General features: G+C 41.8%; 6 protein-coding genes across 15 annotated transcripts; 2 read left to right on the plus strand and 4 right to left on the minus strand.

Moving 5' to 3' along the window:
• Window positions 1-6,474: 6,474 nt before the first annotated feature.
• vps29 (VPS29 retromer complex component) lies at window positions 6,475-12,776 on the minus strand. Its single transcript, XM_033043279.1, has 4 exons — window positions 12,678-12,776; window positions 9,164-9,355; window positions 8,302-8,537; window positions 6,475-7,004 (listed from the first exon to the last, which is right to left on the minus strand). Exons 1-4 carry the CDS (start codon window positions 12,678-12,680, stop codon window positions 6,887-6,889), a joined length of 549 nt encoding a protein of 182 aa, XP_032899170.1. The 5' UTR covers window positions 12,681-12,776; the 3' UTR covers window positions 6,475-6,886.
• A 1,864-nt stretch (window positions 12,777-14,640) lies between these two features.
• Window positions 14,641-38,381, plus strand: rad9b (RAD9 checkpoint clamp component B). Of its 3 annotated transcripts, none has more exons than XM_033043284.1 (12): window positions 14,641-14,813; window positions 15,059-15,128; window positions 15,653-15,723; window positions 16,903-17,055; window positions 20,919-21,033; window positions 21,638-21,737; window positions 22,998-23,104; window positions 23,215-23,321; window positions 28,526-28,590; window positions 30,252-30,377; window positions 35,093-35,351; window positions 36,986-38,381. In XM_033043284.1, the coding sequence occupies exons 1-12, from the start codon at window positions 14,679-14,681 to the stop codon at window positions 37,121-37,123; spliced, it is 1,446 nt and encodes a 481-aa protein (XP_032899175.1). In that variant the 5' UTR covers window positions 14,641-14,678; the 3' UTR covers window positions 37,124-38,381. The 3 variants fall into 3 exon arrangements, with proteins under 3 accessions (XP_032899175.1, XP_032899176.1, XP_032899177.1); XM_033043285.1 differs by having other exon boundaries at window positions 14,642-14,813; window positions 35,096-35,351; XM_033043286.1 differs by lacking the exon at window positions 14,641-14,813 and having other exon boundaries at window positions 14,841-15,128; window positions 16,983-17,055.
• A 737-nt stretch (window positions 38,382-39,118) lies between these two features.
• Window positions 39,119-63,933, minus strand: pptc7 (protein phosphatase targeting COQ7). The gene is made up of 6 exons (XM_033043288.1): window positions 63,426-63,933; window positions 60,485-60,664; window positions 55,123-55,321; window positions 46,296-46,419; window positions 42,003-42,132; window positions 39,119-41,716 (listed from the first exon to the last, which is right to left on the minus strand). The coding sequence occupies exons 1-6, from the start codon at window positions 63,625-63,627 to the stop codon at window positions 41,658-41,660; spliced, it is 894 nt and encodes a 297-aa protein (XP_032899179.1). The 5' UTR covers window positions 63,628-63,933; the 3' UTR covers window positions 39,119-41,657.
• On the plus strand, window positions 62,300-89,988 carry tctn1 (tectonic family member 1). 4 transcript variants are annotated; one of them, XM_033043282.1, is made up of 15 exons: window positions 62,300-62,726; window positions 64,371-64,714; window positions 66,059-66,179; window positions 68,824-68,930; window positions 69,456-69,598; window positions 71,896-71,983; window positions 74,408-74,520; window positions 75,795-75,821; window positions 76,604-76,732; window positions 76,898-77,023; window positions 77,976-78,061; window positions 81,427-81,567; window positions 84,667-84,823; window positions 85,506-85,631; window positions 88,959-89,988. In XM_033043282.1, the coding sequence occupies exons 2-15, from the start codon at window positions 64,411-64,413 to the stop codon at window positions 89,100-89,102; spliced, it is 1,812 nt and encodes a 603-aa protein (XP_032899173.1). In that variant the 5' UTR covers window positions 62,300-62,726; window positions 64,371-64,410; the 3' UTR covers window positions 89,103-89,988. The 4 variants fall into 4 exon arrangements, with proteins under 4 accessions (XP_032899173.1, XP_032899172.1, XP_032899171.1 ...); XM_033043281.1 differs by lacking the exon at window positions 62,300-62,726 and adding an exon at window positions 63,848-63,955 and having other exon boundaries at window positions 88,959-89,984; XM_033043280.1 differs by lacking the exon at window positions 62,300-62,726 and adding an exon at window positions 64,038-64,210 and having other exon boundaries at window positions 88,959-89,984.
• A 4,296-nt stretch (window positions 89,989-94,284) lies between these two features.
• Window positions 94,285-109,356, minus strand: hvcn1 (hydrogen voltage gated channel 1). 5 transcript variants are annotated; one of them, XM_033043294.1, is made up of 6 exons: window positions 109,337-109,356; window positions 103,896-104,073; window positions 100,955-101,059; window positions 99,645-99,876; window positions 94,616-94,728; window positions 94,285-94,540 (listed from the first exon to the last, which is right to left on the minus strand). In XM_033043294.1, the coding sequence occupies exons 2-6, from the start codon at window positions 104,040-104,042 to the stop codon at window positions 94,475-94,477; spliced, it is 663 nt and encodes a 220-aa protein (XP_032899185.1). In that variant the 5' UTR covers window positions 104,043-104,073; window positions 109,337-109,356; the 3' UTR covers window positions 94,285-94,474. The 5 variants fall into 5 exon arrangements, with proteins under 5 accessions (XP_032899185.1, XP_032899184.1, XP_032899183.1 ...); XM_033043293.1 differs by lacking the exon at window positions 109,337-109,356 and adding an exon at window positions 108,989-109,171; XM_033043292.1 differs by lacking the exon at window positions 109,337-109,356 and adding an exon at window positions 108,826-109,171.
• Window positions 109,357-117,186: 7,830 nt separating this feature from the next.
• Window positions 117,187-143,303, minus strand: ppp1cc (protein phosphatase 1 catalytic subunit gamma). The gene is made up of 7 exons (XM_033043289.1): window positions 143,104-143,303; window positions 129,630-129,761; window positions 128,430-128,660; window positions 123,100-123,204; window positions 122,663-122,886; window positions 119,540-119,674; window positions 117,187-118,780 (listed from the first exon to the last, which is right to left on the minus strand). Exons 1-7 carry the CDS (start codon window positions 143,156-143,158, stop codon window positions 118,691-118,693), a joined length of 972 nt encoding a protein of 323 aa, XP_032899180.1. The 5' UTR covers window positions 143,159-143,303; the 3' UTR covers window positions 117,187-118,690.
• Between the last annotated feature and the right edge of the window lie 876 nt (window positions 143,304-144,179).

Below are 144,179 nucleotides of genomic sequence, written 5' to 3' on the forward strand. Positions count from 1 at the left end.
ACCTCTGCACTCCCTCTATGGCAATAATGTCCTTCCTCAGATTTGGAGACCAAAACTGTACGCAATACCCCAGCTGTGGTCTCACCAAGACAACTGCAGTAGAACCTCCCTGCTCCTATACTCAAATCCTTTTGCTATGTTAGGGTTGTGCAGTGTGGCTCAAGTGTTTGATTGTTGCTGGGAAGAATGTGGGGTCACGGTTCTCAAATTCCTGTATCTTCTTCCTGATACTGCCGCTCCTATAGCAGCAAGATGAGTGTGGCCAGGGTGGTGTGGGTCCATTAGCTACCTTTTTGAGGCAGTGCTTCCTGTCGATTCCTTCAATGGTGGGAGGTCGATAACCATGATGGACTGGGTAATGTCTACCAATTATTGCTACCTTCTTGGTTCTTGGGCATTTGAGTTACCAAACCAGGCTGTGAACTAGCTTTGACAAGTAATCGAATGTCGGCGTAGACTCAGTGGGCCGAAGGGCCTATTTCCATGTTCTATCTCTAAATTCTAAACTAAACTAATCATATTCAGAGGGAAAGAATGGTAATTATGATATAAGGTTATCCTTATTTTTTTAGTGGACCATGGAAGGTGTATTGATCCAAATGTATAGAATTTTAACAGGTACTAAACCAAGTGGGACCCGTTGGGTCCCGTCCCCTCAACGAGTGGTTGCGGGGGGGGGGGGGGGGGGGGGTCTAGAGAGGGAGAGAGGACAGGGGCAGAGAAAGGGCAGGAGGGAGGGGGCAGAGAGGGCAGGGGGAGGGTGGGGGCAGAGACGGAGGGCAGAGACAGAGGGCAGTGGCAGAGGGCAGAGGTGTGGTGGGCACGCGGTGTCACAAGGGAGGGCTGGTTCCCGAACGCAATACTCCCTCGCTCCAGGCTCTGCTTCTGCCCAGGTCCAGTTGCCGGGCTCGGTCTGCGGCAGCAACCTCCCCACCATGCGCCAACCCGGGGCGAGTATAGGGCCCGACTTGCTCGTTCTTTCTGCATCTTTTGAATAACGGGGGGGGGGAATGGTCGGGGTGGTGACGTCACTCGCAGCGCGAGGAAAACGTCACGGGGAGCAGACCCATTGTGATATCATCAGCGAAAGACAGTCGTTTTTTATTTCATAATTTTGTCAGATTTTTGAACATTTTCATTAATAACTCGAGAAATGAAGCATGAAATTTTCAGATAAGGCGAATTTGGACTCCACAGGAAAAATCTCTACCGGAATATGTAAATATTTAACCGTTACCGTGTTGTTTTTTCGCGAAGATCTGATTACACACAAATAAATACACATCCAAGATCAGAGTTTTATAAGTATAGAGTTGAAAGAAAAATTGTGTAACTTGGGGTAGGTACAACTATGCACACAGTCCTACGTAACCACGATTAATATACAAACACACTGGAAAGGGATTAAGAAGTCACTATAATCGTCAACATATTGCTATTTGTTTTCCAGCACCCGAGCTTGAAAACAGGACAGAAGCGATATCTATATAGTATTGCAAATATCTACAGCACAGATCCCATGCACAGGCTGATGGAGAGGCAATACCTAAACATGCTGCAGTATAGTACAAAGCTTGGTAATAAATGAATATATGACATTTAAGAAGCTTGCCTGATAATATTTTATTCAATCAATGTGTGCAACACAGGCCAAGCCAGCATTTAATTGCCCTTGAGAAGCAGGACTTTCTCTTGTTGGATATTATCTTTGCCCAGTACTTGCATAGTGCCAGTATTACTTGCTGCTTGTCAACTGAGACGTGGATATTGTTCAGGAATTGCTGTATTTGGTTTAGTTTAGAGATACAGCCTGGAAACAGGCCCATCAGTCTACTGAGTCTACACTGAAAACCCATTCATACCAGTTCAATGTTATCCCACATTCTCATCCACTCCCTACACACTAGGGATAATTTTACAGATGTCAATTAACCTCCAAACCTGCAGGTCTGTGGGATTGTGGACTGTTTCATTATTTGAGGGGTCAAGAATGGTGCTGAACATTGTGTGATCATCAGCAAACATTCCTACTTCTGACCTTATAACTAAAGGAAAGTTACTGATGAAGCAGCTGAAGATAGTTTGGACTAGGACATTACCTTAAGGATCTCCTGTGGAGATATCCTGTGACTGATGCCCCTGTCCTACTTAGGAAACCTGAATGGAAACCTCTGGAGACTTTGCACCCCACCCAAGGTTTCCGTGCGGTTCCCGGAGGTTTTTGTCAGTCTCCCCAATGGTCGAAAGTGGTTTCCGCTTCTTCATTCGGGAGACTGACAAAAACCTCCGGGAACCGCACAGAAACCTTGGGTGGGGCGCAAAGCTTCCAGAGGTTTCCGTTCAGGTTTCCTAAGTGGGACAGGGGCATTAGATGATTGGTCTCCAAACACCACGGCTATCTTCCTTTGTGCTAGGTATGATTCTAACCACCCGATTCTCCTTGCTTCCAAGTTAGCCGGATGGTGCCTTGATGTGAGCGGCGCAATTCTAATTTCTCACTTATTCACACATGAAGGATGCAAGATGGTGCTGGAAACGTGGCAACTCTTGTACACTGCCTCAGTGTATTTGACCATTTTACACTCTTGTACTGAACTATGATTGTGCCTAGTGTATAGTAAAATTATTACTGGACTGTATGCAAAAAATAATAATTTCACTCTACCCAGGTACCTGTGACAATAAAGTACCATTGAACTTCACATCTGGAATTCAGCTCATTTGTCCATGTTTGGACCAAAACTGTCGTGAGGTCAGGAACTAATTGACTTTGACAGATCCCAAAATGAGCTTCTGTGATGCAGTTGTGGTGAAGCAAGTGCTGTTTGACAGCACCTTCAATTATCACTTTGCTAAGGATTGAGAGAAGACTATTGGGGTAGTAATTGGCGGGGTTGGATTTGGCCCACATCTTGTGGACAGATCATACCTGGACAATTGTCCTCATGGTCATGTAGATGTCAGCTACTTGATAGCTTTATGGTTTTTATATCAAAATTTGAAGAATAATTTGAGATTTTTCTTTCACACCTTGCCCAAAGTATTTATTTAGCTGGTGTTTGTAAGCAAAATGAAGCTGATTATATGTTGATGTTGCTCTAAATTTCTGATATACTTTGGTCAAGTGTTTTATTTTAACATAGAACAGTACAGTGTCTACAGAGGCAGAGAATTCCACATACTCACCACTCTGAGAAAAAGTGTTTCCTCGTCTCCGTTCTAAATGGCTTACTTCTTATTCTTAAACTGGCCCCTGGTTCTGGACTCCCCCAACATCGGGAACATGTTTCCTGCCTCTAGCGTGTCCAAGCCCTTAACAATTTTATACGTTTCAATGAGATACCCTCATCCTTCTAAACTCCAGAGTGTACAAGCCCAGCTGCTCCATTCTCGCCATCCCGGGAATTAACCTTGTAAACCTACGCTGCACTCCCTCAATAGCAAGAATGTCCTTCCTCAAATTAGGGGACCAAAACTGCACACAATACTCCAGATGTATCATTCAGTTGGACTTCTAATTGTAAGGGGAGCAATGGGGGAAGAGGAGTGGTCAAACAGGAACACATTTAATTTTTCCAAAAGTAAATGGTAATTTTTCCCAATCACTAGCAAAATTGTCAACTGATATTGATGTGTTTTAAAAGATTGTAAGATAACTCACAATTGTAATGATCTTAAAATTATGTACTATAACATTTTCCCCCCTCCCCAAAAGTTGGTCACCTACTGTCCCGTCTCACCTCTCCCTCTCTCCTCTTTATAACGGCCATCTTCCCTTTCCACTCTCAGTCTCGATGTAGGGCTTCAATCTAAAATGTCCACAATACCCCCTCCTCCCACAGATGCTTCATGACCTACCGAGTTTACTTTAGTTTAGAGATGCAGCATGGAAACGGGCTCTTCAGCTCACGCCGACTATCGATCACCTGTTCACATGAGTTCAACATTATCCCACGTCCGCACCCACTCCCTACACACTAGGGCAGCGGTTCCCAACCTTTCTCGTCCCGTTTACCCCTGGCAACTTTAATTGCACATAACAATGTTATTTCACTTATTTATGAACAACTAATGATGAACAGATGTACAAATGCAGAATCAACAAATTTACCCCCTGGGTAGGTGAAATTATGAATTTACACCAGGTTGGGAACTCTTGAACTAGGGACAATTTACAGCAGCCAATTAACCTACAAACTTGCACGTCTTTGGGATGTGGGAGGAAACCGGAGTACCCAGAGGAAACCCACGCAGTCACAAGAACATGCAAACTCTGCACAGACAGCACCCGAGATCAAGATCGAACCCAGGTCTGTTGCTGTGAGGCAGTTGGTTGTTTAGCTCCAGATTCCAGCGTCCACACGTCTCTAGAAAATTACAAAGTTTATTTAACACACTTTCCTTTCATTGGTCGTAGTTGATATCATTACCAATCACCATTTCGTCAAGTTCACAGCCCCAGTTTTTAATTCTTGTAATCTATTTATTCCTTTTAAGTGGTCTAAATATCATATCTTCATTATACGCAACTTGAATGTATGTAACTTAGTTTTTCAAAATTTAAAACTGCAATATTTAATTAGTCATTACTACCCACTCTAAACTATCTGCAAAAGATCAAGGGAAATAATCATTTATTCTACGTGTCATGTCAGAATAATGATTCTATGGATCGAAGGATGAACAACGAAATTATGCAAGTTTCCAACGTATTACCTCAAAACTCTGCCACCATATTTTAATAGAAACAGCTGTTTTACGTAGAATTATTAGAACACAAGTTTGAAGCCGATTAGAAATATTTAAGACTTTACAGTACTAAACAACTGAATTGTAAGTTTCTAATCACTTTTCCAATGAATTGTAAATCTAAGTATAGGTCAGATAAGCATCGTAAGCTAATTGAAGAACTATATTAGGTGTAACCAGTGGTGTTGCTCATGTCTTGCAGCGGGTTTTTCCAAGTTTATAGATTTTGATAGTCATTTCACGATTTAAATGCTATATCCATGTCTTAAAATATAAAATAAAGGTTTCTGTGCACTTGACACTGATTCCATGCTTATTATGCATTCCCGTTGTAATATCTGGATTTAGTATATTTTAAAGTTCTCCTTCTAAACAACCAATCTCTGCTACAGGCTTACTTTCAGGAGCAATTTCAAAATACATTTTCTGTTGATTATTACTTAATCTCTAAGAGTGTGTTCTTAGTTATGATAATTTATCTGTTCCAGGATCAAGTACATTCAAAGTACAGTTAATGCCTTCAGAGGAAGTTATCAGCAAAAGCAAAATGAAAATATATACTTTAATATTTTCAGTCTACTCTACTAGTATTTCTTCAACCAAAAATCAGTAACTAGGATCATTTGGAATACAGGCAGTTCTGCCAGTGTGATAGCTGTGTCCCCAAGAAACCTCATGTTAAAGAAATGATTGTGTCAGTGAGGTGAGAAGTGGAAGAGGTTAGGCTAGAGATATTCAGGCTGACAATAAGAACGTTCTCTCTCCCACATGATTTTAAAAGAATAAGTGTTTTTAATAGCCACAAGCTTATTTTTGTTACTGCAACTTTAAAATATTAAATGCTGTTACATTGCACACGTGTCAATAGAAGCCATTGCTGGACAACTTCAATGGCCACCCACAGTAAAACTAATCGACTGTTTTCTTAGAGACAATTGTGTCTGATTACCGCAGGAAGGTTACTTGGAAACACCGTAGACGTTTCCCCACACACCCGCAAGACAGATTTTTCTCTGGTGACTTTTAAGTGGTTCTCTGGTTATTTTAGATTAGTTTTGGAGATACAGCGGAGAAACAGGCCCTTAGGCCCACTGAGTCCACACCAACCAGCGATCCCCGCATATTAACACTATCCCACATACACTGGGGACAATTTACACTTATACCAAGTCAATTTACCTACAAACCTGTACGTCTTTGGAGTGTAGGAGGAAACCAAAGAAATCAGAGAAACCGGGGAGAATACAAATTCCATATAGACATCACCCATAGTCAGGATTGAACCTGGGTCTCTGGCGCTGCAAGGCAGCAATTCTATTGCTGTGCCATCCCTGTTCCTGATACAAATCATGTTATAACCAGTTCACCTCACACAATACAAATTCTCTGATTTGCCAATTGTGTTTTATCCATATATCAATTTGTGTTATGAAATAAAGAAATAGCAGAACTAGCTGTTTCTAAGTTCTAGTGTTGAAACTTTAAAGGTAACTTTGTCAAGAACCAGATCAATTTAGTTTAGAAAAGTAGATTCAGTTACTTATACACTCATTTAAACAAATCCATAATCGAATTAGTTGAACCAGAATCTAACACATGGATTAACCAGGAGCTAATGAAGAAAAATCCTAGAATATTGATGTTGTAATTGTCACAGAATGATTGAGAAATGCACACACATACAATTGCATTACTATCCATTTTCTTCAGCAAAACAGAAAACGGTTAACATCAAGGGCTTGAAAGAACATTTATTTGTGTTTGTGGATGATGGACCAGCACTTTACATAGACCAGCAGGGCTTCAGAAAGCAGAAATAAACAAAAATGGCTCAGAATTTCATGCATATTAATTACATGATATACTACACCATTAACAAAATGAAATATTTACAGGATTGAAAACCCTCAGTAATTCAAGAATGTGGCACTTTCTTCCGCAAGATTGTAAACTACTCTTATATCAGTCCGTGCAATAAAGTTCCTTTCATATTGCTGGAATAGTTAGCTAGTTTAGGTGGAAATTAAACTTACAATTTACATATATTATACATTTGAAGACATGACGATCAAAAGGGGGATAGAAATTGAAAAGGAAAGAAGGAATGAAATTATAAAAAAGCAGTTGTGGCAAAAGTTTAGGATTTTTTGTATTCAATCCGTTCTACTTTTACATCATCAGAGATCAGCTGATAAACATAAGTGACTACTGTGGATGCCTGAATGTCCATTAATACGAATGAAGGGATGATATTTCTGGAAGAGAGAGTATAAAACTAGTTAGTCTCTATACTTTTTCTCTATGGCAAGCAATACACAAAAGTTATTAGTAGCAAACCTCTCTGGAAACTAAAAAATAACTTTGTGTTGAACTTCACAAAGACATTTTGTGCCTTTTTGTACTTTGCATGTTATAAACAAATGAATACTAAATCCAATATTAAATTTTCAGCTTTGTACCATTAATGTATATGAAATCGTTATTGACCTTGTTTTTAAATGAACAGACATTATATTCAATTCTGTGCCACAGATATTTATTGCTTGATTGTAAACAGGCCCTAGGGCCCATCAAGTCCTTACCGACCACTGATCACCCATTCACACTAGTTCTCTCATCCCATTTTTGCATTCACTCCCTAGGGATAATTTGCAGAAGCCAATTAATTTATAAACCCGCATGTCTTTGGGATGTTTGAGGAAACAAGAGCACCCGGAGGAAACCCATGTGGTCACAGGGAGAATGCACATTCCAGACACCACAGGGTCGGGATTAAACCCAAATCTCTGGTATTGCGAGGCGTCAGCTCTACCAACTGTGCCGCTCCTCATTTTATTGGTTGCATCTTCTGAACTTTAACTGAATGCACTAATCCATCTCTTCCAATTCAAAGATGTACGACCAGATCCAGCAGACTTTGGTGTCAACTTATGAGTTTTTGAATCAGAGTTTCACTATTCTAGTGTGCAGAAAGTTCAGCAACACAAAAAAAAATGGTATTCATTATACATAAGGAACTGCAGATGCTGGAATCTTGAGCAAGACAAAGTGCTAGTGTAACTCCGCGGGTCTGGCAGCATCTCTGGAGAACATGCATAAACGATGTTTCAGGTTTATTAAAGATGGGACCCTTCTTTAGACTTCTCCAATCTGAAGAAGGGTCCAGATCTGAAACGTCACCTGTGGTATTCACGATTGACCAAACGCCACCTTGCAATATTATATTGTAAAAGAGAACAGTGCCCTCATGTTTGTTTGGGAATAAAATATGGAGATAAAATTCATGGCCTATATTGAAAACTTTCATACAGCAGCAAACAAAAATTATGAATGAAAATTAATTATGAATGAAAAACCAAAGTTCTTGGAGAAAACCCACGCGGTCATAGGGAGAATGTACAAACTCTGTACAGACAGCACCCATAGCCATGATCAAACCCGGGTCTCTGGCACTGTAAAGCATCAACTCTACCGCTGCGCCATGTGATTATTATTTTCCCCAAATAATTATTTTCATAATGCCACTATTTGATACTATATCCGAGTACTTACCCTTCCAGTGCATTGCCAGCACCTGTGGCTGAACCTGGGTTGATATAGAACTTGCTCTCCTGCTCAAAGGCCTCAAACTTGTGCGTGTGCCCAGATATTAGGATATCGACATCGAGCTGCCGTTGTAGCAGAGCCAGGCTGGTCATGTCACCCCATGGGATCACCTGGTGACCATGGATCAGTCCGATTTTGAATTGGCCCACTGTTACCACTTTCTGCTCAGGATAATTCAAATTCTGAAATTAAGATGAGAGCGGTTACATATTTAAAATAGTCTTAGATACAAAATGCTGCAATAACTTAGGGTGTCAGGCAGCATCTCTGGAGAAAATGGATAGGTGAAGTTTCGGGTCGGGACCCTTCTTCAGATAGATTTTAAAATCAACTTTACAGTTGCAGCCCCACAAGAACTGATCTTTACAACTACAACAACACTGATTAACATGCAGAGATGCTAAGAATGTTACTCCTGCTCCACATCATCCACTGTTATTAGTAAAGGATTCACTGCCATATTTCTTTGGTCAAATACACATTTGGTGAACTACCAACAGAAAAATATATATTTTCACAGACCAAGAATTAATGTCTGCAAGGTAAACTGGGGGGCATGAGTAGAATGGTTGTCACATGTACCTCAGTACAGTAAAATTACTTTCTTGCATACAGTTCAGTAAAATTCTTACTATGCATAGGCACAATTGTACTTCAGTAAAAGAGTTTAATATAGTAGATTATATCAAGACACTGAATTGATTTATCAATGTGATACATTTATCTTCCTATTTAATGTAATTAATTGTTCAGAGATAATTAATTTCTACAGCAGCAAAAATCATAACCTTAAAACAGTATCCCTTACCTCATCAAAGTCTCCTCTGACAATATGGACATCTCCAGCCAATGTTTTAAGATAATCATAGCTCTCTTTGGTGCAAAGATTGCCTGTGCACAAAATGTGCTGGATCTTACCCGGCACCAACAGCTTCTTGAACTTGGCTGGCAACGTATTACAGCGATGAGGAATGTGAAGGTCTCCCAGTACCAGCACCAACTGCGAGAAAAGCAGAAAATAAAAGTGCTAATAAACTATTCCGCACATGCAAATTAACAGAAATATATGCCATATCTTATGATTTTATTGTAAAGTTTCATTTATCAGCAGTCAAATAGTTATAATGAACAGAATATATAGCTTCATGAATGTAATTCAGAATTTGTTAGTAACTAAAGAGTGAATAAATCGCACAGCGCTTACAAGGCTCCATTTGGCAAAGATTAAGGTCAAGTCTTTTCATCCCCTCAATTTCGAGGATAAAAGTAAAAATAGTTCCGCCAGACACAAGTTCTTTGTTAACAAAAACATGCTTCGAAATTCATGTTTACAGATCACACAATATATCTTGCATACACTTGATTAGGAAACAGATGTTTGAAGCCAATACTTCTGAGGATGTCACAGTGGCGCAGCTGGTAGAGCTACTGCCTCACAACGCCAGTCACTCGGGTTTGATTCTGACCACAGGAGCTGTCGGTGTGGAGTTTGCATGCTCTCCCTGTGACCACATGGGATTCCTCCCACCTCCCAGACATGCAGGGGTGTAGGTTAATTTCTGCAGTAAAATTGCCCAGAGTGTGCAAGGAGTGGATGGAGAAAATGGGATAACATTGAACTCTGCAAATGGCCGATCAATGGTCCCGTGGACTTGGTCTGCCAAACGGCCTGTATCCATTCTGTATCCCTCAGCTAAATTAAACTACTGCAGTTTACATTTCACATCTGCCACAGGCCAGGCCCACGATTTTCTTTGTGAATAGTTTTGCATCATGCTTACTTTAATCAACGTGGATATCTAGTTAGCAGTTTTAATGTTGTGTTTAAGCCATTTCCTCTCTTTCTGCAGGCCAACACAAATTCATTTCTAGTTTCAGCACTCCACAAAAGACCTTTGTCAGGATTTGTTCATCAGACAATTACACCACATGAGCTGAATGTAATAGTTATCCTTTTACAGTGAGAACATTTATAGTTGCCAGGTCAGGCTCAAGAATTTTAGCATCAGGAATCTTGATTTGGCATCTAATCTCAAACGGCTGTGATAAAAGTAGTTTCGTTTCTTAATATGACATTTGTCCAATTTTCACGGTTGACAAGCAGGATTTCCAAATAAAAAGGCAGCCCTTTTTTTTTTAACAATGTGCTCGGTTTTAGTTTAGTCTGTAGATTAGTAACTCTCAGTTAAAAGGTGCTCAGAGTGTGTCAATGGCCAAAATTGCCAATTAATCATACTCGTATTCATTCCATATGGCTGTGTACATTTTACCCGATCTGCATAGTCCAGGCAAAAATCTAGACCATGCCTTAAAATAAGATTCTAAACCAATGGAAATTTCAGTTACAGTTATGGAAACAAGGTGCTATCTCTATTTCCTAAATTAAGAACATCTGAAGACATGGGGAAACAGATAACAGTTGCTAAGTCTGAGCAGTCTGAAGAAGGTGTCTGCGTTTAATCTCACCGATGTATAAGAGTCCACATCTTGAACAACGGATACAGTAGATGAGGTTGGAGGAGGTGCAAGTGAACCTCTGCCTAACCAGAAAGGACTGTTGAGGTCCCTGGACAGAGTCGTGGGAGGAGGTATAGCACAGGTGTCGCATCTTTTGCGGTTGCAGGGGAAGGTACCTGGGGAGCGGTTGGTCTGGGTGGGAAGGAATAAGTTGCGGTGGAAACGGTCTCAGCAGAAGGCGGAAAGGGGTGGAGATGGAAAAATGTGGCTGGTGGTGGGATCCCGTTGGAGGTGGAGGAAATTTCAGAGGCTTATTTGTTGTATGCAATGGCTGATGAAGTGGAAGGCAAGGACTAGGGGGACTCTGTCTCCGTTGCGACTAGGGGAGGGGGAGCAAGGGGTACCGAGGAGACACGAGTGAAGGCCTCATCTATGATGGGAGAGGGGAACCCCCGTTCCCTAAAGAATGAGGACATCTCAGATGTTCTAGTATCGAACACCTCATGTTTGGCGGACATGCGGCATGGACGGATAAATTGGAAGTAGGGGATAGAGTCTTTGCAGGGGTGCATATCTTTCATTCATTGTTCTTTATCTCTCCACATCACCGTCTATATCTCTCATTTCCCTTATCACTAACCAGTCTGAAGAAGGGCCTCGACCCGAAACGTCACCCATTCCTTTTCTCCAGAGATGCTGCCTGTCCCACTGAGTTACTGCAGCATTTTGTGTCTATTATCAGAATGGTGTCAGATTAGGAAAAGGGGGGGGGGGGGTGCAACGAGACCTGGGTGTCCTGGTACATCAGTCACTGAAAGTAAGCATGCAGGTACAGCAGGCAGTGAAGAAAGCAAATGGCATGTTGGCCTTCATACCAAGAGGATTTGAGTATAGGAGCAAGGAGGTCTTACTGCAGTTTTAAAGGGCCCTGGTGAGATCACACCTGGAGTATTGTGTGCAGTTTGGTCTCATAATTTGAGGAAGGACATTCTTGTTACTGAGGGAGTGCAGCATAGGTTCACCAGGTTAATTCCCAGGATGGTGGGACTGATATATGATGAAAGAATGGATTGACTGGACTTATATTCACTGGAATTTAGGATGAGAGGGGAACATAGAGAGAAACAAATAGAATTATTAAGGGATTGGACAGGCTAGAAGCAGGAAAAATGTTCCTGATGTTGGGGGAGTCCAGAACCAGGGGTCACAGTTTAAGAATAAGGGGTCAGCCATTTAGTACTGAGATGAGAAAAAACGTTTTCACCCAGAGTTGTGAATCTGTGGAATTCTCTGCCACAGAAGGCAGTGGAGGCCAATTCGCTGGATGTATTCAAGAGAGTTGGATTTACCTCTTAGGGCTAATGGAATCAAGTGATATGGGGAGAAAGCCAGAACGGGGTACTGATTCTGGATGATCATAATCATATTGAATGGCGATACTGGCTCAAAGGGCCGAATGGCTTACTCCTGCACCTATTTTCTATGTCTCCACCTGACATTATGGCCACTTATTCTGTTCTGTCTGCATAGAATACAAATATTTCAGGATATTTAGGCATTTCATAGATGGAAGAGGCGGTTCCTGGACGATATTATAAACCATAAACATTGGTGCAGACTCACTTAAAACACACAGTAGATGTTTCCGGACGGTCTGTCCAAACATCCTCAACCCCGTCCCTCCCTCCAGCTGATGGACATCACATGACCATTCCAAGCCCACTGCAGGCCCCGAGTCACCAACCCCGACCACTGGAGCCTGCTGCTCCGTCACCAGCTACACGTTAGAGACTCTATGCACATCCGTTATTAAGCTGAGGGGACAAAACGCAATCAATCAATCGACCGGCCGACTACGGACTCACCATTTTCCCAGCGTCCGAACGGGAAGCAGCTCTTCAATGAAAAGACACGGCAGCGAGCGAAGGCGCGGCCAATCCGGTCGCGGTTTAGGAGCGGGTGCCGACGGCGCTGCCACCAGGCCAAAGTTAGAACAGCCACCGTTTTGAGTTATAAATTCAAAACACACCACACAATTCCAACAGTACTTCCAGAAACTCTAGGATTCATTGTGCACAAGCGGGGAAATTAATAAGTAGATACAAAGAAGTGCAGATGCTGTTTGCAGAAAAATACACAAAGTGCATAAGATCAGGCAGCATCTCTGGAGTAGTTGGATAGGTGGCATTTCGGGTCGGGACCCTTCCTTCAGACTCAATGAAGAATTAGTAATTTGAGTAATTTTCTGAGGTAATGCACAATTCCTGAAGTCAATATATCTATATTTTGCATTCTGTATTTTCCCCATTGCTCTATCAATTTTACTTGAGTTTGAACTGATTGTATCCATGTTTGTAGGGTACATCTGATGTTTGACAAGCATGAAAAACATAGCTTTTCACTGAACCTAAACTGTCTTTCATGATAGTACACGCATCATTTGTTCACTGTCAGAATCATTTCATTCTCTCATTGCTCAAATCATAGCACAATGAAAGGAAGGAAAACTGCACAATTAATACTTTCCCACCTGCGACACTTACCTTTGATTTGGCTTTCTTCAAGCCTAGTTGCCCACAGTAGTCGCAGGATAATGGAGTGACTGGGAATTGGTAATGTCTATTGTGTAATTGTACCACTGACATGGACAATGTAACTGAGGTATTTTCCTTCTCAGTTGGAGGGAAGGTTTCCCAGCAGGGCAAAGATCACATTGGCAGTAGCTTTTATGGTGATTATAACCATGAATTTGTTACAGAGAATTTTTGAAATAGACTGTCAGTTGCTTTCATCAATTTGAAATTTATGCCCGAGCTTCAAAATAGAAAAATGTCAAAGGTCATAAAAATTGCAATTGATTGATTTGGTGCACGGACTGGAGTAGCCACCATAAACATAAGCACATATAGTAGTGCAAACTTAGGGCAGCACAGTGGTGCAACTCTAGAGCCACTACCTCACAGCGTCAGAGACCTGGGTTTGATCCTGACCTTGGGTAATGTGTGTGGAGTTTGCACTTTCTCCCTGTGACCGCATGGGTCTCCTCCAGGTACTCTGGTTTACTCCCATATTTCAAAGACTTGCGATTTTGCATGCTAATTGTCCTCTGTAAATTGCCCCCTAATTTGTAAGGAATAGAATAGCATAGAATTAATGTGAACGGATGATTGATGGTCGGCATTCCCTGGGCGGTATACGTGCCTGCCTCCCTGTTGTATCTCTACACTAATCCAAAAGCCAGATGCTGCATTATGAGAAAGATGATTGAACAAAGGCATAGAACATGGAAACATGCCATTCGGCCCATCTTGTCCATGCGGGCAAGGGCATATTGGGCCAGTCTTATTTGCCTGTATTTGGCTCATTGCCCTCCAAACCCTTCCTATGACTGAGATCTGAATGAAGCAAGGCGACAAACCACAGGCACATGGTTTGTACAGTTTGTGACTTGAAGTAAACCATTTTTTATAAGGTGCACGAAGGGACTGCAGATGCTGGTTATACACTGAAGATAGACACAAAATGCTGGAGTAACACACACAGCAGAACAGGCAGCATCTCTGGAGAGAAGGAATGGGTGAATTTTTTAGGTCAAGACCCTTCTTCAGACTGAGAGTCAGGGGAGAGGGTCGAGAGATTTGGAGGGGTAAGGTGTGAAAATGACAGATCAAATCAGTTGAAAATCAAGGAAATGTTCATTGTTGGCTAAGGGGAAGGTGACAAGCAAGACTTACAAACTAAAATGAATCAGAACAGTGAATAGTCGGAGAACTAGGGTGGGGAGGGACGGAGAGAGAAGTTGAGAAATGAGAAAGTGAGGAAATCAATATTTGCAAGGTATTTGATAAGGTGCCGCCTACGTCACCATGGCAACCGGGATCCGTGCGAGAGAGGGGCGGACTCTCCCGCGCAAAACTCCGGGAGTCGCGCACGCGCTCGCGCTTCCTGACTGCCGGTACGTCACACGCTCTGCACAGCGGTCCGTTGGCGGGAGACTGGGGGTGAGGGACAGGACAGGACAGCGGGCCGAGTGGCTCTGGGGGCCAGAGGGAGGGGGTCACGTGATAGCGGGCTCGAATGGCGCCAGGTTTGAAGCGCGCCAACGACAAGGTTGTCATGGAAGCCTTGCAGCGGCCCGGGAAGCATTGAGGGGCTGGGGCACCCAGAGGAAACACAAGATTAATCTTCAAATCATTGCACTGACTCGCTTGTTGAAATCAAGGTTTGTTGTTTGTGTTGCCAACAGGTGAAACACGATCACATCAAAACAGCTGCCGGCACCATGAAATGCATAATTCCCGCAAACAACCTGAGAGGTAGATTTCAAAATATTTATATTAATAGAACAAGTATGTTTAATCGTGAAAAATGCTATCTATACTGCAGTTGTTTATAGGAATATAATATCTATTCTTCAGTAGCAGATTTAACCAGTCTTTTATTCAAATCACTTCGGATGCGAAAATCATAATTTTGTTTTATGATTTATTAATTCTCTAAACCTTTCCATGAGCTATATTTTAAATAAGGTATGGGGTACTCTTGGCCTTTTGGATCCGTTCTCAGAATTGTCAGGTCATATTTTATTTTTAATCACTATTAAAGATGAAATCTTAGGATTTAATTATCCTATGCTTTCTTTACTTCTGATATAACATTGGCAGTTTTTCCCCTTTTGTATAAGGCAAAATATTTAATTAACAGTCAGCTGTATTTGCTATAATAAACTTTTCTTTGTTATCATATGTGGCTTTGTTTGTTTCATATTACAACAACTGAGTGCTGGAAAATGAACTAGTAGATAATGTTTAATCATGAAAAATGCTATCTTTCTTTGCAGCGTTTGGAAAAGCAATCCATGCGTTATCCAAAATTGGCGATGAGATATGGCTCGATCCTTTAGAAAATGGTGTAAGTTGTGGATATTAACAATATGTTTGTGACACTGACGGTATGGGAAGGTAATTCAAGTTGGATGAAGCATACCCTCTCCAAATGTTCTGATTTTAATCTTTTACTATACATGATGATGTCTGAATCGAGACGTGCATGTGGGTTGGATACATTGGGTGGTGGACTGTGTAAGCTTTGCACCTCTTACTGATTCTACTTCATAGGTGGAGGAAGTACAACTAGATTTGGCTCAAGTAAATAGATTGTAAACAAAACAAAATATTTATGTATGGACAGATTGGACTTTTCGTAATCAATTGCTCTTGTTCCATTCTCACCATTATTGGGCCCTCTCAAATCTTGCAAAATTTGGCTAGAATGTTTGCCTTGGGGCTCTGGTGGGTGGTGTTTGTTTTCTGCCCAGCAATTGATTAACTGCCGCGTCACATCATTGTCGAAGATGAGTTCAAATTTCCTTGCTGCTTGCTGCCATGTTCAGGAGATTTGCAAAGTATACTTTCATAACTTAAATGTGCTCACTATAACATGGCTCAGCCACAATATGTCATTTAAAAATTCTAATTGGAAAATGGTTATTCATATCAAAGTGAAGAACAGAACTTCACCATGAGTCAGGACATTAAAATAAGAAATAAGCGGCAGCAGTGTCGCAGCTGATAGAGCTGCTGCTTGACAGTGCCAGAGACCTAGTTTCGATCCTGACCTCGAGTGATGTCTGAGCGGAGTTTGCATGTTTTTGCTGTGACCATGTGGGTTTCCTCCAGGTGCGCCATTTTTCCTCTACATCCCAATCATGTACGGGTTTGTAGGTTAATTAGCCTCTAAATTGCCCTTAGTGTGTAAGGAGTGGATGAGAAAATGGAATAACAGAACGTGAGAACAAGTGATTGATGGCGTGGACTCGGTGGGCTAAAGGGGCAGTTTCCATGCTGTGCCTCTTTAAAAGAAACAAATTTTATTATTTTTTTAAAGATCTTTTTTGATTAGGCATTTTTGATCATTTAAATATTTACAGCATCACTTCCTTAAATAGGAAACATTTAATTTTCTGCACCTTGAATATGAATCTCTTTACTTATAGTTCCTGTATATTCTTTGATTTAACTGGTCAAAGTGTTTTGAATATTTTTCAGCTATATTCTAGAATAGTTAATCATTTAATGTTTTGTTTTGCAGCTTGCACTGAGATCGGTTAATTCTTCTGGATCGGCATATGCTTGCTTTTTATTCTCTCCCCTCTTCTTCCTGCATTACAGCAGGGGTAACAAGCAGCAACAGGAAACCTCTGAAGCTGAGGTTGTACCCCTCAACTGTAAGATGGCAATTAAGGTATAGTTTGGGTTTTCCGAAGCTAAAGGCTACAACATAGAAATATAGAAAATAGGTGCAGGAGTAGGCCGTTCGGCCCTTCATAGAAACATAGAAAGTAGGTGCGAGAGTAGACCACCAGGTCCGTCGAGCCCGCACCGCCATTCGCTCATGGCTGAACACTAAACAGACACACTTACCCACAAACAGTAGACACAAGACACAGAACACAAGACACTACCCTCCCCTTTATACCGCTATCACCCCTCTCCACCCCAAGAACCGCGTGATCTCCTGGGGGAGGCAAAAAACCGGATCGAGCCAGATGATCATGGCTGATCATCCGAAATCAGTACCCCATTCCTGCTTTTCCCCCATATCCCTTGATTCTGTTAGCGCCAAGAGCTATATCTAACTCTCTCTTGAAAACATCCAGTGAATTGTCCTCCACTGCCTTGTGGCAGAGAATTCCACAGATTCACAACTCTCTGGGTGAATCCCTTATTCTTAAACTGTGACCCCTGGTTCTGGACTCCCCCAACATTGGAAACATTTTTCCTGCATCTAGCCTGTCCAATCCCATAAGAATTTTATGTTTCTATAAAATCCCCTTTTATCCTTCTAAATTCCAGTGAATATAAGCTCAGTCGGTCCATTCTTTCATCATATGTCTGTCCCGCCATCCCGGGAATTAACCTGGTGAGCCTATGCTGCACTCTCTCAATAGCAAGAATGTCCTTCCTCAAATTAGGAAACCAAAACTGCACACAATAATCCAGGTGTGGTGACTCCAGGGCCCTGTACAACTGCAGTGGGTCCATTTTGCTCCTATAACCAAATCCTCTCGCTATGAAGCCCATCATGCCATTTGCTTTCTTCACTGCCTGCTGTACCTGCATGCTTACTTTTAGTGACTGATGTACAAGGACACCCAGGTCTTGTTTCACCTCCCCTTTTCTTAATCTGACACCATTCTGATAATAAACACAAAATGCTGGAGTAACTCAGCGGGACAGGCAGCGTCACTGGAGAGAAGGAATGGGTGATGTTTCGGGTCAGGATTCTTCTTCAGACTGATGTCAGGGGAGTGGGCGGGACAGAGATAGAATGTAGTCAGACTTCAACAGTAAGACTGGTTGGAGAACTGGGAAGGGGGAGGGGATGGAGAGAGAGGGAAAGTAAGGGCTATTTGAAGTTAGAGAAGTCAATGTTTATACCGCTGGGGTGTAAACTACCCAAGCGAAATATGAGGTGCTGTTCCTCCAATTTGTGCTGGGCCTCACTGGAGGAGTGGAGGAGGCCCAGGACAGAAAGGTCAGATTGGTATTGGGAGGGGGAGTTAAAATGCTGAGCAACCGGGAGATCAGGTAGGTTAAGGCGGACTGAGTGGCGGTGTTCAGCAAAATAATTGCCAAGCCTGCGCTTGGTCTGGTCGATGTACAGAAGTTGACACCTGGAACAGCGGATACAGTAGATGAGGTTGGACGAGGTGCAAGTGAACCTCTGCTTCACCTGAAACGGCTGTCAGGGTCCTTGGATGGAGTCAAGGGGGGCGGTAAAGGGACGGGTGTTGCATCTCCTGCGGTTGCAGGGGAAAGTACCTGGGGATGGGGTGGGAAGGGACAAATTGACCAGGGAGTTGCGGAGGGAACGGTCTCCGCAGAAAGCAAAAAAGGGGTGAAGATGGGAAGATGTGGCCAGTAGTGGGATCCCGTTGGAGGTGGCGAAGATGTTGGAGGATTATATGCAGTATGCGGCAGCTGAAGCGGTGGAAGGTGAGGACAAAGGGGACACTGTCCTTGTTACAAATGGGAGGGAGGGGGAGCAAGAGCAGAGCTACGGGATATTGAGGAGATCCTAGTGAGAGCCTCATCTATAATGGAAGAAGGGAACCCCCATTTCCTAAAGAATGAGGACATCTCCGATGCCCTGGTATGGGAAAACCTGGGCGCAGATGCGGCGTAGACGGAGGAATTGGTAGGGGATAGAATCTTTACAGGATGCAGGGTGGGAAGAAGTGTAGTCTAGATAGCTATGGGAGTCAATGGGTTTGTAGTAGATGTCGGTCAATAGTCTGCCTCCTGTGATGGAGATGGTGAGATCCAGAAACGGTAGAGAGATGTTGGAGATGCTCCAAGTGAATTTGAGTGCAGGATGGAAATTGGTCATGATGTTGATGAAGTTAGTGAGTTCTGCATGAGTGCAGGTGGTAGCATCGATGCAGTCGTCAATGTAGCGGAAGTCGAGTTCAGGGATAGGCCCAGTGTACGTCTGGAACAGTTATTGTTCCACGTAGCCTACAAAGAGGCCGGCATAGCTAGGGCCCATGCGAGTGCCCATAGCTACGCCTTTGATTTGAAGGAAGTGGGAGGAGTCGAAGGAGAAGTAGTTGAGGATAAGGACCAGCTCTGCCAGGCAGAGGAGAGTATTAGTAGACGGAAATTGGCTGGTTCTGCGGTTGAGGAAGAAACGGAGGGCTTTAAGACCTTCCTGGTGGGAGATAGAGGTATAGAGTGACTGGACATCCATAGTAAAGATGATGGAGTGGGGGCCTGGAAAACGGAAATCAATGTAGATTAAGTTCTTTCCTAAACATTCTGATAATAATCTGCTTTCTTGTTTTTACCACCAAAGTGGATAACCTCACATTTATCCACATTATACTGCATCTGCCCTGCATCTGCCCACTCACGCAACCTATCCAAGTTACCCTGCAGCCTCATAGCATCCTCCTCGCAGCTCACACTGCCACCCAACTTTATGTAATCCGCAAACTTGGAGAATTTACTTTTAATTCCTTTCTCTAAATCGTTAATACATATTGTAAATAACTGGGGTCCCAGCACTGAGGATCTAATTCCTTTTCTTTGCTTCCTGTCTGCCAACCAGTCTATTCATGTCAATACCTATCCCCTTTTACCCTCGCATGTTTAGCAGGGGTGACTAAATAATGTTCCTGTTGAAATAGAATTTAAACGAGATTTGTGTAAGTTTCTCAGTACACCCTGATTACAATGTGTTGAGGCAAGTTGGTAAGTGCCTAGCAATGTTATGTTAATATTGTTTCCTTGGTGTTAGCTGGCGGGCAACATGTTCATGTTGGTTTAATGTATGGTCTGTAATTTATAATGTCCTATGATCTTTTATTCTGTTTAGGTTGAATAATGATCACAAAAGATTATTACCACACTAAATCTTGGTATGAAATATGGCATTGGCTGAATTTTGAAAAAAAATCTTTATGTAACCCCTTATTTTTAAGCTTGCAAACATAATATCTTGGTGTCTAAATTCAAACTATAATATGAATTTTGACAGTAAATCTGCATATGTTTTTTTCTGCAAATCACCTCCCCACCCCCCGGCAGATTACTTGGGTTTTTTTGGTATTGGATTTCATCAATTTGCTGTTTTATCTTTTGCGCTACATATTATGTTAATTTTCAACAGAAGCTGAGAATTGAATAATTTCCCATTTAAAAATAATACTAAATTGGCACTTTGAAATACTATTTATGCCCCAAATAATGTTATTTATCTTTACAGTTTCATTCCTTAACAATTTTGTGCAAGTTGCAATGTGACATTATTAATTAGAGCTTTTAAAATAAAAATCATTGAATTATTCCAAGTTTAATCCTTTGAACAAAAGATTTGAATTAAGTGCAAATCTCATGATCATTTTTTTTAGCTCCTTTTAAGAACATTCAGAAAAATGTGTTTTTTATATATGCTCTCACCTGTGTAGTTAGTGTTAATGATATGACTGGATCTTGAATTTAATCTTTTGGAATGAGAAATATCCTATGTTTATGATTAAGAGAGGTCATTGTTTGTATTACTATTGTAACAGACTTCTTGGCCTTTTTTCTTCTTTTACTCAGTATGTTCTTCCAATGTTTCGATGCCTAACTACATTAGAGAGGAATGTGGAGAAATGCAAGATTTATGTAAATTCACAGGACTGCCGAGTTGTTTTTCAGTTCTGCTGCAAATACGGTACGAAAACAAATTTACTAAATGTATCTTGAGATTTCATGGTGCCATTTAAAAAAAAAATTGTGATCGTCCTGATAGAGGAGATGGGGCCACAGCTAAATAGCTCATGTAAAAGAATAGTACCTCAGCTCCCACTCCAATAATCTATTAGAGCATTGAAAAAGATTTTGTGCTCCAGCCTTTGGAGGGAGAACTGAGCTGCCTTCTGATTTGAAGGTGAAAGTGCTGTTAACTGTGGCATGGGTGAATCTGTAGAACCTGAGAGTTTAGTATGACATGTCATGTGCAAATTGGCACTAGGGGCAGGGAGCATTTGCTTATTGATACTCAGAAATGTCAGCCTCGATTATCCACTGGGGTCTTGAGTGCTGCATAAACTAATGGCCTTCTAATGATACTTCCAGAAGTACTTCATTGGCTATGTAATTGAGCTTTCTGACAGTGTGAAAGCTACTTTAGCTACAATTTGTTTCTGTAAGTCCTGGAGATAAAATAATAATTCTCTGCTCACAGTCTATAAAAGTGTGGCAGCTGTCAAGTGATGCATTTTATTTTATTTTTTCACCTGTTTTTGTTCCGTGACTTTCTATTTTGCTGGTTACAGGAATCACTAAAGCTCACCATTTGGCATTTCAAGAGTGTGAGACCCTACAGGCTGTGTTTTCGAAACAGTTATGCCCAAATATAGTGCGATCTCATGCAAGGTAGGAACAATCATGCACTACAAGTGGAATGAACTATAATGGGTGGAAATAAATATTACTATTATGAAGAAAATTTAAGCCGTAAGGGGCAAACTCCATGCGGCATTTTAGTAGTTCCATTAGATTGGAAATTTGTAAAACCTAAAAGTTCAGGCACACCACTATCTCAAAAGGGCCTGGCACACAAATACTAAGTTAACAATCTCTTCACTGACACAACGGCTGTAAATGTTGAGGTGTGCTATCAATGCTGTTACCTTCAAGACAGAGCCCGACCCTGTTGACTGTTCTGCTGGTTGACAACTGAAACCTGAAAATTAAAAAAAATTGCAGATGCCAGAAATCTGAATTAAAAACAGAGAATGCTGGGAATTCTTCAACTTGAAATGTTAGCTTTCTGTTTATCTTCCTTCAGATGCAGCCTGCCCTGCTGAGTATTTCTAGTATTCTCTGAATTGTGACCATGCCAGTGCTCCCTATAGGTACTACATAGAACAATGCATCGCAGGAACAGGCCCATCGACCTATAATAGTCGTACTGAATATGATGCCACATTAAAAATATAAAAATGCCTGCAAGTGATCCATTTCCTTCCGTTCCCTGCATACACATGTGCCTATTCAAAAGCCTCTTAAATGCCCATATTTAATCTGTCTCACCGCCACCCCTGGCAGCCTGTTCCAGGCACCCTCTGTGTGTCAAAGAAAACTTGTCTACACACTTTAAATTTGCCCCTCTCACCGCCAACCTAAGCCCTGTGGTCTTTGACATTTGCACCCTGGGGGGGGGGGGGGGGGGGGGGGGGGGGAGGTTCTGCCTGTCTACCTTATCCATGCCTCTCATAATTGTATACGCTTCTATCAGATTTCCCCTCCAATGCTCAACCTCCTATGCTCCAGAGAAAACAATCCAAGTTTGTCCACCTTCTCCTTGTAGCTAATACTATGCTGATTGAACCTGCTAAGTAAATACATCATTTTCTGGTTTAGCTTCTGCTTTCCAGTATTTGCATTTTAATGCTGTTTACCTTTAACTTGGGACTAAGTTCCCCTCTTCCTCCTTACATTGAGGGCCACCGTTATTAAGTATTAGTGAAGCACCAATGAAATGTGAAAGTAAGTGCTCTTGAAAATAATGGAAATTGTGTTGGAAAAATATGAAAACTATGACACGTGAGAGAATAAATGAAGGAGACCTGTCTTGGGAATCAATAAATACTTCATTAAAATAAAATGATGCATGTGATTATTTTTTTTAAGGCTTCTGGCTGACGTTGCCATTCATTTCCCAATGTCTCAAGAAGAAATTACATTGACTGTAACTCCTCTGAAAGCTTTCTTCAAGAGCTATGTAGATGAAGACAAAGGTAATTCGATCATCACCACAATGCAAATGGAATAGAGTTCAATTATCAGCTAAAAGAGATAACGGTCTTTAAATTCTCTCCTTATGTAGACTTTTCTTGTTTATATACAGATTTCTCAAAAGTAATGCAAACTGAAGTGAGTTTAAAACCCAATGAGTTTGAATATCTGCAGATTGGAGTTGACGCTGAGATAACATTCTGCTTGAAGGAGCTTAGGGTATGGAACTTAATATTGTTATTGTATATTGACGTTTCTGAATTTGGTGTCACAAAATCACATGAAATTCAATCCAATGGATCCATATCAGATCAGTTTTCAGTATGTCAGTATAATTATTTTAATTATAAATGAAAGGATTAAATACACTAAGAATATTTATGTAAGGTTTTTTCATAAAGGATTTAATCTTTTCATAAAAACAGGCAATTGTGATTTCTTAAATTCATCTACACTTCCTCCCCTATATGATTGGGAGTATGAAAGCCAGATTTATCGTATAAGCTGTTTAGTTCATATCTTGGGTTTTACAAATAATTTAAATTAAAACTTTGAGATGCTATTTTAGGGACAGTTTCTAACCATCCTATCAACAACTAGAGAGCGGTCCTGAGCTACTATCTACTTCAGTGGTTCTTAACCTGGGGGATTGTTTGGGGCTTTACCGGAGACATGAAGGGGTCATAAATAACATATCCATTTGTTGAGCCCCTTTTTAGGAACCTAATAAAGGTACATACCACATACAGTATTTTGTTCGCGTATGCGCATAGTATAAGGTTAAGAGCCACTGATCTACTTCATTGGAGACTGTCGGACTATCTTTTATCAGACTATCTTGCACTAAATGTTATTCCCTTTTTCATGTATCTGTATACTGTGGACGGCTCGATTATTCATGTATAGTCTTTCCGCTGACTAGTTAGCATGAAGCAAAGAGCTTTTCACTGTACCTCGGTACATGTGACAATAAACTAAACACGGCATTATTTTTACTGCATATATAACCAACAGTACTCGGAAGGTTCATGCTCAAAGATAGTCGTGTAGCTTTTAATTGTTTTAATAGGAGTTTGCCACAGTAAAATGTGTATTGAAGAAAAAGCCACATCCAAGGTAACTCAAAGACAGTTGTTTTAATTGGATGCATTGAACGTTAACGTTACATGTTGTGGTTTACATTGTACAATCGATAAAACATAAGAATACACTACAGACTGTAAATAAGTGGTATGCACCTTGTCTTATGGGATTCTGTAAAATAAAAATATCTAGGACATTTTAACCTTATTACTTGGAAGTGTCAGCATGTGAGTCCAGGCTATTTTTGTACTTTGTTCAACTTCCTACAGTGTTGCAGGTGATACATTTTAAGGTAATTGGTGCCTCCACGGAGTTAATCAAACAGAAGTTAACGCAGAGGACATCCTGTGATTTCCGGGTGGGGGGGAGGAGGGGGTAGAAATTAAATTCAGTTAGTTGGGTACACAGTAACGTCAGCTGAACTTGAGATTGAGAAAGATGGTAATTATTGCTGACTGCATGAAGCTGGTTGCTGACATTTGTGGAGCAGCTCCTAATGAGAAAGCTCTGAAATAGAAAGTCCGCATGAAGCATTGTGAATAAGGTTAAAATTAGGCTTTGTATTACATGGTAGGCTTTGTGATATTCAGTAGTATACATTATATTGAGAGTACTATCTTGCGAGTGCTTTTAATTATGTAGGTAATGTCATTTTAATGAATACCCACAGGAGTAAAATAACAAATGTATAACAATTCCTGGCTTTTTCATCAATCTTCTCTGCATGTTTCTAACTGATTCATGATATTTAATATTTTTTGTTCAGAACTGAATCATTGCAGATTATTTTCATCTTCCACTCTGACTTCTCAACTAAAGAAATGACTGGTTTGGAAATGTTAGGTTGGCACCTTGGATATATTCTTGATGCCCAGATAGATCCTTGTATGAGAATTCTACAATGGAATTGCTTTTGGTGATAGTTAGGATGTGATTGAGAATAAAATTGTGAAAAGAATAGATCTGGTAAACAAAATCATGGGAGGAATAGATTGGGTAAATGCATAGAGTCTGTTGCCCAGAGTAGGGGAAGCACCAGAGGTTTAAGGTGAAGAGGGAAAGATTTAATTGGAATGTGAGGGGTAACTTTTTTACACAAGGAGTGGTGGGTATATGCAATGAGCTGCCGGATGAGGTAGTTGAGGCAGGTATTATCATAACATTTAAGAAACATTTGGACAGGTACATGGATAGAATATGTTTTGAGGGTTATGGGTCAAGCACTGTCGGGTGGGACTACTGTAGATGGGGCATGTTGGTCACTGTGGGCAAGTTGGGCTGAAGTACAGTTTCCACGCTGTATGACTTTGACTCTATAATACTCATTTCAGCATGTTTGAACATGCGCAGTTTAGGCAATCAGGACTGTATTGTATCATTCTCTTGTGTTCCTTCATTTCCTGTAGTTCTTTCTCAACGTTTTGTGCTTTCGCTTTTTAACTTGTTCCTGATATATGGTGACAAAGGCGGCTAAGCCAAAACTATGTGTAACTTTCGACTTAACTTCTTAATAATATATATTGCTTGTGACAACATAGTCTTCACTGTAGGTACATTGTGTAAGTATTCTGGACCAGAATCACAGAGTGAGAGAATCATGTTTTTTGCTCAGTTGTAATTTTGGGCCAAGATTAGTGCCCCAGGGAACGTCCACAGAATGGAATTATTATGACGGCTGCTAAGCTAACAATTTGTTTGTGGCAGTACACCAACTTCGCCCCTTTCTGTTCATAAAAATGAAAGATCTTGTGTGTTCCACATAAGACAACATGAACCCTATCAGTGTCAGCTTGCACCATGGGTCAGGCTGCAGACTGCAAAATCTTGAATACGCTTTGTCTGCTTGTCTATATGAAAATGCCTCTTTTTGTGCAGACATTGAAAAGCTTTTATCACCAGGGAAAGTCTGGAAGAAGCCATCTATGCAAAAAGTAAAAGACGTGGTTGCCGTCAGCTATGATTGTTTTGTCCCTTCCTTGTTTTGAAATTGCAGTGTTGGCATATTTAAGTGACTACCTCTTTGGTGAAGATAGGTAACAGAATTTGGTGAAGGATTGGAGATGAACATACTGAGGAGGGGGAAGAAACGGGGAGACTGGGGTGGTGGGAGAAGGTTGGAGAAATGTGTACACACTGGGGTGGGGGTGCAGGGGAAAGGGGGGGGGGGGTTAAGGAGAGTGTTACTTGAAATTAGAGAATTCAATGTTCATGAGTTCATCAAGAGACTGTGGCCTGCTGAGTTCCTCCAGCAATTTGTGTTTTGTACAATTTAAGTTCAACTTCAGCTTTGAGTTTTTGAAAGAAATAACAGCACATTTACAAGTTAAAACATTTTTGGAATGATATAAATATTCCTGCTGAATAGAGTTCTATTCTTTTGATTAAAAAATAAATAAATAAATTATGCCTCTTTAGCATTCTTGATGTCGAGAAGGGGCCTTTACTTGGAATAAAAGGCTCCTTCTCCACATAAAAGATGCATCCAAAGGGGCACAAAATGAATTGAAAAAATTAAAAGAGAGCCAGAACTTTCAATTTTAGAACAGACTTGCAGCCTTCACTCTCGTGAAAACACATTATCTGCAAATAATGCACTTTATAATGTCTTGAATAACATTCCAGTAATGGGTGTGATGCTCTTTGACGAGAGCATAATCTAGGTGATATATTGGACAACAAGTAATATATCTTTGTTGGAACTGTGTCATTGAAGAAGGTGAGAATGTTTTGAAGTTAGCTTGTGGGTTGGCAAATGTGACTGACTTTTCTCGCCCTCGGTATAAATTGGAGAAGCTGTTTAATCTACAATTCGCATACAATGTTGTGCAGTTTGCTCTTAGCAATAACAGTTATTAATGTTTCCAATTTATGTTTTAGAAAGTTTAAATACTATTTAAATTAATACTTCTTTCCCCCCCCCCAAGAAAAAGTTGTAGCAACACATATTTATTGCTACATTTACATTCATTTCCATTTTTTACACCACCTCTACCTTCTTAAAATTTATAGGAAATTGCAAAGAAAACACTTCAATTATGAATGCCAGTGCTGTTTATTATTTGGTTTATTCATTTCTTAAAATGTTCAAGTTCTTGCTATAGGCCTGTGTAATAACCTGCACCAATCATAAATATGTTAAAGCAATCTCATTATTTGTGTTGTAATAAATTGTGGTTTTCAAGATAATCTGCTTGTTTTGATAGTATTTTGTCAATTCACTTACTCGGCTTCCAAGTATGTTAATTTTTATTATAGCTGGTTTCACGGACATAAGCAATATTTAGCACCTTACACAATTATACTTCATTCATGCATTCTTAATTATGTTTATAACATGTAAAAACATATTTGGATATTTGACTAATGAGGCAGCAATCCAAGCTCAAAGCTGTGCATAAATTTTAAATGTTCTACAGCAGCTTTTAAAATAAATATCATGTTCAAAAAGTCCTCGTCATTAGTTAAACTTCAACCATAGCATTAAATTTGAAGAATAAATGATTGATTTCCCATTATATCATATTGTAGTGGCCTGGTCAAGGTCAGGAAAAGACCGGACACCAGGCGGATTCAAAAGAAGCTTTTTAATTCCAGCAGCCCGAGTACACACCACGACACCCTTATCTCTACCCCTAGGGAGTCGTCAGGAAACCCCGTGGCAGACCAACGCCCCTGTCCCTCAATCGGCGAGGGGGATGATCCAAGGAGTGGTCTATCCCCCAGGGACCGCCACAGGACCCCCCCCAAGTACCCGAGGTACGAAACGGACAGGAGGGCGTACACGGCGGCCAGCCTGGGTGCACACAACGCTCGGCCCCGGAACAGGCGCCTGGTCAACAAGTGCGGGGGACGAAGTAGCCAGAGGAGGAGGTACCCTAGACAGAGGCCGCCCTCGCTTTCGGGGCAGCGCTACCAGCGCAGGCCGATCGATATCGATATGTGCTGGCTTCAACCGCGCAACTGAAACGGTCTCACGCCGACCCCCCATGTCCAGGACGAAAGTCGACGAGCCATGTTCCAAGACCCGGAAGGGACCTTCGTACGGCCGCTGTAGAGGTGTCCGATGTACATCCCTATGCAGAAATATCTGCATTATATTATTCCAGCATTTGTGTTTTGAACTGGATTTTCACTTACTATAATTTGTACTTGGTCATCCGGAACCTACTGGTTGATTTCAGAGCAATTTGAAATCACTATAGTTGAAAAAAAATTTGTTTCAGTTCAAGATGTTGTTCTGTTGTATTGTTTTGTACTACACTGCAAAAAAGAGCACATTGTTTAAAACGTTTATGGTACTAAGTTTTGCTACATATAAATTATCTTTTTTTGTATTGAAGGGTCTTCTGGCATTTGCTGAATCTATGAGCCTTTCTGTATCAGCCCATTTTGGAACAGCTGGGAAGTAAGCTTATTTTCTACCTGAGATTTACTGAAACAAACCAAAAATTCTTTGCATATTTGTAGGTTATCCGTAAAGGGCAGCACAGTGATAGAGCTGCTCCCACACAGAACCAGAAACCCTGGTTTGATCCTGTCTGTGTGGAGTTTGCATGTTCTCCCTGATACTACGTGGATTTCCTCAGGGTGCTCCGGTTTCATCCTGCATTCTAATGATGTGTGGGTTTGTAAGTTAAGTGGTCTCTGTAAATTGCCCTCATTGTGTAGGGAGTGGATGAGAAAGTGGAATAACATGGAACTAGTGTGAACATGGTCAGCGTGAACTTGGTGGGCCAAAGAGCCTGGTGCCATGCTGTACCTTTATCAATCAAACTATGAATTCCAACAATTGTGGACTGCTTGCGGCTTAACAACTTGCATTATTTCATTCAAACAGCATTTGTGACTAGAAAAACAGATAGCCTAAAGCTCATCTAAAGAACTGAATTTCAAAATGGGTTGATGTGAGTTTATGAGGTGGATGTGTTCAGAGAGCCACTTGGTGCAGGTGCAAGTGAAGGGAAGGGGTGTTAAAGAAATATATGGTGCAAAGGTAGACTATTTAATTTATCATGCCATTATGGTTTAAAACAAAAGAACAATTTTGACTAATTTGCCCATGACCCTTTAGATCACAGTCATGGAAACATACAACATGGAACCGGCCCTTCGCCACATCTTGCCTATGCTGATCAAGATGCCCCCATCTACACTAGCCCCACCTGCCCGTGTTTGGCCCATGTCCCTCTAAACCTTTCCTTGTGTACCTGTCCACAATACTTCAGGTATTTTTAATTCATGGTATTGCTTCTGCCTCTACCATCCATTCAAAAGATGAAATCTCTCTAGTGCTCTTTGGATTTAAAAAAAAATCCTTTAATCAGTGAACCTGAAATATGATGCACCCTTGTTGATCTCCCTCAAATATATGCAAAGACTAGACAATAAGAATTCCAGTTTATATTGTCTACTTTGCAAAATTGGATGCAAATCAATTCCATCTCCCTTTGGGATTCCTCCTTTAAAGAGAACATTCTTTGCCAAGCCAGTCTTTCCCCTTAAGTAAAATTCTCCAACCTTGGTAACATTCATGTGATGTGCCTGAAATGTACATAGTGCTCAAACTGTGTAGTGTGAGCATTTTATACATCTTCTGTATAACCATGGCTAAATATTTTACAACTTTCTGCATCACCTTAACTGTATGTCAGGTAACCTTCAGCAACCTGTGAATTTGCACTAACATATTCCTCTAGACTGCCTCATTCCCCATCCCAAATCTACTACTTCATACTTTGCTCACTTCTTGCTCACTTGGTCAGTTCATTGATATTCTGATTAAGTCAAAGAGCGATTATAAAAGCATCAGCACTTGAATCACCAACTCTTACTATCTGGAGCCCTTGGCACAGAATAATTAAACATTCAAATTCTTCTAAGCACATTTTTGTTCATAAGAACATAATATTTCTGCTAATTACATGATATTGAGATGTTATTTTCTAAATGCTTAGTTTAGAGATGCAGCATGAAATGGTTTGCATCTGAAGCCAGTTCAGGCAATTTTGTCATTGAGATAAGGTTTATCTCCATGAAATTAGTCTTTTTATCCATTTGATTTTACAGGCCAATTGCATTTATTATTGATAATATGATGCTTGAAGGTATTTTCGTACTGGCTACGTTAACTGACATAGGGAGCCAGGCATCATCACAGCACACTCAGAACTTAAAGACCTATGGCAATAAGAGGTAAGAAATTGTGGATAAACCTTTGATTATTATAATCCAGTTAACTGAAATATCCTTTGATGCTTTATTTCCCTAACTATTATTTCCTTTTGTTTGTGTAATGCAGCATTTGCAGTTCCTGGTTTCTACTGTTGTTTCGTTCTGTTTAACTGATATGTTCACCCTCTATTGTATAGGAAATGTTTTGGTTAATATTGTTACTTGTGATCCTGAAAACCTTGCTTGATCAAATCATACGATACATGATTTGATTGATCCAATCAAATAGTATGATTTAGACACAATGCTGGAGTAACTCAGCAGGTTAGGCAGCATCTCTGGATAGAAGGAATTGGTGACGTTTCATGTCGAGACCCTTCTTCAGACTGAAATTCAGGGGAGAGGGGGACAGAGATAAGGAAGTGGATTTTTAGAAATCCACTCCTCTGTACATTTGGTACATTATTTTCCCGACTTTTTAATTAAAATTGTTGACCAATCTGACCTTTTTTAAAAAATCTGACCGCTGCCTAGCTGCTGACGTTACAATAACAGTGACATTTATTCTTCTGGTAGAAATTTTCTTTATGATTTCAAAAATCCACTCCTCTATAAATTTGGTGAATTATTTCCTGAGATATTTACTAAATTTTATCACCAAACTGACATTTAAAAAAAATATAACGGTTGCCCAGCTGCTGACCTCACAATGTCTTTCCTTGTGGCCCCCCCTCCCCCACCGCCGCTCTGGATTAATGCAGCTGCTGTCAACGCACATGCGCAGTTTTCCACGAGGTACGTTAGCCCACACCCCCGTTCTTCAAAACGCGCAGAAAGAGGCGTCGCTCACAGCCGCTCCCTCACAGCCGCTCGCTCGAGGCGTCGCTCACTGCCGCTCCCTCACAGCCGCTCACTCGAGGCGTCGCTCACAGCCGCTCGCTCGAGGCGTCGCTCACTGCTGCTCCCTCACAGCCGCTCACTCGAGGCGTCGCTCACAGCCGCTCGCTCACAGCCGGAGGCCACCGGCTTGCTTCTGAATCCTCTCCGCCTCCCCCGCCCGATCGTAGAACATGGTGGCGGCAGCCGTTATTGTCGCGCGGGGCACGCAATGAAAAGGTGGCCCTGGCGGCCATTACTCCCTCTGAGAAACCTGTGATTTCTCCGTTGATCACAGGGACACGGGGAATCGTGACGCGAGAGCCGCAGAGGCTCTCCACGCCGCCCGAGGTCCAGAGAGCTGCCGATGCTCGCTGCCCTTTCGCAGTCGGCCCTGTCCGAGCCGCCCGCTCGCCGAGTTCAAGTCCGCCCTCACCTTCTCTCCCCATCCTCCTCCCCACTACCCCCTCTCCCCCTCCCTACCCCCTCCTCTTCCTTCCTCCCCTCCTCCTCTCCCATCCACCCCCTCCTCTACCCCACACCCCCCTCATCTCCCCCCCTGCCCCTCCCTCCCAACCCCTCCCCACTCTCTCCCCCCTACCCATCTCCCTCCGTCCCCTCTCCTCCCCACCCCCTTTCCCCCTCACTTCCCCTCCCTCTCTCCTCCCCCTCTCCCTTCCTCCCCCCCCCACACCCCCTCGTCTCCCGCCCCTTCCCCCTCTCCACCCTCTCCCTACCCCTCCCCTCTTTCCTCTCTCCCCCCTACCCATCTCCCCCTCCCATCCATTCCCCCTTCCCTCCAGCCCCTCACCCATCCCTATACACCCCCCTCTCCCTTCCCCCCCACCTCTTCCCCCTTTCCCCTCCCCTCCCTCTCTGTCTCCGCCCCTCTCTTTCTCTGCCCCTTCTCTCTCTGCCTTCACTCTCTACCCCCCCCTCCCCTCTAGATGCGCCTGCGAGTTGGGGGCTATGCGTCAGTGGATAGGACGGTTATGGGGTAAAAGGAGCAAACTAATAATATTAATATAATATCAATAATATGAATATAATATCAAGGGGGGTAGTTAGCATGTGTGCAGGTGGGGGGTAGTGAGTGTGTGACGCCGCATGCCGCCGCCCCCCCCCCCCCCGCAACCGCGCGTAGTCTTCTTTAAACTTTGTCCCTCACACCCTCTGACATTTGCATTTCAATCCAATTTTAGCTAAAACCCACAAACAGTCTTCTTCCCAAACATCTCCCCTTTCGTTCCCCTGCCCTGAACCTTGGCTGACCTTGCACTGGTTTCGCCCTTTCCCCTTTACCTGCACCCCTTCCAATGGCCACATAATTTGCAACTTTTCTAATCTCTAATTTCACAATTCGCAACTCTTTATCCTTTTCAGGCTCACACCTGTCTTTTCATCTCTGGCCTTTTTTGTCCAGCAATCAACCTATCAAAACCACCCTTCATCTGTGCTCACCTATCACCGGTCATGCTCTGCCCCTTATTCAGCTTTCTTTCCATCCCCCCCTCCCACACACACACAATCAGTTTGAAACAATGTCACCTATCCATGTTCTCCAGAGATGCTACCAGATCCGTTTCGTTACTCCAGCATTTTGTCTTTGTTTGATATAAACCAGCACCTGTTATTTGATATAAACTAGTTCTTTATTTCATTTAATCAATTTTGAATTAATGTTGCTGCACCGTTGCTATTTAACATGAAGCTTACGATATCCCTATTGTGAACAGCTAATCATATTGAATTTGTTGCAATAAAATTCCAGATAATTTGCAGCATCATAGGCATTGACATCCCATCTGGCATCACATCACTCCAGTCCTCAAAAAACTTCACTGGCTTCCCATCTCCCACCGGATCACCTACAAAATCCTGGTCCTCACCTACAAAGCCCTCCACCATCTGGCCCCCCCATATCTCACTGACCTCTCCCCCTACCAACCCTCACGGTCCCTCAGATCCACATCAGCATCCTCTCCATCCACAAATCCAACCTCCGCAGTTTTTCGGACAGAGCCTTCTCCAGGGCAGCTCCCAGGCTCTGGAACTCCCTCCCCCAACTGATCCGCAATTCCGTGTCCCTCACCATCTTCCAGTCCCGCCTCAAGACCCATCTCTTCACCTCTGCCTATCCTTAGCCCCACGTCCCCGTCCCTTTTCATCTGTGCATTAATTGCCTCATACTGTGTTTTGTATTGAACTCTGTCTTTACTTTGTGTACTAGTCATGTCTCTACTATTTATTTCATTCCCCTTACATGTTTTTCCTCTACATGCTCAATTTTTGTAAGGTGTCCTTGAGACTCTTGAAAGGCGCCCATAAATAAAATTTATTATTATTATTATCTACAGGCAAAATAAAGTGCAAATTTTCAAGGCTTCCATCAGTACACTTGCATTAACCAGATTTCCATTACTGAAGTATAAAAATAAATCAAATGACATTGATGTGATTTTATTTTCCACCATGCTCAAATTCCTGTACTGATTTGTTTTTTAAAGCTGGCTGAAAATATACAATCCTTATTGTGTAGTTATTGAGAATGTTCACCCTATTTCAATTTTAAAGAGGAATGTCAGAAGTCAGGGAAGGAGGTTGGTTGTGTCTTGCCAGCCAAAAAAAAACAGCTCATGTTATTCTCAGCCTTCAGCACTTTGTCTGTAGTCTTTTAGGACTTGACTCTTCGAGTACACATCCAAGCAATAGATATGTTTAATGTTTATGCCACTACCAATTGTACAGACTACAAATTCCAGACTCTGCACATTCTTTTTTGGAATATTCCTTGTCTCCCAATTAATTCTTCTGCCAGTTGCTGTAAATCCAGGCCCTGGATTTTGACCCTCTGCTAAGAGAATTAGATCCTTCCTATTTATTTAATATTGACCCTTTGTCTTTTTAAACACCCCAGTTAAGTTATAGACACCAAGGAACTGCAGATGATGATTTACAAAAAAAGACAATGCTGGAGTAACTCAGTGGGTCAGGAAGCATCTGTCGAGAACATAGACAGACGATGTTTTATTTCAGACCCTTCTTCAGACTGCTTAAATCTGCTCCACTTTGTAACCTCAGTTAATTTACCTTTCAATCTCGTATTCCAAAGAAAACAACCCTTAGTTCATCCGGGCTTCCTTCATAACTATAACTTTCTTATCCAAACAACACTTTCATAAATTTTCTCTGTGTCATCCAGTAATGATAGCCCACAACTGTATGCAACATTCAAACTGTGGCCTATCCAGTTTTATGTATAGTTCAAACATTACCGTCTAGACAGACATTTACCTTCTCTTCTGCAGTTACTCAGAGTAGGCACCCAATATGACTTTAACTGCATCACTGAACTGTCCTGTAACCTCTAATGACATACGGACACATACTCCAAGGTTCAAACCACTCAATTTCCTCTCATTGAATGTGTAGTCCTGCCATTTTTGATTTATAAATTATTTTTTACTGTTTTTGTTTGATCTCTGAATAGTAAAATCAAATTAAAAGTAAATTTCAGAAATATTTGAGAATAAAGTGTCATTTGCAAAATTGATTAAGTGAAAATTGGATGTCACACTTGTTAGGGAACTGATAGCTGGATTAAGGCTGATGAGTAAACTTTATTCAGAAATTTGAGTATATAAACAAGTCCTATTATAGATTGCTGCTGGATCCTATATTTATACAAGTTAATTGTACATCAGTGAATCAAATATTATCTTGCACTAAATGTTGAACCCTTTATGTGCACTGTGATTGTAATCATGTGTAGTCTTGTCTTTGACTGGATAGCATGCAAACCAATGCTTTTTACAGTACATGTGACAATAATAAACTGAACTATAACATTTCTCTACCAGCAGTGATGATCAGCCAAACATTCAGACTGAAGATGTGAATGAATTGATTAATGAAGAAATCAATTCACCAGCAATACCCATAGTAACCACTACACAAAAAGATGGTCGGTCCCAAATTCAGAAAAGAAAGGACCACTGCAGGAGCCCCAGATTTACAGAAGATCTAAATCAAAATGTCAAGATATCCTCTGTGTTTAGCAATTACTTAGCGGATGGAGTTGAAAATGAAATGGTGCCTGGAACACCACCAAATAAAAAGGTAGAGTATTGTTTTTTTTAAATTAGATGTTTTTGTTGAAATAAACTTAACGTTGAAATGCAGATTAAAATAATGTACTTTGGACTATTTAGCATTATACTGCAGGTAACCTCTACATTTGATTTAGTTTCATGTTTCCCTAACAGAACCATGCTTCCTTTCTCTCATGTTTTAGCCTCCAAAGGGGGGTAGGGGTGGGTATTTAGGTCTCACAGATGGATAGTCACATTGGGAGCACTGAATGCAGTAAACTAGGTTTGGGGAGGTACATGTGAAACCTCACCTAACCCAGAAAAGCAAGCTGCTGGGGTCCCATGATAGATATAAACATGATCTGTTGATGTTCAACATGAGCATCTCTCGCTGGGAAACTCATTGCAAGAGGCTGTCATATCTAATCACACTCAAACACTCAGCTCTGTACTGACAAGGAGCAGATGACTGCACGCTGGCAATAGAATCACTTAGTAGGAACACTGCAGTGGATCTAATCATGTGCATCGCGCTCGGTAATGAGCGTAGTCCCTGATTTCCCAATGGGTAGTTGTAGTAGGAGAGGGTGCAGATTAGGGAATAAGCAGAGGATGCCCATTCCCAATCACTAGGAACTGGAAACAGGGGTTAGGACAGACTCCTGCACTATTACAGGGAAAACAGTGGCAGCCTCTACATGTAATTGAAATATTACATTATTTCTCCTACTTTTCCTAAGCAGTACATGAAGGTAGGAATAAAAAGTTTCCTTGCAGGTTAGAAATATGGCTGATGATCTGCACACTTTGCCACAGGTGGGGCAGATGGTACACGATGAGGTAGCTCAATAGATTGCTTAGAATGTTTCTGTGACGTTGAATTCCTCCAGCACTTTGTTTTGCTCAAGATCTCAGCATCTGCAGTTCCTTGTATCTCCATGATCCAGGACAAACTTCCATGGCAAAGATATTCTAGTTTTTCTCAGATCTGACAAGGGAAGTGTGCCTAGTTGTGCCCTGTTTTTATGCAAAACACAATTATTATGATCAGTTACTGCCCCAACAGTTGAATGAATCTAGGGGGATTTGTTGATGATTCAGGACAAAAAATAGATAAAAGATATGAAACAATAGACCATATGCCCCAGTCCATTGTCAGTCAATAAAATCATAATTGATTCAGTGTCATAAGGCCACTTTCCCACCAATCCAATTATCTCAATTTCTAACCTACTAAATTATGACAGTCACTTTGACAAAACAAGGGAATGGCCATTCAAAACACGCTGGAGGGTAGCGAAGCTTTGGAATTTATCATGGATAATTAACTCAGTTGCTGAATATGATTAGTTTTTTGCGAATTTAAGAAAGGCATATGGAATGAGTGCAGGAAAATGTGGCGCTTGGGTCAAAAATCAGCCATTACTCTGCTTGAAAGTGGGCATCGGATCAAATGGCCACATACCTATACCAGATTCTTGTGAACCAATCTAATCAATGATTTACATAGTTTGATAGTAATTCTGATTTTGCATTCACTGTTCCTGCTTATAAAAGTCTGACCTGAGAATCTTGAAAGTTATGTCCTCTAACATGGTTAATATTGTTATGTAATTTAAAGATTCACAATCTTGGTATTAATCCTGTTTCTTTCCAAAACAGTTGTGTTCACTATTCTTCAGTGCTGTGTTAACCAAACATCAGAAGAACAGTCATCAAACCTTGGTGAGCCTAGCAGATGACAGTGAGGAGGAGGATATTAAGGAAGGAAAACACAGGCAAAAGTTCTCAGAACTCTGAGTGACAGTCCTGGGAATATCTAACTCAATAGCTTCAGGATCAGGACAGCCAATGGGCAGCTTTACGAGGAAAGCAAGAATCTTGCTGATCTTAACAATTGCAACGATGGGATATAGACATTGCATTTGATTCTGCTCTTCAGCATGTTATGAACGGACTTACAGTAATGATTAGATGCATTTACATTTGTTTTAAAGCATCACAATCATTGACTTCATGTTAAGCATTAAGAATGGCAAATTCAAAGTTGCAAGTTGAGATTTGTATCAAATCTCTTGCACACAATTCATTTAAAAAAAGTTTAATTTTTTTTAAATGAAATGCAAGTCAATTTGAATTTAACTTATTGCAAATTGTAAAAAATCTCAAACTATACTTACATCAATCAAATGTGAAAATAATTAAATTCTTTAATCACTATAACATTTTCTAATATGTGAATAAATTTGCCATTTTTTGATAATAGCCAATGGTCTTTTGACAGCAAAGATGTTTAAGTTTAAGGCAATTATTTGATTTATTGCTATCTTTTGCATTTTAGTCTTTCAAAACATACTAGCAAGATTTGTAATGGCAAGATCTTGACTGAATTAAAAGTTTTTCTTCACATTAAACCTGTAACTTACTTAAACCAATGACCCACGGAGAGTACAAGATCTGGTGATTGCTGGAGAAATTTTTCAGGACGATGCATTTCTAAAATTCGAGTTTAAGAATGTTGCCTACTTTACTTAGTTTCAAATTATATTACAAATAAAATCTCAGCAGAATACTTAATGGTAACTGAATAACCGGTAAATGGTGGCATATGCATTATACATTTAAGATGGTCAATTGCAAATATTTTTCTAGTTAAGATGCAATATAATGTAAATTCAGTAGATTGAAACAATCAAGACAGCTGTTAATAAACATCCAAAAAGATTTGAACAGGTGCGGCATGACGTACAAGTTTTGAACATGTCAAAATTAAGATAATTAATAGTGAGCAGTGGAAAATACTGGCAACTAACTTGGTCCTATGATTGTTTAAAAATAGAAGCACAGCAGAGGATGCTATTTAGCCTATTATATATATACAGCCTTTGGTAGAGGAAAATAAATGAAGCTCCTCAAGCCTGCAAAACTAAAATAAGATTCACATGATGTCTGGCATTACCACTGGAGCATCATTTTGCAATGCTCAGCAGAAACGATTACAGCTTTAAAATTGTACTCTATTTGCTGATTTAATAAAATTAAAATAGTTTCACTTGGACATGGTACAATTGCACCATCCATATTTACCTATGTCAATGAAAAATTACAAATGCAGAACAATTGGCTACTTACATATTCAGTACCCAAGTACTTTTATATTCTACATCATCCATTTTGGAAAGGTTTTTTGTAAAGATGAGTAAAGTTGGCAAAGTTAAATATTAAATAGCATATTGGAAACAAGGGATAGAGAGAGCCAAGCACCTAACCTTGACACTTCACTAATCCATGTTTAGATTTGACATTTAGAATCACCAGCTGGTTAAAGACGAATGTCAAGATGAAACTGAAATGAAAATATTGGAACGTAATGCTCTCCTTTTGGAATTCAAGCCACTGTTTAGGTTACAGTAATGTTAACCTTGAAAACATTGCATTTGACATTAAAATACTGGATATACATTTGGTTAATACTGTAATGTATGTAATTACATACAACAGCATGCAGTGAAAGCATAATGCTGGTGGTCACTTTAAATAATTTTGAGTAATGAGGACTTCCATATTCAAAATTCAAGGCAATGCACCATCTCTGGAATTTAATCATGTATATTCCCAAGAATTTGTGCTCCCATGTTCAAAATCAGAGTGCCAGAGACCCAGATTTCATCCTAACCTCAGGTGCTCTCTGGAGAGTTTGCACATGCTCCCTGTGACTGCAATGGGTTTCCTCCCACACCCCCACGAAGTGTAGGTTTGTAGGTTCAATGTTCACACATGGGTAGAAACAAGTACTTAGATACAATATTTTATTAACTAATTGTACAGCTTTTCAACATGTACACAATTATTCCTGCATTTATATTTACGTTACAGTTGAAGCATACAATAGTTAGTTACTTCGATGAGTAAAAACATCACCCTTCATTGGGAGGGAATATACCCTTTCACCAAGTTATATACTTTTCCACACACACCAATTAAAATTCCGTTTAGACCAAAACAAACTAACTTGAAGGACAATGAATTTTCCCAATTTCAACAATTGTGAGAATTAAAGTTAGCTTGCCTTGAAAAATATTGTCAAAGGCCTGTAAACATAACTGTCCAATTATTTTGTGCGCAATTTTTTTGTTTAAAAAGAGATGGCTTCAGTTGAGCACTATCTCTTACACATACAGTAGTGCATTATAGAACATACTCTAAAATTAAAACTCTAGCCCAAAGCAGGTATTGTGTAATGTTTCAGTACAGTATTGCTTAAAAACTAGTTTCTGTGTAGGGGAAGAAAAATGCATTCTGGTCTTTGGTGTGTACTTGTGACCATATGAAAGTTTATTTCCCACTAGGAATAATACAATTTTAGTTTGCGATTATCCAGCATTCAAGTGTGGCAAACAGGTTTTTTTTAATCGTCACCTTTACAAAAAGTCTTTTACTGGATCACTTCATACAAAAATACCCATTTAAATAAAATTTGAACTAAAGCTTATTTTTGCCACGTGGAAGAGTCTGTCACACAGCCACCACCAACCCCAAATTATTCTTTTTGGTAAAATGTAAGGCCTCATGTTGTCAACATTACATATTTTTTTACCAAGAAAGTGGAAAATGTGCATAACCTACAAAGATGCATAAACAACTCATAACGTGGAATGTTGCTACCTTTATTTTTGTATTGTGTAAAAATCTACACAAATTTGTATTATGTAGTCAGGAAAGTTCAAAATGAAATTCAGTGCAGAGCATGCAACTCCATAGACAAAATTGAAAGTAGGATTAAAGGAAGACTGTTACTAAATAGTTTTGGAGCTCTATTCTGGCTTGAATGGAAATTGAAGACATTTTGTAAACTGTCAAATCCAATTTTATAAAGGACAACTTTTCTTTGGGTGGAGCTCCATTTTTCCCCCAAATTTTAAATAGTTACAAAGATGTCTGCTTCTAGATCGGTTTAATTTTTCAATCTGGATAAATATATTTGTCCACTCCAATATCATCGAATAAGCAAAAAATGTAGTAACAAACCAACATCTTTCCTAAAATTAGCACATTTTGATAAAAACGTTTCTTGAATAATTTGTGGTGCAATATAACCATAAGTGGACAAAAAGGTTTAGGTATCTGCTGTCCACCAAAATACTGAGTTTTAAAAAGGTTCCAAAGCATTCAGACAACCAAAATCTAAAAAAAACATAATTGGAACTCAGATCCATAAATGCAAGCAATGTGCAAAACCAAGGAAGGAGTATAAAGTATTCTAGTTTATGTGACTAACAAAAAAAATGCCTGTTACAAGCATGTTTAAATAGGAAATTGACATGTACATGGTACATGTAAATAAATTAAGTCATACTATGTACAGCATACATAATGAAACAACCCCCATATAGGAAAACAAAACAAAATACACTGGCCATATCTTTCTCAAAAATTACCTGATTTACTATAGTTAGAAATGGCTTCATGGCTTTAATCTCTCCATGGGCTGCATGCTACAACATTTTATAGCCAATTGTTCTCTACATAAAACCAGAACAATTATGCTAATCCATCAAAATAGTTTTCTGCATCCAGCTATTAGCATAATTAATCTCAACTATTTGAGGCAATTAATAAAGTTAAACATCCATGTTGTTCAGTGGGCGGGTGAAGGATTTTAATATTACGTCATGTGCCATCAACAACGATCCTCAAAATTTTCAACTTTTATCAGAACGCAATTCTGAACATTGAATACAGGCGACCCCGTGTTATGAAGATTGCTTTCCTAGAAAATAGTCCGTATTATGAAGCTGTGTCAAGAAACTCAAGTTGCAAAACTAAGTGCATTTCCTTGCTCGTTCCCCTCCTTCCCTCCCTTCCATCAATTCCAAGCACATTTTATTCTGTATCTCAAATTTCAGTAATTAATTCTGTAAGGGTGAATTTCTGTTACCTGAAAACCCACAATGTGGGGGTCGCCTGTATTTTAAAGCAGTAGTGCCGATGCCTATTGGTATATGTGCCATCCAATCAAATAATTGGCAAATTATTGGACTACAGTACTGTTACAAACCAAGCATCATGTGACAGGCCATTATCCTTTCTGAACTACTGCCCTAGCGAAGTACTGCTGGAAGAGGTTTATCTTTTCCCTGTATTCAAGCTAATTTAAGATCATTTAGAATCTCTTGCTGACTTCAGGGCTTGTTTTGTAGTGTCAAGCTTTTGCTTGAACGAAGGAGAAATTGTACAGTGAGAATGGCCAGCCTATTGAGAAGTTATCATCGAGGAAATGAAGTCCTGCCAGCAGGAAACAGTGGAATTTGAATTTTCAGGTAAAATGATGCAGTTAGTCTGTATATTCTGCTACTATTGACAGTAGAACAGTGATGTCATCTGGTTTGCCCCCTGGAAAACAAAAAAATGGATTTGAAATGCAAATGACTCAACTTGCCTTGAAAAATATTACCAACAACCAATTTTAAGAACGTATGCACGAGAAACATTAGGTTTCTTTAAACTACAAGGTACATTCTTCATTTTTAAGCCAGACCATACCGTCATATTTTCATTTCATCTTTCAGTGGTTTCTACCATATTCATAAAAAAGTGTACTGTGAGCACAAAACTTCAATTGAGTTATTTTTGCTGTACATAATTTAAACACCCACATAATAATGATTGATAATCTTACCTCGTACATTCAATCCATTATCACAAGCAAATTGTGCAAATGGTGACATGTAGTTTGGATCATATGCTAGTTCATGAGCCTGTTCTGCAATGCTTCTTGCTGTTTGCTCTATGCTTTCATAGTTAGTTTTCTGCAATCACATTGATATAAATAACATCATTCCTACAGAATACAATTATTTAAAAAGACAACACGTGTGGTATTTTATATTAGCTGGTATATTCTGGGTAAATACAAAATGAGCCTTGTAATTGTTGGCAACCAAGCTTCAAGACATCAAAAGAATTGCATTTCGCTTATTATTAAACCACTTATATCTATTTAAATGGCTCACGAAATTCAGCAATTATCCCATATCCATAAAAGGGAGCTTACAACTATATACAATAACTTAATAATCTTAGAATATGCATGCACAACTCTTAACATGTAGGCAGCAATACCTGGATACTATTTACCATCCTGGCTGTTCATGGTAATTTTGCAAAACCATTTACCAAGGAGCTCCTTGTTCAATCTAATGGTGATAATTGACTTTCAAATTTTAACTTTATTTTTTGTTCTGTTCAGATTATCATGGACTATCTCTGCCTTGTCCCGTTTATGATGCCTGCTCTTAAATATAAAGTGATACAGTGTGGAAACAGACCCTTCAGCCCAACTTGTCCAAGCTACAATAGTCCCACCTGCCTGCGTTTGGCCAATATCCCTCCAAACCTGTCTTATCCATGTACCTGTCCAACTGCTTCTTAAACGTTGAGATAGTCCCAGCCTCAACTACCTCTTCTGGCAGCTTGCTCCATACACCCACCCACCTTGTGTAGGTCCTGCCCATGTTAGACTTCCCAAAATGCAACACCTCACATTTCTCTGTATCAAATTCCATCAATCATTCCTCAGCCCACATGGCCAATCGATCAAGATCTTGCTGCAATTTTTCACAACCTTCTTCACTATCTGCAAAACCACCCACTTTTGTATCATTAGCAAACTTCTTAATCTTGCTATGTACGTTCTCATCCAAATTATTGATGTAGATGACAAACAATAATGGGCCCAGCACCGAACCCTGAGGCACACCATTAGTCACAGACCTCCAGTCCGAGAAGCAACCTTCCACCATCACCTATGAAGCCAATTTTCTGTCGATTTAGCTATCTCTCCTTGGATATGCTTTTTGCCGTTTTGAATTTCTCCTTTTAAATGGACTGAACCCAATTCAATGGTCAATATTAGACACGTTCTAATTATGCTTAATTGGCCTTTGTTGTTACAAGGAATATTCCAAATATATTCGAGAAATACTACCATCTTTCTTATCCCATAATTTTGGAAGTTAAACCTCCCCAACAAAAAGCATTAACAAGGTGTTGGTCTCACTGTTACAATATTATATTTAGTCATTTCACCGATGCCACTAGGGTGCTTACACACAATTACCATTAGAATCTTAAATTCATTCGTGTCTCACTCGTACCCATGAAGTCTGAATGAGCTGCTCTCTAGATCTTACATATTTTACAGTTGAACTAATTTCATCCTTGACTGCTGGTTTAGAATGGCTACATTTCTTTAGAACCTATGTTCAATTCCTAATCCAACTGAAATAGTTGAATATGAATTCTTTGAAATTAAGAATATAGGGGTGATCTTATTGAAAGACAAGACCTTTATGAGCCATGATTGGGTTGACATTGGGATGATTCCACGTGGGAGATTCTCAAACAAGACACAATTTTTTCAAAATAAGGGCCCATTAATTTAAAACTGAAGTGCGTGGGAAAAGGGTAAAGAACCGTTGGAATGTTCTACCTAGGCAAGTTGTGAAGATAAGCTCACTGGAGATAATTAAAATGAAAACATTTTTTAAAGATTAGGGAATTCAGGGCCATGTGGAACTGGCATGGAAAAAGATTTGAGGGCTGGGGGGGAAATCATTAATGATAATATTGAATAGCGAGCCAGGTTTGAGGGGCAAGCTGGCCTATTCCTGTTCCTACCTTATAACCATTCTATAGTCATGTCTCAGTCATGCTACCTTGGCATCCCTTCCGTCGCATTTACTAAAGCAATCATTGTAGATTTTCCATATATAGAAATGCAAAGAGCCGTTTGGCAGTATGCAAGTCTAATGTCTCAATCTTAAATTATTTTATACCATCCAGCTTTTCTCCTACCTAAACATTTTTTTTCTAACTGATCTAATTCTAACATAGCACCCCGGCTATATTTTACTGGGGAATAATTGGTTAAGTGCTGTGCCTTAGAGCCTTATGTTTTACAGTACGAGTCATCCATGAGGGATCATCTGAACAACTGCACTCAAATGAAAACCAGCCATTTTGGGATTTCACATAATTGCATAATGCAGCAGATGACTAAAGCGTGTTTACATGGAGATTTTGTTTGTGAATTGTCAATTGCTTTTCATCAAATCTCTAGAGAAATTTCAGATCACCAACAGCCAGACAGTTGCACGATAATTGCACGTCAGTGTGCATCTAGATCAATTTAAAACAGCTGCAAATACTGATGTTGGTAACAACTTGTATTTACAACCATTAGATTATGGGATTGTATCCAAGGCAGATCAGTAACACTGCTTATTTCTGAACACTCATTGATCGGACAATCTTCATAAAGGAATTAAGGGAAATTATTATTTTATTGATTATACAGGAAAAGTTAGATAAACACTTTTAGCAAGTTGTGAGATTTCAAGAGTGAATCCAAGGGAAAACGCAGAAATCACAAATCCTCCCCAGCTACTATTTTCCTTTATGGTAATTGTGTCCATGTATGTTGTGGAAATTGCTGAACCAGTGTTTTATGGTTTCTTGAGGGAGCAAGGAGATTGCACATTCCATTTCACAGCACAGTTAAAGCATATAAAGGTTAGCCCTGAACTATCTAACCAACAAATCTTGATCAAATGACTGTTTGATAGCTTGATATTTCTGAGAAATAGCACCAGGTCAAAAGTGACTGGATTTGATTTTTAAGAAAATAGTTGTAATTTAAAAAAAGTACAGATATTTAGCCAAAATATATTCCTGGCAAAAGACTTTTGAGCTCCTAAAGATATAAAGAAACATGGGGGGTGAGAGTGAAAGTGGTTGACTGAACCAAACAGTCGAGTTTGCTAAAGGCCAAGTGTATCATAACACAAAACTGACAGTATCAAATAGCCACGAAAGGCTGGAGTAACTCAGCGGGTCAGGCAGCATCTCTGGAGAAAAGGAATAGGTGACGTTTCGGGTCGAGATACTTCTTCAGACAGAGTCAGGAGAAAGGGAAACGAGAGACAGACAGTGATAGAGAGATATAGAACAAATGTATCAAATGGCCACTGCTTTCACAGCCAACTCAAATGAAAAACAGGATTAAAATGATGTGATCTAAAATCATTGTTCAAAGATATCATATGAAAATATGCACAACAACAAGTGAATAACTCCATAAGAATTTTTACATTATCCAATCTCTTAAAAAAATGCTATTGCCAACTTCTGCTTAGGCAGTATGCCCTGACACAAAACTGACAGTATCAAATAATCACTTCTCTTTCACAGCCAACTTGAACAAACATGGTTAAAATAATTAAATCTAAAAGCATTGTTCAACAATAATATGGGGTGGGAGATTGCAAACTTCACGTGGTCCACCCTGTTTCGACGAATGCAATCAATCTGGTGTGCACAATCAAATAAGATCAAATAGAACACGTTGTCCTACAACTTTAGGCTGTGCACGGCATAATCAAGAAGAAGAACAATAATATAAACTTATGCACAGCAAGCGAACAGCTCCATGAGAATTTTGACATTAAACAATCTTTCCTTAAAAAAACCCCAATTTAACCATGATCCAAATCAATATTCAACAAGGTCATCTGGACATTGCCCCAATACGAATACAAAACATACATTAAAATATCAGTACATTAAGCAGGATGCAGTTATACAATTGATCTAATTGATCCAAACAATGCCCCATATCTATTAATAAAATGTGATTTGTACAGACAATATTATCTGCCTAAAGCCAAGGAGAATAAATTGTTTTTTTGGAGAATAGTCCTATGTAAACTCTCGGTAACCTCAGATTTAATAGCGTTTATGTGACATCATGAAAAAATTAGGCCATTTTAGTTTCTTACAAAACGGCTAATTCTACAATGTAGCAGGATACACTTTTAAGGGATTTAACTTTAACCTTTGGTTGCTTTACAGTTTTCACTGAATAGGAAATGACAAGCATTTTGAAAATGTATTGCATTTACACAAAAGATACCTTTAGCTTCTTTAGCTCTTGCAAAATCATGTAGTCAGGCATGTTATCAAATAATCCATCTGTTGCTGTCAAGATGATATCTCCTATTTGGACATCAATGGAAGTGCTGTCAGCAACATCAGGGCTGTGTGGACAAATGCATTAAAGTTTTCAGGCCATCAGAAATAAATGCAAATCGGGTAACATTTATTCCGACAATTAATGGAATTAACATAATGGCAACACTTACAATCATTTAAATTGTTTGTCATAGCCACATTATAAACAACCCTTGTTTTCAAAGCACAGCAGACTTGAAATTGCTGATTCTCTAGCAGGAAGACTATTAGGCATTTTTTGCTTATACTGTATTCAAGTAAGTGTGTGGGCTTCAGAGGCCGAGCCAGCATTTAATAGTCCATCCCATGGTGAGCTGTCCTCTTGAACTGTTGCAGCCTTGCAATGCGAGTATTGAGTAGGGAATTTCAGGATTTTGACTCAGCAGAGCAGCAACAATATGTTTCCATGTCAGGATGGTGTGCGACTTAAAGAGAACTCCCAGTTGGTGGTGCTCCCATATTTTTGGTGCGCTTGCCCTTCTACCTAGTAGAGGATGTGGGTTTGGAAGGTGTAAATGGTACACACTGCTACATCTGTGCATCAGAAGTGGAGTGAGTGGTTTTGGATGGGGTGCCTGTGCTGCTATGTCCTGTATGGAGCAGTGCTTTGTGTTTTTGAGCGCTCCCTGCAAGAGAAGAGTATTCCATCACACTTGAGCCTTGTAGATGGGGGACAGGCTATGGGGAACTAGGAAGTGAGTTGTTCGCTGCAGAATTCCCATCTTCTGGTCTTGTCGCCACATCAAGTATATGGTTCCTCCAGTTCAATTTCTGGTCAATAATAATACCTAGGATGTTGATAGTGGGAGATTCACTCTTGGTGGCGCCGAACGATGGCTGCCTCACCAACGGTCTGTCTCATCTTTTTCCTTCTTTGTTGATTTTAGTTGTTGAATGTATGTTTTAGTGTACCTTTAGATTTGAATTATGTGGGGTGTGGGGGAGGGGGGAGGGAACTTTTTTAATCTCTTTCCCCAACAGAGACGCAGCTTTTATCCGTATCGTATCTCCGTCCGCACTGCAGCCTAACATCATAGGAGCTGGCGACATCTCGCTGAGGATCGACCTCGGTAGCTCCAACTGCGGAAGCCTGCTGACTTAACATCGCGGAGCTGGTGGTCCCTTTGCCAGGGATCAACCTGGGAAGCTCCAAGCGTGGGAGCCTGTGGACTTAAAATTGTGGAGCTCGGGGTCCCTGTTTAGGGACCGACTTCGGGAGCTCCAACCACGGGAGCTTCGACCGCCCCGACACGGGAGCTTCGATCGCCATGATGGTTCAACTGCCCCGACCTCAGGAGAAAAGGAGGAAAGAAGATAAGACTTTGTTGCCTTCCTTCACAGTGGAGAATGTGGTGGAGCCGCTGTGGTGGATGTTTATGTTAAATTTTATATAGTTGTGTGTCTTGTTGCTATTTTTGGCATGACTATGGCAAACCAAATTCTTTGTATGTTGCAAAACAAACTTGGCTAATAAAATTACGATTACGATTCAGTGATGGTAATGCCAGATAACTGGATTTTTTTACTTGTTAGATATCAACATTCATTGCCCAGCATCTGTGTGGCACAAGTATTACTTGCCACCCATTGGCTGAGGCCTGGATATACTCCAGATCTTGCTGCATTTTGTTGTAGTCTACTTCATTATCTGAGAACTGAATGGCACTGAACATTGTGCAATCATCAGTGAGTATCCCTTGTTCTCATCTTACAATTGAAAGAAGGCCATTGTTGAAGCAGAAAATGAGTTTGACTATACACTATCCAGATAGGCTGTGGGCCGAGCATCAAAAATGTGTCTAGAAATAGGATTTTGTGACCCAAGTCACCAAATTACATGAAATTTTCACATATTGTGTAAAAATATTTATATAAATCACCCCTGAAACTCGATATGAAGAAGACTTGCACATTTTTATTAAATTAGAGAAAAACAGGAAAAATGTCGACAATTTTTTAGTCCAATCAAAGCACGTTTAACATAGAGTTGTCTGCCAGTTGGCCAATCACGCGCTTTGTTTCAGGCTAGCACACAAAATGGCTAAGGGGGCTTCACAGATGCCTGTTTTACTGGAGATTCCGATTTGTTGTTCTGTGGAATAAATGTCGTGGAAACTTGCAGCAGGTTAATTGTATTTAGTGGGAAAAGCATTAAAAAGGCTGAAGAAAGTGCTGCGGTGGATTAGAAACATAGAAACATAGAAACATAGAAAGTAGGTGCGAGAGTAGACCACCAGGTCCGTCGAGCCCGCACCGCCATTCGCTCATGGCTGAACACTAAACAGACACACTTACCCACAAACAGTAGACACAAGACACAGAACACAAGACACTACCCTCCCCTTTATACCGCTATCACCCCTCTCCACCCCAAAAACCTCGTGATCTCCTGGGGGAGGCAAAAAACCGGATAAAAACCCAGGTCCAATTCGGGGAAAAAATCCGGGAAATTCCTCTCCGACCCCAATCTAGGCGATCGACACTTGTCCAGGAGATCACTCAGGTCTTACTATACTAACCATACCTAGGTCCATATCCCTGCCCTCTCCCCGTAGCCCCTTATCCCCTTGGCAGCTAAAAATCCATCTATTTTAGTCTTAAATATATTTAAAGTTTCTGCTTCCACTGCTCCCTGGGGCAGTGAATTCCATAAATTAACCACCCTCTGGGTGAAGAAGTTCTTCCTCATCTCAGTTTTAAAAGAGCCCCCCCTTATTCTGCAACTATGTCCCCTAGTTCTAGTTTCCCCGATCATTGGGAACATCCTCGGTGCATCCACCCGATCAAGGCCCCTCACGATCTTATATGTTTCAATGAGATCGCCTCTCATTCTTCTAAACTCCAAAGAGTAGAGTTCCAGCCTACTTAACCTTTCCTCATATGTCAATCCCCTCATTGCAGGAATTAATCTTGTAAACCTTCGCTGCACTGCCTCCAGGGCTAGTACATCCTTTCTTAAGTATGGACCCCAGAACTGTACACAGTATTCCAAATGTGGTCTCACTAATACTGTGTACAGCTGCAGCAAGACCTCCGTGTTTTTATACTCAATCCCCCTAGCAATAAAGGCCAAAACTCCATTGGCCTTCCTGATTGCTTGCTGCACCTGCATACTAACTTTTAGTGATTCATGTACTAATACCCCTAGATCCCTTTGCGTTGCATTACAACGCAGCTCCTCCTCATTTAGAAAATAACTTGCCCTATCATTTTTTTTCCCAAAGTGAATGACTTCACATTTATTAGTATTAAACTTCATCTGCCAAGTTGTTGCCCACTCACCTAGCTTATCTATATCCTTTTGCAGACTCTTCCTATCCTCCTCATCCCCTACTTTTCCTCCCATTTTTGTATCGTCCGCAAATTTTGATATATTACACTTGGTTCCCTCCTCCAAATCATTTATATAAATTGTGAACAACTGGGGTCCCAGCACCGACCCTTGCGGAACCCCGCTAGTTACTGGTTGCCATCCCGAGTATGAACCATTTATCCCCACTCTCTGCTTCCTATTTGTTAGCCAATCCTCTACCCATGCTAATATATTACCCCCAATTCCATAATTTTTTATTTTTAGCAATAGTCTCTTATGTGGCACCTTGTCAAAAGCCTTTTGGAAGTCCAAGTATACCACATCCACCGGTTCCCCTTTATCCACCCGGGTTGTTACTTCCTCAAAGAATTCGAGCAAATTCGTTAAACAGGACTTCCCCTTCACAAAACCATGCTGGTTCTGTCCGATGAAGTCATGTTTATCCAAGTGCCCCGTTAGTGTTTCTTTAATAATTGTCTCTAACATTTTACCCACCACCGATGTTAGACTAACCGGTCTATAGTTACCCGCTTTCTGTTTACTTCCTTTTTTAAATATAGGTGTTACATTGGCCATTTTCCAATCCACTGGGACCGTTCCTGCCTCCAGGGAGTTTTGGAAAATTATCACCAATGCATCCACAATCCCCACCGCTATCTCCCTCAAGACCCTTGGATGTAATCCATCAGGCCCAGGGGATTTATCCTCCTTCAGTCTCATTAATTTCCCTAATACCACCTCCTTGGTGATCTTAATAGTATTTAGCTCCTCCATTCCTACCGCCCCCTGTTTATCCAACGTTGGAATATTTTTTGTGTCTTCTATGGTGAAGACTGATACAAAATACTCGTTTAATGCCTTTGCCATTTCCATGTTCCCCACCAACAACTCTCCAGTCTCACCCTCCAATGGACCAACGTTCACCTTAGCCACCCTTTTTCTTTTTATATAGCTATAAAAACTCTTACTATTAGTTTTTATGTTGTTTGCTAAATTCCTTTCATAGTCTATTTTCCCCGTCTTAATTAATCTCTTAGTTATTTTTTGCTGACCTTTAAATGCTTCCCAATCCTCTACCCTCCCACTATCTCTGGCTACCTTATATGCCCTTGCCTTCAGCCGAATACTATCCTTTATAGTTTTACTGAGCCATGGCTGACTGTTCTTACCCTTACCCCTTTTTTTCTTCATAGGAATAAATTTTTCTTGAAGGTTATACAGTAGACCCTTAAACGTACACCACTGCTCATGTACCGTCTTATTCTTGAGTCTGCTATCCCAGTCAACTTTGATCAGCTCAGTCCTCATACCTTCATAATCCCCCTTATTTAGACTAAGCACCCTAGCCTGAGTTTCAACCTGCTCCCCTTCTATTTGAATATGGAATTCGACCATATTGTGGTCACTTGTTCCCAACGAGTCCCTAACTATGACATTTTTAATTAATCCTGCTTCATTACACAGGACCAGATCCAAGATTGCCTCCCCCCTTGTCGGTTCTGTGACATACTGTTCTAGGAACCCGTCTCTAATACATTCTATAAACTCTTCCTCTAGTCTACCCTGCCCAGTTTGGTTTGCCCAATTAATATGAAAATTGAAGTCCCCCATGATTACAGCAGTTCCCTTTTTACATGCGTCAACTATTTGCAGATTTATGTTCTGACTAACAGCGTCACAGCTATTTGGAGGTCTATAAATTACACCCACTAGTGTTTTTTTCCCCTTGTTATTCTCTATCTGTACCCAAGCTGTTTCACTATCCTGATCCTTCAACGCAATATCCTTCCTCTCTATTGCCGTTATTCCCTCCCTTATTAAAAGGGCCACCCCTCCTCCCTTTCTTTCCTGTCTATCTTTCCTAATTGTCGAGTACCCCTCTATATTTAACTCCCAGTCCTGATCCCCTTGCAGCCATGTCTCCGTAATGGCCACGATATCATAACTATATATACTTAATTGCACCGTTAATTCATTTATCTTATTACGAATACTCCGTGCATTTAGATAAAGCACTTTCAGATGATTTTTACTACCCTTCCTTTCCGTTTTTGCCCCTTTTACATCTAGAGCTTTATCTTCACCCATTATGTCTCCTGTCACATTTTGACTTTCCGCTTCCCCACTGATACCCTGCTCTATATCCTCTACCCCTGCCGTTATTACCCCCCTTGATACCTCCCCCCCGCTACTTAGTTTAAAGACCTCTCTACTGCCCTAGTTATATGATTTGCCAGGACCCCAGTCCCAGCACCGTTCAGGTGAAGTCCGTCCTTACAGAACAGATCCCCCCTGTCCCAGTACTGGTGCCAGTGGCCCAAGAAACCAAACCCATTATTCCCACACCAGTCTTTGAGCCACGCATTCAGCTTTTTAATTTTACGTACCCTCGCCGATTTGGCCCGTGGCTCAGGTAGCAATCCGGAGATCAGTACCCTCGAGGTTCTGCTTTTTAATTTATTCCCTAACTGCTCAAACTCCTTCAGCAGATCCTCCTTCCTCGTCCTTCCTATGTCATTGGTCCCCACATGGACCACGACCACTGGATCCTCCCCGTCCCACTGCAAATTTCTCTCCAGCATCGCAGAGATATCCTTAACCCTAGCACCGGGTAGGCAACACAGCCTTCGGGACATGTTCTGCTGGCCGCAGAGAACCTTATCTACCCCCCGAATAATACTATCCCCTATCACTACGGCATTTCTTCTAACTCCCCCCTCTTGAATGGCCCCCTGATCCACGGTGCTGCAGCCAGGTTGCTCATCCCTCCCACAGCCCCTGATCCCGTCCTTACATTGAGTAAGAGCCTCGGTCATGCTCGTCAGGGACAAGGGCTGTGGCTCCTGCCGCATCTCCTCCTGGTTCCCCCTACCTGCCTCGCTTATGGCCACACCTTCCTTTCCTTGCTCACTGCCTACTGAATTAGTTAAACTGGTCGGTGTGACCATCCCCTGGCACAAAACATCCAGGTAATACTCCCCCTCCCTGATGTACCGCAGCGTATGAAGTTGGGTCTCCAGCTCATCAATGCGGAGCTGGAGTTCCTCTAGCCTTAAAGTGCAAGAAAGCCTTCAAAGTCCCTGCTGATATGCTGGAACACAAAGATGGCCCCCATGAATCAACTCTAACTGAAAGGTAAGATCTAACGTCAGAATTTATGAAAATCTATCTGTATGGACTTTAATTAATTTAATTGCACCCTTTTATAATGTGAATAAATTCATTCATTCATTCATTCCTTATTCATTCATTCACTCACTCACTTATTCATTCATTCATGATATTGAGGGCCTAAACTATAACAGTCAATTAAACATTGTCACTAATGCCAGCATGTTGTAGCGTAATAAGTCTTTAACAGCTAATCTCGGAGCTGCCTGCGAAAACTTACCGGGAAAAAGTGCTCCGATCGCGGGGCCTAGGTACTCGCGGTAAAGTGAAGCCGCGGTCTCAATTAATAAGCGGCCGATTCACGATCGCGGATCATCTCCGCGGGCGGCTGTACATAGTGCCGTCTATAGCGGTCGTTTTCAGACCCCGATAATGGGAGAAAAACGGAGGGATATCGATCGCTATTTACCGCGAGTACCTATGTCCCGCGATCGGAGCACTTTTTCCCGGTAAGTTTTCGCAGGCAGCTCCGAGATTAGCTGTGCTAGTGGCAAAGTTCAGTATTAATTGGAACACATGTTATATATGTAAGAGCCTCAACTACTTGGGTATTGTAATCTTACCAGGCACCCACCCACTACCTGCCCCTCAATAATAAAATCTCTTATTCACAACATTCCAATCAAACTCGTGACCCACGTTCTTTAACTCCCCATGGCACTTCTTTTAAACTGCTGCTATCTCACTCTAACATTTCCATACCTTCAAAACCATATATCCCTGCAATCCATTCCTAGTGTTAATGCTTCCGAAGAAGCATTAATGTTAATGTTAATGCTTCTGAAGAAGGGTTTCGGCCCGAAACGTTGCCTATTTCCTTCGCTCCATAGATGCTGCTGCATCCACTGAGTTTCTCCAGCACTTTTGTCTACCTTCGATTTTCCAGCATCTGCAGTTCCTTCTTAAACACTAGTGTTAATGCAATTGTTTTGGTAAGATTTGAAACCACCATGTTGTTCTTTAATGTTATTGGAATCTCTGTTCCAAGTCCAGCTAAGTAAATTCAGTCCCTCCAATGTAAATAGGGTACAGGAGTTCCATGAAATAATACTGGTTGGTCCCAAGGGACAGTTTGATTTAGTTTATTTTTATTGCCATGTACTGAGATCGTTTTTGCTATCAAGGCAAATTATACCATACCCAAAAAAGCCACACCATACCAAAGCACCCAATTTTTTTTTTAAAGAGAAACAGAAGTATATAGTATTATTTGTCACATCTTTCCCACATTCTTCCATTTTCAAAGTTCTGAATGGAATGCCATCAAATATTTTTGGAAGAATGGACATCTCCAGTCCCTTCCAGCTAAAGATCATGAAGCTCAAGATTAATCTTTTGTCCCCAAGATAGAATCCATCCATTGAGTTGCCTCTGCAACTTTCCCCAATCTCGCTCCACATTCTGTTGCCCAACTGAAAGTTTCTCCCAGCAGCCACACCATGACGTGATTTTTTTTGTTTTCCTTCTAATTTCTTTACCCCTTCCTGGCCTCCTTTCTTATCAATTGCTGGCTGCACAATCACTTTCTGGTCCATCCTTACGAATTAACCTTTAGACATAGTTCATAAGGTCATGTGATAGGAGCAGACTTAGGCCATTCGGCTCATCAAGTCTACTCTGCCATTCAATCATGGCTGATCTATCTCTAGCTCCTAACCCCATTAACTTGCTTTCTCCCCATAACCCCCTGACACCCGCACTAATCAAGAATCTATCTCTGCCTTAATTGATTTGACTCCACAGCCTTCTGTGGCAGAATTTCACAGATTCACCACCCTCTGACTAAAGAAATTCATCCTCATCTCCTTCCTAAAGGGACGTCCTTTAATTCTGAGGCTATGACCTCTAGTTTTAAACTCTCCCACTAATGGAAACATCTACCCCACATCCACATCCCTTTGCCAGTCTTGCTGGTAATTATAGCATGCTTCATCCCACAATCGCTATCATAGGTGTCATTAAGGGTACCATGGAGCAGAAAGAAGAGAAAGCTCAAATGATTCCTGCAATATAGAAGCACTCTTTTTTTAACATTAGGATCTGGTTCGCCTGCAATCTACTTGCAGATTCATACAAGACTAGGATGAAGTATTGTGGCTCATAAATAACCTTGAATCCATAATTTAGCAGATTTAATGCCTTTAGAATTATTTTTTAAAAAGCATCCTAATAAACGTTAATTCAACACATAGTAGGTAGTCTCCTATACTTATGATAAACATTTAAATAATGAACCATGTTTTACCTGTCACTCAGAACTACACCCTCAGCTTCAGGTGGCGGTATTGACAATTGGAAAGGGGTGTTAAAATAATGTTGTTGCTCGTCTGACCGGTGAACCACTTCACCTCCCCGGACTACCAGAAACCCAGAATCCCCTAGGTTTGCTGTGTGCAACTGATGGCTTCTTCGGTCCAGAACAACTAAACAAGCGGTACTACTTCCTGCAAGGGAACAATGGATTAAATTAAGCAGAATGCTGAAAGGAAGATAGATACAGATTTAAAGGCAAATACAAAGTGATTATAAATATATGAAATGTACTGTTGTAAGATGAAAAAACACTTCTTGCCATTTAATGGTAGAAAGCAAGATAGATTTTAGTTCCAAATGTAGAATTAAGTATTTGTGTACAATTAGATACATAGCAAAGATAGAATAAACCACTATCTAAACAAGCATGGTTCTGGTAATTAAAACATAAGCTTACATCCAACAATATGCTTGCTGTATGATGCAGCCGTGAATGATTTTGATATTCTGGATACTGGATGCCTAAAGAGTTTTATTAACTAAAATTAACAACAATATTTTATAGTTATTGACTATGACTATCAAAAATTAATGTAGCCTTGAATAATGTCACTGTCCAATCTGTTTATGATTTTTATTTCAAACTCATTAAAAACCCAAAAATAACAACTGTAGAGAATTTATTGCCCCCAAATTGTTTAAATTATTATCATAGTTTAGAAGATCCAACATATAATGGTATAGCATTTCCAGATGGTTTGCAATTGACAATCTGGACAGATCATACTTAAAATTAAGCTGATTGTTCAAAATTCATTTTAATGTGATGAATGTCATGAGCAAAATTAATTGACCATTCCTAACAGACTTTGCATAGAGGTCGTGGCAAGTCATTTCCAGAACTACTAAAGCGTAACAGACCAAGTGATTACACATGAATGGTGTTAGATTTTTCTAAGTTCGAGTTATAATTACGATCTGGAGCTGAAGCTGCAAGTGGTGGCACTCTATTGCATTTGATGCCTTTGTACTCTGTGTTGTAAAGGCCATAGGTTGGAAGGTCTGCCAGAGTTCAGGCAGTTGAGTGGTTTGTAAGAAATAAGAAGTATGTGAATATTCAAGGTAGTGGGCGGGTGCCAGTCAAGCAAACTGCCCTGGATGGCACCAACATTCCTGAACAAGGTTGGACCTGCACCCATTTAGGCAAGTGCACAGTATTTCATTACACTCTTTGTACTTTGCAGACAGTTAAATATTTGGGGTGTCAGAGAGAAAGCCATTCATTGCTGGATATCCCTTCTGTGAACTTCCCTTGCAGTTACAGTATTGCCAATATTTTTTCTCAGATTTCCTTTGTTGCTTGACTGCTTTATTGAGAAAGTATATTTTGTGCATTCATGGTGAATGTTCCAGTTAACCCTATGAAAGGATGCGGGCCAATGAAGCAGGTGAACACAGCAGGACCTAGGTTATATTTCCGGTGTCTGACATAATTTGCATAATCAAAATATTCAATGAACTGGCAAGATTGAATACCTTAACAGAAAGCAATTTCTTCCCCCAAATATTCATAGTTAATAATGTTAACTGATACAGACTTTAGGATAGCTGAAAACAGATGTTACAGAACAAAACTTTGAGCAACAAAATCTTTAAAAAATTGAAAATGTCTTATACATTGTATTAAGTAATAATAAATTGGGGGCGCTGTCCTGTGCACGGCTGCCCTGCCAGCAGTTGTCTGTCTTTTCACCGTTTTATTTTTATTTTTAGTTAGTTAAAGTGTTTTGTTTGGAGGTCTAGACTTTTTTGTGTGGGGGGTGGGGGGGGGAAACTGCCTTTCAGGGTCCCTACCTGGTCGGAGAGGCAGCTTTTCTCCGGGCTGCAGCTTCGACCCGTCCTCGTGGCCTACCAGCGGGCCTGGAGCAGCGTTTCCTGTCGCGGACCGCCCAGAACCTCGGCTTCGGCGGCGGCACAGCGCTGGAGCGCTATCGTGGAGCGGGCGATGCCTTGCCTGGGTCGCCGCGCTGGAGCTCCGGTGAGCTGAGACCGCCAGGTAAAACATCGCGGAGCTGCGGGACTGTGGAGCGGCCAGCTGCGGCGCTGAACTTTACACCGGGAGCCTGGGATCTCGTGACGAGATCGCCAGTTGTGGAGCTCCAACCGGCGCGGCCTTGTCGGCTTCGGAAGCCGCGGCCTCCAGTACGGAGGCGGCCGTTCCAGGGTTCCCATGCCGCTGTGAGGACTCTCCCGACGCCGGAGCACCACCACCCGGCGAGAACGGCCAGGAACATCGGGCCTCCCTAGAGGCAACTGTGGAGGCCTTAATAGGCCCGACTATGGGTGAACTGGGGTTGGGGACTGGACTTTGTGCCTTCCCTCATGGTGGGAGCCATTGTGGGGGGATGTTCTTTGTGTTTAAGACTCTCATTGGTGTTATGTCTGTATTCTTTCTTTGTGTGCTGCAAAATGGCAAAAAGCATTTCACTTCATTACACCTCAGTGTATGTGAATGTGACCAATAAAATACCTTTGATACCTTTTGAAATAAATAATATTCAATATTTTAGCACATTAAATGTGCTAGGAGACAGACTGGATTATATAATGTTTTAAATTAATATTAAAGATTACATCAGCTTTAATTACATAAGTGTAATCTGCATTTGGAGTTCGTGGAAGTCTGGCGCTACTTTCAAATCAATTGTACAACTTTAGGCCTCAACCCCTAAAAAACAGAAAAATCTCCTTTGCATTCTTTTTATACAGTAATGCTTTATAAGAAGGTTGGTAACTGAAAGCAAGTTTGAACTGATCCAAATTTTAATTTTTATTTACCCTATTTAATATTGAAAGCATATATAGATCAGCCACGATTGAATGGCGGAGTAGACTTGATGGGCCGAATGGCCTAATTCTGCTCCTGCAACTTATGACCTTGTGATATACATAGTTGATAACTTAAAAATGTTATACTTATATCTGCTTGACCAATCATATCTACTTTTCCATCCATTAACCATTGATGCATGCATTTAAAGAAAACATGCCAGGCTTGACTGAAAACCTACCCGTGTTGGAGATGCTATAATTAAGATAAAATGCAAAATATTACACAAGGGTTATTAAAATGAGACAACTAAAGTCAACCAATTATAACACGTAAAAAGGTCACAAATCGATGGAAAGCACAATATCTGAGCAAGCCTCAGTAGGAGAAACTGTCTGAGCTTAACTGGCTAGCCATCCGTATGCAATATAGGAAAGCAGTAAAAAGGGTGCATTTGTTGCTAGAATTTCCAACAGGATGGCTTTGAGAAACTAAAACCATAAGGCAACCCTGAGGCATCATCCTATAATTACATAACAGAGTATGGACAGTTGAGAGCACTGAAGGCATAGACCATAGAAGAATATGACAAATGTGGAGCAAAACAAATTGCAGATGTGCGGGCAGGGTTGAATAATGATCTGCAAAGTACTTCAGAGCTTAAATAAAATGAATGAGAACTGGCTTGAGTTTATTTATTTCCAATGAAACAAGTCCAGCTTACAGTGCCCTCCATAATGTTAAAGACCCATCATTTATTTATTTGCCTCTGTACTCCACAATTTGAGATTTGTAATAGAAAAAAATCACATGCGGTTAAAGAGCACATTGTCTGATTTTATTAAAGGCCATTTTTATACATTTTGGTTTCACCCTGTAGAAATTACAGCAGTGTTTATACATAGCCCCCCCATTTCAGGGCACCATAATGTTTGGGATACATGGCTTCACAGGTGTTTGTAATTGCTCAGGGGTGTTTAAATTCCTCCTTAATACAGGTATAAGAGAGCTCTTAGCACCTAGTCTTTCCTCCAGTCTTTCCAGCACATTTGGAAACTTTTATTGCTGCTTATCAATGACCAAAGTCAAAGAAGCCATTATAAGACTGAGAAACAAGAATGAAACTGTTAGATACATCAGCCAAAGAGTAGGTTTACCAAAATCAACTGTTTGGAACATCATTAAGAAGAAAGAGAGCACTGGTGAGCTTAATAATCACAAAGGGGCTGGCAGGCCAAGGAAAACCTCCACAGCTGGTGACAGAAGAATTCTTCTATAATAAAGAAAAATCCCCAAACACCTGTCCGACAGATCAGAAACACTCTTCAGGAGTGGATTTGTCAATGACCACTGTCCGCAGAAGACTTCATGAACAGAAATACAGAGGCTACACTGCAAGATGCAAACCACTGGTTAGCCGCAGAAATAGGATGGCCAGGTTACAGTTTGCCAAGAAGTACTTAAAAGAGCAACCACAGTTCTGGAAAAAGGTCTTGTGGACAGATCAGCAAAACTTAACTTATATCAGAGTGATGGCAAGTCCAAAGTATAGAGGAGAGAAGGAACTGCCCAAGATCCAAAGCATGCCACCTCATATGTGAAACAGTGGTGGGGGTGTTATGGCCTGGGCATGTATGGCTGCTGAAGGTACTGGCTCACTTATCTTCATTGATAATACAACTGCTGATGGCAGTAGCATAATGAATTCTGAAGTGTATAGACACATCCTATCTGCTCAAGTTCATACAAATGCCTCAAAACTCATTGACCAGTGGTTCATTCTACAGCAAGACAATGATCCCAAACATACTGCTAAAGCAACAAAGGAGTTTTTCAAAGCTAAAAAATGGTAAATTCTTGAGTGGCCAAGTCAATCACCTGATCTAAACTCAATTGAGCATGCCTTTTATATGCTGAGGAGAAAACTGAAGGTGACTAGCTTCCAAAACAAGCATAAGCTAAAGATGGCTGCAATACAGGCCTGGCAGAGCATCACCAGAGAAGACACCCAGCAACTGGTGATGTCCATGAATCGCAGACAGCAAGCAGTCATTGCATGCAAAGGATATGCAACAAAATACTAAACATGACTACTTTCATTTACATGACATTGCCGTGTCCCAAACATTATGGTGCCCTGAAATGGGGGGACTATGTATAAACACTGCTGTAATTTCTGCATGGTGAAACCAAAATGTATAAAAATGGCCTTTATTAAAATCTGACAATGTGCACTTTAACCTCATGTGATTTTTTCTATTACAAATCTCAAATTGTGGAATATAGAGGCAAATAAATAAATGATGGGTCTTTGTCCAAAACATTATGAGGGAACTGTATATGTAAACACTTTCTTACTTACACCAAGATCTATTTGTGTTAAAGTAAAAGTATATTGGATTCCTAACATAAAATGCAAAGGAATACAACTAATTTTAACCATAAAAGTAAAATTGTAGCAACTCTAGAAGATACAAGTAAATAACCCCTTTTCAAAGCCAAAATCAATCCTTCAGTTCCTTACCTAACAAAGGGACTTTATTTTGTAATAATTCACAATAGCTTGCAGTAAGGATTCCTACAGGATTAGATGGTGCAAAGCGCCCTTCCCGTACCAAGCGCTCACATGTTCGCATCAGGGTCCCCGAGAATTGGGAAGGATCTACTCCATAATCTCTCCAACCTCCAACCCCATCTGCGACTCCTAAGAAAAAAAACATCAGTTGATATGCAAATATTAGTGATACTTTCAGTCTAATTTTTTTCCAGTTTTCCAAAGTTAGTTACTGGAAAATCACAGAAAAATCATGTGTCAGAGAGCCACTGGTCCAGCATTTGCTCAACCATTTCAATACCGGAACGCAGCCCAGTAAGCCCGACTCGCCCCACAGGCCTCCCAGGTGACTGTGGTGAATCTGGGCGGTGAGGCCTGTCTGAGCCGAAGGAGCCTCAGCGGTGGCGGTGATGGGAGCCTCGGCAGCAACGTTGGACTCGGCGGCAACAGGAGCCTCGGTGGTGGTGGGGCCTCGTGGTCAATGAGCATGAGAGGGAGGGGAAGATAATGGAGACCCGTGGTGGGGGGGCCACCATGAAGAACAATGGGGACCCGGCATGTAGGGACAGCTGTAAAGAACAATGGAGGACCCAGCATGGGGGGGACGGCTGTGAGGGACGGTGGGAGAACAAAGGGGGGTCCGGTGTGGGAGCACTCTAGTTTAGAATCCTCTGTCCAGGGGATAAGTCTGTGTTCGCTTGTTTGTTCATTTGTTCCAGTGGAGGCTCTGTGCACACGGCAGCCAGCCAACTGTCGATTGTTTTTTTATTTTTGTTTTCACCATTAATTTCAAGTTTTTGTGCACCTTATGTGTTGTGACTGCCGGCAGACCAATTTCCCTCCGGGGATGTATAAAGTTTTATCGTATCGTATGAAATTTTACAGCAGTCAACAAGTCTCTTAAATGCCACTATTGTATGTTTCCATCACTACCTCTGGTGTATGTTCCAAGCACCTAAAAAAACCTGCCCCACAATTATACCCTCTAATATTTGACCATTCCACCCTGGGAAAAGATTTATGACCACCAATTTTATAAACTTCTATTATGTCTCCCTTCATCTTCCAATATTTCAGCGAAAATAATCCAAGTTGCCCAACCTCACCTTTAAATTGAATACCCTCTAATCAGCATCCTGGTAAACCATATTTCATATTTTTTTTAATCAGGCAATCAAAAATGCACAGAGCGTGGTCTAACCATAGTTTTATAAAGCTGCAATACGACTTCCTGAGTCCAATACTGATGCCCCAACCGATTAAGGCCATGCAAGTCCACTCTGACTTCACAAAGCTGTGGAATGGGACCCCAAGACCCTTTTGCACAGCAATGTTCTATTAAAGCCCTGTCCCACTGTACGGGTTCATTCAAGAGTTCTCCCGAGTTTGCCCTGATTTGAACTCGGAGATTTACGGTAATGGCCGCTCGTAAGTACTCGGGGCTCTCGTGGACATTTTTCAACATGTTGAAAAATCTTCACGAGTCTTCCCGAGCTTACCACGTTTCCCGATTACCTGCCGTTAGCGTTACGAGCCGCTAAGAGATGGCCCCGAACTCCGACTGTACCCGCTAAGTACATTCTACGTGCTTCCACGAATTTGATTTTTTTAAACTCGGGAGAGCTCTTGAATGAACTTGTACAGTGGGACAGGGCTATCCTGTCATTAACTCCCTACTTTCCCCTTGATTTGACCTTCCATAGTGCAATACCTCACATTTACCCGGAATAAATTAAATCTGCCATTTCTCCGCCCACATCTGAAACTGATCTACATCCTGCTCTTGAAGTCTGAAGAAGGGTCGCAACGGGAAATGTCACAAATACATGCCCTCTAGCACTGTTACTCCAACCGTGTTTTGCCGCTGTATCCTTTGACAGTCTTCTTCCCAATTTGCAACTACGTCAATGTTGTGTTGTCTGCAAACTCATTTTCGTATACATACGATATCCCAACACTGATCCCACGTGTTGAATGCAGTCGTAAACTAAATTATTTCAACTTCTTACCCATTTAGAGGTCTTCCCAGTTTTTGTAAATGTCAATAAACAGATATTTACAAGCAGTCGCAAAGACTTGATATTAATTAGCTGTCACAAGACCTGTCAGGGCGGTCCGTTTCCGTTGCTTGAGGCCTAACAAGGGCTCGCAGACTGCTCCATCTTGCGGAACAGCCTCACCAACGAGATCGGCACAACGCTGAGAACCAAAGGTATCTTGGAATCCAACTCACTGAATCAAATGCAATTAACCAGAGTGTTTCAAAATGAAGTTTCGTAACGAATTCGCGTCCACTTTAAAGTAAATTGTATCTGTTTCATTTCAATTTATAAATGCGGAAGTCAGGCTCAGAACTACTGTAGTTTGCAGTATTATTACTGTGAAAAGGTCATGCACAATTAAAATGTTGTGGCCAGGCGGGGTAACTACGAAATGCACAATTTTAACATAGATGTAGGTGCAAGCTAAATGGGGGTGGATATTGGTTCACCCCATTAGAAACGATTGTAATAATTTGGGTGATAAATTATTTAATGACTAGGAAAGAGTAAAAAAAAATGGTTATGTGAAATATTACATGTGATCTTTCTCGTGTAGTGAGCAAGCAGTTCACGACTTAACAGGTGGACAGCGACCTGCTGGTTATCGGGTGATTTAAAGACAAAATGAGCCGATGTAATAATCAGAACTCGCTGAATTTAGTAATTCTAAGCCCGTCGCTACCGCGTAGGCCTTTGTCAAGAGACTTGACTCTCTCAAACCTAGTTGCTCCATGCCGTCGTTTTCATTCTTCATTGTATACGCAACGAAAAAGCTTTTCATTTACCTCGGTACACGTGACAATAAACTGAATTTAAATATAATTGACCGAAAATAAATACACCAAGTGATAAAAAAGTGAACCGCTCACCCAAAACGTCGGCACTTCGGTGTTTGGCTATGAAGCACGCGTCGTCACCGTAGCACATTCCTTTCTTTAAAATCCCTTTCCTGAAGTCCTTCCCAAAGCCGCAGCTGGCTGTCACCAGACTATAATCCCGAGAATCAGTCTGGGAAAGTCCCCCCAACACCGCCCTGGCCACCAGTCTTCCGTAGGAAAACACGGAGAACATGCCCGGGAGCTGATGCGGCGGCGACCTTCCCGCGCACCGTGACCTGCTCCGGGGACCTCGCCGGCTCGCCCGAACGCCCAGCCCACTTCTCGTCTTGCCCTCACAACGTCTCTCGTCACTCAAAGTCTCCGATTGAGGTGGATTGGATGGTCGAGACGCGGCCTGACCACCGCCATCTTCCGCTTGAAGAGAAGACGTCCTGGGGGGGGGGGAGGCGAGGCGGACGCTCGCTGAACCCACTGGATGGATAGATGGATGGATGGACGCCCGACGATCCCGCTCCGCAGCTCGAGCCCGCCGCTCTCGTGACTCCCCACCGACGTCACAGGCAGGGACTTTGCGTCACCCGCCGCTCTGACGCATCAATCGCCTCCCGCCTGACCGCCGTCTCGCGCGCGTCAATCAAAGGCAACCGCCGTCTCGCGCGCGTCAATCAAAGGCAACCGCCCGCCGCGGCCGTTACTCTCCGTTTTACCCAAAGATCTTAGATCTAAGATCTTTGGTTTTACCCATCAGATTCAAAGCACGAATGCGCGGGAACTTCCTCGCCAATCGCTCCGGGATCGAAAATTCCCCGCCAACTGTGTGTGTGTTTTTTTACGAGGGGTAATTCCCCGCGTATCGATATTATTTAAGTTAATTGCTGCATTGGATTCGTTTTTATTTGCAAATGTGCTGTGGGAGTTGTGAGGGTTGTGGCAAATGACGGCTTTTTGTTTGCATGACTTTCGGTCATCCCACAGGAAACGGATGTTGGCGGTTGTTTAATGGTTGTCCACGGCGATGGGTGGGTCGCCGACTGTAGTGAAACGGTCGCCGGTGGCGATGGGATGGTTGGTCTCCCTGTGGATGTTTTGGGGGCTTTTCCTGATCGATGCAGCGTTTAAAATGCAACCGAAAATAAATGCGGATCGAACAAGCACTCCGAGCCTCTTTGATCCCATCTCTGGCGACACCGCGCTCTCTCAGTTGCAAAATTCCACAAATATAACACATGTTTTGACCAAAGACACTAAAACAACTGCCCAAGAGACACAGAGGATGATTCTGCTCCGGGCAAACTCCCTGCCAGATCTTAAACTAAACGGTAGGTTATTGATTTTGCTCAAGGTGCCACAATCTGTAGTATCTTGTGTCTCCAGATTTATGGCTTTATTTCATTTCATTGGCGTTCACATTTCATAAAGTCATACAGCGTCGAGACAGGCACTTGAGCCCAACTTGTCCATGTCGTCCAAGATGCCCCATTTGCCCGCTAAACCTTTCCTCTCCGGGTACCTGCCCAAATGTTTATTAAATGTTGTTTTGTACCTGCAGCCTTCAGGACTCGACATTGAGTTCAACCATTGTAGATAATCAGCGTTTCTAGTCTTTGTTTTTCACCATGTCGAGAATTCACCGTCACTGAATTCACTGACTGACCGAGGGAACTGATGATTCTCTGGTTTAGGTTTATTATTGTTATGTCTACTGAGGTACAGTGAAAATATTTATTTTTGCATGCTATCCAATCAGATCAGATAATATATGCAATCAAGTCAAACTCAACTACCATAGGGCGAGCAAAGGGGAAGGTGTAGACTGTAGAATATAGTTCCCAGATTTGTAGGGTATCAGATCCATAAACAAATGGATGCAACCCAATCAGATCGGATATATCAAAGGGGGATGTCCAGAGTCCAGAATCTTGTTCCCAGCATTGTAAGGCATCAGATCCATAAACAAATGTCCTCAATGGGGTAAAGGTGAATCGGACAGTACCCTGGCTTATATAAGTGTTCAGAAGCCTGATAATAGAACGGATGCTGTTCCTGAGTCTGGTGGTGCTCTCCATGTAAGGACCTTTTGTTATCCACCCTTTTATTATAATATTTAATTTGTTCAAATGTTGCCTGATCAGCTTACTTTACTTTTTGATAAATTTCCATGAATTCTTTGACGATAGGAGAGGTGATAAAGAGTATGTTTAGATTTCCAAAAGTACACTTGTACACATAATGTAGATTCTATATTTAATTTCGTGAAATATTAAGTTCTAAAAATATGCATTTGCTATGCAAGGAAAATTGTTATATTGGTCATAGATGCAAGGATGGATGGATTCATGTAATTATAAAAAAATCATTGCATCAGCTATAACTTTTGCCTTGGTGTAAGAGGATTATTTGTTCAAGATTTGGTGCATTTGAGCATATAGTTAGGCTAATATTGTATTGCATTCCCAAGAGTGTTCTGCGTTTTCTGTAGTGCCCATTTTTGGATGGGCTATTAAACCAGCACTCTGCCTATTTTCAGATAAACACAATTGATCGTAGAGAATTGCAGTATGGGTGTCCAGGCCAATGCTTATCCGTATAAGAACTAATTAACTAGTTGCTTAACTCATAAAGGTCATTGTTAAATTAACACTGATATATTTTTGTTATTTCAGTTCACACTTTGTGTGTCTGCAATTTACTGGTTGAACAATGTGATATAAATTGTTGCTGTGATCCAGACTGTACAGCTTCTGATGTATCTACCTTTACAACATGCGATGTTCATATTGTCACGTAAGTTAAACCGCAAAATAGGCTAATTTATATGTGGCCTAAACTTGAATTTATTGAATGTCTACTTGTATCCAATAAATACAACATATCTTGCCAACACAAAACGTAATTTCAATTATTTTAATGATTGTATAATTTTTAACAGGCTATTTTGAAATCAGTAGCAATGAATTGACCAAAGATACTAATGGAGATGTCTGTGTGTGCCTTTGCCCCATTTTCTGACATCTAATGTTTTCTTGTTTCTCCAAGTATTTTGCTCTTCAGACTTTCTTTTGTTATTTTTTTTCCTTTTCCTCTTTGCATTTGTTTCTTAATACATTTTCTTTCTTTCGCTTTCCATGTCAATATCATGCGTTAATTTATTATCCTTTTTGGAGTTTCCGAGAATTGATATGTCATTCAAAAGAAAATTGATCTTTTTTTCATATATCAGATGTGAAATTAAGTATCTCAGTTTATTATCACCTGCAATATTCCTTCCCAGGTCCTTTGGCACTTTTTTTGTGGCCATGAACAGGTTTGTTATGGACGATTAATTATTTTCTCCCTCATTGATGTAGTTTCAGCATTAAATGAGAAGTCCAAACTTAAAGGCAGGCGAAAGCAGGTTAATACTAATAATATATTTACGATCTGGTACAGATAAAGTGTTAGAATTAAAGAAGCACGGAGCTTTTGAAAGCTTGTAGGATTAGAGATGTGCGGCATAGAACTATTTGAAAATGACATATAAAAATTCAGACATTGTAACAAGTTATCCATTATAGAGTTTGACAGCAAATACTCAGATCAATATAAATTATAGCCAGAATAGCCAGGAGTCTACTGATATAGTGGAAGGTATGGATTAGGATTAGGCTGGGTGACCTGAGGCTATTCACAGATGAAGCAATGATTAGAACATGATTGTAATTTTAGACTAAGAGCATTCCACCAAGAACATTCTGTTCCTATCTTTGATTATCACACTGCTTATTTCAATAGACAATAGGTGCAGGAGAAGGCCATTCGGCCCTTCAAGCCAGCACCGCCATTCAATGTGATCATGGCTGATCATCCTCAATTAGTACCCCGTTCCTGCCTTCTCCCCATATCCCCTGACTCCGCTATCTTTAAGAGCCCTATCTAGCTCTCTCTTGAAAGTATCCAGAGAACCGGCCTCCACTGCCCTCTGAGGCAGAGAATTCCACAGACTCACAACTCTCTGTGTGAAAAAGTGTTTCCTCATCTACGTTCTAAATGGTTTACCCCTTATTCTTAAATTGTGGCCCCTGGTTCTGGACTCCCCAACATTGGGAACATGTTTCCTACCTCTAGCGTGTCCAAATCCTTAATAATCTTATATGTTCCAATAAGATATCCTCTCATCCATCTAAACTCCAGAGTATACAAGCCCAGCCGCTCCATTCTCTCAGCATATGACAGTCTCGCCATCCCGGGAATTAACTTTGTAAACCTAGGCTGCACACCCTCAATAGCACGAATGTCCTTCCTCAAATTAGGGGACCAAAACTGCACACAATACTCCAGGTGTGGTCTCACTACGGCCCTGTACAACTGCAGAAGGACCTCTTTGCTCCTATACTCAACTCCTCTTGTTATGAAAGCCAACATGCCGTTCGCTTTCTTCACTGCCTGCTATACCTGCATGCTTACTTTCATTGATTGTTGAACAAAGACCCCCAGATCCTGTTGTGCTTCCCCTTTTCCCAATTTGACACCAATTAGATAATAATCTGCCTTCCTGTTTTTGCTACCAAAGTGCATAACCTCACATTTATCCACATTAAACTGCATCTGCCATGCATCTGCCCACTCACCCTACCTGTCCAAGTCACCCTGCATCCTCATAGCATCCTCCTCACAGTTCACACTGCCACCCAGCTTTGTGTCATCTGCAAATTTGCTTATGTTACTTTGAATCCCTTCATCTAAATCATTGATATATATTGTAAATAGCTGTGGTCCCAGCACCGAGCCTTGCGGTAACTCTTTGAGGTTGAGCCAGGCTGCTTTTATCTTGCTCTGTTTGATTGTTTCAACCATCTCGTGCAAAACTATTATTATTATTTTATCTTGAAATGAGACCCAGATGACCCATCACCTTTTTTGTTTTCTGATTGACTCCTTCTTATGTTCATATCTCTTGCCTTTCCTGGACTTCAGTAAAAATCTTTAGTACTTTTTCCTGTGCATTGAGTAGTCTGTCATGCATAAACACGTAGGAGAGGAGAATTGCTGCCACCAGTGCATCATGAGCTTTGCACCAGGTTTTGAGATCAATGCAGAATGATGTGATGACCATGTCAAAATTAATTGTCCCTATACTAGGGAGGTTCCATCTAACAATGTACAGATACATTGGGGGGAGGGAGGGGGGGGAGAAACTAAAGGGAAGAATTATTCATTATGAATGTTGAAAAGACTGCAATAAATTCTGGTGAAAGCTTCTTTTGGAAGCTTTGTATTCTATTGATCAGGCAACGGTGTTTTTTTCATTTCAAGTTTTTGCAGTACTTGGTAACCTGTCATTATCAAACTACATCCACATTTTTAATTCCCATTTATTCCATAAGGGTTAAAACAAATATAAACATAATTTGATAATTACTTATATCAACCTTTCATGATTTCCGTGCAGAGGAGACAGAGAACTTTGCAAGCATGAGGCAGCAATATACTTAACAGTTATAAGCAAAGTTGTGACCTTGACCAACCCCAGCATCTTTTGTATTGAGACAAACAACTGTGAGTGTATTTTTTGTCAGCGTTTAATCTGTTTTCATAATTGTTTTGTTAAAATGTAATGAATTATGACACACATTCAAAACATGATTATTAATAGTTCCATATAAATGAATGATCTTTGTATTTTTATGGCAATAAAACAAGGTATATAATAAACTAAAAATCTCAACCAATATCTGATTAGTCCGTGCTTCATTTATTAAATATATATTCTAATTAGATCTGCAAAGTAAAACTAAATCAGAACTGTAGATGTATTTCTCAAAGTTAATGAAAGCCTAAATAATTGTAATGGCATAAGATAAACCTTTTGTAAGGTTTATATTATGCACAACACAGAAAAAAATAAGCATCACATCTGACCAATGGTTACATTTATATAAACATACATTTTTATAGATGTTATGTTTATAGCCTTTGCTCCTTTCTGAATAATAATTCATGTTGATAATTTGTAAATTTGTTTCCAAATGTTTGTTCTCACCCAACATTTTTCTGTTTGTTTGTCTACAATTTACTCCTCAGACAAGAAAGGATCATCTTTTTTTACCCCTGAATTGCCAAGTACTGATAATTTTGATCGTTTGGTGAAACAGTTTGGTGGTTTTTCCTTTGGTACTAATGAAGCACCTCCAAGTACATCTAGTTCAACTTCACATGGCTATCAGGTAGTTTTGCAAATTAATATATTTTATTATGCCTGAATTTTTATTTTTATTCTGGTCTCTACTTAGATTAGACGAGTTTATTATTCATATACGCCAGGTTGCAATGAAATTCCTTGTTCACATGAAGCTCACACAGTAAACAATATACATACAATAATGATAAACACAACAATAAATATGACCAGTGAAAAACAGCAGAATAATGCAAGATTGTAGTGCAAGTAAAATAACGGAGTAACCGAATGAGGCAAAGTTTAGAATAAGAATGGCAATGTCTCCACGAAGGGGATGTGAAAGAGGTGATTGGTTCAGGAGTGTGATGGCAGTGGGGAAGACGCTGTTCGTAAGTCTGGATGTTTGTCTGGAAGCTCCTGAAATTCCTCCCAGAAGGTAGAAGTAAAAAAAGGAATGGCCTGGGTGACAGGAATCCTTGATACCTTCAGCCTTCTTGATGCAACGCACCAAAATTGTAGTTTGACTCCTTAATCCAAACTTCATTCATTTTGTTTCAAATAATTTCCTTGAAATTGCTCATATGGTTTTATTTTTGGCGCTAAGTACAACATTCTGGATCCCGTGTATTCTTTATTTGGATCACTTTATTAACATAAAATAATCTCAGAGCTATTGAGTTATTTGGTAAGTGGCCAGAAATGGAGATTGATATACATAAATGTAACTCATTTGTTAAACTTAGGGAGATTATGATTTAATTGATACGTTGGAAACAAAGTCAATTTGTTCAATTTTCTGTTAGAGATGTTTTGTACAAGCTTCTTTTTTTTTCTTAACGATATGATACGATAGAACTTTATTTATCCTAGGAGGGAAATTGTTCTGCCAACAGTCATAAAAACACAAAATACATGAAACAATAAACTAAAGTGATGAGTGGAAAGGATTGGGGGGATGTGCAAAGATTGGGGCGGAGGGGAGGGAGCGAGGGAGCGGAGTCAGTCTCGGTCTACCCATGACAGAAGGGGGATGAGTTGTGCAAATTGATAGCCACAGGTAAGAAGGATCTCCTGTGACGTTCTGTCCTGCATCTTAGAACCAATCTGTTGCTGAAAGTATTCCTTAGGTTGACCAGTGAGTCATGGAGGGGGTGAGCTGTGTCATGGAGGGGGTGAGTTTAGGATGTTTAGGATATTGTTTAGGATGCTCCGCAGTTTGAGGAGCATCCTCCCCTCCAAAACCACCTCCCATTAATCCAACTCCGCCCCCGGAACGGAGCCAGCCTTCCTGATGAGTTTGTTGATCCTATTGTCGTCTGCAACCTTCGCCCTACTGTCCAACACACAACAGCGAAGAAGATGACACTGACTACCACTGATTGGTAGAACATCTGCAGCATCTCACTGCAGACGTTGAAGGAACGGAGCCTTCTCAAAAAGTACAGCTGGCTCTGTCCTTCTTGTACAGGGCCTCAGCGTTCCTGTACCAGTCCAGTTCAATGAAATAGCATTTTTCAAATAAATACAATAACCTATAAAACAGATGAGCTATTATTATTATCCCAGAATTAAATTTTGGAACAGAATATCAGCTACCATAGATACTAACTATATCGAACCATAGAAGTATTAAAAAATATTTTTCGTCTGTGAAGCCATTATGCATTAGTTTCATTTGGCTGGTAGAAGTTCTTTGGCTTGCAGATGTTGGGTATATGGTAAGGTGGTCTTTCATATGCTTCAGTGAATTATTCAATTATAACCTCATTTTGGCCTCCAATCTTGCACAAGAGCATATCTGAACATTGCAGCTCAATGACTGGAGATGTTGTGACCTTAGGTATTGAAGGAGTATGACAAAGTTCTCCAACTCCACTAGAAACACTCAGCAAGGCTGGCAGCATCTGTGGAACGAGATAAAGAGTTTACATTTCAGTTTGAAAACTGTGTCAGACAATTCTGATGAAGTGTCATTAAGCTGAAATGTATTTCCCTTTGCACAGATGCTGCCTGACCTGCCGAGTTCCTTATTTGTTTGTCTTGTTGACAAGCATAGGTCCCCTTATACCTCTGCACTATAGTATCTTTTCATATGTTACATGTTTCCTTAACTTGTTTACATTCTCTAAATACATAAGATAACACTTTCCAGGTTGAATTTCATTTACCTCAATTCTCCCATTGATGAACTGAAATATCAGTTCCGTTGATATTTATCAGAAGCCCACAGGTTTCGACCCTGTTGTTAACTGCCTGAGCAGTTTTCGTATCAGTTTCAAATTTACTTTAAAAAAAAAAAGAATCTGATAATATCTCTCGTGTCGTTGCTTTGTTTCTTCTCAGTATGGTATGCCTATTAAAGTTAATGGTGGTTATCTAAAGCTTCCTGCTCCTCTGGCAACATCTGCATGCACTGACAACAACCCTGCAGGTAAGAGGGCAAGTGAAATGTGCTTAAGTTTTAAAAATATATATATTTTTCATATATATTTATATATATATATATAAAATATATAAACTCCATTCAGATATTACAGAACTGGGATGATTGTTTTCACTTTTTTGTAACATTGGGCCAGAACTTCATGTCACTGGTGAGCATTCCATGCCAGCTAGACATTACACTTGGCTACAAACTTTTTATGGATCTTGCACTTAATCTCCTCTAATTAGAAAGCAATTTCAGTAGATCAAGGCTTATGTGAATCAAACAAGGAACGTTGCATCTCCTTAACCAATGAGTCTGAAGCAGAAAATATCAGATAGATTAGAATAGCAAAACGAGGAGCAGCTAGTAAAAGACTGAGGTTCATTCCTGACCTTGGGTACTGTCTGGATGGAGTTTGCATCTTCTCCCTGCGACTCTGTGCGGTATCCTCTGGGCACTCTAGTTTCTCCTTGCATCCATAGGTGTGCAGCTTGGGAAATTAATTGGCTGGTTTAAGTTGGCCCTAGTATGTAAGTGAGAGGTAGAATCTGGTTTATGGTTTAGTGGAATAATGAATGATGGTCAGCACGGTGGGCTAGGGGGCCTGTTTCCAAGTTGTATCTTTCTATGACTGGTTGCTTGAAATCTGAAATAAAAATATAAAATACTTGGCAGACACCATCGGTAGAAGACAAATTGAGTTCACATTTCCCCAAATATAGGAAAGGTTCCTGAGGACTAGAAAATGGCAAATATCTATATAATATTAAAACTGTGTGCCTGCTGGCTGGCTGCTGGGTTTCTGCCTGACTTGTGGTTGCCAGCCTGTGGGTGCCAGCCTTTGATTCGTTGCTACGCCAACGTCAGACCCAGAGACGCCGACTTTTTTTCCATTTCGGTAGAGATTTCACTTTTCATTCCAAGTATCCACTCCTCATTAAATTTCGTCGTGTTTATCTACACATTTTTAATAAAATCCTTCTTCCCCCCCCACTCATTTTGTCGCCTCCTGCTGGCCAGCGACCATAACGGCTGCTGGCGCCCGCATCTCGCCTCAAAGACGCCATTTAAAAATAGCCGCACTGCTGATTCCTGAGCCGCTTGAGTTGGAGGACCACGTCTCCCGTGGGGGCTATGGGTAGGCAACGGCTGCGTTGGGGGAGCAGACCCAACGGGTCTGCACTTGGTCTAGTATTTCATAAAAGGCTATTAACAAATTTGAACCATGAATTAACAGCCGGTAGCAGCATGGGAAGGAAATTGACTTAAAAGCAGACCACAGAGAATAGTGAAAAATATTCCCCAGGGATCCATGAATGAACAATGCAAAATCTTTAAAATTTAAATCGATAAATAACAATGGAAATCAATAAATAAGAAAAACATCTATCAAAGGTAGTACAATGATGATGGGGGCTTTGAGGTTCATATAGACGGCACCAAAACCAATTGGCAAATGATGGTTTGGAGCTGCAATATGGCATTGGTGTGACAACAGAACACTGGACCCAGATATTGTGCACTTTTATTTGACTTGCAATTTTAAATTGACTAGTTTACCTCAAGATATTTTTGAAGGTATGAGGACTGCAATGTCTAAGGTTGATTAGGAAGTTCGACAATGGAGACCATTTAAATAAATATTTCAAAATACTAAGTAAATATACATTCCATTGAGGAAATGCAAACTCAAAGAGAAAAATGATTGACTCATGGAAAACAATGGAAGTTAAGAATAGTACTGGAATGGAAAATATATTTTTGGCAACATTTTATATATAAACCCTGAGGTTCTGGGGACTGTAGGAAGCAGCAATGAATGACCAAAACACGATAATGAAATTCAATTGATATTATGATTACATTAGAAATAAAGGTGGCATGGTGGTGTAGCTGGTAGAGCTGCTGCCTCAGCTCTAGTGACCCAGGTTCTTGAACTTGGGTGCTACCTGTGTAGAGTTTGGGTTTTCTCTGTCACTTCAATGCTTGATGTTTTGGTCAGTTTGATGTGAGATTATTGCTCAGGCATGTTTCAGGTTGCAAAAAATAAATAGGCAAATTTGGCTGGGCTTTTACCTTTACACCAAGCCAATTAACCTACCAACCTATACATCTTTGGAGAGTGAGAGGAAATCGAAGATCTCGCAGAAAGCCCATGTAGGTCACAGGGAGATGGTACAAACTCCATACTGACAAGCACCCGTAGTCGGGGTCGAATCCGTTGTAAGGCAATAACATAAGCAGAGTAATTTCATGCCTTTCTATGTATTGCAATATTGAGTTTGTCAGTGAGAGATTGGTTTCCCACTATGAGATGCTGGTTTCCCACATCCTAGATGTGGATAGTAACTAAAAATAACTGCACTAACCTGAATGTATGAAGCATTTCATTTAGTGATTTTTTACTCTTATTTCTTTGAATCACAGCTTTTTTGATAGATCAAACAACACATTGCAGTAGAAGGATTCACAAACCAACAAATTGCACAAGTCTTCCAGCATTAAACATAAAAAACTACCTCAATTTTAAGATTTTACCAGTAAGTTTCCATAGTTTGATGTTTTGTTTTGATTGGTAGTCCTAAAATGAAATGTACCAAATTATGGTTGTCGCTGATTTTTGCTGACATTCCTACGTGGAACTGTTCGATTGGTTGAATGTCTGTGAGACTGAGATTTAGATACAAGGAACTGCAGATGCTGGTTTACAACAACAACAAAAAAAGTGCTGGTGCGTTGCGGTTCTGGTCCCTTCTACAGACGAAGCTGTTGTCTGCCCATTCTCTCCATAGATGCTGCCTAACCCACTGAAATGCATTTTTTTGGGTTATGAATTCAGAATAGCCTCCTAGAGCACAATTGAGTAAACTGTTTTGTACTTTCAATGGTCAACTGATAAATATAAATTTATAACCCCCCCCACAGTGCTGGAGTAACTCAACGGTTCAGGCAGCATCCCTGCAGAACATGGATGGGTGATGTTTCTTGTTGGGAACCTGTCTTCAAACCGAAGAAATCTGAAACGTCGCCTATCCTTTTTTTCCAGAAATTCTGCTTGACCCGCTGACTTTTTCCTGCACTTTGCACCATTTTTTAATATAAATATTGTGGTGTGTACAAAATTTTATGAGTGAATGTGAATTGTTAAAATACAATTACTAATTAATATTAATGAAGAATTTGGTAGCTACTAAATATTGGCCTAGATGTTGCTAGGTCAGACCAACTACCTACAATCTCTGCTCTTAGTCCTCAAATGCCTGTACATACGTGGGCTGGATGTGGAGCGCCTAGAATGCTAGCTCCTTCGCGTCCTTCAGGTCCAAATAGTTACTTGTAAATCGCAGGAGTGGCATCCGGTGTTGCCCCCAACCACGATAGAAGGTAAAGCTGGGCCAGACTGTGCTAACTATGGAGATCTTGAGGCATTCTAACAGATTTGAAATGTGTCTGCCATTCAGTCATTTAAAACCAATAACCATTGCAGTAAATATTATTTTCTTAATTAAAGGTAATTCAACAGGCAAATGCAATGGCCATGAATCACAGTCTCACAACGTGCTGGGTCAGGCTGCTGAGATCCTCTAGCACTTTGTGTTTTGCTCAAATTACAACATCTGCAGTTTCATGTGTCTTCTTCTCTGAATGTAAACATTTAGATACGAGGTTTCATGTAATGTGTCCATATATGTAGACAGTTTCTAAGTTGAATAGATTTACAGCTTCTGATAGAAATATATTTCCTACTGAAACTTCGTGAAATGATCTTTTGAACCAACAAACTAAAATATGGAAACACAATATATTTTTTCAGAGTCCGAATGCAGACTGGAATAGTGGAGTAAGTATATACTTTTTAAATCTTACTAGTTTATGTACTTACATTTTGTAAGTGTGAACAGCATAAAGGAATACATTGCAACTCATTATTTTTTCATTATCTGTTCAAAAGGATAATCAACCAGCTGGCAAAAGCTATAATTGCCAATATGCATTGAATTTAATAAACAATCCTTACATAGTTTAAAAAAAATGTATTGTACTTAGATAATTTACCAGCTCAATAAGCATGTTTATTTAGATTTTTTTTAATTAATCCTTGGCAGCAATATTTGTAATTTCTTGCTGCTGCAATGAGATCACAGCATTGGAATATGCAAGAATGCCACCATTATAATTTGTATTTTGCTAGAATGTTTATTCAGTGATTTACAACCAGGACTGCAGTTTGCCAAAGTTTGATTTAAGAAAGTAGATGTATAATCTATATTTAACAATGCGTTATTGAATATTGTTTCTAATGAAAATTTAAAATGTTATGAATTGTGCTATTCCATACAATAGGAAATGCAATTACCACATACATAATATGAAAGATCATTCAATTTTAAGAAGGCTTCTTAAAAAATGAATAAGTACATTAAAAAAAATCACATATTAAAGAGCTAACTGGATTTTAGATTTGTGTCTTACAGTGTCAAAGACTTTGTTATGTTTTAATCTAAATGTATTGGCAATGAGTTTACAATGTTAAAAGTATAACTTGACTTTAAAAAAACCCATTTCAATTATATACTGAGGTTAGATATATACACTTAATAATTAATTTTGGCATCTTTCCAGATCCCAGTCCTTCTTACCTCTATTATTTTAAGATCTCAGAAAAGAACATTAATACGCCTGAAAGACTTTGATGTTAATAATTGGACTCCTAACCAAGTTGTTAATGTTTGCAGAAATATTGTGCTAGAGGTAAGTTGTGAGTTATGTGTTTTCTAATGAAAAAGTGTCACCAATTTTGTTTTATTCATCGCATCTAGCTTCTGTAAAATGTAATACATAGTTTATACATATTGATTTTCATGCAAGAAATTCTGTATGATTTCAATCATGCCTTGTTCTTTATTTTTATGGTAGGTAAAATATGTAATTGAGTATAACAATAAAGGGAATATTATAAATGCAACTGCTGCTTTTGTTCTTGGAGCTATTGACAGCAGCATGGGACCAGTACAACAGCTCTTCCAGATTAGTTTCATTCAGGTATGGTAACTTCCAAATTATTTAAATATTTGGAAAACAAACTGAGCTGGCTCAATGTTGACCACTAGTAAATTATATATTTTCAGAGTATGTCCTCGCAGCGCTATTATTTAAAATTAAAGACCATTGCAACAAAAAGATTATTCTCTAAATGTGTATTGTTTAGTTGGACCTAGTTAATATTTTCTATTTTTTCTCTCTCATTTTAAGTTCTTCATACTTTTTCGGGGAAGCTTACTGTTTAACATATGGAAAATGATGATCATGCAATGTTTTAAAACCCAGGTGATAGGACAAACATTGTTTACACCTACAAGTAGTCATGATCAGGATTTCACTGCCTGAAAGGGTGGTGCAAGCGTATTTAATTGTGGCTTTGAAGAGAGAAATTGATGGATATCAGAAAGAAAATAACTGCAGGGCTGTGATCCTCATTTTCCAGAATTCAGCCTCCACATTCTTCACAATATCTGCCACTTTCATCAAGGTCCCACCATCATATTTATTGTCCCCGCCCTCTGCATTCAGGATTCCAAATGCACGGTTCTCTTTGCAACTCTCTGGTCTTTCTCCTGTGTTTCCATCAACCACTCCTTTTCTCTGATGATTCTGATGCAACCGCAAGAGATACGCTATTTTTCCTTTATCACTTCCCTAGAGATGCCTATGAAATATCTAATTATTACACCAGATACAGAGGGTTTTGGAGGGCTTAATATTGAATTTAGTTTCACTTGGAGCTCCCTTAATATATTTGTCACCTTAAAATCCCCATTGAAAGAACATTTTAATTGACTGACATTTTTTGAATTTGTACGTATTGATCCTTTTAATAGATCAACATCCAACTAAATGCATTTTTTGTCATTTTCAATATTGCTAGAATTAATAATGTTGGCTTTTAAGGAGTTCCATTTTTTGGTCTATTCATAAATGTCCCTTTCAATTGCAGAACAACAGCGTAGGAGTTCCTCTCAGCGGAAATCCAGGCTATGTGGTTGGACTCCCTCTTGTGGCTGGATTTGGACCAAATGCCACATATCCTTCCCACACTACTTTTCAGTTTATAGAATAAATCAGATCAGATTAGTTTATTGTCACATGGGTGCAAATAAATTCCTTGTTCACCTGAAGCCCAAAAAGTAAACAGTATACATAAGTAATGATAAACACAACGATGAGTGCAAACAGCAGAATGGTTCAAATTTGCAGCACAATCCAAACTAGTGCAAAAAGATATTAAAGTATAATAATGGAGTAACTGAATGAGGTAGAGTATATGGCAGCATCTCTGGGACTGGGGGAAGAAATTGTTCTGGACAGTCTCAACCTTCAAGCTCCTGTATCTTCTCCCAGAAAGTAGAAGGGAGAAAAGGGAATTGCCAGGGTGGCTAGCATCCTTGATGGTCTGGACTGCAAAGACCTGCGCCACAAAGGCCTGGACTATGTTCACCTCTGCAGGTTCTGGCGGTCAAGAAAGAGCAGACTGACATGGATCCATCAGATTACTGATATATATCATAACAGACATCTGACCGACATCTACTACAAACCCACTGACTCCCATAGCTATCTGGACTACACTTCTTCCCAACAAATAATCCTCCGCCATTTCCGCCACCTCCAACGTGACCCCACCACTCGCCACATCTTCCCATCTCCCCCTATGTCTGCCTTCCGCAAAGACCGCTCCCTCCGCAACTCCCTTGTCAATTCTTCCCTTCCCTCCCGTACCACCCCCTCCCCGGGCACTTTCCGTTGCAACCGCAAGAAATGCAACACCTGTCCCTTCACCTCCCCCCTCGACTCCATTCAAGGACCCAAGCAGTCGTTCCAGGTGCGACAAAGGTTCACCTGTATCTCCTCCAACCTCATCTACTGCATCCGCTGCTCTAGATGTCAGCTGATTTACATCGGGGAGACTATGCGGAGGTTGGGCGATCGTTTCGCCGAACACCTCCGCTCAGTCCGCAATAACCTACCTGAACTCCCGGTGGCTCAGCACTTCAACTCCCCCTCACATTCCCAATCCGACCTCTCTGTCCTGGGTCTCCTCCATTGCCAGAGTGAGCAACACCGGAAATTGGAGGAACAGCACCTCATATTGTCCTGGGTTGCTTGCGTCCGTATGGCATGAACGTTGAATTCTCCCAGTTTTGCTAGCCCTTGCTGTCTCCTCCCCTTCCTTAACCCTCGAGCTGTCTTCTCCCATCCCCCCCGCCCTCGGGCGCCTCCTCCTCACTTTTTCCTTCCTTCTCCCCCCCATCCCCCATCAATCTGAAGAAGGGTTTCGGCCTGAAACGTCGCCAATTTCCTTCGCTCCATAGATGCTGCTGCACCCGCTGAGTCTCCAGCATTTTTGTGTACCTTCTTCCCACCCTGCTTCCTGTAAGGAGTCTATCCCCTACTCCCAATTCCTCCATCTACGTCGCATCTGCACCCAGGATGAGGTGTTCCAAACCAGGGCATCTGAGATGTCCTCATTCTTTAGGGAACGGGGTTCCCCTCTTCAACAATAGATGAGGCTCTCACCAGTGTCTCCTATGTCCCAGAGCTCCGTTCTCAATCCCCATCCCCCCCACTCGTAACAAAAACAGAGTCCCCCTTGTCCTCACCTTCCACCCCACCAGCCGTCACATACAACAAATAATCCTCCGACATTTTCGCCACCTCTAACGGGATCCCACCACTGGCCACATCTTCCCATCTCCTCCCCTTTCGGCTTTCCACATAGACCGCTCCCTCCGTAATACCCTGGTCAATTCGTCCCTTCCCACCCAAACCACCCCCTCCCCTGGTACTTTCCCTTGCAACTGCAGGAAATGCTACACTTGTCGCTTTACCTCCCCCCTTGACTCCATCCAAGGACCCAAGCAGTCTTTCCAGGTGAGGCAGAGGTTCACCTGCACAACCTCCAACCTCATCTATTGCATCCGCTGCTCTAGGTGTCAGCTCTTCTACATCGGTGAGACCAAGCGTAGGCTTGGCAATCGCTTCGCCCAACACCTCTGCTCGGTTCGCACTAATCAACCTGATCTCCTGGTGGCCCAGCACTTCAACTCCCTCACCCATTCCGAATCCGACCTTTCTGTCCTGGGCCTCCTCCATGGCCAGAGTGAGTCCCACCGCAAATTGGAGGAGCAGCACCTAATATATCGCTTGGGCAGTTTACACCCCAGCGGTATGAACATTGACTTCTCCAATTTCAAGTAGTCCTTGCTTTCTCCCTCCTTCCCCTCCCCTTCCCAGCTCTCCCACAGCCTACTGTCTCCCCCTCTTCTGCCCGCACCCCCCACCTCCACATCAGTCTGAAGAAGGGTCTCGACCCAAAACGTCACCTATTCCTTTGCTCCCTAGATGCTGCTGAATTTCTCCAGCATTTTTGTCTACCTTGGATCCATCAGAATATTTCTGTAGCACATTTGTAAAAATGCACGAAAATCCTCATGGATATGCTGAATCTTCTCAGAAACTTAAGAAAGTAAATATACTGATGTGCTTTCTTGATCACTGCTTGATCACAGGGACCAGGTTAGGTTGCTGGTGATATGGATACCTAGGAATTTGTAGCTGTCAACCATCATTACAGTAGCTTTGTTGATGAGAACAGGAGTGTGTTCTTCCCCCTCCCCAACCTCCCAATCACTCTTTCATCTTACTGATATTAAAGGGCTAAGCTGTCCTGACACCATGATACAAGGTTCTCGATCTCTTTCCTGTACTTCATCCCATCATTGTTGTTGATCTGACCAAAAACATTGGTATCATTGGTGAACATAAAGATTGAGATGGCATTGTACTTGGCCATGATGTCCAGCAAGAAACTGAGCGCAGACCCCGGAGGGGACCTGTATTGAAGTCATCATGGAGGAAATATTATGGCAAATTCTAACTGTCTGAGGTTTAGTTTTAGTTTAAAGATACAGCATGGAAACAGGCCTTTCAGCCCACCAAGTCCACGCCAACCATCAATCACCCATTCGCACTAGTTGTACGCGATCCCACTTTCACAGCCACTTCATGCGCGCCTGCAGGCAATTTACAGAAACCAATTAAAATACAAACCTGCACGTTTTTGGGATGTGGGAGGAAATTGGAGCACCTGGAGGGAAGCCCACATGGTCACAGAATGAACATGCAAACTCCGCACAGACAGCACCCAAGGTCAGTATTGGGTCACTGATGCTATAAGGCAACAGCTCAACCAACTATGCTAGGTGATATAATAAGCATGGTTTACAAACTAATCTACATCAGCGTATAACTGAACATTGCAAAGCTGGAATCTTTGACCCAAAAAAAGTGAGTTTTATTCATTGAGAAGGATAAAAAATGTTATTGGTTGCAGAAATGCATTCTTCATGATTTTATCCAGAAAATTTTGCTTAACTGATTATTTCCACTATTGGTATAATTCAGACCAAAGACAGATTTGGTCAGCTGACAGTCATGAAAAGTTCAAGCCACCAGGATTGTCTTCAAATGGAAGGGCTTCGGACACCAGTATTGTTTGGATACAATTTAATCTCTGGCTGCCTCATGAGGTAACTATTGCCAAATCTTTTGTACTTTCTTAGACTAGGCCTCAATCCTGGCAATATTTCAATGAAATGTCATGGACCAGTAGAATTATAATTTTTAAACTAGCATTATAATTTCCATTGGGTAAATTAATGCAGTTGAACACTTAATATTGGAGACTATAGCAACATCAGATGGATGAATACATCAAGCTATATCAAGCAAATCACAACTTTTCTTGTGTAGGTCTATAGCACCAAGTTAGTGGTGGACATGTGGAATGGACTTTGAACATTTTATTTTTCCTTGGAAACAGCGCCAAAATATGGCGACTGCATGTGTGGATTGTGCAAAAGAATTTCACTGCTGCGCATATGTGACAATAACGAACCATTGAAGGTACATTTTTCTTCTCTGTCTACATCAGGGATATATCTAGCTTCGGTAAATGTCAGCAGAGGAAGGAAATAGGGGGAGGTGTGGAACAGCTTCCTGCGCCATTTCTTTCCAGCTTGCTCCTTTTATGACAACGTACAGACTGCCCTATCGGAGATGACAATAGTCCTGAGATACCTACATTCCCAATTTACACACGAAGGTCAAAAAGCAACACGTCTTCCAATATGGTTTCAAGAACACACAAAGGTTCCAGTCCATCAAGACTTGAGAGTGCTATAAATCTCACAATTCTTGCAAATCAACTGAGCACTGCTTCTTCGACTTTGTTGCAGCAACTTTGCCCGCTATCTCTTGTCACAGGAGGGTTCCATTTACACTAGGAATCTTGCTTCAAATGGGTGATATCCTAAAATCCTACCAAAATCAATACTGATTATATCAGTGCAGGAGAGGCTTGTTAACAGAGAGAAAAGGTACGATATCATTTGTAACGTTTAATTGAGCTTGCCTCCCCTCATTTCCTTCCTCTGCTCACATTTACCAGAGGTAGGTGGAGATAAGCTGACTAAATATTGAACTAGTGTAGTGTAAAATGTTAGCTTTATCAGTAACTTAAAGATCAGCCTTCCCATCAAGAGATTGAATTGCTTTCCTCCATCAATGGGCCAGATAGATGAAAATCCATCCGTCTGGCGTTGCTATAGTTATAGCAGATATTAACTGTTCTGCTTGTGCAAATTTTATTTAAGTAGAAATCTAGAGCACACTGCTGTACGTTCCATATTAACTTGTCTTGATTTATACTCCAGTGTTCCTAACTGCTTCCAGTGCTACTTACCATCTATAATAGGCTTCATAAGTAATGTATCTGCTTATTGCCCTGTGATATTTATTTCTCTGTACATTTTAGAAAGCTATCTGGCATTTTGTCTGATTGTTACATATTGGCAGATAGTGAAGATGGTTGTGAAAGATTGCAGCAGGATCTGGATCGATTCGCCAGGTGGGCTGAGGAATGAAATTTAATACAAAGAAGTGTGAGGTGTTGCATTTTGGGACGTCTAACAAGGGCAGGATCTACACAGTAAATGGTAGGCCTCTGGGGAGTGTAGAGTAAAGGGATCTCGGAGTTCAGGTGCATGGTTCCTTGAAGGTCATCGTAGGTAGATAAGGTGGTCAAAAAGGCTTTTGGCACATTGGCCTTCTTCAGTCAGAGTATTGAGTATAGAGGTTGGGAGGTCATGTTGCAGTTGTATAGGACGTTGGTGATACCGTATTTAGAATATTGTGTTCAGTTCTTGGCACCATGTTATAGGAAAGATATTGTCAAGCTTGTAAGGGTTCAGAAAAGATTTACGAGGATGTTGCCAGGACTAGAGGGTGTGAGCTTTCGGGAGAGGTTGAGTAGGCTGGGTCTCTATTCCTTGAAGCGCAGGAGGATGAGGAGTGATCTTATTGAGGTGTATAAAATCATGAGAGGAATAGATCGGGTAGATGCACTTGACTAAAGGACATAGGTTCATGGTGAATGGGAAAAGATTTATCAATAATAGGAATCCGAGGGGTAACTTTTTAGCAGCTTGTTCCATATACCCATCACCCACCCAAGGATAAAGGGTGATGGGTATATGGAACAAGCTGCCAGAGGAGGTAGTTGAGGCAGAGATTATCCCAAAGTTTAAGAAACAGTTAGACAGGTACATGGATAGGACAGGTTTGGAGGGATATGGACCAAACGCAGACAGGTGAGACTAATGTAACTGGGACATGTTGGCCGATGTGGGCAAGTTGGGCCGAAGGGCCCGTTTCCACACTATCACTCTATGACTATGACAAGGAGCAAAAATAGTTAATAGGTAAGGGACAGTGATGTGAAAGAGGAGGGTCTAAAGAGGAGAGGTAAAGGAATAAAATAAACTGAATGCTCAAAGGGCCGAATTGCATACTCGTGCACCTATTTTCTATGTTTCTTATTTCTTTGGCTGATCATCCAAAATAAGTACCTTGTTCCTGCTTTCTCCCCATATCCCTTGATTCTGTTAGCCCTAAGAACTACAGTATACCTAACTCTCCCTTGAAAACATTCAGTGAATTGGCCTCCTACCTTCTGTGGCAGAGAATTCCACAGATTCACAACTTCCTGGGTGAAAATGTTTTTCCTCATCAGAGTCCTAAATGGCCTACCCCTTAAACCATGACCCCTGGTTCTGGACTCCCCCAACGTCAGGAACATTTTTCCTGCTCTAGCCTGTCCAATCCCTTAAGAATTTTACATGTTTCTATAAGATCGCCTCTCATCCTTCTAAATTCCAGTGAATATAAACCATGTCAATCCATTATTTCATCGTCTGTCAGTATGCAGCAAGTGCCAGGTCATAGATGGACAACAAATGTCCCACTTCACCTCATTTCAATAGAAATGATTGGATCGCTGCACTATATAAAGTGTGATTAGTTTTTAAGGAGCCAAACTAGTGCTCTTTTCCTACTCTTAGCACGAGAACACCACCACCTGCAGGTTCCCCTCCAAGCTGTGCACCATTCTAACTTAGAAATATTGTTGAGATGCAAGGATAATTAGGGGTAGGGAATAAATGCTGTCCTTGGTACCATTGTAAATTTAAATAAAAGAACTGCTAAATTTCCATTCAACCCCTGGGAGTGCAAGAAATGGGGCCTTTTTGATAACTTAATTGAAGTTTTTATTTAATTTATCCTTAAAGCATAACCAACATTACAAATTGCCGTCAGTGGTCGCGAATCATCAAAAATATGTTAATAGGACCAAACTTCCCTCAAAGTGTGGCATCATTTGGAAACACTCCTGTGCAGAATGCCAAAGACTGGGTGACCATCAAGCATGCTACTTCAATAATTCAGGTATGAGAATGATGAAGGAAATCAGTTCTGAATGTAATTCTTCACAGAAAGTGTCATTGTTGTAAATATATACATCTGCTAATATCAGCCACAAAATCAATGGTGAGCAGGATCACACACGGGCCACAATTGTTTCTGCTTATACAGAATGAAAAATAATTAATTAGATATGCATTCTAAAAGCAGTAAGTATCAATGAGAATCTTTGAGATGGCCAATCATACTTGGTACTAGTTTAGTTTAGAGATACAGCACGGAAACAGCTTTTGGCCCACTGAGTCCACACTCTACTGTACCATTGGTCATCCATTCACACAAGTCCTGTGGTATCCTACTATCTTAACCATACTCTGCACACGGGGCAATTTACACAGGCCAATTAACCTGCAAAGCCACATGTCTTTGGGATGTGGGATATAGTTAAAGCAAAATAAAGGTAAGGAAGATTAGATTTAGAGATGAGATATAAATAAATGTATTTTGGTAAACTCATCAATAATTACAATTTGATAGAAAGAGACTCCATGCTTGTCATTGTTTACTTTTGGTGTTGAGGTTGTTTGGTTTGGTTTTGGCATGCTATTTTCTAACAAGGTTTGTTATGTTTATAAGCTGATAATTTGCATGATTGCATTGCTATGTTCCAATCAACAAAATAATTAAAAGAACCATCTACTTGCAGAGATGTGGTTGTGAACTTGTCGAATCTTTGGTGCTGGAGGTGAAGTGGACAAAGTGTGGTTCCTTAATAAACCCACAAGCTAAAATTGTAGAAGTCACACTAACATTTGAAGAAACATGCATTTTGGTAGGTAATTAATTTTCCTGAAAAAAATAATGTAACATTAACTAAAAGCATAACATTTGGAAATTAGAATTTGCTTGTTGATGCAGTAAAAAGAACATCTTTATTTAACACTCTTACAAATAATAGGGCGTTTGTCATGGATTAGTCTTGTACCTACATTAGATAATGTAGTGCAATGGATTTTGATAACACAGGAGAATGATAAACAAGGTTACAGCATATGGAATTGGAGCTAATCTACTCGCATGGATTGAGAGTTGGTTTGATTGAGAAATAAAACTGGTTCTTCTCATTTTAGAGTATAGTGATACAGAATGGGAACAGCCCTTCAGCCCAATGAGTCCATACTGACCATTGATCACTTGTTCACATTAGTTCTGTGTTATCCCACTTCCACTCGGGGCAATTTACAGAGGCCAATTAACCGACAAACCCACGCGTCTTTGACATGTGGGAGAAAACCGGAGGAAACGCACGCGATCTCAGGGAGAAGTGCAGACACCACACACAGTACCCAAGGTTAGGATCAAACCTGGGTCTCTGGCACCATGAGACAGCAGCTCTACCAGCTGTGCCACCGTGCTGCCCAGATGTTCAAAGTCACCCGATGTCCTTGAGTGCAAATCACCAAAATGTGACACGCCGATGCAGCAGTCAGTTAAAGGGTCAAATGATAACCTTATTTCCAAGAGGATTTGAATACGTGCAACAATAACTCCAATTACAAAGCCTTGGTAAGACTACTCGAAGTATAAAGTCCACAGTATTGCACAAGAAAATTGATAAGATAAAATTCAAGTCTGACATTATCCATGTGTTATCAAGAATAAAGAACTTGTCTGTTTAGCAAGATCCCACATGGTGATCTGGAGGCTTCTTCTTGCGAATGAAACATAAATAAACCAAAGGAATAGTTAGATCTCAAGCCGGGTGTTGAGAAGCCAGGTTGTTGTCTCTGTGACAATGTCTGCCAGGCCCTGAGCTCCATTTGGTGGGTGGTAGAGTGGGCACCTAGAGATGACATGGTTGGCTGTCTGTTGTTCTGCCCCGCATTCACAGGCTGGGCTCTGGCGGAGCCCCCATCTCCACATGCTGGCATTGAAACGCCCAACTCCAGTACGAAGTCTGTTGAGCTTCACCCATGCTCCTCTGGGGAGGCCAGACCCTGGACAGCTTTCATCTGGTGAAGAGATGTAGCTGTGTATGGAGATGAGGTTGCCTTCCACTCCTGTGTGCACTTGGTGGCTATCCAGTATGCTTTTGTCTCAGTTGGCTGGATGGATGCTAGGAGTTGTTTTCCATGTGGAGCAAAGGGGTGAAGGGACTTCTATCGGGGTGGCCTCCGCTCTCTGCTGGTAGCCTGATGGAGGAGGTGATCTGGGTCCATGGCACGACGAGATAGTGTCAGAGTTGCTGCTTGCCGTCAGATCCCTGCAGGCGGTATGCCTGCAAGTATAGGGAGCTGCTCGACTGGAGTAGGTTGAAGGCACCCAATGATGGTTGGCAAGGTGCTGTTTAAGCTAGTGTCCACCAGGCTAGTATGTCTGCTTCTACTCCATACGGGTGCGCAGAACTCAGCTGGAGCATACACAAGAGCTCCGGCAGAGGTGCGAAGAGTTGATGGGCTGGCTACCCAACTTGTTCCTGCCAGGCGTCGGATGAGGCCGCTACGTGCCATGACCTTGTCACAGAGACCAGCCAGGTGTTGACGAAATGCAAGCGACCTGTCCAGTTTACACTGAGGTATGTGGGTGTTTGTTGGAAGTCCAAGCACCTATTGTTAAAAAAGACAGCTAGCTCTCGCTCAGCTTCCTCGTTATTTAGATGGAATGCTGTTGACTGTTTTGCCTTCGCTCAGCATTCGACGCCACTGTCGTAGTTATAGTGCCAAAGTCCCCATGTCTTGACTCAAGGAGCTTTCGATTGTCTTCCACTCTATGTCTCATGATGGCTAGATCATCAGCATACCCATATTTTCCAGTGATGGTCTCTGGGAGGTCATGGATGTACACGTTGAAAAACAGCGGAGCCAAGACAGATCCCTGTGGGACACCATTCTTCAGTCTACGTAGCCCACTCTGCTGTCCATCACTGGTCTTAAGCACAAAGATGCGGTTTGATATCAGCTCCATGTGCCTGTCTGGCAGCACCTGAAGTAGCTTTGCAGTTAGTCCCCGGTGCCACACTGTGTCTTAGGCAGCTGTCAGATCTATAAGAACAGCTCCTGCCTTCTCATTTGCTTCAAAGCAGTCCTCGATGTCTTGGGTTACCTGGTCCGCAGTAGATCGACCTTGGCGGAAACCAGCCTGCTCATGGGGCAGTTGAGAGTCTATGATGGGGTTAATACGCCCGTGGATCAGCCTCTCAAGGAGTTTGTATGGGATGCAGAGGAGCGAGATGGGCCGGTAGCTTTTAGGATCATCCTTTGGCTTGTTCGGCTTCGGGAGTGCGATGACTGTTGCATGACGCCAGATCTTTGGGATTTTGCACTTCTCCATGGAGGTCAACAGGTACTGTCAGATCTAGTTGGTAGCAGCGTCTTGAGAATGTAGTAGAAACTCCGGGTGTATGCTGTCAGATCCGGGGGGCTTTCCTGCTTTCAACATCTTGAGTGCTGTAGCCATTTCCTTGAAGGTGAAAGCCATTGTTAGGTCCGTATCCACTCTGTCAGTTTTCCATGACTCGGCCACCTCTTTGCTCACTTCGCGCGAGAAATCTCAGTCAAGAGTTTGTGAATCGACCATTTTTGATGAGTTGAGATGCGATTGCGTTGCCAGTCACTGGGCATTTGCCGGGTTTGGATGTAGCTCTGCCGGTCAGGCGGTTGACTGTGTGCCAAGCTTTACGGCTCAAGTGGGTGAAGTCAATCGATTCAACCGTCTCAATCCAGTGTTCTTGTCGTTTCTCATCCAAGCGTGTGAGCAATGTAGTGGCAGTGGTTTCAGAATCCTCTTTGGTGTCAGCAGTATGATCATCATATTAGCTGTTGACACTCATCATCCCAACATGGAATGTAATCCCTCTGGTAGCCACGGGGATGGTTTTCTTGCCTGCACTGATAAGCATGTTGCAGTAGATTATTCACATGTAGGACTAGGTAGTTCTTGGAAGTCATGTCTACCTAGAGGTTTATGCCTCTTGGTTTAAATATTCTCAGTTGCCTAAACATGATTATTTTAGAAAAGTGTAGGGCAAGACCAGAGATAAATGAACAACTATTAATTTAGTTTGCAATTTAATTACATTTGCCAAATACTGCAGGAACCTCTTACATATTTAATTTTTACACTGCTCAAATGCAATTAATTTTTTGCCCTCTTTCTTCAGAAACCTTCGAAAACTGCAACAACTTTACACATCTCTACCTCAGTTAAATTTACAGATGTGTCTGCATCTGCCCAACCTGGATACAAAAGCAAACCAATGCTTGATGCTAAATTACCCTACGATTTCTTCTTCCCTTTTGTATGAAATACTCTCAACTCTTTCTGTGAGGCTGGTTATAATAATCTGTATCTTGCACTTGTTTGATCAATAACTACTTTGTATAGCAATTTAGATGTACTGATTTATAATAATGTTAAACTATGAATTGTAATTTCTTCAGATTCTTTTGGCAATAGTCATTTGCTTTCCCAATTGTGTACATGAATACCTGCTTATGCACAAACTTCCGAATGGACTTACACTTATGGATTATAACAACTGAATTTATAATCCTAGAGGAGACTGAAATACATATGTAAAATAAAACAAGCATCAAATACCTAAAATGCTGGAACCTTTCAGGTCAGGCTGCATTCTGTGAAGAGTGTTAACATGCCTGGTCAATTACACCAGATCTGAGGAAATAGAAAACCTGATTTAACTTGCAGAGAAGGGAACAGGCGGAGAGTGAAAAAAAGATTGCCAGTGATACTCAGCAGATGAATCAGCGACTGCGGCCAGGAAAACAAAATCAAGTTTTCAGCAATTGCTAAATTCTGCCTCTCATATTTCCAGCATATTCTTATTTTAAATACTCTACCCTCATTCATGTATGAACTTGTTGGCCCTGAAAATATTGTGGCACCTAAGCAACCTGGGCATTTACTCATTCACAGACACTCCCTTTACTTTATCTGCTTGTTCCCTTCTCTACAGCATAAAACAAACTGGTTTTCTCATGTTTTTTGGTTCTGATGAATGGCAACAAACTTGATATGAACTTTTACTTCTCTCACCTGAATGACTCACTGCTCATTGCCAACACTAGCAGTTTATACTTAATTTAAATACGAGAGACAACATTTTTCTACTTGGGCTGGTACCGATACCTTTTTCTTTTTTTTAAATAAAAAAGTTTCCACAGAGGGAGTATTGAGACTGTTAATTTATACTTATTATAGTTCATACATACTAAGTGCATATATACAGTATATGCATGGCCATTTGACAATGGTGGGGAAATGGGAAATGCTGACTGCACGAGAATTGTGAAGAGAAGAAAAAAATCTGCATAAACCTTTAAATAAATTGCCAAACTACATGTCATCTCATTGCCCTTTTAATTTTTTTTACACTGCTATTTAAAGGTTTCAAAGGTTTTTATTGTCACATGTACCAATTACGGTAGAGTGATATGCAAATTATCAAAACATCTACTCAAGATTTTTTTTTAAATATCCAAACTAAAACCTGTTAATGCAAAATACAGCAAATATAGATGAAATGAACGACTATTTACCCTCACATGAAGTACCAAATCCTTAGTGAATTCAGTTGCACTTCCCCTTTCTATGAACAGAAACTACAAATGTTTTTTCATACTTATTTTGCATTGCACTGGAAATACAATTCACAATTTCAGCTTGTTTTCATAAAAATAAAACTTAAACTATGCATAGATGTTTTTTAAACAAGCAGCCTAGGCTGGAATACTTCTTAAACTAAATTCAGTGCAATTTATTCACTGTTCTGAAAAGCCTCATGGCATGTCATCGAGTTCAAATGAACTTTTGCGAATTGGAGACAAAGGTTTAATATTCTCAAAACTGCATGTTGCACGTGAAGTCTGCATGCATGAACACTGGATAAACAACGGTTTACTTTTCCCAGCAGATTTTAAGGTTTGTTCGCATTCTGAGGGAAGGGAGATTTTGTAAATCAAAAGTACTTCATTGTAAGAATGTTATACTAATTTCCACAATATTTAGAGGCTGGCCGTTAAATAAAATGAATGTAAAACACATTCATGCAACAATTTGGGAATTTATTAAAATGTATTAATTCCAGGTGAATATGCGAAACGTTAAATGGACACAAAATGCTGGAGTAACTCAGCGGGTCAGGCAGCATCCCCAGAGAGGCTGCCTGACCCGCTGAGTTACTCCAGCATTTTGTGCCTATCTTTGATATAGACCAGCATCTGCAGTTGCTTTTTAATTACAAAAGAACCTTAAACTGGACAAAGTTCTGTATCCTCTCTTGACACCCCCCACCCCCCACAAAGCATGTTGAGAAAAGCCAACCCGATTTCAAAACAATGGTCCAAGAACATGCAGAGATACAATGCCCTCCATAATGTTTTGGACAAAGACCCATTATTTCTTTATTTGCCTCTACTCCACAATTTCAGATTTGTAATAGAGAAAAAATAAATAAAGAAAAAAATAAATCACATGTGGTTAATGTGCACATTGTCAGATTTTAATAAAGGCCATTTTTATACATTTTGGTTTCACCATGTAGAAACTACAGCTGTGTTTATACATAGTCCTCCCATCTCAGAGCACCATAATGTTTGGGACACATGGCTCCACAGGTGTTTGTAATTGCTCAGGTGTTTAATTGCCTCCTTAATGCAGGTATAAGAGAGCTCTCAGCACGCAGTCCGGGTGGGAGATTGCAACTTTCACGTAGTCCGCCCTATTTCGACGAATGCATCTGGCGTGCACAATCAACCTGGCGTGCACAATCAAATAGAACAAGTTGTCCTACAACTTTAGGCTGTGCACGCCATAAGCAGGAAGAAGCAGCACCTAGTCTTTCCATCACCTTTGTAAACTTTCATTGCTGTTTATCAACTTGAGGACCAAAGTTGTGCCAGTAAAAGTCAAAGAAGCCATTATGAGATTGAGAAACACCAATAAAACTGTTAGAGACATCAGCCAAGCCTTAGCCTAACCAAAATCAACTGTTTGGAACATCATTAAGAAGAAAGAGCACTGGTGTGCTTACTAATCGCAAAGGGACTGGCAGGCCAAGGAAGACCTCCACAGCTGATGACAGAAGAATTCTCTCGATAATAAAGAAAAATCCCCAAACACCTGTCTGACAGTTCAGAAACAGTCTTCAGGAGTCAGGTGTCGATTTGTCAATGACCACTGCCCGCTGAAGACTTCATGAACAGAAATACAGAGGCTACACTTCAAGATTAATTTATATCAGAGTGATGGCAAGAGCAAAGTATGGAAGAGAAGGAATTGCCCAAGATTCAAAGCATACCACTTCATCTGTGAAACATGGTGGTGGGGGTGTTATGGCCTGGGCATGTATGGCTGCTGAAGGTACTGGCTCACTTATCTTCATTGATGATACAACTGCTGATGGTAATAGCATAATGAATTCTGAAGTGTAAATACACATCCTTTCTGCTCAAGTTCAAACAAATGTCTCAAAACTCATTGGCCGGCGGTTTATTCCAGAGCACGACAATGATCCCAAACACACTGCTAAAGCAACAAAGGAGTTTTTTCAAAGCTAAAAAATGGTCAATTCATGAGTGGTCAAGTCAATCACCCGATCTGAACCGAATTGAGCATGCCTTTTATATGCTGAAGCGAAAACTGATGGGGACTAGCCCCCAAAACAAGCATAAGCTAAAGATGGCTGCAATACAGGCCTGGCAGAGCATCACCAGAGAAGACACCCAGCAACTGGTGATGTCCCTGAATTGCAGACTTCAAGCAGTCATTGCATGCAAAGGATATGCAACAAAATCTTAAACATGACTACTTTCATTTACATGACATTGATGTGTCCCAAACATTATGGTGCCCTGAAATGGGGGGACTATGTATAAACACTGCTGTAATTTCTACATGGTGAAACTAAAATGTATAAAAATGGCCTTTATTAAAATTTGACAATGTGCACTTTAACGACATGTGATTTTTTCTATTACAAATCTCAAATTGTGGAGTACAGAGGCAAATAAATGAATGATGGGTCTTTGTCCCAAACATTATGGAGGGCACTGCAGATTTCACATACCTCAAAAGGCACTAATTTTCCAAATGTTTATCCTGAGGTTTTTAAATTGCACTTTTAAAATACTTCACTGTTTTGGATATCAAAACCCATAAATTGAATTTAAGTTGACAAGTCCTTCGTGAAAGCTGAAAATATATCTCCTTTGCACCATGAAACAGCCATGTTGTGGAAAAAGTATAGAAACTATTCTTGATCTCCACAATAATAGTCAATTGGGTCTAGGGACAATTTGCAATTGATAAGTGTTTCAAAGTCACAAATGGAATACCAGAGGATGGTGGATGTTGTGATGATTATTCCCCAGGAAGGAAATGCATCTTTATGACACAGGGATACCATTTTTGTAGCGATCACACATCCATGTTTACAGGAAAATAACTGCAGTTCAATGTGAAGCTTTTGCAGAAACAGACAAATCTGGAGAGACCGTTCCCTCTGTAACTCCCTTCCCACCCGAACCACCTTGATACTTTCCCTTGCAACTGCAGGAAATGCTACACTTGTCTCTTTACCTCCCCCCCTCGACTCCATCCAAAGACCCAAGCAGTCTATCCAGGTGAGGCCTTCACCTTCACCTCCTCCAACCTCACCTATTGCATCTGCTGTTCTAGGTGTCAACTGCTCTACATTGGTGAGACCAAGCGCAGGCTTGGCAATCGCTTCGCCCAACACCTCCGCTCAGATCGCAATAACCAACCTGATCTCCCGGTGGCTCAGCACTTCAACTCCCCCTCCCATTCCGAATCCGACCTTTCTGTCCTGGGCCTCCTCCATGGCCATGAGCGTCCCGCCGCAAATTGGAGGAGCAGCACCTCATATTTTGCTTGGGTAGTTTACACCCCAGAGATATGACCATTGACTTCTCCAATTTCAGGTAGTCCTTGCTTTCTCCCTTCTTCCCCTCCTCTTCCCAGCTCTCCCACAGCCTACTGTCTCCGCCTTTTCCTTTCTTCCCCCCCCCATCAGTCTGAAGAAACGTCGCCTATTCCTTCGCTCCATAGATGCTGCCTCACCCGCTGAGTTTCTCCAGCATTTTTGTCTACCTTTGGTCATTTGCCAGGGTTGATTCAAGACCAAAATAATGCAATAATTTGTTATTGAAATAAAATTAGACCTAATGAACAGCCACTTTAGTTATGGTGGCTACATTGAACAAGCTGCCAGAGGAAGTGGTAGAAACAGATACACTCACAACATTGAATAGATATTTGGACAGATACCTTGAAAGGAAAGAAATATACGGGCCTAATGCTGGCAAAATTAATTCGTTTAGATAGGTTCCATGGTAGGTATAGGCTAGATAGGCCGAAGGGCCTGCTTCTGTGCTATACAACTATAGTGTATTAAGTACAAAATAAAGTAACAGTGTGTTTGATAATACAATAAATTTAAAAAAGCCTTGGTTGTTAATTCTTTGGTTTATTTTGAAATGCAAGGTTAATTAACATTTTTTGGTCACTTTGCTTTCTTGGAAACACAAAACTGGAAGTCTCAGTTGTTAGTCTGCTAGATATTTTTTACGAAAGTCATTTCATCTGCTTTTCATAGTACAATCTTCACTTAACACACCACACCTCTGGAGAAATGTCTTAGTCGATCTGGTAGTTTATCCTGTGTTCCTGCAGCAACTTACGAAGTCTCTCAACTTCTTGTGTCTGTAAAAGGGATTGCAATTTAACATCTAGTCATTGAAACATAAATAAATGCCTCTGCAAGATGGATTCTCTTACCAGAACGGTGCATTCACCCTGGAGCTCACCCACTCTGTGCCAGAGATCACTGTTAACTTGTTTCAACTCAGTTTCTTTCTTCAGTTGACGTGACTTCACAGTCATGAGGATACCTGTACAAGAATAAAACCAGGAAATGCACACAATATTTGTCCTGAAATATGAAGTTCGTTCAAGTTCAAGTGAGTTTATTGTCATGTGTCCCTGTATAGGACAATGAAATTCTTGCTTTGCTTCAGCACACAGAACATAGTAGGCATTTACTACAAAACAGATAAGTGTCCATATACCATGATATAAATATATACACACATTAATAAATAAACTGATAAAGTGCAAATAACAGAAAATGGTTATTAATAATCAGAGTTTTGTCCGAGCCAGGTTTAATAGCCTGATGGCTGTGCGGAAGTAGCTATTCCTGAACCTGGTTGTTGCAGTCTTCAGGCTCCTGTACCTTCTACCTGAAGGTAGCAGGGAGATGAATGTGTGGCCAGGATGGTGTGGGTCTTTGATGATACTGCCAGCCTTTTTGAGGCAGCGACTGCGATAAATCCCCTCGATGGAAGGAAGGTCAGAGCCGATGATGGACTGGGCAGTGTTTACTACTTTTTGTAGTCTTTTCCTCTCCAGGGCGCTCAAATTGCCGAACCAAGCCACGATGCAACCGGTCAGCATGCTCTCTACTGTGCACCTGTAGAAGTTAGAGAGAGTCTTCCTTGACAAACCGACTTTCCGTAATCTTCTCAGGAAGTAGAGGCGCTGATGAGCTTTCTTGATGATTGCATTAGTGTTCTCGGACCAGGAAAGATCTTCAGAGATGTGCACGCCCAGGAATTTGAAGCTCTTGACCCTTTCAACCATCGACCCGTTGATATAAATGGGGCTGTGGGTCCCCCTCCTACTCCTTCCAAAGTCCACAATCAGTTCCTTGGTTTTGCTGGTGTTGAGGGCCAGGTTATTGCGCTGGCACCATATGGACAGTTGCTCGATCTCATTTCTATACTCTGACTCATCCCCATCAGTGATACGCCCCACAACAGTGGTGTCGTCAGCGAACTTGATGATGGAGTTCGCACTGTGATTGGCTACGCAATCATGGGTATAGAGTGAGTACAGCAGGGGGCTGAGCACGCAGCCTTGAGGTGCTCCCGTGCTAATTGTTATCGAGGCTGACACATTTCCACCAATACGAACAGACTGTGGTCTGTGAATGAGGAACGGGAATAGTCCCCGAGGATTGGCGTACTGCGCATGTTGTTCCATTGTTTAAAAAGGGTTCTAAGAGTAAACCTAGCAATTATAGACCTGTTAGTTTGACTTCAGTGGTGGGCAAATTAATGGAAAAGATACTTAGAGATAATATATATAAGCATCTGGATAAACAGGGTCTGATTAGGAACAGTCAACATGGATTTGTGCCTGGAAGGTCATGTTTGACTAATCTTCTTGAATTTTTTGAAGAGGTTACTAGGGAAATTGACGAGGGTAAAGCAGTGGATGTTGTCTATATGGACTTTAGTAAGGCCTTTGACAAAGTTCCTCATGGAAGGTTGGTTAAGAAGGTTAAACTGTTGGGTATAAATGCAGGAATAGCAAGATGGATTCAGCAGTGGCTGAATGGGAGAAGCCAGAGGGTAATGGTGGATGGCTGTTTGTCGGGTTGGAGGCAGGTGACTAGTGGGGTGCCTCAGGGATCTGTGTTGGGTCCTTTGTTGTTTGTCATGTACATCAATGATCTGGATGAAGGGGTGGTACATTGGATTAGTAAGTATGCAGATGATACCAAGATAGGGGGTGTTGTGGATAATGAAGAGGATTTCCAAAGTCTAGAGTGATTTAGGCCATTTGGAAAAATGGGCTGAAAGATGGCAGATGGAGTTTAATGCTGATAAATGTGAGGTGTTACACCTTGGCAGGACAAATCAAAATAGGACGTACATGGTAAATGGTAGGGAATTGAAGAATACAGTTGAACAGAGGGATCTGGGAATAACCGTGCATAGTTCCTTGAAGGTGGAATCTCATATAGATAGGGTGGTAAAGAAAGCTTTTGGTATGCTAGCCTTTATAAATCAGAGCATTGAGTATAGAAGCTGGGATGTAATGTTAAAATTGTACAAGGCATTGGTGAGACCAAATCTGGAGTATGGTGTACAATTTTGGTCGCCCAATTATAGGAAGGATGTCAACAAAATAGAGAGAGTACAGAGGAGATTTACTAGAATGTTGCCTGGGTTTCAACAACTAAGTTACAGAGATAGGTTGAATAAGTTAGGTCTTTATTCTCTGGAGCGCAGAAGGTTAAGGGGGGACTTGATAGAGGTCTTTAAAATGATGAGGGATAGACAGAGTTGATGTGATCAAGCTTTTCCCTTTGAGAATAGGGAAGATTCAAACAAGAGGACATGACTTCAGAATTAAGGGACAGAAGTTTAGGGGTAACATGAGGGGGAACTTCTTTACTCAGAGAGTGGTAGCGGTGTGGAATGAGCTTCCAGTGGAAGTGGTGGCGGCAGGTTCGTTGGTATAATTTTAAAATAAATTGGATAGGCATATGGATGAGAAGGGAATGGAGGGTTATGGTATGAGTGCAGGCAGGTGGGACTAAGGGAAAAAAGTTGTTCGGCACGGACTTGTAGGGTCGAGATGGCCTGTTTCCGTGCTGTAATTGTTATATGGTTATTATATATGGTTAAGTCGAGGATCCAATTGCAGAGGGATGCGCAGAGACCCAGTTCTGCGAGTTTGGTAACCAGCTTGGAGGGGATGATTGTGTTAAATGCCAAGCTGTAATCGATGAATAACAGCCTGACATATGAGTTTTTGTTGTCCATGTGGTCCAGAGCGGAGTGGAGGGCCAGCGAGATCGCATCCACCGTTGATCTGTTGTGGCGGTAAGCGAACTGCAGTGGGTCCAGGTTTTTGTCGAGGTAGGAGTTGATTTGCTCCATGATCAACCTCTCAAAGCACTTAATCACCACCGGCATTAATGCCACTGGTCGATAGTCATTGAGGCATGTCACCTTACTCTTGTTGGGCACTGGTATAATTGATGCCCTTTTAAAACAGGTGGGGACCTCAGACCTCAGAAGTGAGAGGTTGAAAATGTCAGTAAAAACTCCCGCCAGTTGGTCCGCACAGGTTTTTAGAACACGACCGGGTATACCATCAGGTCCAGGTGCTTTTCGGGGGTTCACCCCTCTGAAGGATTTCCTGACGTCGGCCTCTGTGACTGAGACTGAAATGCCATCACAGCAAATGGGGGATCGGGAAGGCACATCAGTATTCTCCCTATCAAAGCATGTGTAAAACGCATTGAGCTCGTCAGGGAGTGATGTTTCGCCGACATTCGAGCTGCCTCCTGGTTTCGCCTTGTAGGAGGTGATTGCATTCAGGCCCCGCCACAGCTGCCGAACATCTGTTTCATCCTCCAGTTTGGAGCAGAAGTCCCTTTTGGCCTTTTTGATGGCCTTACCAAGGTCGTATCTGGTCTTCATGTAGGCCACTGTATCATTGGAAGTGAATGCCCTGTGTCTGGACTTCAGAAGAGTAAGGATCTCAAAGTTCATCCAAGGTTTCTGATTGGGAAACACTCGGAAGGTTTTTGTAGGGATGCAGTCCTCCACACATTTCTTTACGAAGTCTGTAACGACTGTGGCATATTCGTTCAAGTCCGTTGTCGAGTTCTTGAACATTGCCCAGTCTACAGACTCCAAACGGTCCTGGAGTTGTTCCTCTGACCCCCCTGACCAGCTCTGTACTGTCCTCACTTCTAGGGGTATAGCCATATCCAATACAATTTAATCAAAGTTGATAGCGTTGAGGATTATAATAATCTCTCTGCAAGGCAGGAGGTTGTGAAGATGGCAAGACTGTTTTGTCAGCCAGGACATTTTGGCTTTCTATTCAATCCTCTCCCTAGATATGAAGTGAACTTGGGGAAGGTAGTAAAAAAAAACACTAGTTGTGTTCCTAAGAAATCTCATGCTGTAGAATTTCATTTTATAAAGACAGTTGTTTTAAGGTGGTGGGGGGGGGGGGGGGGGGGGGGAGTGGATTAGCGGCTGGAGACTTTCAAACTCTCAAATAGTCACTTTTCCCCACAGGTTTTTAAAAATAGCGGTTGTTTCGATAGCAATAAGTTTGTTTTTGTTATTCCAAGCTAAAAATACTAAAGACTGTACAAAAGCAATTCTCATTAATTACAATGGCCTTTGCAGTTAAAGTTGCAACTGTGTTCATAAGAGTATAACTTATAGGAACAGAATTAGGCTATTCGGCCCACCAAGTCTACTCCGCCATTCAATCATGGCTGATCCATCTCTCCCTCCAAACCCCAATCCCGTCTCCCTGTTCTTAAGACACAATGTATTGGATTACTGCGGGGGGGACTTACATGGAAGCAGGTTTTTTTTTCTTCCATTGTCAATTTCCAAAATAACTTTTATGTTTTAGGTTTTCCAATTCTCAATCAAATTAGTGTTATAACCAATTCAGTCCATGCAATGCAAATAGTGTTCCCCAATTCATCAAAGATAGACACAAATGCTCAAGTTACTCAGCAGGGAAAGGCAGCATCTCTGGATCGAAGGAATGGGTGACGTTCCGGGTTGAGACCCATCTTCAGACTGAGTCAGGGAACCATCACTAGTATTAGATCTACTTTGTGTTATGGGAACACTTGTAGCAGAATTATTTGCAGGAGCTTTTTTTTTTTTTTTTTTTTTTTTTTTTTTTAAATTAAATTTTTTATAAAGTTTCTTTTAAATGTGATCCCTTCAGGACACTGATATGTTATCACAAGCCTCAAGATATTTAAGATTTATAACATACGTAAAATCTGGTAAATATGCACCTGGTTTGTATTTTTAAAAATGACAAATCCAATCATGAAGTCGATGATAACATATATATTTTGTGAAGCAAAGAATTCACCCAATGCCAGGCGAAAATAGTTAAAACAAAAGAAACACATCACCCCGCTATTTTGCCCCACATTTTAAGATAATTAATTATAAAACGTTACCATTTATTATTCTTGCCACTCTCCATAGTCGAAGTAGAATGAGCAAGCCCACGCCATCAAAAGCATCTTCCCGGGAAATGTAGACAATATCCAGAATGAATGATACAATTACAATGACTGCATCCAGAACTTCAAATTTGTGCCAAAAAAACTCCAAGCGAAAGGCATATAATTTACCCGCTAACTCCAGAATAAAAGAAGTCAGAATGATAATACTCAGGTAGTGAAACACCTGTAGAAAACAGAATATTTTAAAATTTAGTGGGGAAAAAAAGGAAAAAAAAAAGACTGATTTTGAACATCTCTTTTAAAAAGTGCAATTGTCTTACAGTTACCACAATCCTCAAAAAAATCATTATTGCAAATAATTCCAAGTTTGTGCATTCCCTGTAGGATGAATGTACAAATGTATCATAGAAACATAGAAAATAGGTGCAAGAGTAGGCCATTCGGCCCTTCGAGCCTGCACTGCCATTCGATATGATCATGGCTGATCATTCAACTCAGTATCCCATCCCTGCCTTCTCTCCATACCCCCTGATCCCTTTAGCCACAAGGGCCAGATCTAACTCCCTCTTAAATATAGCCAATGAACTGGCCTCAACTACCTTCTGTGGCAGAGAATTCCACAGATTCACCACTCTCTGTGTAAAAAAATGATTTTCTCATCTCGGTCCTAAAAGACTTCCCTCTTATCCTTAAACTGTGACCCCTGGACTTCCCCAACATCGGGAACATCGGTTCTTTGTGGCTCAGTCTACATGACGGTCTACATGCGATATTCCATGTTTAAATACTTTATATCAAATATTAATTTTGTGTAGTAAAGAAAAAATGAAAATATTATAATTAATATTTTTCTCAATTTCTGGGCATTCTGGTCAATTTCTGAGTTACTCTAACTTGCCTCACTCCTACAAAGTCCTGAACAGCTGTCCCTCTAACCCCAGCCTCTTATATGTATCTCAATTCCTTGGCAGCTAATACCTGGTGGTGTTCACCAGGACAGGCAGCATCTCTGGAGAGAAGGAATGGGTGACGTTTAGGGTCGAGACCCTTCTTCAGACAGTCTGGAGAAGGGTCTTGACCCAAAACATCACCCATTTCTTCTCTCCGGGGATGCAGCCGGTCCCGCTGAGTTACTCCAGCATTTTATGTCTATCTTTGGTGTAAACCAGCATCTGCAGTTCCTTCATACACACATGTGGTGTACCATCCTTTAATTTTTCTACATATCCCTCATGCTTTAACCGAGTTCCAAACACAACCCATTGCTGTTGAAAATATAATAGAAGTTCATGCAACCATACCTGGGGAACTATTCTCTCTTTGTCTGCTTCAACGATGGATAAATCCATTAGCAATTCACAAAACACGAACAGAGCATCCAGAATGACTAAACACACAACGGCAATCTGTGTATTTTATAAAATAATCAGAATTAGTACAAAGTATCAGCAGGTACAGCAAACAAGACCATTGTAAGCTATTTGCGCTAATCCTATTCAAAGAAGGCTTTTAAACTCCTTGCCGAAATTATCATTATTATCATTTCTTTGACTGCCTGGAAACTGTTGCCGACTGTAGAGAGAAAACACAAAGCAGTATCTGCCTTTGCGATAAGGCTCTATGCGCAACAAAGTATGATTGTACACATTTAAAGCATGTCTCTGCAAACTGTGCTATTTTAATTATTGCGTAGTTTAATAAAGAATCTCCAAATATATTCAAGGACAAGATTAAAAGATTTTTGGACACTAAAGGATACATTAAAAGAAAACAGAAAATGGACGAAACATTGTCTAATTAAACAGTGTACCATTTTCCGTTCAATTCAATGGCGGCGCAGACTCAGTGAGCCTGTTTCCATGCTCTACCTCTAAACTATAAACTAAAATTAATAGATGGTTCAAGAATCGGAAGGGATAGGTTTAAAGTGAGAGCCAAAGGACAGGTTTAAAAAAAATGTTTATGACCTGGAGCTCACATTATACAAGGGCATAGTTTAGCAATGGAAGCAGATGACTATGTATCACCGCAGGTCAGCTTCCTCATCCAAGATGATCCTTTCCAGCTCAATCCCTATATTATTGATCCCTCCAAAGTCCAGAAACCTGACAGCTTTGACTTGAATGCATTCAATGATACATTCACTCCCTCCACCGATAGTGAAGCACTGTTGTAATCTATATTACTAAAAGTCTGTTCTTGACCGGTTTTGGCCATCTGTGCTGCGATTTCCGAGAGAACGCCGCCACCTACGGTGGTCATTTTTGGCCACCTCGCTCAGAGCCCCCCTCCGCCGCATGTGTGTCGAGGAGTTCTCCCGTCGATGAAAATTGACAGAGATATTAATGTTTTTACAAAATTCCCCATTCTCTCTGCTGCCCCTGCTGGAGGGAGGGGGAGGGACTATAAAACCAGGAAGTGGTGTGCCTCAATCAGTCTCTGCAAGTGGTGTGCCTCAATCAGTCTCTGCAAGTGGTGTGCCTCAATCAGAGCTCTGAATGACACTGAACAAATGTCTACAGCACTGTGAGTACCCTTAATTTGGTTTGAAAATGAAAATATGGTCAGAGGTAAAAAAGCACTGCCTGCAAATGGTTGTTTGGGTTTGGGTTGAAGTAAAAATGCACTCTCTCCTCTCCCCTCTCTCTCCCCCCCCCCCTTCTCCCCCCTTCTTACTCCCCTCCCTCCACTCTCCTCTCCCCCCCCTACTCTCCCCCTACTCTCCCCCCCTCCCCTCTCCCCCTCCTCTCCCCCCCATCTCTTCTCCCCCCCATCTCCTTCCCCCCCCATCTCCTCTCCCCCCCCTCTCTCTCCCCTCTTTTTCTCCCCCACCTCCTCTCCATCCCCTTCCCCACCATCCCTCCCCTAAACCCCCCTCCCCTCCACACACCCCTACCCCTTCCCTCCACCCTCCCTGCTCCCCACCTCTCCCCCGCCCCTCATCTCACCCCCCTTTCAGCACACTCTCTCTCTCTCCTCCCCCTCTCTCTTTCCCCTCCTCCCCTCCATTAGCGTGAGTGCGGGGGGGGGGGGGGGGGGTAGTTAGTGTGTGACGCTGCATGCCGCCTCCCCCCCCACAACCGCACGTTGGGGGAACAGACCCAACGGGTCTGCACTTGGTCTAGTATTTTAGATAATTATGAACACCATGCTACAGGATGGATTTGAAGATTCACGGGGAGGGTCAGATCAGATCAGTGGAAACAGAGTCAATCAGTGCCATGCAAAAGGAATTGAATAATTGCAGACAGGTACTTAAGAGCAAGTAATTTGCACAGCAATGGGGAAAAGAGTAGGGCAATGGGGCCAAAAAACCTATTTCCTCCACTCTTTCCCCATTGCTATGTAAATTATATTCTCTCAAGTACATATAAAATATCTTATTACTACAAATTTCTAACATTGGCCTGGCCAAGAAATGTCATTAGATCAGCCAATTACATTGTAATACCGGAATCAATTTTTATTTAACTTTAATTGGATTGGATAAAAACACTGTGCATTGAATGTGCATCAGGCGTGATATACTACAGGGAGGATCTTTAAATACAAGGACTCTTGAATGATAGCATCCGGTGCAACTTGCTTCCTGGTTTAAGTAAACATCTTAGTTTCAGGAAACAGCTTGACATGCTGTTGAAAGAATAGCGGGGTACAGTTGATTCATGAGACTTTAAACAAAATCACCTTCCATGCAAATTAGAGGCTGGTTGTCACATTAAGACAAAATATCAATGTAATATCAATGCTACAATCATATTGGGAGCAGCACAGCGGTAGAGTTGCTGCCTTACAGCACCAGGGACCCAGGTTCGATCCTGACCATGGGTGCTGTCTGTATATTCTCCTGTCTGTATGTGACGTGTGGGTTTTCTCTGGGTGCTCCGGTTTCCTTCCACATTCCAAACACATACAGGTTTGTAGGTTAATTGGCTTAGGCAAGTTGTAAAATTGTCCCTAGTGTATAGGATAATGTTAGTGTACAGGGTGATCGCTGGTCAGCATGGACTGGGGTGGGCCGAAGGGTCTGTTTTCACACCTTAAGTCGAAAGTCTAATCAACTTATTATGAAATAACTAAACCAGTGTAGACTATTCTATCCTTACTATTTTGTTTTAATTTAAATATAGTACACATTATTTCTGTCATAAGAACATTTAATGATAAAAGTAAAAATATTCAATATTAGAAGAATTCCTGTATTTCTGATTTTGAGTCTTGGTGATTAAATGCAAGTCATACCTGAAACTTGTTGGAGTTAAATATCCATTTGAGAGTATCTCTGAAAGAACTGAATTGAGGACATATTTCTTCTTCAGTATCTTCTTCTTCTTGCCACTTCTGGTAGTCATCACCCACTGCAGTGAAGTATCTCAAGAATCTTGCCATTGATACAAATGTGTTACCTCTCTTTTAAATCCTACAAAGCAATGAGATAAGTGGATCAAAATTGAAAACCTGCCTTCAAAGACTAGCTGAGAAAGACTAGCCAACCTCCCTTCCATTGACTCCATCTACACTTCCAGCTGCCTTGGAAAGGCCACCAACATAATCAAGGGCCTGTCTCACCCTGGTTACTCCCTAATCTCACCTCTTCCATCAGGCAAGAGATACAGAAGTCTGAAAACACCTCCCTCCAGATTCAGGGACAGTTCCTTCTCAGCTGTTTACAGGTACCTGAACCATCCTCTCTCGAGTTCCCATCTACCTCATTGGAGACCTATGACCTACCTTTAATCGTATTTAACCTTGCGCCAAACAATATACCCCTTGTCCTGTATCTGCACATGTGAACAGCTTGATTAGAATCATGTATAGTCTTTCGGTGATTGGATCGCACGCAACAAAAAGCTTTTCACGTGACAATAATAAAACTAAACTAAAGGTGTTCAGATATGTTTACAGTCAGATTACAGAGAGCCACGGTCAAAATATCTAGAACCAACAAATACTATTTAATTTTCATAAAAATAATGGCATTCAATAAGATAGACTAATTTTATATTTTATATACCCGCTCTTCGTCTACTCCAAGACTTCCGTTTTCTAGGCCCCCATTCCCTCATCTTCAACATGGATGTCCTGTCACTCTACACGTCCATCCCCCACCAGGACGGTCTCAAAGCCCTCAGTTTCTTCCTCGACCGTAAAACCAACCAATCCCCGTCTACTGATACCACTAACTTCCATCCGACACTCAAATACACCTGGACCATTTCCGACATTTCCCTACCATTTCTTGACTTCACTATCTCCATCGCAGGTGATAGACTACTGACCGACATCCACTATAAACCCACTGACTCCCATGGCTATCTGGACTACACTTCTTCCCACCCTGCTTCCTGCAAGGACTCCATCCCCTACTCCCAATTCCTCCGTCTACGCCGCATCTGCACCCAGGATGAGGTGTTCCACACCAGGGCATCGGAGATGTCCTCATTCTTCAGGGAATGGGGGTTCCCCTCTTCTACTATAGATGAGGCTCTCACCAGGGTCTCTTCTATACCCCGTAACTCTGCTCTCACTCCCCATCCCCCCACTCGCAACAAGGGCCGAGTCCCCCTTGTCCTCACCTTCCCAGCCGTCACATACAACAAATAATCCGACATTTTCGCCACCTCCAACGTGATCCCACCACTGGCCACATCTTCCCATCTCCTCCCATGTCTGCTTTCCGCAGAGACCACTTCCTCCGTAACTCCCTGGTCAATTCGTCCCTTCCCATCTGAACCATCCCCTCTCCGGGTACTTTCCCTTGCAACCGCAAGAAATGCTACACTCGTCGCTTTACCTCCCCCCTTGACTCCATTCAAGGACCCAAACAGTCTTTCCAGGTGCGGCAGAGGTTCACCTGCACCCCCTCCAACCTCATCTATTGCATCCGCTGCTCTAGATGTCAGCTGCTCTACATCGAGTTGGCGATCACTTCGCCGAACACCTCCGCTCGGTTCGCAATAACCAACCTGATCTCCCGGTGGTTTAGCACTTCAACTCCCCCTCCCATTTCGAATCCGACCTTTCTGTCCTGGGCCTTCTCCATGGCCAGAGTAAGGACCACCATAAATTTGAGGAGCCGCACCTCATATTTCACGGGCAGTTTGCACCCCAGAGGTATGAACATTGACTTCTCTAATTTCAGGTAGTCCCTACCTTCTCCTCCCCTTCACAGCTCTCCCTCAGCCCACTGGCTCCACCTCTTGCTTTCTTCTTCCCGCCTCCCCCCCACCCTCACATCCCTCTGAAGAAGGGTTTTGACCCGAAACGTTGCCCATTTCCTTCACTCCATTGATGCTGCCTCACCCGCTGAGTTTCTCCAACATTTTTGTCTGCCTTATATTTTTTAACGTTGTCACAAATAATTTCAAAGTGCATTAAAGCTGTTTCAAGACACCTTAAATTGAGAAGCATCTGATCCCCAAAATAATTGATGTGTTAAAAATAATTGCTGGTTATTTTCTTGGGAGAGGATGTAGAATTGGCTGCAATTCTACTTCTGTTTCAGCAAAAAGGAAATACATGACATTCTTCAATTACCTCCCCATCCCATTTGATGGTCCGTTGGGAAACACAACATGCAGAGAGCTGTAGAAGTAGCCCAGGCCACCACACAGACTAGACACCCCATGATTGACTCCATTGACACTTCAGGGTAGAAGATATAGCTGCGTGAAGGCACACACCATCAGACTCAGGAACAGCTTCTTCCCCTCTGGTAAAGTAGTCAATTTTATATGATGTTGACTATCACTTAGAATTGACGATCACTTAGAATGGTTTCAAACTTCCCAATTTAACACTAAGCATGACCATAAAATGCAAAACTCCAGTGTGAAGTGTCCAATCCAAATATTGGGAATTATCGCGTTTGCTCGCTGCATTTCATCAACTAAGGCATTATTTGTGTTTTTTTCTTGATTCCTTTGGCATCTAAAAAGTTTCTGAAGTGATAAATCTGTCTGTAAAATTTTTAAGTCGCCCATGGTTCTCAAGTGGGTTTTTAACATACAAAAAGAAAACGCCTCTGAAGCAAAATCTATCATTAATCCAAAATAAATAAATTGCAGACCATACGTGGGTTTTGAATTGCATTTTACTCAGATGCAAGCCAAGGAATGGCATGATTGTTAACTGTTAATTGGACATAATCAACCTCAGCAAATTGACAATATCCTATTGAAAGGGAGTGGGTGTTTAAGCTGCCAGGACATTTTTTATTATTTGCCAAAATATATATCTCAATAGCATAATGGTAGAAAACTTACTTTTCCACACACCACTCGTAAGTCTGGAGATTTTTTTAATGATAAATTTAGCTTCAGAAGCTTTTCTTTTTGCAATTAAAAACCCACTTCAGAACCATGGGCGATTTAAAAATTTTACAGCCAGATTTATCACTTCTGAAACTTTTTAGCAACCCAAGGAATCAAGAAAAAACACAAATAATGCCGTACTGTGGATGAAATGCTGTGAGCTAACGCGATAATTCCCAATATTTTCAATCTCGATATCTGCAAGCCAATGTTCGCCAAGCACTTTAGCTGTTGTTGGCCCTTCCGCTGTTGCTTCTCTTTACCTTCATTTCTCTTCACTTTTGGAATGCTGAAGTAGGATAGATGTCTCTCATGGTTACCCCGACTTCCACAATTATTTACAGCGCAAAAATTCACCATTTTGGCGTTTTTTTAACAGGTAGGAAAGTATGCGTTTCGTGTATTAACAACATATACCGGAAGCTGCGATGTCCTCCAGATGGATTGAGCGGCTCCATGCGTCAAGCCCTTTGACCCGGTGATCTTACATGCAACCCCCCCATAAACCAAAGACTTGTCCTACCCCAGTCATTCTTTCATTCCCTGCTCCCATCCAGCAGAGTATCCAGAAGCTTGAAAGTGCACACGACCAGACTCAGGAACAGTTTCTTCCCCTCTGTCACCAGGCTTCTGAACAGTTCTTCCATAAGCTAGGGTACTGTCCAATTCACCTCTACCCAATTGCTGACATTGGGCATTGCCTATGGAACTCTTGTTGCAATGCTGAGAATTATATTCTACACCCATTGCTTTACCTTATACTGGATTTATTACTTGATAGTATTATGTATAGTATTATCTGATCTGATGAGATCACATGCAAAACAAACCCACAGTACACGCGACAACAATAAACCGAAATTAATGGGTTGGTGAACCAAATGTGCAAACCACCAACTTGTGCAGGAAGCTTCTGCAGATGTTGGTTTAAACCGAAGATAGACACAAAAAGCTTGAATATCTCAGCGGATTCAGAGAGCATCTCTGGAGAAAAGCAAACCACCAACCTGCACTGATCAAGACCATTGAAAGCTTTGGATAACTTCAAGACACTTTGTCAGCCAACAGTTACACCAAGAACATCCCAGTTTAATCAGTACCCGTGTTTTGCTCGATTCCAACATCTGCAGTCCCTTGTGACAACATCCTCGTTTGATCTTGGTTGGTCTCAGATACAGCCCCCAACCATGGGATTTAGTAAAGCACAAAGTGCTGGAGGAACTCAGCGGGTCAGCCAACATCTGTGGAGGAATGGGCAGACGACTTTTCAGGGTCGACACCCTGCTTCAGACTGACTGATTGGAGGGTCCTGACCCAAAATGGTGTCTGTCCATTCCCTCCACAGATGCTGCCTAACACGGTTAGAGTTCCTCTTTAACACGTTGTGCTTGGCTCAAGATTCCAACATCTGCAGTTCTTGGTGTTTCCAATTAGATTTAGCGTTCGAATAATTAAATAAAAAAGCTAAACGAGCATCTAGCTGCAAAAGAACCCCAAACCTCAAAAAGTGCAACATTTACAAAGAGCATTTCTCAACCTCATGAAGACCGGGCCGGGTGATCACTTAAGTGGTCTCTCCTGCAAGAACTAGTAGAGTCCAACGATGCACTGCACACTGGTGATGAGCGACAGCTCTATTTGAAGGCGAGACTGATTGAAGGATAATTACCAGCCAGGTCATCAGATTAAATTTCGGTGGCGATACAACGACTCCTGTTATAAACGGCTGGATTAATTGAACGGGTCGCTGGTGCAGAGCGACAGAGGGGAAGCTCTCAGTCAGGGTGCATGTGACCGGTTGAGCAAATTCGTGATTTCCTCCCTTTTTTGCAAACAACAAGAGCCCTGACTGACCCTACCCGAGCCAAGGAAACTCAGCAATCCTGTCCTGCAACAGAAACAGCGGATTTAATAGATGTTTGCTTTTGCAAAAAAAAGTCCCAATCGGAATAAAGTGCCCTCGGATCCTGGAGCCCTCTGCAGTTCCTCTCCAGCCCTCTCCGTGTACATTCCCTGGTTCACCTGGGGGCTTCAAGTGCACTTTGACCCGAATCCTTGCTCAGACTTTTCCCGGACTGGGAAAATCTCTCTTCCTTCCGCTTTTCCCGACTCAGCCTCGAAGTTAGTTCCTCGCTCTCTCTGCTGTTTCTCTGGGCGCTTCCCAGCCCCTGAATCTGCACGACCACCGAGTTCTCCAATTTCAGGTCCCACCCCCCACCCCCTCTCTTTCTCCTGCCCCCAACCTGATGCGCACATGTTTATCCCACCTCCCAGTTCTATTTTTTACTCCAAAAAAAAAAAACGTTATTCGTAATTTAAAAAGTTGCGAAACAAAAACTCTTAATATATAAATCAAATGCTGGTTTATACCAAAGGAAAGCACAACATGCTGGATGAACCGCAAAGTTACTCCAACGTTGTGTGTCACTTTCAATGAATTATCTGTTCTATGTTGCTCGTGTAGCGTTAGCATCTGTCTTATGAAAACACCCATGTCACTCATGTGCCCCCCCTGGGCTGATATCCCTTCCCTTGTTTGAAGGGAGACCCACACCGCACTCCGCCCCTCAATGTCCAGCCGTGGAAGGACCCTAACCTACTCCTCTCCCCTCCACTGTAAGCTCAACTCCCTTCCCAGAGTTGCCTATTTTCCCTTTGTCTCCCCTCCTTTCGGTCCCCTTCCATCCATATCCCTCCCTTCAGCTTTATATTTCACCCTCTTCTCTCCTTATCTGATACCCCTTTGTCTCCTTTTCACCTCTAATCGTTGTCCGTATCCACCCATCAGCTAATCACCCCCCTCCCCTTCATCTCTATCCACCTACCACTTTATCCCACCCCTCCTCTTTACCAGCTTTCTCCCCCCTACTGCATCAGTCTGAAGAAGGGTCTGACCCGAAATGTCATCTGTCCATTTCCTCCACAGATGCTGCCTGACCCACTGAGTTCCTCCAGCACTTTGTTTTTTGCTCAAGTCCAGCATCTGCAGTTCCTTGTGTACCATGATTTTGTTTCAGCTTTCCAATCTCTGCAGTGTTTTTTACTCTGAGCTGTTTTCAGAACCTATTTTCTATGTTCTATGTTTGGTCGGAATGGAAAAGATGGGCAGAAGGGCCTGTTTCCATGCTTAATACATTAATGACAGGAATACAAAGCCCCATTGTGTCCAGAAACAACTCCAGGACTGTTTGGAGTCTGTAGACTGGGCAATGTTCAAGGACTCGGCAACGGACTTGAACGAATACACCACAGTCGTTACAGACTTCATAAAGAAATGTGTGGAGGACTGCATCCCTACAAAAATGTGTTTCCCAATCAGAAACCTTGGATGAACTTTGAGATCCGTACTCTTCTGAAGACCAGACACCGGGCATTCATGTCTGATGATACAGTGGTCTACAAGAAGTCCAGATACGACCTTGATAAGGCCATCAAAAAGGCCAAAAAGGACTTCTGCTCCAAGCTGGAGGCTGAGACATATGTTTGGCAGCTGTGGCGGGGCCTGAATGCAATCACCTCCGACAAGGCGAGATCAGGAGGCAGCTCGAATGTCGGCGAAACATCACTCCCTGATGCGCTCAATGCGTTTTACGCACGCTTTGATAGGGAGAAAACTGATGTGCCTTCCCGAGCCCCCATTCGCTGTGATGGTATTTTGGTCACAGTCACAGAGGTCGACGTCAGCAAATCCTTCAGAGGGGTGAACCCTCGAAAAGCACCTGGACCTGATGGTATACCCGGTCGTGTTCTAAAAACCTGTGCGGACCAACTGGCTGGAGTGTTTACGGACATTTTCAACCTCTCACATCTGAGGTCCCCACCTGCTTTAAAAGGGCATCAATTATACCGGTGCCCAAGAAGAGCAAGGTGACGTGCCTCAATGACTATCGACCAGTGGCGCTAACGCCGGTCGTGATGAAATGCTTTGAGAGGCTGATCATGGCACAAATCAACTCCTTCCTCGACCAAAGACCTGGACCCTCTGTAGTACGCTTACTGCCACAACAGATCAACAGAGGATGCAATCGCGCTGGCTCTCCACTCCGCTATGGACCACTTGGACAAAAAAACTCATTTGACAGGCTGTTATTCATTGATTACAGCTCAGCTTTTAATACAATCATCCCCCCCAAGCTGGTTACCAAACTCGCAGAACTGGGTCTCTGTGCATCCCTCTGCAATTGGATCCTCGACTTCCTCATTCACAGACCACAGTCTGTTCTAATTGGTTGAAATGTGTCAGCCTCGATAACAATCAGCACGGGAGCACCTCAAGGCTGCGTGCTCAGCCCCCTACTATACTCATGACTGCGTAGCCGGTCATAGTGCGAACTCCATCAAGTTCGCTGACATCACCACTGTTGTTGAACGTATCACTGATGGGGATGAGTCAGAGTATAGAAGAGAGATCGAGCGACTGTCCATATGGTGCCAGCACAATAACCTGGCCCTCAACACCAGCAAAACCAAGGAACTGATTGCGGACTTTGGAAGGAGTAGGATGGGGACCCACAGTCCCGTTTATATCAATGGTTGAAAGGGTCAAGAGCTTCAAATTCCTGGGCGTGCATATCTCTGAAGATCTTTCCTGGTCCGAGGACACTGATGCAATTATTAAGAAAGCACATCAGCGCCTCTACTTCCTGAGAAGATTACGGAGAGTCGGTTTGTCAAGGAGGACTCTCTCTAACTTGTACAGGTGCACAGTAGAGAGCATGCTGATCGGTTGCATCGTGGCTTGGTTCGGCAACTTATACGCCCGGGAGCGGAAAAGACTGCAAAAAGTAGTAAACACTGCCCAGTCCATCATCGACTCTACCTCCCTTCCATCGAGGGGATCTATCGCAGTCGCTGCCTCAAAAAGGCTGGCAGTATCATCAAGGACCCACACCATCCTGGCCACACACTCATCTCCCTGCTACCTTCAGGTAGAAAGTACAGGAGCCTGAAGACTGCAACGACCAGGTTCAGGAATAGCTACTTCCCCACAGCCATCAGGCTATTAAACTCGTCTCGGACAAAACTCTGAACATGATTAGCCCATTATCTGTTTATTTGCACTTTATCAGTTTATTTATTCATGTGTGTATATATTTATATATATATGTATATATGGACACACTGATCCGTTCTGTAGTCATGCCGACTATGTTCTGTTATGCTGAAGCAAAGCAAGAATTTCATTGTCCTATCAGGGACACATGACAATAAACTCTCTTGAATCTTGAATCACATGGACCCTGACCATTTAGATCCTGAACATTATTGTTGAGACAAAAGGAACTGTAGATACCGGAATCTTGAACAAAACACAAAGTGCTGGAGTAACTCAATGGGTCAAGCAACATATGGGGAGGGAATGGTCAGATGACATTGCAGGTTGAGACCCTTCACTGATTTCTGGGGGGGGGGAAGGAGAAAGCTGGAAAGGAGGTGGGGCAGAACAAAGCCTTGGAAGTGATAGGTGGTTACAGGTGAGCTGGGGGGGGGGTGAGGGGGAAGTTTGCTGAATGGACAAAGGTTAAGGGCCTATCCCACTTGGACGTCATTTGCGCGTCACGCAGATGGCGTGTGAAGATCTTATACATCCCAAAATCCTGGGGCGCCGCGCGCCATTGTCCACTGTCACCAAGCACCATGCGCGCACGTTGTGACGCGTAAATGATGTCGCGCAAAAGACACACGTGGGAGAGGCCCTTCAGAGGTAAAAGGGAGACAAAAGGATGGTAGATAAGGAGTGAAATGAAGAGCGAGAATGGTTTTACAGGTGGATATTATTGATGACATGATTAAAAACGATTTCAGAAATAATAATAATAATATGCTGAGTTGAAGACGAAATCAGGAGAGGGACTTTTCCCATTGGTTTGGTAGTGACTGAAACATCAGTGCTCCCAATACCGAGCTGCCGACGTCAGTCCAACTCTGAAACAGTGCCAGCATCAGTGTAGCATTCCTGTCCCCTGTACCAGCTTCCCCCAGTTCCCCAGAGGTGGTGACTGGTGGTAGCGTTTTCCTGCTGGAACTTCTTGCCCACCAGCTCGCCCTTTGAAAATCAGGTCATCTGCTCATCACCCACACCAAATCCTGGCATCACATCAATCCAGTCCTCAAACAACTTCACTGGCTTCCCATCTCCCACCGGATCACCTACAAAATCCTGGTCCTCACCTACAAAGCCCTCCACCATCTGGCCCCCCCATATCTCACTGACCTCCTCTCCCCCTACCAACCCTCACGGTCCCTCAGTTCCACATCAGCCGGTCTCCTCTCCATCCACAAATCCAACCTCCGCAGTTTTGGGGACAGAGCCTTCTCCAGGGCAGCTCCCAGGCTCTGGAACTCCCTCCCCCAACTGATCCGCAATTCCGTGTCCCTCACCATCTTCCAGTCCCGCCTCAAGACCCATCTCTTCACCTCTGCCTATCCTTAGCCCCACGTCCCCCTCCCTTTTCATCTGTGCTTGAATTGCCTCATATTGTGTTTTGAATTGAATTCTGTCTTTAATTTGTGTACTAGTCATGTCTCTACTATTTATTTCATTCTGCATGCATGTTTTTCCTCTACTTGCTAAATTTTTGTAAGGTGTCCTTGAGACTCTTGAAAGGCGCCCATAAATAAAATTTATTATTATTATTATTATTATCTGCTGATATTCTGATGCTGTCTTCCTGCCCATTTTTGGACAGAACTTTCTGTCTTTCAGTTCATTGTCCTATCTGGGACACATGACAATAAACTCTCTCTTGACTTGACTGTTAGCGTTGTCTCACAAAATCTCCAGGGTTTACAGTCAAAGTCATGGAGCATAGAGACATACCATTTGACCCATCATATCCATGCTGACCCATCAAGACTAATCTCATTTACCATTTTCTTGGTCCTTAGCCATCAATGTCTGGGCACAATTATGTAATCTGTCGAATTGCTGCCTCATAGCCCTGGGTGCTGTCTGTGTGGAGTTTGCACATTCTTCCTGTGATCGCATAGGCTTCCTCCTACATTCCAGTAATGCAGGTTTGTAGGTTAATTGGCTTATGTACATTGCCCCCTAATGTGTGGGGTGTGGATTCAAAAGCGAGATAAAATAGAACTGAAGATAGATACAAAAAGCTGGAGTAACTCAGCGGGACAGGCAGGATCTCTGGAGAGAAGGAAAGGGTGACGATTCAGTCTGAAGTCTTCAGTCTGAAGAAGGGTCTCGAACCTAAACATCACCCTTTTCTTCTCTCCAGAGATGCTGCCTGTTCCGCTGAGTTACTCCATCTTTTTTGAGTCTATCTTCAGTTTAAACCAGCATCTGCAGTTCCTTCCTACATAAAATAGAACTGAATGGGTAATTGATGGTCAGCTTAGATTCAATATCAAATGACCTATTTCTATGCTGTGTCTTTCGATCAATCAATTTAGGTCTGAAGAAGGGTTTCGGCTCGAATCGTTGCCTATTTCCTTCGCTCCATAGATGTTATTGCACCCGCTGAGTTTCTCCAGCATTTTTGTGTACCACCAATCTATTTAGGTTGTCATTCTAGAATGTTTTTAAATGGTACCTGCTTCTTTCACCACCTCAGCCAGTGTATTCCAGATTCCAGTCAACCTCCCAACGAAGATATTCTTTCAGTTCTCTTCCAATCTTCCCTCTTCCCCTAAACCCGTCGTCCAGATTTTACACCTTTCTTATGGGGAAATGCCAACCCTGTTCACATCCTCAGAATTATGTACATTTTAATCAGGTTTCTTTACCGCCTCCTCTCCTTCAAGGAAAACAAATCTAGCCTAACTGGTATCCCTCATATTTGAAATGTTCCACCCCAGACAACAGACTGGTGAATCTCAACAGCATCCACTCCTTGTAACCATGCCACCATTCTAAAGCATGGGGATCAAAACTGCAACATAGAACTTTGACCACACTCAACAGGTAGCAAGCCGTAGTTGCTGCACCAGAGAGCTGGGTTCAATCCGGACCACAGGTGCCACCTGTAAGTGTTAGTTTTCTCCAGGTTCCTCCCACATCCCAAAGACATGCAGGTTTGTTAGTTATTTGGCTTCTTTAAATTGCCCCCAGTGTGTAGGATAGAATTAGTGTAGGGGCGATCACTGGTCAAACAGACTGGTCCGAAGGGCCTGTTTCCATGCTGTGCCTCTAAACTAACCAGCAGATGCTATTTTACAAAAGACAAGGTGCTGGGGTAACTCGGGTCATGCAGCAGCTCTGGAGAACAGGGATAGGTGACATTTCAGGAAATGTCCAAATTGGGACTAAATTCCCAATTTAAGCATTTTCAATTTGTGTGTAAAGAGCAAACCATACATTTTCCTTTCCCTTTAGTGGACAATATTCCAGTCTAGTACTGCAAATATTTACAATGCCATCTTTAAGAAACACATACGTTTTTACAATACCTAAACTTTAAAGAGTGCAAATGAAAATTGTGTAAATATGGATCACATTACTCTTAATTTCATATTTGGCATTCCATTTCTGTTTTATGTTAAGACACTGAACCAATCTTAAAATTTCAGCCCTTGCTGCTCCAGTGCTTTGAAAATTGCACGTCCAACAGAATTCTCCTTTGCCTCCTAGTCAAAGTACACACATCATTCAAGGCAGCCAAGCAATAATTTAGTCTTCACACTTTGTTTCCATGGTGTAAAGTCCCTGTGTTTGTCAAACAGCTCATGCTCCAGTTTGTACAGTGTGCAGGATTTTCTAAAGTCAAGCTTCACTAACATTCGAAAAAAGACAAGGAGTGGTAGGTCAGTATTGTTTGAAGGTGCCAATTTTGTCCACCAGTATTCAAACTAATAAAGTGACTGGGAAAGATCTCACACCAGGCACCAAGCAAAGTGGAGACAATGCACGGGAGAATTAGGAGCACAAGAGCAGTTTAAGCTGTTTGGTATCCAAAAACTGGAAGGGTAAATTTTGCTGGATTACAGGCAAGACCTTGTTTTAAAGAACGACTAGTGCAATAAGAAGCTTGGGTGCAATTATATAGTCAGAGACAAAGTGCATTAACCATATAGTTTAGGAATTCCAATGTTCAACAAATGTAATGCTTTTGAAATGCATCACAATCTATCTTCTATCTATATATGACTCTCTCATCTTGTTATCTTCCAGTTTGCATTGTTTTTACATTTGTGCAGAAACGGTACAAGATAGCGCAAAGATTTTTCGCCACCTTACTCACCATTCTCCTGTGCTGTAAACGCACCATGATTTGTTCCAATCAGTGGCATATTTTAAATGTTAAGGTTTAAAAATCTTTAAAACCGCCCATTTGCAGATTGGTCCCCTCTCCCGTCAGTCACCGCCAGGAGGGCAACGCCCCTTCCTGCACCATCGTCGCACTTATTGGCCGTGTCCGCTGTCAGTCACCTGAACCCGCCCGCCTCTGCGGCTGATGCTCCTCCGGGGCACGCAAGAAGGGAGAGGAACGGCAAACTCGAGATCCTGGGGAGGTAAGGAGGGAGAATGGGGAGGGGAGGGGAAGATAGAGGGGGAGGAGATTGAGGAGAGGAAAAATGTAGTTATGGAGGGACTGAGTGTAGGGGAAAGGAGAGGTGAGGGAGGGATTGGGAGAGGGGAAAGAAGAGGGAGGAGGGAGAGCAGGGGGAATAGAGAGGAGGGCATAATGGGGGGGGGGGGAAGGTGAGGAGTGTGATAGAAAGGAGTTAGGGAGTGGAGAGGAGTGACTGAGGGTAGGGGAAAGAAGGAGGGTGAAGAGGAAGGGGAGAGAGTGCTGGAGATGAGGGGAAATGAGCCGCGCCTGCGCAGTTGGGGGCTATGGGTGAGTGGTGGACTATTGCGTTGGGGGAATGGGTTGTGTTGGGGGACCAGTTCTCCCGTGTGACCGCTTAGTCTAGTATTGTAATAAAAGGAAACACTGCACTTAACGGAGATGACTGCAGAGATAGTTGTAATCGACCAAAACGCACCAGATTCTGGATCGAGATCCCAAAGGATTGTAAAACCACAAACATAATACCATTATTTAAGAAAGAAGGGAAACAGAAAGCAGGAATGTATAGGCCAAAAGTTGATTTCATTTACTTTCCTCCGTTGCTGAATACTAAATTCACATACACACAAAACCATGACCCATCAAAATACATCACAATTGGAGTCCTTTTCTTACATCTGGCATTAGAAAGGCTGTTGCTTCAGAGATGATAAATATAAATCAAACATACACACAAACACCACAGGAGTCCATGTTTGTAAAAAGGCTTTATTTTTCTTCCCATTTTTGATCTTCATGAAATTAAATTACCTAGTTGACAGTAAAGGCATACAAATTGATGCCCAGGGATCTGCCACTGCCACAATTAAACCAACCACTATGCTACAGTGGATTTGCCCAATTTTGACCTTCCCCGGCATGGTAGTGGAGATGGAGGAAAATAAAACAGTACCCCTTGGCTCAACCAGTGCTGACAGGAATGTTGTGTGGACATGCTTTAGTGCTAGTTTTGATTTTTAAAAGCGTTGTGAGGAAAAGTACAAATGTCAAGGGATAGGGGGTAAATAAGAGGAAACTGTTATAATATTAATTCACTTAGAGGAATTTTGATCAGAATGAAAGGGCACATTGTCCATTATATTAAGTGACCCAAATGAGTTGCTCTGAACTACAAATACATGGAACGAAAATGTAGAGGAAAGTTTAAAATTTGAGCACTCCCAACTTTTTTTTTAACGTAGTGGCCAATTATCTAATGACACAGATCCTCAAGTAACGTTTGCTTGCTTGCTTCAATGCCAGGGATGACAATGGCATGGAGGAACAGGGACAACCTCCCAATCCCATTTTAGGAATGGGTGAATGACAAATAAAAGTTCATAAATCTTCTACGCTAGGCATTACTTGATCTGTTCTCCACCAAAAGTTAATTAACTCATGTTAGCCATTATAAACGCAAGGAAGGAATCTACTATTTGACAAATCAAAATGCCAAATGTAAAATAATGGCTTTATTTCATCATCTAAAATACAGTACAGGAAGTGTGCTTAATAAAATTTACGCCATTTTCTGTGAAGCTGGCTGAGTGGAGAGGCAGATCCTTCTAATCATGACATCTATACAAGACAGTTGTTTATATGACAGGCATGAAGACTTGGAAAAAGCAGACGCATTCCTCTAAATAAAAAAAACATTAAGTACAAAATTGTTGAACGGTAACTTGAGGTTTTATAAACAGTATGCCATTTCCTACACTTAGTGAGCCCCCCCCCCCGCCCCAAAAGTAAATTACCAGCTCACAAGCACCTCTTTAGGTCTTAAAAAAGGAAAAACTCAACTGTTGTCACATTGCATTTACAACACTTTTGTGAACTGTACCAAAAATGTCAAATTTTATCAATTACTAACCCTCATTTATCCCCCACCATTAACACCCCCCTCCCCACGTTGAAGCCTGCTGTATAATAGTCAAGCACACACTATTGCTAGCAGGTACTGCTAACAAGTAGGAGCACTGATGCAGGCTAGAGAGCTACCGTATTTTAATAATCTTCCATCTCAAGGGGCCGAGTCATCTTTGCTGTTCTAGAACAGCAAATATGGTTCAGCACATCACAGCAGATAAACCACAAGTCAACAAGTAGAAATCTAACCCAAGCAAGCCGACAGGTGCACTTTACACAAAAAAAAGTTAAAAATGGAGACAAACTGGTATAATACATATCCGAATAGGCAATGCCAGAATTCCTGGTTTTATTTCTTGGCTTGTTTTGTGATCATGCTCCTGGGTGGTGTTACAGGCCGGCTTGTATTGGGCTTCTTTTTCTCTGCTGGTTTCAAAATCTGAAAAAAAAGTGTTTATTAAATTGAAAATTTCCTGCAGTCTTCCAACTTACATTAGTAAAATTATTCATACATTGACATAACAAATGTAATTACTTGATTTTATATCTTAACCGAGAAACTTAATTAAATTCTTAACCTGTTGTGACAACACAGATTCTTGAATTATTTTATAAAGGACATGAATAGATTGAATAATATTAAGTTCATTATCTTTCATCTAACTTAATGACTAGTTTAGAATTCTTAGCACTAATAGATTAGTAGACTTGACATTAAATGGTAATGTTGACAACTTACTGGGGACAAGTAGTTTCGATTTAATTTACCTTTTAGATTAATTGTTGGCAGTTCAGCTATAAATGTTTAATTTTGAGAAATATATTTTTATGGCAATAAGAGCTTGCCAGTAGGAAGTGGCAAAATCTTTCTTTTACTTATTTTTTTAAAATAAGATAATGAATATGAAAACAGCATTTGTGAATGCCAGATGGAGATAACAGCAATATTCCTGAACCTTTGCAAAGCAGCAATATTCTTGATCACCCAACCATAAAGTGCAAAACTGCTCAAAGTTCAGGAGTTTATAAGCAATAGTAAACTATTCCAAAGACAGGTTTAACTTAGATTATACACTTCAAAATGTAAGCTGATCCGCAGACTTTTCTCCTCCCGTCAAATAACATGGGATGCAGATACGCAGTTGAAGTTAAAGATGTAGCATTGCTACATTGAATAGACTACACAAAATCAACATACCTGAAAAGAGCACATCAAGGTTTCATCTACACTCATCATAGCACCGGCATTATCAAACTCTCCACAATAATTGGGCGCAGAGAATAAAGTCACCAACTGCCTCTTAGCGAAGAACTCGTATCCATCTTCTACAACCTGGTTCAGGAAACAAACCGAAGGAGAATCTTTATATATCAACTATGTATGCATATAAAGCCAATACGTTATTAATTCACATTTCAAATTGTATATGGTAAACTGCATTGATTTTAAAACAGATTTTTAAATTTGAATAAAGTTGGGGCAAACCAGTATATAATGGAGACACCATTGCTCCAATTGAATCAATAGATTGTCAATCACGATACAAGTACCATGACAACATTTTGGAAATTCAATGTAATTTAAAGTACAGTGTAACAATTGTTATATTTAGCTGCATGTGTATTACACACATCTAAATACATTGAGGTTTTAAATGTTTACATTCCAGGTGAAGCATTATATGGGACATCCATTCTAAATGTCAAGTTCCTCATTCGAAATGTAATCAAAGTGACTGATGTGCAGCATGCTGTATTAATCTTTAGATTGTTTTGGAACATTCATTCAAATCACAAAGATCAGCACTTGTGACAAATTAAAAAAATCAAAAACTCAAAATGCTGGAGTAATTCAGTGGGTCAGGCAACACCTGTGAAGGGAATGAATGGATGACGTTTTGGGTCTGGACACTTTTTCAGCCTATCTATTCCCTCCATTGATGCACTTTATTCTGCTCAAGATTCCAGCATCTGCAGTTACATACATCCCCGCAAGATAATGACTCTCGACTCAAATACAAATCCAACCTTGAGCAACTTAAAACATTTAACCTGTTCAGTGCCCAGTGCTTCCAAGTTCTGTCAGAGCATTTCAGTATTCTAGTATCTGAAAATCAGTATTTTGCTGAGGAAATCAGTATTTTGCTGAGGAAATCAGTATTTTTACACGGTGCCATTTTGCTGAAGTGTTAAATTTTTATGTGCGGTCACACCCATGTAAGAGTACAAGAATGCATAACTTCGCTACCAATTAACATGTCTTCTACACACCTTACTTGACAGTGCATTAATTGCCATCTCTTTGTATACTGCTGTTTGAACGGTTGCTTCCTGCTTTTAGCACCATTTGATGATGTAGAAGCCATTTTGGAAGCCTCCCTCTCCCTCCCCCTCCTTCCTCTTTCCCTCCCTCCCACCCTCCCTCTCTTTCCCTCCCACCCTCCCTCTCTCTTTCCCTCCCACCCACTCCATCTCTCCCTCCAACAGTCTGTGACCCATATCGCTGTGGTCATAGTGCTACGTGTAAAACCCATAGCACTGTGTGTAAAGGCAATAGCGCTCCAGCTGGGAGTGCTATTTTTAGAACCCATAGAGCTGTTCGTTCAAATCCCCACGCGTTAAACTGACAGCGCTGTTTAAACTTGGAGCGGGACAAGCAGATCAAAGCTTCCAGATTTTGAAATTTAAAACGCTAATAAATTTAATCTGCTATAATTGTTAGAGGTACAGTATGACTTTTTATATCCTTGGATTTTTTAAGCAGCAAGATGAAACAGGAAGTCGGGCCGATTTAAAAAAAAAAATTCATATTTTACAAAGCAAACCCGTACATTAGGTATGTTGCAAAACCTACCTTAAGCGTCGCTGCAGATCTGTCCCAGCCCGTGTGTGATTTTGGCGCCGTTGAGAGGGGGGTGGGTTTAAAACGCGATTTTCTCTAGGCTGTTCAAATCGAGCTTGTTCAGCCTACTTAGTTGCTGACGAAAAATCGCTTGGAGGTTTGTTCGCTGGAGCTATTTTTACATTTAGCGGGTTTATTTAATTATTATAGTAGTTTAAAAATTATTCTCCAAACCCGCGACCGCCGACCACGGGCCGGATCTCATACAGGGGACAACAGAAGGTAGGTTGTTTATTTTTACATTAAAAAGCGCTTCTTAAGATCCCTTTATACAAAGTTTTATGTTGCGAGTAGCTAATTTGGGGCCCCATTAAATCCCGCAGTATTTTTCTGGGCATATGGGGTACAAATCTACCGCAATGGGAACGTTCTAAACCAGCGCGTTCCACAGGATCCCACTCGAAAGCTGATTTAAATGGCCATTAATTTACAGCAATTGAACACTAAATTCCTTCCATTTGGCCTATAAATTAATGTCAATTAGATTTAAAAATCATGTTTTATTGTGAATTCTTTGTGAATGTTATTTGGACACAGGCTATTTAAAAAGTTAATCTTTTCTTAAGAAATGGATAGATGTTTAGATCTAGTAATTGAAGTTTAGAATTAGCTACAATTGGGTAACTAATTATATGCTTTAATTACAGGTCATCCAAGTAAGATTGTTTTATATTTGTTTCAGAATGCTTCAATCTATGATAACTGAAAATTTCATTCAGTTCTCTTAATTTTTAAGAAAGTTATGGGCTTTTGACTGTCCACGATCACAGCTTTTTTGTTATGTCCATAGAAAATCAATAGGGAACAAGATGCTAATTTCCGAGTATGTAAATGGCCATAACGTTTTTAATACTTGAGATATGAAAGTGAATTAGGTGTCAAATTAAACTTATTTTTATGCTTTATCTGATGGGATAAATTGCAGACTTGATTTTTAAAATCTCAAAATTTTGTAACATTGCTACGTACATCCGTATTCTGATCACATTTCCGTACAACACGGAAAATCCGTACTACTTGGCAGCTCTGAGTTCCACCACTGAGTATACTCGGGCCATGGCCAATATAACTTGGCCGTGAACAGGTTAAACTTGGGCAAGAAATGAAAATTAAAAGTGAGGGCTTCACATCACAACACTGGAGCTATACAAGCAATGAATATGGTGAAATGGAAGATTTAAGTGTAAAAGCAAGCAGATATGGCTACTGACATACACTGAACAAGTTGGGTTAACACAAAGCCAGTCATGAGGCACCCATTGAAAACTTTTGATTCAAACTACTTCTATAAGAACTTTTCTAGAAATGCATATTCCCTTTTTTTGAATTAGTTGATCATGATTAAAATAAAATTCATAATTTGAGCCTTTAAACACAAACACAACTTGCAGCTGTTTAAATGAACTCTCCATGCCATACCTGATGGGCTCTACAGATCAGATCCAAGTCATGTTTATGAAGGAACTTTGCAACTACTTCTGCCCCGAATGTGAAGGAGACACCTCGATCATTCTCACCCCACCCCAATACATCTTTGTCTGGATCAGACCACAAGAGATCACACAGAAGTCCTTGGTCGGGCACGTCAGTGGGCCGCATGATCCGCCTGATTTGTTCCATGGACTGAAGATCGGGTGACAAACCTGATAAACCACAAAATGTTATGTTGATTAATACTTGCAAGTTTAGTCTACCTTTTCATACCCTGCAACATGCCATATAATTGCACAATATATATAGCCTCCTTCCAAACCACAGCCCAGGATGAGCCATTAAAAATCATGTTTAGCATCCAATAATTTTTTAATAAAATTGCAGGTTTAAGAGGAAATATGGCGAACATAAATAATACATACCACCATGGCAACAAAATATCTTTTCATCCACAATGGCTGCTATTGGTAAGCAGTTGAAACAGTCTGTAAAGGTTTTCCACAATTTAATATTATACCGTCTTTTACCTAAGACAAGGGGCACAAGAAAAGGACAATTAAAAACTGATCATAACTCAAAATTGGGTTTTACTTTTATTTCCAAGTGCTCCCTTTCATTTGCATTTCGTGATTTGAAAATAAAAATACTGAATGAGGCAAGGAAAGCTGCAAAAAATAAACAACGCTAGGAATACTGGGCAGCCAGGATGTAAAGAAAAACAATGTGTCAAGTTAATTGCCTTTTATCAGAACTGAGAAGACTGAATTCAAACATATTTACATTGTTAAGCAATGTTCAGGAAAACAAGATCTGTGATAAGGGATGAGACCAAGAGAATCCAAATTACAAGTGATGGCTGAGGGGAGCGGAAGGGTTGTTAAGTCAAGTCTCATACACATACGAGATGTGCAGTGAAATGAAAAGAGGCAATGCTCGCGGATTGTGCAAAAAAACAAACTACAAACAGAATCGAACAGAATCACATATTTGTGTGAGGGAAGAAAAAGGAAAAAAAACAGCAATTTTAAAAAGACACCACACAACAGTAAAGTTGGTCCCTGGAGAGATAGGAGTTTACAGTCCTAATGGCCTCTGGGAAGAAACTCCTTCTCATCCTCTCCGTTCTCACAGCATGGCAACAGAGGCGTTTGCCTGACTGTAGCAGCTGGAACAGTCCGTTGCTGGGGTGGAAGGGGTCTCCCATGATCCTGTTGGCTCTGGAGTTGCACCTTCTGATGTATAGTTCCTGCAGGGGGGTGAGTGTAGTTCCCATAGTGCGTTCGGCCGAACGCACTACTCTCTGCAGAGCCTTCTTGTCCTGGGCAGAGCAGATCCCAAACCAAATTGTGATATTTCTGGACAAGATGCTTTCCACCGCCGCTGAGAAGCACTGGAGGATCCTCAGAGACACTCTGAATTGCCTCAATTGCCTGAGGTGGTAAAGGCGCTGCCTTGCCTTACTCACGAGTGCTGCAGCGTGTGATGTCCATGTCATATCCTCAGAGATGTGGACTCCCAGGTATTTAAAACAGCTCACCCTATCCACAGTATCCCCATTTATCTTTGGACATGATAGTAGATTAACAATGCAGAAGCAATAGGAAAATGAAGAGATACAATGACAGGCAGCTGAAAGCTCTGTATCATTCTTGAATACTGCACTGAGTTCCTGTGCAAAATAACTACAGATGTCTGGAAATATAGATGGAAGCAATGCTGAAAAACTGAAATAAAAAGATGGGTTGAGATGCAAACCCTACCTTTTCTCTCTTCCCTTCCCACCATTGAGACCCAAACACCTTTTCCAAGTGGAATAGCAAATAAAGTATACGTCTGCCAATCTAGTGTACTTCTCAGTACGTGATCTCAAACTGAGCGGCCATTTTGCACAGGAACTCAGTGCAGTATTCAAGACATATACAGACCCTTCAGCTGCCTGTCATTGTATCTCTTCATTTTCCTATTGCTTCTGCATTGTTGATCTACTATCATGTCCAAAGACTGCTTAGGAAACAGCATCTCACCTTTTGTTATGGTAATGGCTGTGATGGGGCCTAAGCAGCAACCGGAGCCTCAATGGCAGTAGAACATGGAGGGAGGGGGGGGGGGGGAAGAGAAACAGACACAGACACACACACGAGACAATGGGGACCCGGCATGGGGGGACCGCTGTGATAAACAATGGAGAACCTGGCGTGGGGGCACCACCGTGATGAACAATGTGGTACCTATTCGATTCAGTTTGTTTGTTGTTCGTTCTGGTTTAGGCGCTGTGCACGCGGCAGCCAGCCTAGTCATTTGTCCTTTAATTTTGCACTTTTAATTTCAAGTTTGTGTACCTTGTGTGTTGTGACTGTTGGCAGACCAATTTCCCTCCAGGGATGAATAAAGTTTTATCATATCGTATATTGCTGCCTTCAGGCCTGACGATTCAAGGCAAGGGTTGTTTCAATTTTTTATCAGAACGGCTAGCTATGATGAATACTGCTCCACAGTGACAGCACAATTTGCTGAGTATTTCTCGCATCCTTAATTTTCATTTCAGATTACCTGCATTGGCAGTCTATTTTTGCTGGAGAAAAAATCCAACGTGTAATTTCTACCATTTAGTTTCCCAGTACAGGGTTTTATTAAGCATAAAGCTTAATACAAAAAATTCAAAGTATATATCAATACAGGCAAGGCAGCAGTTACTGCACCTTAAATACATCGTTTGCTTAAAAATATTGGAGATCAACAATCTAATATTCAAAAATACTCTTTGAATTCCGGTTGTATGATGCAAATGGCAACTATCCAGGAAAGGTTGGACATCAATCCTTCAATGAATTAGGCAGATATTTTAAACTTTCAACCAAATAGTTACAGAAGCCAAGTGATTTACATTTAAAATAATTGTTTTAATTTATTATTGTCACGTGTATCGAGATAGAGTGACAAGCTTTGTTTTATATGCTATCCAAAGAGATCAGATATACCATACATAAATATATAAGTCTGTTGTGTCTTGGGTCTTTTTCTTTTTGTATGTATGACTGCAGAAACAACATTTCATTTGGACCTCAACGAGGTTCAAATGACAAATAAAATTGTATTGTATATTGTATTGTATAATCCTCCCGTTGGATTGCAACCTTGTCGTGATCGGAGAGCTTGTGTGTCTCAGTGACCCCAAGAGCTATGCCAGCGGGAGATTCACCTCCTGTTAGGGTCTCCCATGCTGGACAGGTCGAAGGGTAGAGGCGAGGCGAAGAGTGATCCACTGGTCCTCCAGGTTGGAGGTTGAGCACAGGGTTAACAACCCTGTCTTGTAAAACAAATATGTTACGGAAACAGCAACTGAAGGAATCAACACTACTGGGCATGATGGACTTCCAGGGCTATCGACAGATGCTAGGATGAGGAAATGAAAACAATGGAAGAGAACCAGACAGCATCCCAAAAATAGTCCTGCCACCGGAAGGGAAAAGGACCTGACCTGGGGTAGTGACCAGAAGCTAGCCCAGAACAGACAGGAATGGAGAACCTTTGTTGCTGCCCTACATGCCAGGAGACATAATAGGCAGTAAGTAAGTAAATATAATCAAGTTGAATTCTAGTACAATAGGCAGAGCTAAGGGGAAGATAGAGTGCAGAATAGCTCTCAGCATGTAGCACATCATTTCCATAGCCATAGTTCAACGTTCACAATGGTGTTGAGGTGAAACGGACAGTGCCCTAGCTTATGGAAGGACAATAAGCGAGTTTGGTATTCTGACTGTGCATGCCCAGGTCATAGGTCACTCGAGAAATACATTCTCGGCAGCTGAGCTGCTGCATGTATACAGACCTGCGTTTCATCCATAGTCAGGATGGAACCGGGTCTCCGGCGCTGCAAGCGGTGTTGAATTGCTACTGGAGTTAGCAAAACTATTTCTCCCTTCTCCACTGGTCCATGCAGAAATCTCAGCAATGACAATCTAATGAATCACGGTCCGGTCCCCCTCAGCCTAAGTGTATGGGTTCCATTCTCACTCGGGCTGCCCTCCCGGGTTATACAGGGTTATTATACAGGGGCGAACCACGCACCCTTCTCCTGCATAACCCCAGGAGGCAGATTTGTAAGCGGAGTCTCACTGCCGCCCACGTCCGAGTGTCACATCCCTGTCCGGGGGCGGCCGGAGTTTCCAGGGTGACCCGGGACTGACGTGACACCGGCCCGGAGCAGTGGCAGCCCCAGGCTTACAGCCAGCCCGGAGAAGCAACGTTAACTCCAGCTCAACTCCCGAGTGACCCATTCCCCGACAGTCTGGGGACCGTCAGCTGCACCTCTCACCTTATCCAGTGGCTGTCGGTTAACCCCCATCGGTGCCGGCGAAAGCCAAGCACCAGTCATCAATGGGAATACACACAAAATGCTGCAGTAACTCAGCGGGTCAGGCAACATCACTGGAGAAGGGTCTCGACCCGAAACGTCACCTATTCCTTTTCTCCAAAGACGTTGCCTGTCCCGCTGAGTTACTCCAGTATCTCCAGCCACTCCTGGACAGGGATGGGACACTCGGGAGGGGTTGGTCCAGTAGCAATTCAACATCGCTTGCAGTGCCGGAGACCCGGGTTCGATCCTGACTACGGATGAAACGCAGGTCTGTACACGCTCAGCAGCCGAGAATGTCTCTGTCGGTCTAGTCTCTCCCACTGTCTCCTACTCGCATCTGCCCCCTCTCTCTCGCTGTTACACCCCGCTCTCCCGCTATCTGGCACCCCGGTTCCTCAGGTTAAATATATTTTACACATAAATAAAGGATGAGAAAATGTTTCATACACACAAGTAATATTTTCTTATTCCAGTAGCAAACACATTAAGGATTAAATGAAAATAACAAATTCTTTAACTTTTTGAATATCTCATAATTGCAGATTAAGGAACTGAACTAGAACTGGGACTGTAAGTAGTGTGTGAACAGCAGAACAAGAAAGGAAGCTATTGAGTTGACAAGAATTCTAGATGAATTCATTGGTCGAATAGTTAACAATTTATACAGTTTATACAGCCAGCACTTCGTTCACTTTTTCTTTATCACAAATGACCTTTGACAAATCCCATGGTAGACAAAAATGTTGGAGAAACCGACAAATCCCATGATTCCTTGCGTTTTTCGGAATACCAAACTCGCTTATTCAGAAGCCCAATACCAGAGGGAATTCTCGATTAGGGTGGTGAGCGCTTTCAAGCTTCTGTACCTTCTGCCAGACAGGAGCAAGGAGAAGGGGTGACCAAGTTAGGACAAATCTTTGAATATGTTAGCTGTTTTGTCGATGCAACATGGAGCGGAAATTAGAATGTGGATTTGCATTTGGTGGTAATTTGATGGCAAATTTGCATTTGCTTAGCGTTAAATTGGGAAGTTTAAAACAATTCCAAGTAGTAGTCAACTTCATACAAAATTGATTACTTTTATTCTAAGTCTGAAGTATTATGCAAGTCAGTGTTTACCAACATCATGTACTAAGCACCCAGGAATTCAAGTGCAGTCCAAGTGGAGAACAGATGAGCTTTTGAGAAAGCAATGCAGAACAGTTGTGGAGTGGTCACCTTTGATGAGAATGAAGGTATCCAGAAGGGCAACAATGAAATAAATAACATGAGTCCAATTTTATCTATTTACGAGGGAAGATACACACATGCATATAATCACACGCTTTACTGCTTCTGGAGAAATATACAAAAATATAAAATTAAAAGTTTTAAGATGAGTAAATGTTTTCTTACATTCATCATAAAATCCATAAATCCTGTTTATGCTGGCACATTCATGGTTTCCACGCAGAAGGAAAAAATTCTCTGGATACTTAATTTTATAAGCCAGCAAAAGGCAGATAGTTTCCAATGACTGCTTTCCCCTGTCCACATAATCTCCCAGAAACAGGTAGTTGCTCTCCGGTGGGAAACCACCATATTCAAACAATCGAAGCAAATCATAATATTGGCCATGAATATCACCTGGAAAAAAGAACAAGTCAATTAGAATTTTGTTTTACAAAAACAGTCAAGTATGGAATAGATGATTTGGTTAGCAAATAGAATGACGAAGACCATTCCAAAAATTCCATGTTCCATGTATCTTGTTGTGTTTTATGACTGTTGGCAGACCAATTTCCCTCCTGGGAGAAATAACATTCTATCCTATCGTAATGAAAAACAAGACAAATTTTCATCAAGACACCATATTGCACACGCAAACGTCGGCTCGAATTAACAATAGGCACAACAAAACATCGATTAAAATCACATAAATCATTTAAATTATTTGCTTCCACGTGCATTCAAATATTATTTTGATAATATAAGCCAGAAGGTTTCCCGACAGGCCACGGCTGTAGGCTGGGAATGCAGCCGGGGGCCTTTATCAAGGCGCCACGGTCTCGATGCCTTCCAGACCACTGTGCAGAAGCATGGGGCAGGGCCCAGCCGGGGCCTCGCGTGTCGGATGGAGGAGCCTGCGGCTGGGGCCCGGGTCGGCACCAAGGAGGCGTGAAGTGAGGCGTCGACCGTGGTGAGGCCTCGGCGGCAGTGAACTCTCGCGACGATGGGGCCGTGGCGGCGGCGATGCCTCGCGGGTCGACTCGCGGTCAACAAGAGCGTGGAGGACCACCGTGAGGGTGGAGGAGAAGAACAATGTAGGACCCGGCATGGGGGGGACTGCCGTGAGGGGAGGAACAATGGAGGGTTTGGCGTGGGCCGTGAAGGAGGGGGGGGAGGGGGAGAGAGAGAGAGGAGGAAACAAAAGGAGCCGACGTGCTTTGTAACTTTGCCAGCGCCATAGGTGGCTATTTGTATACATTGGGTACACAGTAAAGAACTTCATTCCAATATCAGACAATTCAATTTTCCAGCATCAATAACAAGGTTACAAATGCATTTCTTGAAGAAAAATATTTTAAGCACAAAATAAAGCATGAAACGTCTTACCACATATTTTTAATGGAGCCTCGAGTTCCAGGAGTATAGGCTGACTGAGAAAGATTTCACGTGATTTGAGGCACAAGCCTCTGATCTCATTCTCCTGGAGCTGTACATTTTTTCCAGGTTTTGAACCTCGTACTAGATCGAGGAAGAAAAGTGATAATTAAATGCTTGTATGCATTGGTGAGACACTGTCACACAAGCTCAAAATGCACCACTTCTACACTTTGAATAGCTCGAAGTTACTGTCTCCACCAACATAAATGATCCATCGCATACTTGCAGTTTCTAAAAATACTGCAACATCGAAATCTGTGACTACGTCTCCAGCAGTGAGTAGGTGATTACGGAAAGTAACCTTGTCCTGAATGCCACCGAATACAGAAGTTCAAAACTTCAAAAGAGCTCACCTATGCTGACTTGGATTTCAAATGAGCAGTAGTTATGCACAGTAGTTTGCCAGAGTCCATCAGCAGGACTGAAGCAAGATTAGTGGAACATGCCAGGCTATGTTGTTACAGATTAAAGTAATATACATTTCTGGTGCTGACAGTTTACAGTTCCACCTAGATGCCCAGTTCTGAATTCCCAAATCTGTTGCGTTCTCCCTCATTGAGCACATTTGTAATGGTAATAAATGTTATTGTGAAGATGAGATTTTTTCTCATGTCATATCAATTTTAAAACCAACTGACGCAGCGACTACAGAGATTGGCAAGAACAAGGTCAATTACTCATTACATGTCACAGACCTTATAGAAAAAGAGTGCATGTTCAGGATGGAAAATTGCCTAGTTTTATCCTGACTAAAGTCAGAAAATCCAATTCCATTAATTGCAAACCCATCTGTCTACTCTTAAATCAACAGATGTTGCATCGCTATTAAACAAGAATATTTTGACATCCAGGCACCATTAAAGAGTCCTGATAATTAGTCTATGTGAATAAAAAAAACTTTTCATAAGCTGGTATCAAAGATAGTTCTAGTTGTTAACAGCCAGTCATCTCAGCACCAAAACAAGAGATGCCAGGATCAACCACCTTCAAATCCCCACTCTGCATCTGAAGTTACCTTGCCGAAGATTCTCGTAACCAATTTATGTTTATATGCAACATCTAGATAATATTCATCAATGGATTAAGTGATAAGTAAACTCACAAACCATGATAGTCTACAACACAAACCTATCCAGTTAGACATCTAATAGTACCATTGCCATCGCCCCTGTCATCAATTACTGGCCTTAACTTAGTCAGTTTGCTAAACACTACATTTACTCGAGGAGGACAGAAGCTGGGATTCTGCAACATTCCCCAATTCACCACGACTCTTTAACAGCACTTATCAAATACAGCATGCAAGAGGAACAGAGAAAATTAGTCAGAAGGAGTCAAGTAAGATTTAGGATTGATTGCATCTAACCAAATGTAAAGAGGATTCCAGCACCATCTTACTTAGTTTTTCCCCAAAATGATTGAATTACTAGGATATCATTTCTCCTTTCTCAGAGAGAAATGAACAGGGGGCAGAGAGTGACATTAGAATTTACGAGTATTTAAATAAAAAATAGCAAACTTAAGAACATACACAATTATAATTCCATGTTACAGATTTTCAGCACTACACTCTGATCACGGAAAATTAAGTGAACAAAAAACAATGGATTGCATTAGATACAAGCTGTATTCCAAAATAATTTATTGAAGGAAACCTGAAAACATAAAGTCTCCCAAATACCATCGTTATGATGGTGTTACAAAAATATGAAAGTTCAATTAGCCTTTAACACAGGAAAAGTTAATAGTAGAACAATCCATTGTTACCCTGAAGAAACTGCCCAGTGTAATTTAAATACCACCTAAAACATCAGTTTAGCATTTATAATAAAGCAGTTGCTGTTATTCAATCAAAAATGCAATCATCCAATTTTTCTTTCATTTATTGGCTGATACCTTTCAGGGATTAACAAAACTAAATTGCGTTTATAGACTAGATATTAAAATACCTGGTTTCTGACAGTTCCAACATGACTAACAGATTAGAAAAGATCTGATTGAAATTTCAACATAACGACCATAATTTTGTTACAATATAGTAAATGTATACTTGTGCATTGTTACCAAATAAAACAGCAAAACATATTTAATATCTATGAATTCCCCCCCACCCCATAAAATTCCAGCGGCAAAAAAACGTGTAGTTCTCCTATAATGAGATAGCTGTGTTCCCGAGGAAGGTCACGATATAGAAAACCACTATTAAAAACAAGTGTTAATGGGAAAGGGGTTGGGAGCTAGAGAAGTTCAGATTCGCAATAATAAAGTCCTCCCCACCTTCAGAGGATTTTAAAATATAAGGTATTTGATGGGGAGAGATATAATGCTTCAGTTGGTTGATCTTTCTATGGAAATAGGAAAATTAGCAGTGAAAGGAGCTAAAAGTTGCAATGGGGGGGGGGGGGTAGGGAGGGGGGGAGGAGGAGGAAGGGGGGAGAGGAGGAAGGGAGGGAGGAGGAGGAAGGGGGGAGGGGGGAGCGGGGAAGGGGGGAGGAGGGGGAGGGGAAGGAGGGAGGAGGGAGGAGGGAAGGGGGGAGGAGGAAGGGCGGGAGAGAGGAGGAAGGGGAGGGAGAGGAGGAGGAGGAGGGGGGGGGAGGAGGAGGGAGGGGAGGAGGAGGAGGGAGGAGAGGAGGGAGAGGAGAGGAGGGCGAGGAGGGAGGGGAGAGAGGAGGGAGGAGGAGGAGGAGGGGGCGAGGAGGAGGAGGGGGAGGAGGAGGAGAGGGGGGGGAGAGGAGGGAGGGGGAGGAGGGGGAAGGAGGGGGGGGGGAGGAGGGGGAGGGGAGGAAGGGAGGGGGAGAAGGGAGGAGGGGGGGGGGAAGGAGGAGGAGGGGGGGGAGGAGGAGGAGGAGGAGGGGGGAGGAGGAGGGGGGGGAGGAGGAGGAGGGGGGGAGGAGGAGGGGGGGGGGGGAGGAGGAGGGGGGAGGAGGAGGAGGGGAAGGAGGAGGGACGGGAGGAGGGGAGGGAGGGGAGGAGGAGGGGAGGAGGAGAGAGGAGGGGAGGAGGAAAGGGGGGAGGAGGAGGAAGGAGGGGAGGGAGGAGGAGGAGGGCGAGGGAGGAGGAGGAGGGGAGGGAGGAGGAGGAGGGGAGGGAGGAGGAGGAGGAGGAGGAGGAGGAGGAGGGGAGGAGGAAGGGGGGTGGAGGAAGGGGGGGGGAGGAGGAGGAAGGGGGAGGAGGAGAGGGGGAAGGGGGAGGAGGAGAGGGGGAAGGAGAGGGGGAAGGAGGGGGGGAAGGAGGAGGAGGAGGGGGGGGAGGGGGGGGGGGGGGGGGGGAGGGGGGGGGGGGGGGGGAGGGGGGGAAAGAGGGGGGGGGGGGGAGGGGGGGGGGGGGGGGGGGAAGTGGAGGAGTGGGGGGGGAGGAGGAGAGGGGGGAGGGGGAGGAGGGGGGGAAGGGGGAGGAGGAGGGGGGGGAGGAGGAGGAGAAGGGGGGGGAGGAGGAGGAGGGGGGGAGGAGGAGGAGGGGGGGAGGAGGAGGAGGGGGGGAGGAGGAGGAGGGGGGGAGGAGGAGGAGGGGGGGGAGGAGGAGGGCGGGAGGAGGAGGGCGGGAGGAGGAGGGAGGGAGGAGGAGGGGGAGGGAGAGGAGGAGGGGGTGGGGAGGAGGGGGTGGGGTGTTGTTATGAAGATCCGATCCTCGGCTCTTGTGAGACGCCGGCTCTGTAGCGCTGGCTGTTCCCTCGCTGCTGGAAAAGCAGCGGTTGAAGATGAGATGTTTGGCTTGAGGCAGCGTGACAGAGCCGGGCCGGGCACCAGCGGTAGGGAAATGTTTTTGTGTTTTTGGAGCAGAGGCGGGCGTCAGCAGCCGTTATGGTCGCTGGCCAGCAGGAGGCGACAAAATGAGTGAGTGGGGGGGGGGGGACATAAAAAGTAAAATGTTTTGAGGAGTGCATAATTGAATGTAAAAGTGAATGAGCTAGCGAAATGGAAAAAATGACGGAGTACCAAGGGATCAAAGGCCGAACCCAAGCAAAGAACCCAAGCAAAGAATTAAGGTTTATGAAGGAACTGCAGATACTGGTTTAAACCAAATATCGACCACAAAATGCTTGAGTAACTCGGCGGAACAGGCAATATCTCTGGAGAGAAGGAATGGGTGACCTTTCAGGTCGAGACCCTTCTTCAGTCTGACGTCGGGAGGGGGGGGGGGGATACATAGATAGGTGTCAAAACAGGGCAATGGGAATGGAGATCAAAGAAAACGTAGAATAGATCATTGGTAGCTAGGAGATGGTAACAACAAAAGAAGTAAAATGTAGCTGGAGACAGTAAGACTGGTCAGAGAACTGGGAAGGGGGAGGGATGGAGAGAGAGCTTGAAGTTAGAGAATTCAATGTTCATACAGCTGGGGTGGAAGCTGCCTAAGTGAAATATGAGCTGCTGTTCCTCCAATTTGCACTGGGCCTCATTCTGACATGGAGGAGGCCCAGGACAGAAAGGTCAGTGTGGGTAGACACAAAATGCTGGATTAACTCAGTGGGACAGGCAGCATCTCCAGAGAGAAGGAATGTGTGATGTTTCGGGTCGAGACCCTTCTTCAGTGTGGCAATGGGAGGGGGAGTTAAAGTTTAGCAACCAGGAGATCAGGTAGGTTTAAGTGGACTGAGCAGAGGTGTACAGCGAAACATCGCTGAGCTTGTGCTTGGTCTTGCCGATATACAGGAGTCCACACCTGGACCAGCGGATACAACAGATGAGGTTGGAGGAAGTGCAAGTGAACCTCTGCCTCACCTGTCAGGGTACTTGGATGGAGTCGAGGGGGAAGGTACAAGGACAGGTGTTGCATCTCCTGCAGTTGCAGGGAAAAGTTCCTGGGGTGTGGGAGTGGTTTGGGTGGGAAGGGACGCGTTGACTAGGGAGTTGCGGAGGGAACAGTCTCTACAGAAAGGGGTGCAGATGGGAAGATGTGGCTCGTGGTGGGATCCCGTCAGAGGTAGCGAAAATGTCAGAAGATTATGTGCTGTATGCGACCGCTGATGTGGTGAAAGGTGAGGACTAGGGGAACTCTGTCCCTGTTACGACCGGGTGGGGGAGCAAGAGTGGAACTGCGGGATATCATGGAGACCCTAGTGAGGGCCTCATCTATGATGGAAGAGGGGAACCCCTGTTCCTCAAAGAATGAGGACATCTCTGATGTACAGGTATGGAACACCTCATCTTGGGCACAGATGCGGTGTAGATGGGGGCATTGGGAGTGGTGGGGGGGGGGGGGAGAGATAGTCTTTACAGGAAGCAGGGTGGGAAGAAGTGTAGTCCAGATAGCTGTGGGAATTAGTGGGTTTTCAATTCAATTCAACTTTAATGTCATTGCACAAATACTAAGTATGGGTATAACGAAATGCAGTTATCGTCAGTCCGTAGTAGTAGTAGTGCATATAGAAATTTAAAAAAAAGAAGATACAGAATAATCAAAAATACAGAATAATTAAACAATGGGGACGGAGGGACCGGAGAAATCTATCGGCGGGACTCCGAGTTCAGCAATGTGATGGTATAATTGTAGAAGCTGTTCCTCATCCTGCTGGTACGAGACATGAGGCTCCTGTACCGCCTCCCTGATGGGAGGAGGGCAAACAGTCCATGGTTGGGGTGGGAGGGGTCTTTAATGATCTTCCCAGCCCGTCTCAGACACCGTTTTCGGTGGAGGGCATCCATGGCAGGGAGCGGGGCACCGATGATGTGCTGCGCGGTTTTCACCACCCGTTGTAGTGCCTTCCTGTCCGCAACCGTGCAGCTGCTGTACCATACCGTGAAGCAGGTGGTCAGGATGCTCTCGATGGTACAGCGGTAGAAGTTGGTCAGTATCTGGGGGGACAGGTGGGCTTTCTTGAGCCTCCTCAGGAAGTAAAGGCGCTGCTGTGCCTTTTTGATCAGCTTGGAGGTGTTGAGGGACCAGGACATAGATGTCAGTTGATAGTCTGTTTCCTGTGATGGAGACAGTGTGATCAAGAAACGGTAGGGAGATGTCGGAGATGGTCCAAGTGAATTTGAGTGCAGGATGGAAATTAGTTAAGGAAGTCAGTGAGCTCTGTATGGGTGCAGGAGGTAACACTGATGCAGTCGTCAATGTAGCGGAGGTAGAGTATGGGGACAGGGCCAGTGTACGTCTTCGCCTGGAACAGTGATTGTTCGACATACCCTACAAAGAGGCAGGCATAGCTGGGGCCCATGTGATTGCCCACAGCTAAGCCTTGGATTTGGAGGAAGTGGGAGGAGTCAAAGTAAAAGATGTTGAGGGTAAGGACCAGCTCTGCTAGGCGGAGTTAAGGTTTAAGGTAAAACTATTAAGATTATTTTTTCAGCTTGTATCGTAATATATAATGTTTTTCTTATTCCTGTTTTGCCTTTTAATGTTAAAAAATTCACTTTTACCACCCTGTTTGTGAAAATGATTACATATATTCAGCTGCACAGTAACACCAGAAATCCTTTGGGAACTGATGCCTAATAGCATATGACATCAGGAAATGGAAAATCAATGCCACAAATGGCTAGGTCTTTGCAGATGGTTTTCTTTTGAGCTTTGTGACGTTTTGGTACTATCCTTATTTGCACGGTTTTCAATGCACTATTTCACCATAGAATTTAAGTAAAATCAAAAGTAGAATGCATAATTGTCAAGACTAAGAACTACATATAAAGTAGTGAACACCTTTTAATGGAATTTGGAATGCTTTTTTCCTTCTATCCACAGCCAAATTGTTAATGTCGCAGAAATATTGCTGTTGCAATCAACTAACTTAAGGGCCAGAAATAATCAAACTAAAGAATTCCCCAATCCGGATTTAATTTCTTACAGTGCACCTCACATTGATTTACGCAAGTTCTTAGTATAATTCACTGATTCAGACTAAGAATCATAAATACTGTTATCAACATTTATTCTGTTCTACAAACTACTGTTTGATAATTTTCTAAATGAGCTGGAAATGCTCAAATCAGACTCTATCAGGACAGAAGAGCAGCTAACCAGATCAAAAGCTTTCACCAAATTTAGAGAATGTTAGAAACCAGGTTTTGAATTACAGAAAAGTAAAAGTTAAACAAAAAAGGACAAGTCTATGATAGGGTGGAAACGAAGAGGATGAATAATAAATGGCAGTGATGCTGAGAAGCAGCTGGTCATATGTAAAAAAAATGGAGATAATAAGAACAGAAGAGGCAATATTGCAGCAACCTTGCAAAAGTCAAACACCAGCTTACACTTCATTAGAAGGCCAGAGCCACTGTCTCCTAAACTGCCACAGACCTAATTTATTCTAGAGACCTTCTCTTCATAGTCTAACCTCAGCTCCCCACATGCCCAACCTGATTCTATTGCCTCCAAAGATTCACACTGGGACCATCATGATAGATCCTTCATTTCAGTTTCCAGAATTGCTTGACTATTCTTTCCCCACGTGCAGTCGCTTACCACTTACACCCGTGATACCGCTGATGCCTTCCAACACTAATAACTTCAAATTGGCATATTTTTTATGATCAAGAGAGTGGTGAATCTGTGGAATTCTCTGCCACAGAAGGTAGTTGAGGCCAGTTCATTGGCTATATTTAAGAGGGAGTTAGATGTGGCCCTTGTGGCTAAAGGGATCAGGGGGTATGGAGAGAAGGCAGGGATGGGATACTGAGTTGGATGATCAACCATGATCATATCGAATGGCGGTGCAGGCTCGAAGGGCCGAATGGCCTACTCCTGCACCTATTTTCTATGTTTCTATAAGAGCTTTTGGCTTCCTTCATCCCTTTGTCATCACCGGGGTGGCTAACTTTGTTTGCACTTGTTTATTTAAAGAGTCTCTCTTTAAGACCATTTACTACTTCCAAATCGCATGTAACTGGGAGTCCAAGCTATGTTGGGCTCTTTGTGGGATCCAGACCCAATAAAACAATATTTTTAAATTTTGGGAATAGATGCACAACATCTCTACTAAGACCCTTCAAGAATGTCAGTAAATTCAATGCAACATTGCACTAGCAATTAGCACCTTATACTTTGAGGTAGCATGTCATTTAATGCAGTAAATGTATCACGATCAGAGGGCAAGAAAAATCAACATATTTTGATCGAGAATTCTTGAAAGGAGACTTTTTTTCTTTTTTTTTTTAACTGCTGCATGAACTCCTACAAGCTTTTACAATATTACATTATCTGTTACATGATGCTCAACAACCACATAATGATCTAGCAACCAAAGCTTCAAATGACTCAGTCATCTGATGTGCAAACACTGGAGGTAAAGAATAGATCTGATTTCCACATGGAGCAAGAAAAATTCAACTTGATTTGAAAGATATCTCCAAATCCAAAATATGGAGTTTAGATTTTAACTAAGAGTACAAAAAAGGACATGGAAGACCAAATGGCCAATAGGAAATATTGTTTTGCAAGTATTGATTCATTACATAAAAGGAATGGAATGTAATAACAGTAAAATCAGTTGAAGACCAGCTTGCTTAACAATGTCAATGTCAAGTACATTTGAAAATGTATGTGATAGGCAGCAAAGCGCTTTGGAACACTGAAGTCATGGATGGTGCATACTATAAACTTGCAACCATTGGATCCACTTCAACCCTGGTATTGAACTCATTTTTACTGTAGAAGCACAAAGCCCTCAGGCTATCGCATTAGTCCCAGCTGTTTATTTCAGTACCCATCCACCAAATTGCCTAAGAGTACAACAATTTAGTTCAATAATTAACCGATTCATTAATTTTTCCTTGAGAAAAGCTATGCATACACATGCTACAGCTAAAATACGACGTTTCAAATCAGTGGACTGGGTTATGTTCAACGATGATCTGAATTAATATACCACATTCATCGTCGACTTCATGAAATGCACGTATAAGTGTGGACCTATTGAAACATTTAGAATCCGAATCAGGAGATCCATAACAGCATTTAGGATTGTCCAGTAAAATTTCCCAAAGGCCTTTGTGAACGTGGAGATAATTCTGATCCAAGCTAAAATCAAAGATGCATTAATAATTGTGGCATGAACGCGATGGTCCACATCTTGCACAACTGTGGATTTATTTTCCAATTGTGTCTTGCACTATTATCTTGTTTTTGCATGGTCTTTATCCATTTCACTGCCTTGCAAAATATGTATGTTTCTATGTTGGAGTCTGTGCCTGTGCTGCTGCTACAACATTTTCAATGTACCTGTACTTATGGTAATTTTGATAAACTCGCCACGACTTACATACAGCAGATACCCAAGCATTTTCAGTGTCACACCTCAATAGGTGATTTTACAAGTGATTATTCCAAATATAGAACATACAATAAACCAGGTCCTATAGACGACATTCAGTAACTAATTCAGGAAACAGCTGACCTGAATACAGCAAGGGAGAGTTATAAATGTCTCATCTTAAAGGAAAAGTGGTCACCCCAATCAGTTATTTTGCCTGCAAATGTAGTTTAAAAAAGCCGATTTCTAATCTTAATGATCAAACAATATGACTATTTTGACTAATGGACGTAACAACAGTAAATCACAAGTTTACCTGGATGAACTATTAGCTAAAAACTTCAAAAATGCATGAAAATAGAAATTTTACAATAACTGGAAGTATCCTACTCTTGGTTGTTACGAACCCAATACTCAATAGAAGCAATATTTATTTTTGCTCAAATAAAGTTGGTCTATGTGGTTTTATGTTCCCAAAGAAAAATAGATTGAGAGGCCACATTAGCTCCAATCACTAGCTACTTGGCTTTAATCATCTGGACTCCAATCCAAAATTCCCTCCCCAAACTTTTTACCTTACCTCTCTCCCCTCCCCCCCACACAAAGAAACCACTTGGCCAGTATCAGCATCCATTATAGTTTGAGCTCCTTAAGATTGTTTCTATATTAGAACATTACGAGCCATCATTCACCATTCTTTTAAAAGTATGCCTATTTATGACTTTCCTCAAGGCACCTAATACATTTACAGAAGCACCTAATTTTTCTGAAGAAGGGTCTCAACCCGAAACGTCACCCATTCCTTCTCTCCCGAGATGCTGCCTGATTAAAAGGGACCCAAGAAGCACCTTTATCTATCTAATTTCTCTTTGTTCTCCACAGCCTCAGGATGACCCAAAACATCCAACGTATGCAATTTATCAAGCGCAGATAACTTTCTCTGAGCAAGATGTCAGTCAACTACAAGATAAATAACAAGACAAACTATGTCTGAGGTGCAGAGCAGGAAGAGAGTCACAACAATGTCAAAGTATTCCCAACCATGCAGTATTCTTAGTACTGTTTTGAGAAATCCCTGATGGGATACAAAATTACCTCATTCCGATGTAACTAAGGTGTGTGTTAAAGGCATATTGCTGGTCTCGACTTATCAAAGATCCCACAAATATCCGTGCAGAAAGGGACAGACTTTTGCACAGCAAGCAATAGATCTCACCATCCTTTGTGTAGCACACGTGTATTTATACAGTACATTCTGATTGCTGCACTGTAGAAAATTAGCTAATTTATTAGTGTTATAAAAAATTAGCACACATTTGTTGAACAAATGAATAACACATACAGCTCCTCGTCAGAGTTCTACAGCATAGAAATAGGTCTTTCAGCCATACCTGTCCATGCTAAGCAATGAGCCTACATTTGGCACATATTCCTTTAAACCATTCATATACATGTATCTGCCCAAATGTCTTTTAAACAATGTAATTGTACTCACCTCGACCACTTCCTCTGGCAGTTTGATCCACATACCGATCACTTTCTTGTGGGAAAAAAAGGCACTCCTCAGGTCCCTTTTAAATCTTTCCCCACTCACATTTAATCGAAGTCCTCCAGTTTTTGATTCCCTTACCCTGGGAAAATACTTTGACCATTCAATTTATCTATGTGCGTATGATTATACACCTCCATAAGATCACCCCTTAGCCCCCTATGATCCAGGGGGAAAAGTCGCAGCCTGTACAGTCCCAGTAACATCCCTGTGAATCTTTTCTGTACCCTTTCCAACTTAATGACATTATTTCTAAAAAGGGGGAACCAGAAATGTACACAATATTCCAATTGTGGTCTCACTAACATTGTGTACAGTTGTAATATGATGTCCCAACTCTTGTACTCAATGCCAAACATCTTCGTCACCTCCTTCTCTACCGTTGTCATCACTTTCAAGGGACTATGTACTTCTACCACTAGCTCTATGTCATATGATCTATAACATTCTCCAGGACACCGATATTTACTGTGTAAATACCTAGTTTAACTTACCGAAACGCAACATTTCTAAGGAATCCTTAAAGGACGTGCACAGATAAAGAATCTTGTAAAGATTTCTCACATATCAACAAATCTAATGAAGAGTCAGACAAGTTTTAGCCCTAGTCCAAAGACCAATTCGGCATCTGTTTACCCAAACAAAAAAAAGCATTTTGATCGTACTCTAGAGGGATGTGGGTCAAACACAAGCAAGTGGGACTAATTTAGATGTGACATTGGGGTTGGCATTGACAAGTTGGGCCCGTTTCCGTGCTGTATGGCTCTATGCTGGTCGTATACTGGAGTCTCATTACAATAGTGTGAATTTTCCAACTACATGAGATCACATTTTATAAAAGCCAACTGAAAAGGGCAGCCATGGTTATTTGGTTACTATTCAACTGAATCAACGACAAATTAGGTACGTTTATTTAAAGAATTGGGATGGGTTAGATTGCCGTCCTACTTTTCTAAGGACAGGATGGAGGAGGCCCCCAAAGCATCTTTATTAATGTCCACATGCTTTTGTAAGGGATTCATCCAGAAAATACGTAAAAATCTTCTTCAAATCCATTTAAGAATTAAGATCCAATTAATTTTGAAACCCTTTAATCCGATGGGTAATTGAGCAATCCATTTCTCCAGCCTGAAACAAGTCTTATACTGTACCACAATCCCACTATATATCTTGTAACTGTGTCGTCTTTCCAGCTATTTAACATTGATTATACTGGTAGCAGAAAAGAAACGCCAATGGCTATTTGGTTACTCTTCAAAGTAATTTAACCACTAATTAGATAACTATCTGATACACAAGGCAGGTTAGATCATCCTATATTTCCAGGGACATATATAGGTGATACCCTCATTAGTGGTTCCAGGGCACTGAATAACCAACACATTAGATAACCTCTCGCCACCAAAATAAATGTTACTGCTGTCCTACATAGAACTCAAAGTGGCCTCCCAGTCCCAATTCTACATACTATCAATAAACAACAATGGGAGACAGTGATTTGCTTTTGCATGAGATATTTGATAAAAAAAGACAAAGTGCTGGAGTTACTCAGCAGGGCAGGCAGCATCTCTGGCGAAAATGGTTAGGCCATGTGATTGACAAGGACATTTTGTTTAAAGACAGGTATGAACACAACTGAGTGTGAGACTCTTGTATGCATAGACACAGAATGCATGAAGAATTTATGCATAGTTTTTGTTTTATATATTTTTTAAATTTGGAATAAAGTTTATTTTGGAGAGGACAAAAAAATGACTATTCTCCAGCAAAACTGCCTGACTTACAGAATTACTCCAGCACTTTGTGGCTTTTTAAAATAAACCAGCATCTTCAGTTCCTTGTATTTACTAAGTGTACTGTTCCTTGCATCTCTCAAGTATCTATACACACACACACATATATATATGCAATACATATACATATAAAACATCAAACCCAAGGGGGAGGGGGGGAATCTCCTCATACATCAGTGTCTATACATTCAGTCACTCAGCAGTGTTCGCCTTTTATATATATAAAACAAATACATATATAACATGTATACACACACGTATATTACACCCACATTGTAATGTGAGATTATATATATATATATATGTGTGTGTGTGTGTGTGTGTGTATACACATATATATACACACACGCATCAGAAAGATTGCTGAAATGTACCTCGATCACTAAGTACTCCGCCATTTCAGCCACAGTTGTGGGGCTTTTTTATGTAAAGATAGAGGCGAACACTGCTGAGTGTGACTCTATTGTATGTATAGATAATGATAATGTACGAGATTTCCCCCCCATGGGATTGATGTATATATTTGTCGTTACACATTAAAATAAATGGTCCACAGCGCCAGCCCTGATGCCAGTAACACGCCTCCAGCCCCTCTCTCCAGCTCAGCCTCACCCCGACATCAAAATGGATCCCACATCCTGCTCCACTGGACGGGAGCCGAGGCCCAGCGCTCGCACACGGGCGGCCGGGGCTGGTGGGGGAGAGGCGAGGCCCGAGGCCCGGCGTGGAGATAATCACTGAGAGCGGCGATGGGAGGGAGTGGGGCCGGACGCGGGCTCCCGGCTCCGGGGGGGGAGATCCCCGGGCAGCCGGTGAGGCGACGGCGGTGGTGGCGGCGGCCGAGAGGCGCGGCCGCTCCCAACTCCCTCCGCAACTCCTCGCCAACCTCACCTTCCAGCAACCGCTGAATGATGCTGTCGATGTTGAGCTTGTCAATGTCGGCCATGGTCTCGGGCGCTCCCTCGCCTTCCTTTCTCCTCCCGACCTTTTCTTTCCTTCTTTATTTCAAAAAAAAATCCACCAGAAAATGGCGTCACCGCTCGGCGCAAGGGTACCCGAGCGGGCTCGCGGACTATTTATCCGGCTCCAGACGCGTCACTCAGCGTGGGGGTTTCTTTACATCTCCGCGATCACGTGTTCTACATGCCCTAGAACAAAGTCCGCCTGTGTGCTGATGCAATGTTGTGACCATTTAGAGTCATACAGCTTAGATTAGTTTAATGTCTCACCCTAGTCACTCCCTCTTCTCCCATCAGGCAAGAAGTTCAGAAGTGTGAAAACAGGCACCTCCAGATTCAGAAGTTGCACATCTTCCCCAGACCAAAAATGGACCATTATGGACAGTGGCGGACTGGCCAGGGTGTCAGCTTGCCCAATGGCAAGTGTGCCCCTGATGAAGTGGGCCCCTGATGAAGTGGGCCCCCTTTGTCTCCTGGCAACCAATATTTTTAGACCCAGTCTGCCACTGACTACACCCTATCTGGGGCCAGCCCTGTTTTGTTCTGACCTCGATCCTTCAGTCTGAAGAAGTGTTCCGACCTGAAACGTCATCTATTCCTTTTCTCCTGCGATGCTGCCTGACCCGTTGAGTTACTCCAGCATTTTGTGTCAATCTTCCAGATTCAGCAACAGTTTCCTCCCAGCTGTTATCTGCTGAAGAAGGGTCCTGACCCAAAACACCACCTACATAGATACATAGAAAATAGGTGCTGGAGTAGGCTATTCGGCCCTTCGAGCCTGCACCGCCATTCAATATGATCATGGCTGATCATCCAACTCAGTATCCCGTACCTGCCTTCTCTCCATACCCCCTAATCCCTTTAGCCACAAGGGCCACATCTAACTCCCTAACACCTAACCATGTTCTCCAGAAATGACCTGACCTTCCTGAGTTATTCCAGCATTTTGTGTGTTTTTGCGAAAGTTATAAATTTCGGCAAAGTTAAGTGACCAAAGAACTCGACTTT

The sequence above is a fragment of the Amblyraja radiata genome, chromosome 25, assembly GCF_010909765.2.
Source record: "Amblyraja radiata isolate CabotCenter1 chromosome 25, sAmbRad1.1.pri, whole genome shotgun sequence".
In the NCBI taxonomy this organism is placed as follows: domain Eukaryota; kingdom Metazoa; phylum Chordata; class Chondrichthyes; order Rajiformes; family Rajidae; genus Amblyraja; species Amblyraja radiata.

Excerpts from the sequence above, each read along its gene's own strand:
- pptc7 (XM_033043288.1), bottom strand. The coding sequence starts at position 63,627 with ATGTTCTCCGTGTTTTCCTACGGAAGACTGGTGGCCAGGGCGGTGTTG. Across the intron at positions 46,420-55,122 it reads GGTGTAGTTCTGAGTGACAG|CCCTGATGTTGCTGACAGCA; the intron begins GTAAAACATGGT and ends TTGTCCACACAG. Across the intron at positions 42,133-46,295 it reads AAGAGCTAAAGAAGCTAAAG|AAAACTAACTATGAAAGCAT; the intron begins GTATCTTTTGTG and ends ATGTGATTGCAG.
- hvcn1 (XM_033043294.1), bottom strand. The coding sequence starts at position 104,042 with ATGGCAAGATTCTTGAGATACTTCACTGCAGTGGGTGATGACTACCAG. Across the intron at positions 94,729-99,644 it reads AGTGGCAAGAATAATAAATG|GTATCCTCATGACTGTGAAG; the intron begins GTAACGTTTTAT and ends ATTCTTGTACAG. Across the intron at positions 94,541-94,615 it reads AGGGTGAATGCACCGTTCTG|ACACAAGAAGTTGAGAGACT; the intron begins GTAAGAGAATCC and ends TCCCTTTTACAG.
- ppp1cc (XM_033043289.1), bottom strand. The coding sequence starts at position 143,158 with ATGGCCGACATTGACAAGCTCAACATCGACAGCATCATTCAGCGGTTG. Across the intron at positions 123,205-128,429 it reads TTATGGATTTTATGATGAAT|GTAAAAGACGGTATAATATT; the intron begins GTAAGAAAACAT and ends CCCTTGTCTTAG. Across the intron at positions 118,781-119,539 it reads CCTTGATGTGCTCTTTTCAG|ATTTTGAAACCAGCAGAGAA; the intron begins GTATGTTGATTT and ends CTTTTTTTTCAG.
- tctn1 (XM_033043282.1), top strand. The coding sequence starts at position 64,411 with ATGGGTGGGTCGCCGACTGTAGTGAAACGGTCGCCGGTGGCGATGGGA. Across the intron at positions 76,733-76,897 it reads GCAGAAATATTGTGCTAGAG|GTAAAATATGTAATTGAGTA; the intron begins GTAAGTTGTGAG and ends TTTTTATGGTAG. Across the intron at positions 77,024-77,975 it reads TCCAGATTAGTTTCATTCAG|AACAACAGCGTAGGAGTTCC; the intron begins GTATGGTAACTT and ends TTTCAATTGCAG.
- vps29 (XM_033043279.1), bottom strand. Across the intron at positions 8,538-9,163 it reads TCAGAGGAGACTTTGATGAG|AATTTGAATTATCCTGAGCA; the intron begins GTAAGGGATACT and ends TCTTAATTTCAG. Across the intron at positions 7,005-8,301 it reads GCTGGCAATGCACTGGAAGG|AAATATCATCCCTTCATTCG; the intron begins GTAAGTACTCGG and ends TCTCTCTTCCAG.
- rad9b (XM_033043284.1), top strand. The coding sequence starts at position 14,679 with ATGGCAACCGGGATCCGTGCGAGAGAGGGGCGGACTCTCCCGCGCAAA. Across the intron at positions 15,129-15,652 it reads TCCCGCAAACAACCTGAGAG|CGTTTGGAAAAGCAATCCAT; the intron begins GTAGATTTCAAA and ends CTTTCTTTGCAG. Across the intron at positions 17,056-20,918 it reads ACTGTAAGATGGCAATTAAG|TATGTTCTTCCAATGTTTCG; the intron begins GTATAGTTTGGG and ends TCTTTTACTCAG.